The sequence below is a fragment of the Scardinius erythrophthalmus genome, assembly GCF_964197995.2.
Source record: "Scardinius erythrophthalmus genome assembly, chromosome: 15".
Lineage (NCBI taxonomy): Eukaryota > Metazoa > Chordata > Actinopteri > Cypriniformes > Leuciscidae > Scardinius > Scardinius erythrophthalmus.
This window is the reverse complement of record NC_138235.1, coordinates 24411441-24545924: the sequence shown is the minus strand read 5'-3', so window position 1 is coordinate 24545924 and position 134484 is coordinate 24411441. Positions and strand designations below refer to the sequence as shown.

At 37.3% G+C, this 134484-nt stretch overlaps 1 protein-coding gene across 2 annotated transcripts; it reads right to left on the bottom strand.

Annotated features, from left to right (window-relative positions):
• Positions 1-32214: 32214 nt before the first annotated feature.
• Positions 32215-108735, bottom strand: rap1gapa (RAP1 GTPase activating protein a). Of its 2 annotated transcripts, XM_081387616.1 has the most exons (26): positions 108687-108735; positions 96169-96204; positions 75684-75777; positions 61357-61392; positions 59216-59263; positions 58737-58775; positions 58427-58612; positions 57286-57389; positions 54531-54609; positions 54258-54311; positions 53946-54029; positions 52884-52984; positions 51682-51811; positions 49267-49422; positions 49101-49172; positions 47189-47275; positions 46102-46242; positions 44214-44357; positions 38225-38334; positions 37224-37319; positions 36673-36786; positions 34936-35071; positions 34702-34813; positions 34493-34596; positions 34254-34301; positions 32935-33060 (listed from the first exon to the last, which is right to left on the bottom strand). In XM_081387616.1, exons 1-25 carry the CDS (start codon positions 108728-108730, stop codon positions 34293-34295), a joined length of 2316 nt encoding a protein of 771 aa, XP_081243742.1. In that variant the 5' UTR covers positions 108731-108735; the 3' UTR covers positions 32935-33060; positions 34254-34292. The 2 variants fall into 2 exon arrangements, with proteins under 2 accessions (XP_081243743.1, XP_081243742.1); XM_081387617.1 differs by lacking the exons at positions 96169-96204; positions 108687-108735 and adding an exon at positions 83365-83500 and having other exon boundaries at positions 32215-33060; positions 36673-36789.
• Between the last annotated feature and the right edge of the window lie 25749 nt (positions 108736-134484).

The window sequence follows — 134484 nt, the reverse complement described above, 5'->3', positions numbered from 1 at the left end:
AGACTAGAACAAGGAAAATCTGTTCAAAGCAAACGGCATCTCCTCTGATAGTTGTTTTAGGTTAGAGATCTTCAGCTAGAGTGGAGCCCAACGTAAATGGGTTGCTGTGTGTAATGGAGTGGATTTTCATATCAATGTTCCCAGTGTCATCCCGACTTCTCGGTTGCCATGGCAATGTGTTTGCATACACAGAGCGCTGGTGCTTCAGTGTGAGGTCACTCATCTCAAGTATGCAGCTTGGCTGGAACAGTGTGCTGTTTGGGTGTCTGGAACAGCACATTCCTGCCTGTAATATTTTCAAAATGGTGAAGGCTGGGAGTTTCTGTATATACTTTTTATGAGAGAAATGGGTCCAATTTGGCTTATAACAGTGGAAATGTGTTATTGATGGAGGAACTGTTGCAGGTTCAGAAGGTTCAACAGACTTTGCTTTGATGAATTGAAGTCATGTTTCAAGGAACTTCAAGGCAAATCCGTGTTTGTTTCTTCAGCATGTACTAGCAGACTACATGATGTGTATCCGCTTTTTGTCTCTGTAAACATGACTTTTTAAACCAGTTGTTTCCAGACAGAATCTGTGGAAAATTTGAATGCTAATAGTATGCCCATTTTTCTTTTTATTAGTAATATTGTTGGCGATGTTGACTGCTGGAAACCTCTGGAAGCGGTAGTGATGCCAGCAATGTTGTAGCAGTGTAGGTTGCAGCATGTCATATCAGATAGTTAAATCAGTGATCTTTTCATCCAGAAGGCAACCAGTGGGACAACGAGACCGAATGGCTCATTCCAACTGGGTGATGCTGTTGTTGGGTATGTCCTATGTGGGATGTCTTCATTGTGGACTGCTAAATAAATGTCTCACTTGGGGACAAATACAATAGTCTTTTGTAAACAGTCCCTTGTTTGGTGAAGACATTCAAATGCACAACTTCTACAAATCCCCGTTACAAATTTAAATTAATGCATTTGGACTTATTGCATTTAAGTTATACTTTGTTTTATCAGTTTATGCATTCCCTAGGTATTGAACCTACATGTCCTTGGCATTGCTAGCGACGTGCTCTACTGTTTGAGCTACAGAAAGCCATGCAAATTTTCTTTGACAAACCTTAGGAACATTTTCAATTTCAGTTTCAACTTCATTGCCTTTGGGTGCAGATCACAGGAAGCATAGTTTAAAAGTGTAAGAGTTTTTCCTGTTTTAACTCATAATTCTCTGAATACAGGATCTCCTGTTACATAACTACCAAATAAGAGGATGCGAGAGACACTCTGTTCTTTCTGTTAAAGAGTAATGTCTAATTGCATATAATGGTGTCATTTCTGCTCAGTGCCTGCATATTTGACACTGACTTCTTTGTTAGTTTAGTCTAAGAAGACGAAACAAAAACTGTTTAAAGGTCTCTTGTCTTAAATAGCAGTTGAACGAACTGTTACCCATTTGTACTGTATAACAAGAGCTTCATTAACATGTAAATGTTTTCACAAAGAGAGCGTTCTCAGTAGCAGGATCTCACATCTTCATGCTCTGTTTCTGTGTTTTAGACTGTATGCTGTTTACTTGTAGTTAAACTCATGAGATCACAAAAAGCATCTTAGAAAATGACTTATTGTAGACTAGACTAACTTTAGATCTTGCAGCAGTGACAGGAAAGTGTGATTGGAGGAATATGATGCCCTACTTGAGAACACTCGAGGTGTTACTTCATACACTAATCTGATATGTCCTGTGGTCATGTGTGTAAATACTTTTTGTCCCCCTGCATGAGTGAAGTTAGCCTGACTACGTCAGACTTCGTACTTCCGCTCAATTTCATTTAGCTTCTGTACTCAGTCTGAGACAGCGTAATAGCTTTCCGTTTTCCTCCGGCCTGAAAACAGCCGACCAATCAACGAACAGAGGGCGGGCTGAGAGCCATGATGACGTAGACACTGACTGTACCGTGGATGCGTAGATTTACTTCAAATAATCTGCAAAAGTCGTTCACAGCCATGTTCACTTCGGTATTTCGCTCGATGGTTTTGTTTTCGCATCATACATGTGTTTAAAGTGGAATTTAGATGCGGCTGAGCATGCGCATAACACACGCCATAACCAAACATTATGTGATTGGCTTACGGGTAACCAATGATTTTAAACTTCAGACAAGCGCCCCCCGCGAGAAAGAAAACACTTTTCTATTATGCCATTCCAGACTCTGTCTACGAAGCAAAGCGAAGTAGCAGAGTTTGGTATTACCAGGCTAGAGTGAAGTGGCATCAAACCCTTTCTTCGCAGATTTTTCACTCCCAACAACACTCAATAAGTTGAATTCACGTTACATTCTGTGCTACCCTGTACAGGGAATTCCGGTCCTGCAGTTTCAAATAAAACAATGTAGACATATAAATGAGCAAAACCCATGCATGGTTCTCTGAGGATTGAATCAAAGGGAAAACTCTCAGTTTAGACTAGACTGTTCCAGATGGGCCGGAGAGGTACCAGATCAAACCAGACACTGAAAATCATTACCATGTGAAGGTTTTAAGAGGTAAAGTGAGAGACAGCAAAAAAAAAGAAAAAGAAAACAGCCATTAACCACTTGCAGTGCTGAGAACGAGCCATATCAGGGAGGGAGATTTCATCATGGGGGCTGGCAGTAGATCTTTTTTAGGTTGTTTCCAAACGATGATATATCCTGATGGAATTTTAAAAGAAATACTGAGGGGGAAAAGTGGCAGAGAGTGATAGAATACATGTGGAAATGCTCTTGTGTGTCTCAAAGTCTGCATGAACAAGCCACTCCAGCTGCAGAAGCAATGCCATAGCTGACCTGTAAATATCGGTGGGGAATTTCACTCATGAAGAATGGTAATAAGTTGCCTGGGAATCAGCTCTCTTGCTGGCCTGCTTGAAGGAGGACGTTGAGAGGCCATCCTCTTCCAGAGATTGAACAGTCCGACTCTATTAAATTCACATGTACAGGCAAGTGGGTTAAGATGAGCCAATTTTTACTGAAATTGTCATTTAGGTAAGAAGTGAGATAAGTAAAAGTAATACATCTTACCTTATTCACATTGTTTAAACCATCCAGGGACCAGTTTAAAATTCCGAATGTAGTAAAATAATTGTATAGTTACTGTATACAGAGATGGGCATAAATACAGTAAAATGTATTTAAAATAAAAATACAAAAAACCTGAATTGTATCAAAATAAAATACCAAATACTTTCAAATACAAATACAGTATTTTGTGTTTTGAAAATACACAAAATGTGTGGCCATCAGTGAAGTATCACTATTAGACTGAAATCTATCCGGACCAATTCGGAATGCAAAGAATATTTTGGTGTACAACTGTTAGAAACTTTTGTTTTCATTTCACCTTCCTCTACCACCAACTTCTCAAGGTTAGACTAGGTTTGAAGTGTCATCTGTGGGCATTTCTATTATTTCTGACCAGGTTACACTGCAGCCAGTTACTTGTGGTGAACACTAAATAAATCACATGTAAAACTGGGGGAACTTTTCCTGTAATGTAGCAAGGAGTAGGGATGGGCGATATGACCAAAATCTTATATCACAATGTGAGTAATTTTCAAAGTAACAATACATATAATATTCTTTTTTTCTTTTAGATACCAGTGAAATTTCACTATTCTTAATTCAATACCACAGCAAAAACTAATACTAAGCTAACTGTAAGTAAAGTTCTACAAGCAATTGTTGAGTAACAAGTGACAAGTAATAGTCAGTAATAAAATAAGAACAAAGAAACAAGTGACAAGCAATAAATAAATGCAACAAAGATAGAATTAAATAAAGATTTAGACTTTTTGTGTGTATTTAAACATTTAAATACACAGGCACACAGAAGGCTGCCTGTCATTGTGCAAATACTAAATATGAGTTTGTCATAATTTAGAAATAAAAGGCATTTTAGCCTGATTTTAGCCCTCTGGTTAAGGGGCGTGTCTGCTGTGAGACTTCAGTGTAAACGCCCACTGCTGTGATTGGCTAACAGCTTGCATATGAAATAGCTATATATGAAATAGCATTTAAATATTTACAAAAAAAATAAAAAATTACAAACCTATTCTAACTCCAAACTTTTGAACCCCAAACTTATATAGACCTTATGCAGGGGCGGCCTTAAGCATCTGGGGGCCCGTTTCAATAACTAATATGGGGCCCTGCCCACATAAAATGTAAACATAATAGAGCAGAAAAAGCAAGGATTCCTGTTGGTTTGCATCATATTATTTTAATACGCGCACTTTCAGCTTCACGAACAGGCAGCTCAACATAGAAATAATCCAACCTTTATTTGATTAAAACTATATAGGCCTACAATTATACAGCGTTTTACGTTGGAATAAGCCTCGCCCTTTCACGCAGGGCAACATCACTGCTTAATTGATTTGCGCAGTAGCTATATTTTCAGCTGTCTGGGCTGACTTAAAAAAACCCCAGCTCAAACATCCCCTCAACATGAAGTATTATGGAGCCCGGGAAGTCACCTGTGTGAGTAAAAATATATATTTTTTTAAATCCGTGGCGACGGTTTTGCAATCCGTGCGCCCAGTTTATAAACCGTAGCCTACTCACGAATTCTCAAACTGTTCCCTCGGTTTAACAAATCGTGCCCACGGATTAATAAACCGTACCACGAGTTTTTAATCCGCGCTCTCAGATTTGTAAACAGTGCCTTCAGTTTTTGCAATCTGTACCCACTAATTCATAAACCGTGCCCACGCTTTCGCAATCCGTTCCCACGGGTTTGTAAAATGTACTCACGGATTTGAGGCTCACTCTCATTTTGGAAGAACACCAGGAGGTACGTTGTTAACGAATCTTATAATATATTGTTTTATTGTGTATTAAGTGGAATACATCAAATTGTCTTAACTGCGTCTAGCGGGTATGGGTGAATATAGCCTACAATTTAATATGGCGTGCATCAAAATCTTTTGTTTATTTGTGATAATCTTAACACTTTAGTGTTCTAAAATACTAAATAACAAAAATAACAAAAGCGTCTTCTAATGTAGCCTATACAATGTAATAATAATAATAATAATTATTATTATTATTAGAGTTTATAACTGTAAATGAGTTAACTTAAGACAGTAGTATGTTTATCATAAAATAATTTATGAACGCTTTATTTAAGCAAAAATTATGCAAAAAATGTAGGCCTATTTTATCCAAAACTGTAAAAGGTTAGGTTATAGCCTATAAAAATAAAGCATTAATAAATTATTTGACAAACATATTACTGTCTTAAGTGAACTCATTTATAGTTAAACAAAAATAATAATAATAATAATAATAATAATTATGATTATTATTATTACATTTTACATATTTACGTACAAAAAGTTTTTATAAAAAGATAAACCTCGCATATTTCAGCCTTTAAATCATTTTTATAAAAAGAATGATTCAAAAAAGACAAAATACTGACATTTACAATGCACATTAGCTTATCTTTTATTATTAATAGTAACATTAGGTCCGATTTTCCCGTGGCGTCTGTCGTTGCTAATGCTATGAAACCATGCGCTCTCCACAACGACAAAGAAGTTTTAATAGCTAATGGATTTCCACCATCGAAAAACGCTTGCTGTAGCTCTGCTAGAAGATTTATTTACGGAGAAGAAAAAAACACCCGTAGTTTGGGTGCACCCCCATCCTTCACGTTGACTCGCTGCGCCTGGAAAAAATGAGCGCGTCGCTTCAATTATTTGAAATAATAAACTTGAGCGCGCACAAGACGCGATATTGAACGGCCCTTGGCGAGCTACCTCCAATCAGGCCACGAGCTACTCTCGCGAGCGACGTGTTGGAGACCACTTTAGACATTATGTCTGAAAATCAATATCATAGGGAGAAAATGAATGGGATTTTCCTGTTCTGTTGGGGGCCCCCTTGGAGGGCGGGGCCCGTTTCAATTGAAACGGGTGAAACATAGGTAAGGCCGCCTCTGACCTTATGCGCCAGAGAAACGAGTGCGCCGCCATCTTTAGAATATTGTCTTTTAACTTCCGTTTTTGTGGTCGCTCTGTATATTTCTATGGCGCTGCTGTCCAGGAGTAATTAGATTTTGAAGTGGATTTACTTAATGTAAAGTTAACGAAAGTTATCATGAGGACTGTAATGTTTAAAGCAGATGTCTTAACATATGTCAGTAGACCGGAAGATTTTAAAACGAGCCGTTCATTCATAAATACGCAAGATCGCTGTGAAATACAGACCGGAAGTCAAAAGACAACGAGCGCAGCGCTGAAAAGGGGCGGGGCTACATAAGGTCTATATAAATAAACATATTAAATATGCCTGTATACTGTATATAGTGGGCCTTTTCTAAATATATTCTCATTGTCATATTACAAGATTCTGAATAGGTCTAAAAGGCATCTCACCACAGTCTCTCCGACTGTATGTTTGACATCCATACTGCAAGTTATTAATGGAGTCATTTGCAAATAGGCTATATACAAAATACTGTCAGATTTTTTTATAGCTCTGTTCAATGATAAGAGATGGGTTAGCTGGTAGTCCTCTATTAAGACTCTTATGAGTTCAAAATGAGTCAAGATTACGCACTCGGCCAACGCATATATTTTTCTTTTTGCCACCTTATTGATTCTTGTCAAAAATGACTGATTCAGTGTCACAGCCAGCCTACAGTTAAGTCACCTAAGCGCTTTATACAGTACAGGTTGTTTCAAAGCAATAGTGATTACAGGAAAATGATTCATTTCAGCTGTTGTTCAGCTGATGTCAGTTCAGTGTTAATTCACTTCCTTAGTAAATATCATCAATTATTCAATTCAGTTATAAAGCAGTTCTGCAAAAAATGATGTCATCGTCCAGCTCAGTTCAGTTCTCATACAACAGCGTCAGTACAGTCAGGTCAATAATATTGTTGAATATTAAGTGTCCCCAACTAAGCAAGCCAGAGGCGACAGTGGCTAGAAACCCAAACTCCATCAGGTGACAGAATGGAGAAAAAAAACAGTCAGAATTGCCTTGTGTTTCAGATTGACAGTATGGACAGGACAGAGATTCACTCTGTTTGTCTGTGCCAAAGAATGTTTCTTTTCTCTCTCCTTTTCTCTCTCCTTTTCTCTCTCTCTTGTCTTTCAGGCACGCCATCCATGTCCCCAACAGCTGCCAAGTCCGTCATGGCTGCTGCCAGTGCCTGATGCTTCATAGTGGAATGAGTAGTCATGGAGGGTGGGAATGGTTTTAGATTCAAGCTGCTCTCTTGGCACACTTGAATTCAGCTCCGTGCCAATGCATCTCGCAGGGCCTTTGCCTCCTAAACAGGGATACCCCCCTAAGAGCCTGGGCCCCCAAAACAACTCCATCTACTCTCCCTGTGCCAGGCAAAGGATTTATCCAACATCTTTATATGTTGCTCATATAAATGCAACCAGTCCCCAGCGTTGAACTAAGTGTTAATTCATAATATTATTCCTAAAGTAACCAATTCCGGATGATGTGAGATTTCAGATGTTATTTGCTCTGAAAGATTCAGTCCAAATGTTATTAAAGCTTTATGTATCCTACATAGATACAGGATACTGTAGAAATGTACACCGTAAGGATTTATGATCAGCAGTGTAAAGTCAGACAAGAAGAGACATATACTAGAGACTATTTAATAATTCCTAACAGTTTCCTAGTGATCATAGTTGTGATTAAATGCAATAAGAATTTTTGCTTAATGTTTTTTATAATACAAAATATAAATGGGTTTTTACATATGAATATATATTTTCCTCAATAGTGGTCTGTCACAAGGCAATTATCATATTTGGAATCCTTGAAAACCCTTGATATAATAAGAAGGATGTTGTGCAACAAATTTCATTTCTCCTGAATTAGTAAAATCTTTTTTTCTTCCTGCTTGCTTATAAGGGCTGAAAGCAATATTTTTGGATTGCCTCAAACGTACTTAATACCGCAATGATTTCTCATGAAATAGCTTCAGCACTCCCCATGATTCATCTCAAACTTGCATCTGATTCCTATCAGCCTTTTGATGTCAGCAGGAGGACGCAAGACGCGGCATGTCCGATCTCAAAACTGCATTTCAAAAGATGAAACGTCTGATTGTTCTACTGCTCCGTTATGCTCTCTTCCATATGTGCACACACTGAGCCATCAAGAGAAGATTTAAAGCTTGAAAAGGGAATCATTTTTACATTTGTTGTTCTAGGATGGCGGAACTGTCAGTTCCACTGCTGAAAATGTCAAACATCAGTAACCAGCGTTTTCATTTAATCATGGTCTATGTAGGTTAACCGTGGGAGTGACGTGTATGGGAATAAAATGCTGTGACTTCAGATACGGGCCAAACTGTGTCCTGGTAGTCGGAATGGTGTCTGGAGCCAAACATGAAATGTGATTGAGCGTCTGTGTCACTGCAGCCTCACCATCTGCTGCCTCTCTCTCTCTCTCTCTCTCTGCCAGGTATTAATGAACCTGGGATAAGTACAGTCTGACCCTTTTTAGTCTGGGTTGATTTGATGAGAAAAATGGGTCAGTAGCATAATTCTTTCTGTCCTGTATTGTGTTTTACCTCTATTGCATTGCAAAACGTGTAGTTTCATACTGGATTAAGAGCTGTGTTACTTACTAAACCTACAGCAATAGTTGTCATTTCAGTAAAGAGCTCAATATTATTAGCACACATCAGTGTTTCCCATCCTTTTCATCTTATTTACACCCACAGACACATCCGTAAGGGTCAAGGGTCAACCCCTTCATCGAAAAACCAAACCAGAAATGTTTCCTTTTAGCTCATATTATAGTGGATTATTTAGCATTATAATTAATATTATTAAATTAGTCAGCTCATAGGTTCAGAAAAATACATTTTCTGAAAAACAACAGTTTTGCATCACTACACCTCTTTTTGGGAAATAAATAAACAATCATTGACATTTCAAAATGACATTTCACAGATTATTCAAAATTTAAGTTTGTGACTGTCAATTTTATATTTTGTGTTAAAAAAGACTATTCAGTATTAAAATGGTCTATGTATTTACTACAGGATTTTGTTCTAAATCATTATTAATAATTATAATCTATTGCAAATCAATAGGTTGGTTACACTGATGGTGTAACATTGTGGCACAGCGAAGCAGAATTCAACAAAAACACTTTATTAATATCCAAAAACAAACATGCAGGAGTAATCACAGTGAAACACAACAACATTAACATAAATGAGACCAAACACTGAATGGAGAAAAATAGCATTATTTAATTAACATTGATTGAATATATTTACCTATTTTTATCAATATTTTTGCCACTATTGTCTTCTGTAAAGCTGCTTATTCCTTATATGAACTTGATTCATAATTGATTAAATGTACACAGTTATTGAACTAAAGTGAACCAACACTGAACTGAATTGAGCTTAATGATGACCCCCCTTTTTTTAAAAGATAATTTGAATTTGTCTCATATTTAAAGTTTGCATCATTACATATCAATTATTGAAATATTTGACTCTGGAGGCTCTAATGTACTGGAAAAAAAGCTTTGGATATCCATATTCGAATATTGCAGTACTTCAACTTCACACAACACAATTCACCTCAACTCAAATAATTCTCTGATTGTAATTACTGTGTGGTTGAAATGCAAACAATTTATTTTCCTCTTTTAGAGGTCTATGCATGACGAGAATGTGCTCCTTGCACAATTTAGCTCCTTAACGCTATGCTAAAATAGGAGGGATAATGTTGTCCATATGTACCGCCCAGCTCAAGGGCACTGCTAGAGCACAACCACCCAGAAGAGAAGGAGGCCGGGTGAACTCACGCCTGGTGCACCCCTCAGCGTTAAGTGGCAAATCCCAGTCATGGAAAAGAGTTTAATTACCTCAAATGGCTGCCAGAGCCCACTTGAAAGTGGAAAACCGTGAACATTACTGATTAATGAAGAGACTGTTTGTTTAAGTGTCTCGTTTAATCAGGCAGTCAATTTATCATAGTTAGCTGCAGTAATTACTCCCTCCTTCAATATGGTGATGCTGTGATGGAGAAGGTCAGGCCTTTGAATGACAGCTGAAGCGTGTAGGGAGGTTGTGGTTCAGACAGCCACAGTTTCTTTACCATATTCCCCTGATTCATCAAGACTGACTTACTGCAGTTATATAATGTCTGACTGGGTCGAAACCAACTGTAAGTCATGCAGAAGTTTTGTGTTAATCATTCGGGTGTGTGCTAAGTGCTTGTGTGGTAAAAGGGAAGATGATGCAGCATTCTGACAACACGCGTTTGACTGTAAGGTTTTGCAAGGGCAGTTGTTGGCTCTGTATAAGCCCTGAAGCTGCTGTGTTGAAGTTGAAGTTGAACCAGAAAAAAGAAACTGTATATGGGAAAAAAATTCCAGATGACGAGATAACGAGACTTTAATTAAACACACCTTGTCTATATGCATGTGTATCTTATACTTGTCATGAACTACCAAGTAAGTCTCACAGCTAGTTGTGAACTGGGTCATTAGATTCATTCTCACATGAATTGGACTACTTGATTGTGCTGAATGTGTTTGATTCACTATAAAAAAAAAACAGCATATAAGAGTTATTCTTTGGGGAATCGGACTACATGGTTGCGTTGTTTGTATTTTGAGTTAAAAAGATCTGGATCATAAGAGACGTTTTTTGAGGGAGTTGGACATGGAGTGTGCTTTATGTTTTATTCACTAAAAAGAGTCAAATCGTAAGTCATTCAGGAGTCGGACTACACTGGACATGCTGTCTTTTTCGTGCTGTAGATTCAGTAGTGTTGTTGTGTAGGATCACTGTGGTGTTCCGCTCACATTGGGACCCAATATGGTTCCGGTATTTACATTTTTTATTATTTTTTTTTACATCTTGGATCATTCCAAGTCATTCCAAACCCATTTGCTGTTATTTTTTCATGATGAACACAAAATGAGAGTTAAAAAAACTATTAGGTTACGCGACCAAATGTACAATATTTTTTTTAGAAGATTTTAGAAGTTGATAGCACATGTACATCTAGGAGATGTCTATTTATTGCACGCATTTCATCTGAAAGATGTATTTTTTTCCCTGGACGAAGTAGACAGACATTTAGAAAATGTACTTAAGATGTTTATGATGTGGAGTGTATGTAAACTGCTTTTGTATGTTCATTATAGCTTGTTTACAACAGATGCATTTTTTTTTTTTTTTACCTTTTCAGATCTTTATCAGACATGTTTGGAAAAAATGTCATTGAATGGAAAATATTTCTGTGATGCTTATGTATTTATCTATTTTGGTTAACGGAAAAAATAACAGCATGCAGGTTTAATAATACATGAGTAAATAATGACATCATTTTCATTTTCGAGTGACCTGTCCCTTTAAGAGCATAAAGCAGCCACGCTACTGTGAAAAGTCCCTTTTCTGAATCATGCCTCTATAAAACATTTTAGCTTTTACAGCTTGAAGGAGTGTAGTCTGATGACTGTGCTACTGTGCAAAGTTCCACTTCTGAATCATACTGAAAAAAATATATATCACTGTACATGGTCATAAAAGAATAAAAACCAAACTCTGACGTCATTATAAACAAATATTTCCTAGTGGTGCTCATATCAGCCTACCTTATCATTATTTACATTGTTAGGCTAAGACGAAGTTTTTATAAATAAACCTCCAATACATAGACACAAGCAGTCTCCTCATATGCACCTCGCAGCTGCTTGTGATCCAACACTTGTTTCAATTCTCTTCTCTGAAATGGCTAGAAATTACCCCATTAGATTTTCATAGCAGGCAGATCTTAATCTTTCTCTTGTCTTTGTTTCGCGAGTGCTGATTGAGAACCTGCTTGAGAGCGGGAGGTAGAGGAAGGAGTTGGGAGCTGATGTGAACAGGCCTGCTTCCTGTTACAGAATTATTTACAGCCTTCTGCGGTTCACAGCTCTTCCCATCGGCTAGACATCACAACGCCAAGCCAGACACCACAACATGCTGTTTTTCAGCTATTTTCACTGCGTTGACCACAAGCTGTAATTTAGCTGCATTAATCCATGCGAAAGAGTGTAGTGGAGGGGATGGCGTGGCCAGGACGTGCTGCGTGTCCCTCACCCTTGCTCGGCGGGAAGATGTCTGGTCTCCCCTGTTCTGGGTTTGGAGCTGCTGAATATGACCAGGCTCTTGTGAGATGAACTACTGCATGCTGAGCCACTTAGCTCTCTCTGTATGCGTAGTTTACTGAGGTCTGAAAAATTAGTCTGCTAACAGTGTTCACTCTCAAGACTGTTTTGATGTATCAAAACAGGCCCGAACTGAAAAGTTCATGGTTTTACTGATTGACTCAGTCTCATTAGTCCCTGCTGGAAGATGCTGGAACTGCACCATATAGCTGCAAAAAAAGTGTCTTTCTCCATTGAACGTCATTCAAAAGCCATGCAGTGTTGGGTAAAGTTACTCATAAAAGTAAGGCATTACAGTATTGTGTTATTCTCTAAAAAGCAACTATTGGTTACTTTTTATGGAAAGTAATGTGTTACGTTACTTTTTTTGCGTTACTTTTTCTCACCTTGGCTGGGATTGCTTGTTTTTTTTTTTTTTTTTTTTTGCAAATGTACATGCCCTTGAAAAGGCAAATGTAAAGGCACCAAAAGTGAAATGAATAAACTTCAGGTTGAAGGAAATGCATGCATGTACAGTAGAGGGCACAACTCAAACAAACCAGCTGTGCTGCCATTTTGGATCGCAGAATAGGACGCAGGAGAAGAAAGGCTGCAACCGAAATCGATCCCTACTATATAACAGTGGAAAAACAGTGTGTGACTAAAGAAGTATGTATAAAATTCACAGTACTCATAAAGAAGTAGGCAAAAAGTATCCAAATTACCTACTTCTTCCGACAAGATTATTGCATATTATCATTTTATACCATGGTCTGGGTGAATACTCGATTCTGATTGGCTGCAGGGTGTCCATTAAAAAGTGATAGAGGACACCTAGTAAATAAACCGTCAGGCGTAACCAGGGAAACCAAGTTATTGTTTGTAAAAACTTTAGATTTCGATTGTAAAACTAATTCAAATATAAACTAATGTTTTAAAAATGTGTTATTTGGCAAGTGACCATGGTATAAGCGGGTTAATGCCCTTCGAGGTGTCCATTGTCAGGTATTAACGGACTTCGGCGGAGGCTGCGCTGCGCGTCGGACGGTTCACGCCTCGCCGTCGTCCATTAATACCTGACAATGGACACCTCTTTGGGCATTAACCCTTACACAATGGACACTTTACAATCCCATGAGGCCACAGAGAAGAAATTTGAATAAACAAATTTATGAATGACAGTGAAGCGGCGTAACTGACGCTGGTAGGTCACATGATAATGACAGCATGGCGGATGTAGTACGTCCAGATTACATTCATACTACATACTCGTTCTATATAGAATATACTTTTCAGTGGTCGTGAAGTAATTACTTATTCAAAATAAGTACCTACTCAAGAGAGTCTGCGACACAGCCACTCTAAAAGACAAATGTACCCTATTCACCTTTGGTTCCTTACCTTAAATATGTAAATATACTATGGTAAACAATCACACTGCTGTATTCCAGCTAAGATGCTTCTGTAAATAAGTACTTTATGTACTTGGCGTAAGTAATTATAATGGTGCAATGCTCAATATTTATTAGTGTGTATTCTGTGCAAATTAGGGCTCATTTACACTACAACCAGGCTACGTTTTAACGCATAAATGGGAAGACTAAGGGCTAGCTTTCTTGATGTATTATAGTCCTCCTTTGCTCAGATCGGAAGCAAAGATGTAATTTATCAGAGTTCTGATCAATGCCTAGGGATTGTTCAGTTTAATCTTCTGTAATACAGACCTTCCTATGAAATGTAATCTGAGCGCAATTTTGCCTCAGTCTACTCACAAGCGCTTGATTTTCCAAAATCCTGATCTGGTGTATCTCACGTTTTACTGAGGGCCAATGATAGTAATCCTAGATAGAATGACTGTGTTTTTCAAAGGTGTGGACAGATATGGGTGTAACATGATATGCATGCAGGTGGGTGCCTGTAAAGCCTCTTAATGGGGTTGGCAGCAATAGTTAAAGCTTGGTCGTATATGAGATGGTTATGATTAGCTTTCCTAAACTGCGCTTTTAATTTTTAAGGTTTACTTGAACCAGTAACTCTCTAACTGCTGTCATTTTAAGGGCTTGTTTTGCAATTTTGTTATGGAGAAAATGTAGCCTACTAAATACTGCATATAGCAAAAGGCAAAAATATAACAAAAATAAAATATATTAGATCTGTGAAGAAAAGTTCAGCTTATTGTGGAATTTAGTGATTGTGTTGACATGATCAGTCTTAAACTCACCCCAGTCACACCATGAAGTTCAGTCCTGAACCTTGACAGTAATTCCATCAATTAAAATGTAGTATCTTAAGTCTGATGACAGACATATTCCTAGCAGACATTATAACTGATTTAGAGAAAGCACTTTTAGGTTTATCACATATCTGTCATTGTCATTATGAGCTGCCAAGGTTTATTCATAACTTCTTTTGATTAATGGATATAATTATTTGGTTTTATTGAAAACAAATAGGTTTAATACAAGTCTCATATGTAAAATGGCAGATAAGTACATTTTACTATGGGGCAAAGAACAGTTATCTCATAGCTTCGGTGCACTGCGTCATTCATTATGGCGTGGACTGCGTCATTCATTATGAGTGGTCCAGACATTATCTAACAGTCATTACAGTTACAGTCATTTATCCTTCAGTCCATGATAATTCAATCATATGACCAGGCTAAATCTAGACATCTTTGAAAATCACATGATTCTAATGAAACTCTCTAGAACTTGCAGAATAAATAGTCAGCTTGAGGAAACAAATGTAGTCATAGTATTATGCAATATATATTGCATAAACCAAAAAGCATTTTTGCATGTGTCTTAAGTATGTACACATAGCATGTTTAATGTTATGTATTATGTGTATGTATAGTGTTTTGTATTCACATTACCACACCAGGGATTTTGAGTTGTTAGAAAGGGAAATTTCAAACCTTATACTTAAAACATTTTGTCACCAATAGATTACAGGTATACAATGCACTTCTAGGTTTCTGAGGGGAACGCACTGAAATGATGTATACTAAAGGTATACAGATTATTATCCATAAACAACAGCTGAAGGTGGAACATTGTTCTTATGATTTTACGACTTAGACTTTATCGTTTTTAATGTTAAGTATAAAAACTAGTGTCTATGTTGTGTCTCTTATGTACAGTTCATTTTGATATGACTGCCTATAAAATTCAGTCACAATGTCAGCCTGTATTCATGGCTGTAAAACTCTTAAATGTAATATCACTCTGTCTGTTCAAGGTTTCTTTGGTTCATTGAACTCAATCCTTTGGCACAGTTATTTGATTGGGTGGATTAATTGCAAACACAGGATATGATATGACACAATACAATGTCTCAGAGTAGTATAGCCTCCAAAATATTTATTTAAGGGATAATGTATAGAGAGGCGGTCGTTATAGCGAATAACAACCCCGACAGGCTGAACAGGACCCCGACGCGAAGCGGAGGGGTCTTGAATCAGGCTGAAGGGGTTGTTACATGGCTACCTACAAAATAAATAAATAATTTGACACGAATTATTGATTTAAAAAGGAGTTTATTGATTTAAAAACGAATGTATTGCTTCCGCCAAAGAAAATAGTCCGTTCCGCGTCCATAGCAACGCGCTGTTTTTCATGGCAACGGTCTGTTATACTTCACAGCGGTCTGTTATCAAGAAATAACAGACCGCATTCTACATTAGAATTCAGCCAAGCCATGTGATAAACATGTATAACACACAGTAAAATAAGGACCTATCAAGTATCAAAAGTGTGAAAAAATCTCATGCACGACATTGAATGTAAAAGAGCTGGCGTCAAAATAAAAAAAGAAGTTTAAAGTCAACTCTTTTGACTGGCAAACATTGTTTTATATTCTGATTCAGTCTTTTGCTGAAACTGTTGGAAAATAGTGTAAATTAACTCTGCTCAAATAACAAACAGTAACCAAAGTTTGAAAAAAAGAAGGTCTAATTGAATCAATGTAATATGCATTGCTGTGGCCTATAAGCTTGTGTAACAAAAACAAGGCAGGCTGTACAGGATTCTTGGAAACGGTAGCTTTTCCAGATAACAGATGGGGCAGTTTACACAACACCGTTTTCAACTAAAAAAACTTTTGAAAATGAGTTTCAAAGTGCAAGTTTTTGAAACCGATACTGTTATCTTCTCCGTGTAAACTACAAAAACATGAATTTGTGAAACGGTGACGTCATGCGCATGCGTATTGCGTGTTCAGTGTATAGGCGCCTAATGGTTCTCTACAACGTGACATCGCCAACTACTGGCATGCATAATACAGCGTGCGTCTTTAGTTATTTTCGCGGATCCGTGTGAACGGGCATTGCTTTGACAATAATGTTGTCTGTACGTAAAAAAAGCAAAGGAACAACTTTTCAGTTTTTAGTAGCCACTGCTGTTGTGTAAATGTACCGTTAGTGGAACCCCTGCTAAAAGTCAACAAGACTTCATGAATCAAGTCTCTTGACAGTGAGTCAAAAGGGCTTTATTGAAATTAGTTAATTTAGGATTTACGTTCAAACTCCCCAATGCTCCTGGTCATGACTTCTGGACCTTTGAGCAATTCAGAGTTGACTAATATTCTAAAAATTAAGGATACCTGATGTATTTACCTTATTGCTTATCTGTTGATATTAGTATGTAATATGTATCAGCACTTTTTATTTTTTATTTATTCAGACAAAATCATATATATATATATATATATTTCTTAGTATTTAATTGTAGAATTTATTTTAATATGAATAAAAAATATATTAAATACAATTCATGTTTTTATTTCCATGCAAAAGTAATGTTAAATAAGTACCCACAAGCCCATATACTTAAAGTGCTGCATTTTAAGTTAGAACAGTAGTTTCTTTTGTTTGTTTTGAGTTTGGAGATACATGATACAAAAAAGGGATTGAGTGGAACTCTAGCTCATTGTTCTAGTGATAATTTTAAAAATGACCTTTGACCTTTTTGTATTCATAAACAAGTGACAGAACATCATATGGTCGGGGGAAATTTTTAGAGCTGATATGCTGTGCAGCAGGAGATGGTAAACAAATAATGACCTCAGGAAAACAAGGAACTGAGAAGAAGTTCTTTCTGTTGTGTTTAATAGGCATTAGAGTAAACAGCCTAATTTAATTTAATTTAATGAGCAATTATTGGCTAAGGAAAAAAAAAACCCCACATTTGTACACTCAGACAAACACGCAATTGAACTGCTGAAAATGGGGTCGGGGTTTTAGACTTTCACAAACTTCAAGGAGATTTTCTGTGAATGATTTTAAAAAGATGACTCCACATTCAGGAGACAGTTGTTTTCTTTTACGGGATGAAATGAATAGACCCGGCCTCACACAATAGTGTGGTTTTTTTTTTTTTTTTTTTTTTTTTTGGGAATGTGGCCACATGGAACCATGTACAGAGCCATGGGTTCACACACAAGTTGGACAAAAGCTATTTTATTCAAGTGGAGGGGAAAATAAAGATCAGCACATTATTTACAGGATGACAGTAAATGTTTGTGAATAGAGGCTATTGTGATGGTAATTCATTCAAGGGTATATGTGGCCAAGGTGATATCATGTTTCTGAGAGAGAATAGCGGACGTCACTGCAAATAAGATCAGGGTTCACTGAAGAGGGGAACACAGTCGACTTTGAATGTGCAGAATAAGGCTCAAACAACATTGAAGGACTAGTAAGAAATGAAAGCTCTGTCATCACATTAATGTTGGTCCAAACCGGTATGACTTTCTATTGTGGAACACAAAAGATGAATCTTTGAAGAACATCCTATCTAGACCTTCATAATGAAAGTGAATGAGGAATAGAGCCGTTAGGTCCCAAAATAACAAAAAAGTACCATAAAACTATCGTTAAAGTAGTCCATCTGACATGTGAGCTGCATTTCAAAGTCTTTTGTCAGGAACAAACCAAAATATAAGTCAAAATTACCTTCTTCAGGCGTTACGATGCTTAAGCTGTTCATATGAACACTTTGGATTTATGGACAAAAACATAGTCAGGTTAATTCCCACCATTATGACCGCATTGCCTTGACACTGTCTTTAATGAAGCTTGCAGACAAGATTTAGTAAAATGATAGACTAATTCATTATGTTAAGGAGTAGAATGTTATGGACATTTTTATGAGGAACAAGAGGTTTCTTTTAGGAGCATTGTTTCCCAGAAGGCCTGCTGTGGTTTGGCTGCTAGTTACGAATGAAATGGGCTTTCCCTTCTCTGAGCTCCCGCTGAACTGCACTCTGAAGTACCCTCCTGCTGGGACTATGTCAGTATGATCTTTTTGAGAACAGTTTATGCTGTTACTAAAACTAATGCATTTGGAACTTTTTGGGATCATTTAGCGATAAAGATATATAACCTTCACAATGCTAACTGGTGTTTTGAGAGCTACTTTAGTTACTAAACTGTAGCTTCCTAAGCTAGGTGCTTATGATTTAAAGTAGTTAAATTACAGAACAGTCCCTTTAAGGCAGCCATTTTGGTCACAAGCCGCCCAGTGAGATGAGTTTACTAATTCATGAGTTAATAATATTTTAATTCAATAAAACATGAAAACTATTCTAGACACATTCAACTTTTGTTTCACAGCAAAAAATTACACAGTCCTTAAGGGGGCGTTCATATTTAGTAAAGAGGGCAGCATTTATATTTCAGTATAAAAAAGACAAGCAATACCATTATATTGCATAGGGGAGACCGGGGACAGTTGTAACAGGGGATGGTTGCAACATGTCATTTTTCTCCAATCAGAAACAAGCTAGAGTGATGACACTCATACTGAACATGCACAGTCAGACCCTCCACCCACCAAAAAGACAGTAGACATATTCAACAAATGCTGCTGCATTTATTGAACAAAACTTGTTTTGGAGGTATGAAAGTAATTTTTTTCATGAGATGTATTTTTGTCATACTGTCCAGACATTTTGTATGAATTAATCAAAACTTACTTAGTTTGAATTATTGTTTTGTTGACTTCTAAGTGACATGGTTAGCATGTGTCAAAGTCAGTGTGTCTAGCAGGAATATGATGTTCTGTCATGGCTGATAGGGTTGGGGACGGTTGCAACAAGTTATAAATTGCATGTTTAATAAAGGTTGGTTGCATTGCAATTTGTTAAATTCTTCATGTCTGACACTGAAATATGGAGAGATTGAATATCATCTGTAATTTCTGCACACTGAATCTATGTAGGCCTATGTTTTACACAAACAAAACTCAACTGTTATTCGATAAATATGACTAAATAAATAAATTATAGGCTACAATAATATTATTGAAATACATAATACTATAATATTATAGTAGGCCTAAAACAGTTAATATTTTCAGAATTATATGCTCATTGAGACAAAAAGCTAAAATTAATTAGAGAAATTTAAGGTATTTTTAACGTGTTACAACCGTCCCTGGGTTGTGTTGCAACCGTCCCCTGGGTCGGGGTCAGTTGCAACATCTGACTTCTTCCATTCAAATAAATACTGTGAACGATATGTCATATATAATCATCTTTAAATGGTATGGGTAATTAGCAGACAGATGCAAGTTTAATATATACAAATTTGGTTGGTCTACTCCAAATAGTCTCTGAGTAACTGAGAGAAATACAAAAAGTGTTGCAACTGTCCCCGGTCTCCCCTACACTATATTAAATACTGAAATATAGATATTGTTTATGCTATTGTCCTTAAATTTAGTTAGTTAGTTACCCCTCAACACTGATGCTGACATAGTCATTCCTGTGACATTCACTGCACCAAAGCACAATGACCTACTGAAAAAATGTTTGCAGTACTTTGCTTATGCAGCAGCAAACTTATCATGCTATTTATTATGACAGCATCACATCATAACAGTCATCTGACAGTAAGTGTCAGCACCAGGTCAACGGTATTATCCCTGGCCCAACTGAATAAACAGGGCACTCGGTTCCATGCTGGTGCAGCTAGCTCTCATGCTAGAGCCGCTATTATCATGGCATGCTCCATTGCTAACTGGAAACATTATTCTGCTGTAACAGCAAACTCCAGAGGCTTGTCAAACTGGTTGTTTAACAAGCAGGTGGTGAGGTCCTTCTCTCCTAAACCTCATTCTGTTTGAGTCTCAGCCCCACTTACGTCTCCCAGCAACCCAGAACCACAGCCACCAAACATGTCCTGCATACTTGAAAAAATAAATAAAAAGAAAGCAGCCTCAATTTATGTGGAGGGATTACGACAGTCGGAAAACTGTCTGCGACACTCCGTAAGTGGACTAAAGAGCTCATAGCGACATGTTCAGCAATTCCATGCCCATTTTTGCCCAGAAAATGACAGAGTGACATGCCGGTCCCACTAAAAAATATGTGATCATTAATGTTTTAAACTCCTCCTACTTCTGGGCTAATCTGAGGAGTCACAGGAAAGAGTGTCTGTGAGAATTTTTGATGATATACGATTTGCAGAGTTGGAAGCGATGTTGGAAGGCTTGTGTTGATTTGAAACTTTGTGGAAACACTGATCTGTAAGACAGACAATGTCATATAATATGCCCATTTTATATAGAGAGAAAGCAGAAAGCAAAGCTGCAGTAAATTATAGTGAATAATTTTGTTTTGGCTTCTTCCATGTTATGTTTCTAACATGAATGCATGATATCTTATAACAAATCTCTGACTCTGAGGTACTCAGGAGGACTTACAGACAGCATCATTTACTGGAGGTCACATGAGCGGATATCTGTCTGCACCCCCATTGGTAGTTGCTGTATTGCTGTTCAGTAGAATAAAGCATAAATCTACAATGGTTGCTGGTATCATAAACATGTGATGAGTGATTCCATTAGCTGAAGGTACTTTTATTGAGTACTCTATTCAGTGCCTGATATCACTTTGGCTGCATCCAAAATGACGTATGTACTACATCTTGATGTACTACATCTTATCTATCATGTGACCTACCAGCATACCAGCTGCGTCACTTCACTACCATTCACATCTCCTCTCCTGTGGCCTCATTTGATATTAAAGTGTCCATCAGATGTACACTTCAGTATCTCGACAGAAGTAGCTCTACATTTGGACATACTCTTTTCACATATTGTTTTTCGCCCTCTGATATAATAGGGAAACAAGTGAACTGAATAGTTCATGATTTTTCTTTATTAATGCAAGTTGCTTTTATTCCTTGTTGTTTTAAGACCACAGTACATCCACAGTTTAGTGAATGTAATGTCAGTGTTCGAGTTTGAATGTTTTTACTATTCAGAGTCAGTATGATGTTGCTACTCACCTTGAAAAATCCCTACACAGAAAGAATAAAGGGTTTGAAATGGTTGTAGTTCATAATACGGCCCACGTGTTACTGCGGTGAACTAAGCCCTTGTGTTTTTTCATCACCGTTCTCACAGATCGTAAGTCCAATCATAACTTTTCCAATGTGCCAAAAAACACTGGCTTTCAGATGGGCTCCTGTCTGGTAGGAGAGGCAAAGAGAGTGTGAGTCTATATAGTGTACAATCTATCTATCATAGGGTCATGACCCTGGCTGAGGAGGCAATTGGAGGACAAATGCAATACCTTTCTGTTTCTTTGGTCCTCTCTCTCACTCATTCCCTCTCTGTCTCAGTGCGTCAGGACTGTTGCAGGCTGCAGCTGTTCCCCTTGTTTTCTTTGGGTATAATGAGGCAGTGCCGGTGCTGCAGGTTCTCATGATCTAATAGTTGAAGCGTTCAGACAGAGTTCACTCACTCACTGCTGTTTTTTGAGGGGAGACCACAGACGTTTCCTTTGAATGTCTGCTCTCATATCCTCTGTTGCTTTCTCTTTATGAACTTTGATGACTGTTGAGGGTCGTGAGAATTTAAACAAGGGTAAAACAAGTGTAAGAGATGAGCAATACTCTATACTAACTGAAGTATAAAGGTGATTAACAAAAAAAATACTATTTTAAGTAACTATACAACAAGTTAAAAGTTTGGCCTACTTATTCTTTGTAATTATATATATATATACAGTGCATAAGTTGACTAAAAAGAGGGATAAAAAATCATCTTTTGGAAATCTTCATGGATCCAGGATACTATGTATGGATCCTGAAGTTCCCTTGGCCTTTGGAATTAAAATAGCCCCACATCATCACATAGCCTTCACCATACCTAGAGATTGGCATGGTTTTATTTCAGTTACCCTAATAGCTGGTTTGATCTGCATTGAGAAATGATCTTATAGAAAGTACTCCATGCCAATCTCTAGGTATGGTGAAGGCTATGTGATTATGTGGGGCTATTTTAATTCCAAAGGCCAAGGGAACTTTATCAGGATGCATAGTATCCTGGCTCCATGAAGTAACTGGCCTTTAAAAATAAAAATCTGCCTGCCTCTATGGGAATTCAACATAGGGGTATCCAAACTTATGCACCCTGTATTTTAAGAAAGAACATTTATTTATTTACGATACATTATTCATTCACAAAGAAAATTGGTGTCCTTAAAGGTTGGATTTTTCCTAATATTTTTAATTAAGGCATTCAGTTCAATTTCCAAAAGATGATTTTTTATTCCTCTTTTTAGTCAACTTTAGCATGGGCGTCTAAACTTATTATTAGCGTTTAAAAGTTAATAATAAAAATAATGCATCCATCCATCCCTCCATCCATTTACCAAACCGCTTGTCCTAAAAATAATAATCCATCTGTACATCCATCCATCCATCCATCCATCCATATATACGTCCATCCATCCGTCCATCTTAACATCCATCCATCTGTGCATCCATCCATCCAGTAAATACATACATGCTCTGCACATACTGAACATACTTTATGTACACATGCTTTTCATACATACATACATACATACTGTACATACATACAAACATAATGTACATACATACGTAGAATTAAAATGAATTATGTATGGACCTGTTTTAAATATGTTAAATAGTATTAGCATTTAAAAGTTAAAATGAATGACCAAACAAACAAACAAATTTAGAAAGCTATAGCTGGGCCTGAAATAAATCAAGTTAAAGCTGCTCTACTAGCAAAAGCAAATGAGATGATGTCATAATTCATGAAGCGGAAGCAAATATGCAAGTACTCTTTTATTGAGGGTCAGTAGACACAAGGCAAAATACACGGGTGGGCTGGTGGCGCAGGGACTTGATGGTCAGCGTGATGGTGAAGACAGGTGACGGTGAATCCAGTGAAGTGAACATCCAACGCGACGAACACCACGAGAACACCGAACAGGAACAGGAACAGGAACAGGACTGGAATGGCACACGACGACACACACTGAAGACACCAAAACAACGATCTGACAAAGAAAGGAGAGTGCGATGAGTCTATATAGCTGAATGAATTGGCAGCAGCTGGTGAGGGGAATGAGCTGCCACGCCCACTCACACACACCCACACACACAGAACAACAAATACACGAAGAAAACAGTGAATTCATGAACCCTGACAGATGAGTTAAGCAGAACTGCTGCAACTCATTGACAAAACTTACAGTATGCAGTGAATCACCTCTGATCTGAACGCACAGCACTCTGATGGCAATATATTCCTCTCTTAACTCAGACAAATAGATTGGATGTTAGGCCGAGACTCAGTGAGTTGTGTTCATTCATTCATTCAGTCAGTCAAATTCCAAAGTAACAACGCTTAGACAGCAAAAATTAATAAGCACATATTATTTTTACACGTTTTAAATATTATATATAAGCAAGTCAGTGTTAAATGTATTGTACTATTGTTCATTATTTCATGCTCATTCATAACAATAACGTTAATTTATTCTAGAAATATAAATTATGTATATATAGAAATGAATATTAAACTAGATTATAATGTATATTTTAAATATCGACTCCAAATCGCTCCAAATCGACAGTACCAAATCATTGTTTGAGGTTTTATAACACATACTGTGTGGAGGTTTAGCAAGACGTGCGTTTAACCCCTCTTCCCTTCCTCTAATAGAGGGGGTCATTTACTTCAAAGTGACCTCAGCCGCTGTAAAAATATGATGTATTTTCCTGTCGGAGGTTGAGACTTTGGCAGTGAGTTTAGTCTGTAATGTTCAAGGGAATGGTTTTCAAATTTCACAGGGGCCAACATGATATTAATGCAGAGAGACACTTACAAGATGGGTGAAGATTCTGGGACAGAGGAAGTCTTGACCCACAAGAGGGGGGCAGGGAAGCAGTACTAAACCTACAGACGCCTAGAACTGGCACATTTACTGGCACATAAACCACAACAGATCTTCCTGACGGCATCATGCACTCTCCCTCCCGTAAATAGCAAGCTTTTCCTGCCTGTCATGCAAACAGCATGGATGCAGTCTAGACGTTCTCTAGTTAGAGCTGGTGTTAAATAAGAAAGCCTGGGCCTGAGATAAAGTGGGGTAGACATTGCTGAATGCTGTCCAAATGGAAGAAATAAGGAGAAAATCTCAGCCAGATGTTATGAAAAGTGTTTTGTGGAAGAGGTGAGCATTAAGGTTAACAACACACCGATTTGAAGTCAAAGTCAGTGAGGGCCACGTAATCTGCTCTGACAAGACAGTGTGTGTGGGCTCTTCATTAAGGGGTCTTTAGGGTCTTCGTGTAAAGTTTGTAACATACTTTGGTTAAAATTCCTCAATGGTTGTGTAAAACAACACCCTTTTTACCTCCTCAAAAACAGCTCTGTTCACAGCGACCCGTTTTGGTGCATGTCTCTTTAAATGATAATGAGCAACTGCTCACCCCACCCCTCTCTTCCATGGGGGGTGTCACTGTCGACACAAGACACTTAAAGGGGGGGTGAAATGCTATTTCAGATAGATTGACTGAAACTGAGTGTTTCACCCCCCCTTTAAAGTGCTGCCTTGGCAGACAGTATACAAATGGCTGAGGGCAGATATATGCTAATATGGGACAGTCTGTCAGTGGTCGTGGGCGGAGCATGAGCAATACGACATCATATTGCTCAGAAAATCCAAACGGCTTGATTATTGAGACTGTTTAGGTTTTTTGAGGGAAAAAAAGAGGAGTGAATGGATTTTTTTCATTGTATGGTGGTTGCAAACACCATATTAAAGTGAATTTTGCATCCGATGACCCCTTTAAAGCTGTTCTATAATAGCTGCGGTCTATAATACCGCAGTTATGTACCATTATTTTTGTAAATAATGGTACACAACTGTTCAAAACGTGAGGTCAGTAAGATAAAAAAAAGAATATTCACTAAGGCTGCATTAAATTAGTCAAAAGTGAGTGACAGTAAATAAACATTTAGGTTACACTTTATATTTGATGGTCCACTTTAGACACTCTACTAACTATAAGTAACTTTGTAACTACATGTCAACTAACTTATAGTTAGTAGAATGTCAAAAGTGGACCTAGAATCCTAAAAAAATGGATCAGTGTCCTTAATTTAGCAGCACAACTGTTTTTAACATTGATAATGATAATAATAAATGTTTCTTGCACCCACTTTCTTTCAAAAACATTAAAATCCCAAACTTTTGAACGGAATGTTACAGCATCTACTAACAGGGTAATGCTAACCAGCCAAGCCTTGAGCACCTGGCACTTACAATGTTGTCCACTTACGTCATTTTCTCCGAAGACCATCCTATCCATCACACTGACTTTCAGGAAATGTCTGTGCGAAGACCTTGGCATTTCAAGCACGTCATTTTATCAGACTGGTCTATTTCCAACTGTAAACCATGCCCACATCATCAGATTCTGTCTCTCACAGTTGTCTCGAAGAGATATTTATGTATATTTTGACTGCTAGAATATACCCTTCCATCAGTGAGGCACTCTGCTGTGTAATGTTGCCTGCTATTTTGTCCATGTGGTTCCAGGAATGTCTTTCCATGTCCACTCGTTCAGTCCGGCTCAAGCTTTACTGCACAGGCCACATGGAAACATTCTTCTTCACATAAGAAAATGTCAGGAATGACACAAGACTTCTCAAGTCTGACTTGATCACATGATCAACGCAATACTGATGTCTCCCACTAGAGCAGAGTAATCTCTGCACCAATTCAAACATGAATTTTTCATCAAGTCACCATGAAATCAAAATGGAATGAATTTGGAATATTGCCTTATTTATTATAAATGATGATTCATTTCTCTACTCTGATGATGTGTTTACTGGCATGAGGGCGGGACAACCTGTCACTCACATGACATCACAGCAATAGCAAACCACAACGACCCAGTCAATTCCCCATAGACGAAATCAAGTCCCGCCCCTTTTTTTTGTCTTGTTCCAGAAGCCGTTTCACTTGGATGTACGTCTTGAAGAAAAGACTTCCGTTTATATAGCTATATATTGGAAAAATGCACAATAGAATAATTTTAACTAGCAATCTCAGACTTGCAGCATATGAGCTATTAGGTAAAGCCGTGAGAGGATTAGTTGGTATAAATAGATGACCTCTGTGTCAGCTTAAACACTCCAATGGTAAAGTGAGAAGCAAAAATGATATTGTGATGAAAACTAAACATCTTAAAAGATGTTAAAAGCCAGCTAATTAGACCCTGTGAGGCATTGAGGAGTGTGTGAGCGAGGGCTTTGAGTGTGACGGGACAAATGAGCCACTAAATGAGGGCTGATGAAAGCAGTGTGAATTATTCATATTATGGGACAAAGTGTGAAATGATTCTCTCCATCCAGTACAGTCCCTTCAGTTCACACTCACGCCCAGCTGCTTGTGCTTCACATCTACACACCAAACACGCGGGCTCCAGATTTTAAGCTTCACATTTCTGATTCGGAATGATTTTTTTTTTTGTGGTAATCAACATTATGCCACAAATGTTGTCAACTGAGCACAACTCTTACTGAACCCGGAATATTCCTTGAAGTCTGGAGAAAAACCTGGAGAAAAACAGCCGTGGTTATTAGTTTCACATGTAGGCTACCAGAAGACCGTGTCGTAGCAGCTCATAAGAAGGTCAACAAGTTTGGACCGTGTAATGTAGATGGGCAGTCTGGCCTTTCTGTGACGGCAATGAGAATTATGTAATTGAGGAATGTACAGAACTCAAATAGTATCATGTGATATGTGATCATGTGATTTGCGCTAGCATGTGCCGATCACTGGTGCATGTATTATTAACAGAAACCCCCCCACTAAGTTTACCTTTACAAAGCTTAAATTATCAGCGTAATGTATAGCCAATGCAAAAAGGGTAAATACTTGCACAACCCTGTTCATTTTATTCCGCTGTTCTCTTTTTCACCTGTCGTCGGCTCTAGTCATCAGAGCCGTGTTGACAGGCTCTGCTCGTAAGTCTATGTTTCGACCCTGGGAACTGTTTTCACAGTGGAGGTTGAAAGAACACTGGTTTACAAGAGCTGGAAGAGAACCTGGGACTCCTCCAAACTCTGATTCATGGCCACCCTCGCACCTTACCAGCTGTGTCTGACATCAACATCCCACCTTTGACTCAGTGGACATGGGAACAAGTATTTAATCAATGTTTCACAAGTTAACACTTATAAATAAGATAATAAGAGTAAAGAGTATGCATATTTGGCGTGGGCTACTGTCCGAGTAGAGCGCTCCGGGCTTGTAATGTGGCCTGAACCCAGAGTACTCCTCCCTATAGGCCTCCTCTCATGCTGATTGGATATGTTAATTGCTGATTGGAATGACGTGTTGATTCTTGGATAGATTATTTGAACGTGTTCCTCCCGAACTTTAATGAAACATCATATCATTATAGTGAAAGTATCCTGTAGGCCTATGATGCAATTATTTTTGTATCAGGAGCAACTTTTGCTAAGTATTCTGATTAATTATTTTGTCATTTTGCCTCCACGTCCCCCCGTTTGCTGCGAGCTTCTCCTCCTGTCCATACGGTAATCTCTCTACTGTGCGACAGGGAGTCGCGTGGTTATGACGCAATCGTTAGCCTATTTTTACAAAAACTGCTTCTACGGGGCCATAACGTAAGATACAAGGTATGGGGCCTTTTATACATTTTCGTGTTTCTTTAGAAATAAATAATGGACAAATTGAGTCTTTAAACGCCTCAGATGTAAAGTTATTCGCTGTCAAAGTGATGCCAAAATGAATGGGAGTCAATGGAATGCTAACAGCAGGTGATGGTCTGCTAATCAATGGCGGCGCCCGGGGAAGCTTCAGTTTCCGGCTGATGGATTACCCCCTTGGGTTATTATGTGGTAGCTTTATGTAGAATGCTAAATCCCGCTGCTATATGCAAGGTAAGATTAAATTAAATTGTATATTGTATTATGTAAATTGTATATATTCTATAATATTTAAAATCTCAAGTTGCGTCAATAGCAGAGGAGAAAGACTGCGAAATTTAAAAATACTGTTATTGTGTCATTAGTTGTGTTATTAGTTTTAAGAGTTTCTCAGTCGAGAATGTAGTTGTTTGAAGCTCAAATATGTTGTTTATTTATATATATATATATATATATATATATATATATATATATATATATATATAAAAACACTAACAACGAGAAATGTTTAATTTTACAATCTATAGCTTCGGTTAAAAATGAGTATATGAAACATACAAGTTAAAATACATTAATGACTCATTATAACGTTGTACAAACGTCTTCTATAATAAAGTGATTTTGTATGATTTGTAACCTAAGGCGATTACCCATAAAATGTGCTTTGAACCAATCGGATTGCTTTGGTCCTAAGCTCGGACTCATCTCTTCAGTAGGACTCATTTGTTCACCACACCGGCATAAAACCTTTTCCATAATGGAATTTAGTTTTTATTTGACATCTTTTAGAAATGACCACGTTTTGCATCATGTGAATGTTGCCCTCTGCTGGTGTGGAGAATGTATTTACATTTAACATTTTTTGTCATTTACAGAAAGTGAATGGGTAATTTAACATATTTTTAGCATTATAAATGTGTATTAAATAAAAAAAAAATGAAAATATGGAAAACTTTACTAGATTTGCGATGTTGAGAACTGTGGAAACGCGTCATTACAGTCTGTGAAAAGGGTCCATTGACAAAACACATCCATTGCATTTCAAGCTTAGTAAGAATCACATACAGTATTACACATATATGGTCACATGCATGAATTAATTCCTCATACTTGTGCTTTAATACTATAATCCATTTGGGTATGCTTTTAAAAGAAAACAGACAAGCATTGATGTATATCTCAAGTCATTCAGCTATGCCAAATTGAAAAGCAGAAATCAGACAAGCATGTTCAATGAAATATCACACTCAAGTTTATTTGTTTCAGATTTTCTGGGCAGTATGTACAAAAAAAGCAGTATTTACAATGATGATTGCACAGGAAAAGGTCACAGAAGCAGCAGCTCAAAGGAAAGCATAACAATGTCTAAAAATTCATACCCTGTCATCAGCATGGATTTTGTGCTGCATCTTTTTTATTTCCCCAGACAAATTTGACTTCTGCACAGGAACAGCAAATTACAGTCATATACATGGACACTGCAAATAAATGGTAGAATCATGTCTCACCACAAGGGGGCACAGAAGCCCTGCGCAGAGCAAACAAAAGCAGACTAAAACATATTTCAAAAATATTTTTTTATTGATACACAACTGTTCCAAAAGGGGTTTTAGTTATAGTGTTAGCAATTCTTTGTAGTTGTTGTGATTATGTCCAGCCTTTTAGCCCAATATTGGCTGTGTCTGAAACCTCAGTTAGTCAAAGACTTGACAGGCATAATGAATCAGCTTTCAGATAGGCTTCCAAGGCACCTTAATGTCATTTAATGATATATATAGAGGTTTGTGGAGTATTGTTGGCAAAAAAGTACACATCTGTACTGCCTTCAAAATCAACAAACTGATGGCAGCTTGGACAAAATATTGCACAAATATTGGATATGGATGTACCTTTTTGCTTTTCTTACCTTAGTATATTGCCTGCAACTCAGTTATCAGGTTTCAGACAGAGCCAATGTCTGAAGGTGATGATACACAGGGCAACTTTTTGAGCAATGTTGCTGGGCAATCTTGTTGCTTGGGCACTTTCCCATTGAAAATGGGCAATAAATATATATCTGGATAATATAGATCGGTCGTGGGCCCTGTGTCTCATCTGGTTGCCCGTGTATCACCACCTTGAGTATGCCATCAGGACGGATCAATTATGGGAAATGTATAAAACAAACATGGATCAGTAACGACGACTACATTACATCTTAATGGTGTAGGACGAGGGGCGGTATAAAGGCAGTTCAATGGAAGCCAGTAAGGCCAATCATTTATCAGAAATAGATTACAAAATAATCTGCTAAGCTTTCCCCTTCATATATTTTGACACTTAGAGTAAGGCAACTCCAAACCACTCTGTCATATTTAGGCTCCATTCAATGCTTTTTGCCTTCAACAGAAAGAGCAAACATCACATTGACTGATTTTTGGCATTAATGATTGGTTTATAGATTAGCAACAGCACATTTGTTTAACTTACAAGTCTGTTTAGACTTTTTAAAAGAGGACTGGCACCTTGGCACACAGCTCAAACATTAAACCATCTGTATGTTCAAGCGCAAAGCAAAGAATAGCCAGTTTGAATCGAGTCAACATAAAGTCAGAATCTCCACTAGGGATTTTTATACAGTTCGGAAAAAATTGAGAGAAGAGTCACCATGAGGAATGCCGTAAAGAAGATGAAACTCAAGACGTCGCAGCTTTTTATTTATCACAAGCTGCTTATGTGGCAAACAGATAAACAATCAACATGTCGAACTGGTGCATCAAAGCTGAGCATAAACCATGACATACACTACAGTTAGTCCTGCTTGGTCAGCTGGTCAGAAGTGTGTTAGCTCACTGTTGTTGTAACACTGACATGGCTGAATTTCTTATCTGTTTGAGGGTAAGGTAAGGCATCTGCAATGTATCATGTAATATATTCAGAGGGCGTCTCTCACACTTCACCAAACCGTCATGTTTTGACAATAATCAAATGTGAATATGTTCTTTGACTCACACTCATTAAATGCCCTATTTATCCATGCACAAGTGATAATGGCAGATAGACACATTATTTAAGAGTAACAACACTTTTCAGTTTCTGACATATGAGAAAATCTCACCAATAATTATGTGCTATATAAATAAAAGAGCTATGGATGCACATTACTGAGAATCAGTACCATATCAGTTTTTGGCTGATATTAGAATTTTTAAATATCAGTACTGGACAATATTGGATGTGTAAATTGTTTTATTGGATGTATACTGTAATTTGTATAATTGCTTTTTTCCTTTATTTGTATATTTAGATTACCTTTGTCATGTAATGCTCACTTAAAGTGCCCCTATTGTGGATTTTTAAAATTACCTTTCATGTAGTGTGTAACATAGCTGAGTAAAATAAGTGAATGAAAACATCCTGGAAAGTTTTTAATCTGAAAGTGCACTGTATAGAAAGTCTCTCAAAAGTAAGAGTCGACTCTGAGTCAATTAAACGAATCGTTTTTCAAACGAATCCTAAGCCGTTTCGTTGTGACGTCAAGAAGAAACATTAGCATATTGCCCGGCCCACTTATGCAGACACCAGGGAAAACTTGAACCTCAAACACTGCAGCTGATTCCTGTGGATACTGGATAGCATCATGTTGAGAAGACGCTGTGCTCTACAATGTGAAGGTAAAGGCAGTTTTTTTTCACTGCCCAAGGACGAGCATGTGAAGAATCAGTGGTTAAAATTCATCTTTACCACGATACCACAGCAGTATAATCCTAAACTTTTGCTGTGTTCCCTTTATTTTACTGACGACTGCTTTTCAAATCTCATTTCAATGCAGGATTTGCTAAACGCTTGCTCTTGAAAGATGGGTCAGTACTCAGTTAATTTGGACCAACTTGCTCCTCAGAATCCCAACCTGTAAGTATTACTAATTATTGATGTATATATTTTACAGGAATCTTTAAAATATCCAATTTTATAATGTCCATTATAATGCTGTGATACCTTACGCAGTAGCACTTAAAAAGTTACATTTTATTTTTATTTGTTGTTTCTTTACAAATAAGTATAGAATTTTAATACCTGTCATAACATGAAAATAATTTGCAGCTTATCAGATATATTTCTAATATCGGTGCACCCCTACTCAAAATACTATGTAATGACTGAACTGAAATTCAAAACACAGCTTTTTTTTATTAGTTTAAAAACTTTTTGAGTGGAGTTACTCTTAAATAATGTCAAAAGATGTATTGCACAGCTGTTATAAACATTAGATCAAGGGGTTTTACACCTGAAATCTGACTGAAAGAACATCAATAATATCAGAATATGAGAAATGACCCTGTCCCAAATAGTGCATTTGATGTGTACTGTACTTGCAGATGTGCGATGACCGTAGCAAGTCCCATTTGTCATTTTAGGTTTCAGAGGAATACTCTATGCGCCCTGTTGCACAGCCCACCATTTGGGACAGGGCTGAAAATGCTTTCATCGTGCAAGCAGGTGAAATGTCCTTGAGGAGAAAAACTTCACAGAACTGAATTTTAGCACAGTGTTAGGACGTCAAACAACCTGCTAGTTTAGCCACTCATCAGCACAATGACATGTCATTAGACACTGCTACAGAGGAGGTTCTCATTCATTTACTGATGTACTCACAAGGGGGTTAAGGACAAGCCTGAAGGAGGGCTAGTGCACAGTTTCTGGCTGCCTATCCAACTCCTTCCTGTTTCTAGTCAAGTCTGCGAGGGTAGTGAGTGTCCTGATGGAGGCATGGTCACATGATCGTGGTTCCGGGCCATGCACGTTGTCACTCATGCAGCCGACTGGTGTCATCGTCCTCTTCTTCATCAAGTAACGCGAGCTCTCCTTGTCTCTCTAAGGTGTTTCTAATGGAAATGCTGTTCAAACAATATGGTGTGAGACAATAATCAGGCCACTGACACCGCTTTCCACCGCTGGGCTGAACTGTTCTAAAAACAGTAAGGAACGGTTCTAGTTATATTTCCACTTGAGCTTGGTTCGGCACAGCACAATTACAAACTGTTCTCGACCCGGAATTCTCAGCCAACCATGCTGGTAGAATGTGTCTGTTACATGACTACCAATGTCTCTGTACTCTGTAGCTACTAAGTGCCCTATTTAAGCAACATAAACACAATTAATAATAAAATAAAAAAAATATTTGTTCATCCTCCACAATGGTCGCTATTTATTACATCAGACTGGCCTGGATCGGCACATATTGGGATGGTTACACGAAGAGCCCAATGGTGGAAAAGCGGCTTATGTTTTTTAAAGTAATCTCACCAATTTTTTGAAATAACAAGTTTTCTATTTTAATATAGAAAAAAATCCAATGTATTCCTGTAATGGCCAAGCAGATTTTTAAAGCAGAAACTGTGATACATTTTTATTTGATGGATTTTAATTTGGATTTGATTTGATAGCATTTATTTAAAACAGAAATGCACTGTTTACTATAATTGTACTGTATACTATTATTATTATAAATGCACTGCAATGAGATAAATGAGTTTCCTTCTTCTGCTGAACACAAAAGAAGATATTTTGAAGAATGTCTGTAATCAAACAGTTGACCGTAGCCATTGACTTCCATAAGTCAATGGCTACCGTCAACTGTCTGGTTACCAACATTCTTCGAAATATCTTCTTTTTAGTTCAACAGAAGAAAGAAACTCATACAGGTTTGGAACAACTTGAGGGTAAGTAATGGCAACATTTTCATTTTGGGGTGAACTATCCCTTTAACCTAATCTCATTTAGTAATTATTGATTACCTAATAATGATCTATCTCAGTCATAAATTTACTGATTAATTAATTTTGTTTCCATATTAGTTAATAATAGTAGACGAAGTGTTAATGTAGTACTACTACTCATTTATCATGCATAGTTACCAATTAATGATGGACGATTATCTAAAGTGTTACCAAAAAAAAAGTTATGTGGTTAAGTCATAAACTTACAAAACTTAAATCTTAATAATATAATATAGGCAATACAATAGACCAGCCTGTGATATTCAGTTGATGCAACAAAAAGATTCAGTCAAGATAACAGTTTATCTAACCTGTTGATGGATGTCCATGAGGCAGTCAAGCAGGAGAGGCTAGCAGTTCTGCACAGACAGTCACAGAGTTACAACAGACAGACAGAAATGAAGAATGGCAAAGTACATTCACTTGCCCAATACTTGACTAAAGAAGCTGTCATTCTTTATGTGCAAACTGCATGCATTTACACACTTAAATCTGCATGCAGATACAACACTTACATTCAGCATCTTTAGACTAGGCTAGCAAGACTCACCGATGTGGATTTGGGGTCATGCGGTCGCTCAAGTTTGATGCGAATGTCTGTACGGTTCTGCTCCTGGTTCTTTCCACCATCCTGCTGTTGAGTTTTGCCAGGGGCTGGAAAAATAATACATTTATTATACAGAAAGACACACAAACACTACACTGCCAAACAAATATATTGTGTGAATGAAACTCTTTTGTACAGCTTGTTTCTCTCACCAGGAGAGCTCCCCCTACTGGTTGTACTGGTAGTGCTCATGTTGTCCTCAAGCCATGTGCTGTATGTCAATGAGTCTCGTTTATGAGGAGTATCTGCTGATGACAGACTCTCCTGAATGGAACAAATTCAACAAATTGCTCTAGACATACTTACAATACATATGAAGTTTGTTTAAGTGTTTCTAGAGATGTTTATTACTTGTAATGCATTAATGATTAATGTGCTGTTCTCACCATGCCGGTGTCATAGTCCTCTGTAGCCTCTGTTTCGTTCTCCTCTACCACACTAGCAAAGCTGCTGGCATTAGAGGAGGAGCGGGACAGGTCATGAGCCTCAGGAATGGACGGAGCCCGGCAGTAAATGCTTGAACTGCACACACACACATACAAACAAATATAAACATGCTCTTAATGCATTCACTCATAACAAGCATGAAACTTCCATAGTTCTTGCTGTCAGATCACTTACATCCCCCAAAATGCACAACCTACCAAGCACTAAATGTGAGTAAAAGCTGACTTTGGTAAGTAAAGAAAACAAAGTTACTGGTAAATGCAATGGAAAGTGTAATAATAATAGAGTGTTTCTTCCACTGTGGACCATTTTGGCCTTGTGGAAATTTTCACACTCTCACTAGTTTACTTTGATGTCCAACAGTGGACAATTTTAACCGTGTTCATTAATATTTCCACAACATCTCAAATTACAGAAGTGAAGTTAGCAAGCATTTTGAGTACCCAAATACACACAATTAAATATTATTTTTCACTTTTGCATAATTTGAAAAAAATATTCAAGCTTGTTTGGACACAACACACAATAATTTTTTTTAAGTGTAAATATTATGCTTATTTACAAGTTCATAATTTTTATTTTTGGGGTCTATTTACATTAAAAACATAATTTTTTGCATCCCGTACATTGCTGCAGAGCCTCTTCTCACCCTCTATCTGAAATGTCCTGTTTTAGTCCCTGCCTCTTTAAAGCTTGCTTTTCTGAAAAAAGCCCAGTCTGCTCTGATTGGTCAGCAGGCCTAGTCTGTTGTGATTAGTCAACCACTTAAGGGGCGGTCAAACTTGCACTATTCGTTCAATTGACTTCCATTCAAACGCATGCGGATGCGTCAGACCGGGCACGCAAGCTAATGCAAAAATCGTCGCATTTCGCTGCGGCCCAAAGTTCAAGTTTGGTGAGCTCTGACCTGCGAATTCGCATCACGTGAAAACGTGTGACCAGTAGAAGATCGATACGTCATGGTATGACCTTTTGGTTGAATTAAAAGAATTTTTACATTTTTTCAGTAAAGTCAATTTTTACATTTTTAGTGTATTACTATTGGTTATATGTTGAATTCATGTTTATAAAAAAGACGCTGCAGAGCGTGACGTCATATCACGACCGTTGCTTTGTCCGAAGAAATTTTGCAGGCTCAAAATCTAGTGTGACCGCGGCTTTAAAGCATGTGTCGGAAATGTAATGCCCCATTACCATAATTGGGTTTCTGCTTCCGAGGCTTCATGAGCTGCTGTGAAGAGTATTATCTATAGTATCTATGACGTCTATATTTGAAGTCCTCCCAGCAAAAAAAAAAAAAAAAAAAGTCACACTGTTCTTTGAAGGTGGGCTAAAGCAAGCATTAGCAAATTTAAACCAGTAGCATTGTGCAAATTTATAACATGGTGACGTAGCCAAGTCATGGAAATAATGGCAGGACTACAACAAAGCGTTTCAGGCAAGTATTGTCTTATCTGCCGTGGACTGCTTTGCAACTTTGCAGATCGTTAACACGCACAAACAGCTATATTTCACACTAATGGAAAGGTAAAATAAAAAAGAATAGTTGTATTCTTCATATAACAAAAGTTGAAATCAACCCCTGAGATGTAAAAATATATATGGTTTAAGGCAAATTCATAGTTAGATCCTCACTGATAAATGTGAGCAAATCATATAATCACTTTTCACTTTACCTGTTCTTAGTAATGAGGACCTCAGGAGAGCTCTGATTGGAGGAGTTTTCAGACTTGGGTTCCTGGGAGGCGTGGCCACTGTCAGGAGTCTTCTGTGTGCTGGGGGAGCTCTCCCTACTAACGCACACACACACTGACCGTTAGAGGGCAGCATAAGCATTATGTTTGCAAATCTACAAGTCAACCATGAGGTGAAGGAGTCCAAGCTCAACTGCAGTCAACTAAAAATTAGGTTTGGTTAGATACAACAACACATGCTGTTTCACATCACTACACTGAAACACATGAGTTCAGAGCAACATCATTCAAGGGGCCTGTAAGTATTAAAGCACATTTGACAAAGGCCAGCTCATGCAAAATCCGTACAACAGACATTTGATTGGCTGAAAAATGAGCAGACCACCAATCAGCTAGCATAGATTTTGCATGTGCGACCAGTTGAATGTGCTTAAGGCCATAATTCATAGCATTTCAGATGCATTTCTATGGCCAGGTAAGGTAAGCAGCTAGTCTATGGTTAAAGAGGTGGTATTCTATGGTAGCATTTATACTTGGAGGGATCCACGATGAGCCTCCCATTCTTGAGAGTGACGCTGGGTAGAGAGAGACAGAGCACTGTCCTGTCCTCTGACAACAGAGCGGCAATTCTTCACCAAACACATAAACACACATAAAAGGAAGGAGTTCAGTGTAATATTATGCTTTATGTTCTGCCTCTATTTTTATCAAATGTAATTTTCTCAAAAGAGGTAAATAAATGTATTGTTTATAATTTGCATGTACATGTGCATGATCAATCAATGATGAAGATTGTTGGAACATTTCGATTCTGTCAGTACTGACAATTTCATAAACCAGCTTAATAACTCTCTTTAACTGGCCCAAGCCATCAAGTCATTCTTTTTGTTGAGTCCTGCTCTCGCCAAAACACACACAAACTCTATCATTCAAAAGTTTGGGGTAGGTAAGATATAAAAATATATATATTTGAAAGTCTCTTATGCTCACCAAATCTTCATTTATTTGATAAAAAAAAAAATACAATAAAAACAGTAATATTGTAAATATAAATTGTAATGAAATGTAGTTTATTCCTGTAATGGCAAAACTGAATTTTCAGCAGCCATTGCTGCAGTCTTCAGTCACATGATGCTTCAGAAATCAATCTAATATGCTGTTTTGATGCTCAGGAAACATCTCTTATTATTATCAATGTTGAAACAGTTGTGCCTTAATATTTCTGTGGAAACCATAATACTATTTTTCAGGATTCTTAACAGCATTTTTTTTTTTTTGGTAACATTACAAATGTATTTGCTGTCACTTTTGACCAATTTAATGCATCCTTGCTGAATAAAAGTATTAATTCCTTTGAAAATCAAACAATCAAATGGTAGTGTGTGTGCATGAATTTCACAGAAGACCTTTCTTCTGCAAGCAGGTGTATGCACAAGGGTCACTAGGTCTTGAAACCAGTACTGTCTGAATCTGTGATACTGTAATGCTCCACAATTGCAGCTCCAGAAGTTCAGAAGTGTTCTCATCCTCTTACCTTTTCTCCTGGACCTCCTGGATGTTCTCAATGCCGATAGCGCTGCTACGTCGAGAGTTGAAGGGTCCTGACTTTTTCCTAGTTGGGCTTTTTCCAGGAATGATCAAAGACTGTGGGAGGGAACAAGAAGTTCAGTGAGCCGAGGATTCAAACATAGATACAGTATCACCTTCACACTGATGGCCACCATGTGGTCTCAAAGGAAACTTTAAAGATATTACATTCTGTATAGGACAGGTTTATTTTATACCACTTGCAACTGTGGTCTGTAATTTCGTATATCTGTGGCGTGGTCCAGTCTTTGTGAGAACAAAATACACTGTTTCGTAGTTTGACCGGCAGGGTGGATGTGAAGTGTGTGCTTGAGGGTTTGGAGATGAAAGATGGGAGCAGGATCTCCTGAGCTTCACTGGACGGCTGTGTTCTCGCTGGGGACACTTTGTTCTCTTCAAGCCTGAGCGCTGGGATTTTACAGCTACTGCTTTATGACTTCAAATGAAAGGCCTTCAAAAAAGGCTTTTATCTAAAATGGCTTCAAAGGCTTCGGAAAGACTCTGTTGCCTTTTTCTTTTGTGTTTCTACACTATTAGCTCGCAAAGAGTGTACAATTATCAGACGAGGGGATAGAAATACACAACACCACATGTAGTACACAACACCACATGACAAGAAGTGACACTGGACATTCAAACATAGCAGAGCAATGCATGACACACAGGAAGTGATGCTGAAAGGGGAGCTTGAAGAAACACTGAAATAATGCTGCTAAATGTAGATGAATCTAGATGGGTTGTAAAGAACAGTGTTAATGGATATAAAAATGTGCAAAATGACTCTCTGACTGAACAATGCTTTCGGTTGGATATGGTGTGTTTAGAAAGACTGGATTATGTGGCATGAAGATCTGCATGGAACAACTGTTAAAATGATGGATGCACGATATGTCAGTTCCATATCAGTTATTGGCCGATATTAAAGATATTTTTATTTATTGTAATTGGCTGATATTGGGTATTTATTTGTGCATGCTCATTTCCTCTTCTTTTACAATTAGATGAACTTTTTCATCATGTAAACCTCTAAATTATAATTAATTAGTTAATAATAATTAATTTAACAATGTAAATGTAATACTTGGCAAATCTCAAAATTAATATACATTTTTCATAATTTTATGATGCTTAAATTCACTTGTAGCTTTTAAAATGATTGGTGTTATTTTTTTGCTATTTTACTATTTTTATTTATTCAGACAAAATAGTATAGAATTTTAATATAGACATTTATCGGTAATCTGCCATAAAAAATGATTATATAGAATATTATTATCAGCTTATTGGTATCTGCCATAATTTATTGTTGCAACAAATTAAAAATGAAATAAAATGGAATAAATAACTTAAATTAAATAACAATAAATTAAAACAAAAAATATATCATTATAATGTTAGATGTAGACTTGTAGATGTAGTCAAGTGCCTTATTATTATTAGTTAAATGCCTTATTCAATAAGAAACATATAGGTGTGCTGCTGTGCACACACTGGTGTCAATTGTTGCTGACAAAACATTATAAATATGTATTTCCAGACAATTTCCAGAGGACAAACAAATAACCGTTAGTACTAAAAATTTTAAACAGTGCAAACAATTAATCTGAATGCGCATCTATCCCTCAAATCCTCGTCTTTATTTGAGTAAAATTAAATATGGCATCAGCCCTGACTATGAAGTTCCATAATCCTATTTTTATATTGTTAGGATGAGTGCATTGAGAACAGAGAGTTAAAGGGGCTCTCGCTGACTGTATCAGCAGCTGTATGGTGTAAAAGTGATGTTCAGGTCATGCAGTGAGAACGAATGATGCAGATGAGAGAGGAGTGAGAGTTATACATGAACCTCTTCTATGGTTCCTATTCCTATGGCACTGCCACGCCGTCCATATTTACTGGGACTTTTGCCTGGGACAAGCAATGACTGCACAGAGCCCACAGAGAAAGAGAAAGAGAAGGAGAGAAATTATGAGTCCATGCAGCAGGTTATGTGTTATACAAACAAAGTAGGCTACAGACATCTGTTAGAGGGAGCATGAACAGGAAGAAAAAAAGCTGTCATAAGCACAACAGAGGTAGCCACATGAGGAGAAAAGGGCCGGAGGAACTTCAGCAGGTCCCGGGACCTGTGAAGTACAAGAAAGCAAAAGTAGTAGCACACAGCACACCATTGGAGACAACGGGACAGTTGACATTTCAACACGGTTTAACAGTTAGTCAGGTTAACATTATCGGAACAGGTTAAGTCAGACGAGAAAACTCATATACATCATGCTGTTAAATAAACATTAATGCAATGTTATTTGTAACTGGGCTCTATTTAATTTGACCTGTTGATATGCTAAAACTCGCAATAATTCGCAAAAATTGTTTCCCTCAAATTGTATCATAGATCATTGGTTCTCAACTGGTGGGTCATGATCCGAAATTGGATTGTTTAAATTAAGTAAAGTAAACAGAATTTACAAACTGTCGCTATACAGTTTGTTACATTGTTATTCATTTCGCATATTGTTGGATTAATGGACGCTGCAGCTCCATTGGGATTTTGAGGACGTTTCTATTTACACTAAAATAAATTAAAATAAAAAAGATAATTCACAACACTGTCAATTTTACTATCGATAATTCTTTTTTATGTTATTAATTTTGCCTTAATTTTGATATTGGTGGATTTATGCACTTTTCGGTATCAGTGTGATTGTAAGCATGTTTTTATTTACTTGATTATGGTAGATCATTTTGGTATGTGTTGGGGTGTCACTTGATGACCAATATATTGTCCTGAAGCAAAAACCAGTTGAGAACAGTCACAGGAACCTTAATGGGGTCCCCTCATCGACGGCCCTGGCTGTTATAATCACCATGGGGGATGAATCACTTTATGCAATTTCTAATTTCAACTTCTAATTTTTGAATTTTTAAGTCCCAATAGTCAAAACATGGTCTATATTCTCCATTGCGTAACCTGCTGTGAAGGTCAAAAAAGTTCATTTGACTGACGTGGCATATGATAGTGCTATAAATAACAGAAACATTAACTTTGACAAAGGCATGGCTCAGTAACTCTGAAGTCTGTTCCAGCGTGAGTCCCTCTGGGGAAAGATTTCACTAGGCTCATATGAGTTTTGCTTACGAGGGGCACTGGCATGACTTAGCATGGCCTTCAGTGTGTGATAGTCCCCAGGGCAAGGAGCAGCACCATAAGAGCCACTGCACTTGATGGAGCAAGAGTTGGCTGGCCGAAGAACGCTGTCTCTGCACTTATCTTGTGCGATAACCATACTTACCGACAGCACACCTGCATATTAAAACATTAGCACAGCAGAATCCATTCAACATTCACACACACACACACACACACATATATAATTCTCTTTGCAGGTCCTTATGTGGTGCTGATGTGCGGCTGATCCTGTGGGGGATGTAATAGGTCAAAACATTCACAACTGTCTTTATACTAACACTGCTGGCAGGCCGCCTTATCCTACATCTAGATCAGATAATATTCATTCCTGAGAGACACTGGAAGGAAAATAACAAAACAAAATCTCACATGACCCCTAGACGATCTGACAGTATTTCATTCCCTCATGAGCAACATGCAACACATTCATAACTTTATATCATGCACCTCTCAAAGGACCCCATCCACCATAACACACACACACACCTCCTGTGATGACAGAGTGGTTAAATGAGTTACAGTCTTCTCTGGGGCAAACTCAAATTCAGGTAACATGCTTTTGGGTCAATGACATATTTATACTTAAAAAAAAAAAAAAACTATTTTAAAACATCTGTGCCAAGCTCTCAGAAATGTATTTGTGATGGATTTGAAAAACTTTTCAATTTAATGACTTGAAAAAATGTAATGTGATCCAATCATTATTATTGTCAAGAAGGTTTTTAAATATATATATTTTCAAGGTAATACTAATATTACATTTTTTATGAATCTCACAAATCGTTTATTCATAAATATAATATTTTTTTAATGGGAGTCACCACGTGACATTTTGCAACCTGAACTAATCTTATCTGATATTTTAAGAGATGTATTGATCTTGACATACAGTCATAAGGGTCTTTAAATTAAATAATAATTTCTATAGTAAGCGGTTTTGTTCAAATAAATTATTATATTACTGTTGAAGGGTTAAAATTTAAGAATCTATTTCAGATATGCTTCCTTACATAACATCACAGTGAAGAATACTGATTTTAGCTTTTAAGGTTAAGATCTCAGCAAAGTTGCAATTCCTGTTTTCTTTAATGGCTCTTCGAGCCCCAGTTTCACTCAGACTGATGGGATTAGCACACGAATGATTCACTGAGAATCTCACCTTTTGTTACCTTAACCTGTATACTCATTTACATGCTTTGTTTGAATTTGTCTCCACCCCCAAAAGTCCCTCCTCCTAAAATGCCTATAAGATAACATGTAAAGTTATGTTAGATCAGATCATGTTGGAAGTTTCTACAGCCGCGTACAGCGGAGTTCTCAATAAAGAATAACTTCAGTTGAACACGATCCCGACTGTCTCACTGGTCTCTGCTTCGATCAAAGAAAACTTTACAACACTGTTTAACATTTATGTAAATGGCAACATTTCTTTTAAAGGGGTAATGAATTGAAAAAAATACATTTTCCTTGATCTTTGTGCTATAAAAAAATCTGAGTTTCAGAAATCAAAACTTCCTCATTAAATCCAAAATCGGCTTTTATTGAAAAAAAAAAAGCTCCCAAAACAACTCGTTTTGAATTTTGTCACATTATTACATCATCGTGCGACGAAACTCCACCTCTGCAGAAGATGGCTACTTCTACATCACTGCCTCTTTAGCCCCGCCCACCAATTCACACAATTGGCCTTCTTTGTGATCCTAAGCAAGGATGAACTTTATTTTGTAACACAGTAAAAGTTATCCTGTCAACTATAACTGTGGTAACTCCAAGAACTCACAGTAAACTTAATTTGCCACAACCAAGACCTATAAGCATATGTAATATGCATAAATGTTTCACAGTTGGCTTATGCTTCAACTATGTAGAGATAAACACCTTTCTGTAGTGTTTTCCTTTCAACACAAATATATAATGTAATAAAATACGATACTATCTCACAAATACATAAGGAATAAATATAAATATAAATAAAGATGACTAATTACCAAGCTGCCGACAAGTGTCCTTGGTATTTGAGGTGTAGGTCTGTCTTTTAGTGTTTTGGTTAAAAACAGGATAGAAAATAGCTTATTACTTCTAAATTAGGATGTTTTTTTCATGTAAAAATCTGAATAAAAATGCTAACATTATAAGTGGACCTTAAGTTCATGCCCCCTTTAAGTTTTCTTTTCAAGAATTTTATTAAGGCTTTTTTTTTCATCATGAAAAAATTATCAAGACATTTTTGTATCACCCTGACATTTTTGACTAAAAAATGAATATGAATGGCTTTTTAAATGTACTTTTGAATAAGTTAATGTCATTGACCCTTTTAACTCAGGAAATATTGACTGTTGCTAGAGCAGCGCACACGAGCAAGGCCAGTGAATTAAGTGATCCTTTCAAGAAACATTCCTGAGGTAAACTCAACGGTAATAAGTGAAAGATTCCAGTGAAATACAGACTGAGAATATCAGTGGCTGTAGAGATGACAAAAAAAAAAAAAAGAATGATGGGAATGAGGAAAAAAGGGACTCGTGCATGAGGGCAATTATTAAGTTGAGGTTGTTTGATTAATCATGAAATATTTCGCCTTTGTTGTGTTGTTTGTCTTTAGTTAGTTTAGCAACTCAAGCTTAAGTTTCAGTGTAGTCAGGAATTAGTGAAGTATGTGTAACCAGGACTGGGTTTTTTACCTCATAGTGGAGGGTAGTGAGGGGACTAGCATAGTTTTGCCCATTAGGAAGCCTGTAGGGGGGTTACTTACTATCCCAGGGGGTTTGGGGGTCTCTGGTGAGAGGTGGTTGATGTTGTTGTGGGTGAAACTGCCGCTGTGACTATTGGAGACTGAGTACTTCCTGATATTGAGGCCCATGGTGTCCAGAGACTGGCTCCTGCTGCGGATCACCCGCTACAGCACAGGGAGAGATGAGGAGGAGACACGGTGAGCAGCGGCAGGTCAGGGTGGGCCAATGGAGTGGGTCTGAAGCCAATCAATCAAGTTGCTAAAACAACTCAAGCAACACCTGAGTGAACCACAGGTGAGGAGAGAGTGCAGTTTTGTCCGTAAAAGAAAAAGCATGTGGCCAGAGAGAAGAAGGATGATGATATGAAGCCTGAGCACAGGAAGTCACTGAAAGGATGGCTAAGAGCTACCGAAGCTAGCTGTGTAAGAGTGTAAATGGATATTGATTAAACATCACCCGCTAAAGTGCTGCCCGATTTTTAAGGGAAAATCCCAGAATGCCACAACCACAGAAGAGCTGGAGAACATCCTTTATGCTAATGTGTTTGTCTACAGACAGCTGCTGAAGAAAACTGTGTGAATGAGTGGTTGCGGAAGCAAATAAAATAGGTTAAAAGGGATAATGAAAATGATTTTTGAGAAATCGGATAGATTTTTATGTCTGGATGACCACAATCAATGCGTGAACACCACTGGACACATTCAATTATAAACCCGGCTGTCGAGCACATACAAACAGTCTGTCTATAATGAATTATAAGCCGTTTGAATTTTGAAGAAATTGTGTCTTCTTGAATAATAACCTCGGTAACACTTTAGTTTAGGGTCCAAATCTCACTTTTAATTAGCATGCACATTACAAGGATATTGGCTGTTTATTAGTTCTTATAAAGCACATATTAATGCCTTATTCTGTAGGACCATATTCTACATGCCTTTATCCTACCCAATAACTAAACTTAACAACTACCTTACTAACCAATAATAAGCAGCAATTTGAAGTTTATTGAGGCAAAAGTAATAGATAATAGTTGGTTAATAGTGAGAATTGAACCCTAATCTAAAGTGTGACCATAACCTCTATATACCAGGGTTATTAAAGTTAACTAAAACCATAAAAAACATAAAATAAATGTTAACTGAAAATAAATAAAATACAAAAAAATGTTGTATTTCAGCTAGTTGCCAAAGCAACATTTCTCATTTTCAATTAGTTTAACTTGATAAAAACTGAAAACTGAAATGAAAAAAATTAGACAAAACTATACAGACATACGACACAATTTGACGACACAAAACTTTAACTCAAATTAAAATGACAACAGAAAATACAAAAAATAAAATCTTATTCAAAATATATTAAAAAAATCTCAATAACACTACAATATACTCATCACGCATAATTCTACATATTACAGGAAAATATCTGTGTACGATATGATTAATCATGTACTACTGATTCATTTGCAAAGTATTTTAGGAAGCAAAATAGTGTAGAGCCCAAGATAATTCTCATGAGTGTATCTATGTTCAACAATGTGCTAATAGGACTAATTAGTGTAAATTATGGTAATGAGTGATTTAATTTAGGTAGCATTGGATACATCACTTGGTAGCTGGAGTCATAAAGGTGGCACCATCTAAATCCCAAGAGAGAAAAGAAATGCTACCGTTCATTTAGAACAACAGCAGCAAGATCAAAAAAGACAATCTGAACGAACGACTCATCTCACGTCCTTTAAAGATTCATGAGTGCTAACATGACTGTAAAACAACCAGAATACACCACGTCCACCATTCACACACAAGCCACAGTAATGCTTCACGAACATCCCCATCCTCCTCTATTCTGGATGTACAGTGAGTGCCCTCACAGAGACCCTCCGAGCCCGGTGTCCTCGTGGATTACCTTGAAAGATTCAAAGAAGCCCCCTCCCCCTCCTCCTCCGTTCTCCAGTTTATCCTCCTCTCCTCCCAACCCCATCATGGCCTGACTGTTGATGTGCAGCTCCTCATACAGCGTCTCCAGCAGGGCAGACCGGGTGCGCTCCTAGGAACAAAAAGGGTTATTGTATTTGAATATAAATAGTAAATGAATGTTAGATGTTTTGTTTAATGCTACATATATCATTATGCTGCATATATCTTAAAATACATTCAAGGTATACACTTTAACCCATTAGCTTGGTGTTGCATGTGTCTTGCTCTATGAGTGAATGTGAAGTAAAACGTTACTGGATCAACATCCTTTTTGATCCTAAAACAACATTCCAATCAACCAATCAGATCTAAGGGATAGGTTTAAAGTTAACGTACCCCAATTATGGTTTTTCGAATATTCCCTTTCATGCAGTGTGTAATATAGCTGTTTGTGAATGTAAAAGTTCTGCAAAGTTGGAAAGTCGAAAGTGCACCATAAACAAAGTTTCTGTCTCCCAAAAGAAAGAATCGACTCTGAACCGCCTGCAAGAGTCGTCTGTAATTTGAATCCCACTGCTTTACTATTATACGTCACTAGATAAGACATTTGCATAACGCCAGCCTATGTTGTATGTTGTGCACCCACGAACAACTTGACCCGCCCTCAAACACCTCATTTTACTGATGACTGCTCGGAGTTCAATGCGGGATTCGCAGAACGCTTGCTCTTGAAAGATTAGTCAGTACTTAGTTTTTTTTTGACCAGCTTGCTCCTCAGAATCACAACTTGTAAGTATGAATAATTAATTATTTATGTATATAATTTCTAATGTTTTTTTACCTTTGATGCATGTAAAACTGTTGTAGTATACCTCCAAAACAAAATTAGGAGCCTTTAAAATAGCACAATAGGGGCACTTTAATGTCACGTTTCTTTACCAATCATCTCCCGCTGATTTTAGGACTGTTTTTGGACAGGATTATTGTTCTAGGATCAACAAAAGATTTTGATCCAGGAACATGTCTTTCTTGTGATGACTATGAGCACTGATTTCTGACATCTTACAGTCACTCACCTCTAATTTGGCAAATTTTTCAGCTTTGTAACAAGCGTATTCAGCATTGATCAGCTTGGAAAGTAAGAATTCATGAAACTCTGGACCCTGTAAGAGACAGAATGATGTAGGAGCAGGGGCGTAATTTGTGGGGGGGTTGGGGGGGAGATAACCCCCCCAATATTTAAATCTATGCATTACAACCCCCCCAATATTTATACCATGATCACATGAAAAATACGCAGACCCAAACTTCAACCCCCCCAATGTTCAAACCAAATCTACGCCCTTGTGTAGGAGGAGAACAAATGAGAGAAAGACAGTTGGATGGAAATGAGTGTTTTTTGTTTTGTTTTCATTACATACTGTACAATACTGTTCAAAAGTTTGGGGTCAGTTTCTGTATTTTATTATTATATTCTTCACCAAGGATGCATTAAATTGTTCATAGGTGACAATAAAGACTGTTACATATATACTATACAGTACACACACGCACACACACACACACACACACACACACACATATATATATACAATTATTTCAGTCATGACAACTCTCGGAGTGTTTGGCATGGTAATGGCTATGACAATGTTGATATGTTTGGTCTTGGTGGAATGAATCTGTTATTGCTGCTGCAGAGTACGGTTCTTGCTACTGTCACATACACGTAATACATACACAACACGCTGCTGTGAGCAAGTAAGGCCTGCTGCTGCTCTACAATATAGCATACATGAATTACCCGTAGCAGATCTATACAGGTGGAGCTGGGGAAGGTGGGGGGTTTCTGAAAGCGTGCTGCAAATGCTACAGCAAATGCATCTAAAGTTTCATGACAGAACTTTGCATTTCAAACAAAATGTTTTTTTTAACATTCTATTAATCAAAGAATCCTGAAAAAATATTAGTTTCAACTATTTTCAACATTGATAATAATAAGAAATGTTTCTTATTTGCAGCAAATCAGCATATTAGAATGATTTCTGAAGGATCATGTGACAGTTAAGACTGGAGTAATGATGCAAAAAAAAAAAATCAGCTTTGCCAACACAGGAATAAATTACATTTCAAAATATATTCAAACAGACAACAGTTACTTTAAATTATATTTCACAATATTATTGTTTTACAGTATTTTGACCAAATAATTGCAGCCTTGGAGAGCATAAGAGATTTATTTCAAAAACATTTAAAACAATCTAACAGACCCCAAACTTTTGAAAGGCAGAGTAGTATTTGGCAGATACTTTTTCCTTCCAAATGCCTCTTAAGCCTGGAACACACCACACCGTCGGCTGAAATCGGTCCTCGTCAGTTTTTTCCGGCCGATGTTGAATCAGCGTTTGGCCGTCGGTGAGAGAGAGAACTCTGATTGGCTGTTCAGCTTAATGAATGAGTCAGTGCACAAGAATAATAGCTAAACAGCGAGCAAAGAAATCAAAACGGTACAGAAAGAAGGCTGTTCTAATGTTACGTCATCTTACCATGTTCCTTGGCGAATATTTCAATATTAACATGAGCGGAGTGGAATAAAGAAAGTGTTTTGCAAGATTGATATTCAAAACGATAAGCATGCATGCTTTGTTTATGGTTTGTGTATCTGCAGCCTGCAGCGTCGGTTTCCCTTTTTGAATAAATATAGACAAATATATCTGCAGAAATAGACAGTTGTCTCATTTACACGCAGGCACAGAACACACATTTTAGCTGACAGTCGGCTTTAGTTCTCTCGGTGTGTTCAAGTGCAGCCAACGCGAGGCGACAACAGTCGGCTTTCATCAGCGCTAGTTCGTCGGCGTCGGCTTGGTGTGTTCCAGGCTTTAAAGAGCATTTTAAGTACTGTATATATAATCAATGCATTCCTTAAGAACTGAACACATGACTTGATGTTGCTAGTGCAATGCATCTAAATTAGATTAATCAACTCACTTTCTTAAAAATGGCTGGGTTGGGGAGGGGTGGTCCGAAGAATGGGACGTCATCTCGCGCAGTTACCGAAACCTGGAGAATGACAAATATGTGTATCATTTAATGACTCACAGGGAAGTGTTATAGCAGCTCTAGATTGCAGTAATACTGTGATGATGTACAGTACTTTGTAGAGGACGTTGTCAGAACAGGCATTTTCCACTTGCACCACTACATAGGCATGTAGGAAGTTGGAAGCAATCATGTCTGGCACAAATGGAGTGCTCTCCTCTTGAAACACGATGGCCACGATGTCATTCCCTATATGCCTCTTCCTCTGCAGCTATAACAGGACACAAGAGAGTTTATTTTCATAATCCTTCATTTAAATCTCCTCATGTAACTGCACTTTTAACATGTATGCAAACTCAAATACTAAACAGTTGTTAGAGTGGGAATTCATTTGGAAAATTTTTAATGGTTTAGCAGCTTTCAAGTCAAAGAATAATTCAAAAATGGGTCCTGGATGCTGATTGGTCAATACAGTGTTGCAGCTAAAATACACAATATAGTAATGTATGATGCAAAACACCTATTCATCATAGTTTCATAAAGGCCAACAATTAACCTTTAACAAACCTACAAGTTACTACATTATTACATTTTAAAATAGCTGTTTTCTATTTGAATATATTTTAAAATGTTATTTATTCCTGTGAATTTTCAGTTGTCATTACTCCAATCTTCAGTGTCACATGATCCTTCAGAAATCAATAAGCTAATTTTATGTTAAAAAACATATTATAATCAACGTTGAAAACAGTTGTGCTGCTGTGATACATTTGTTCAAGGATTCTTTGGTCAATAGAAATTTATTTGAAATAGAATATAAATGTCTTCAACTTTTGACCAATTTAATGTGTATTTGCTGAAAAAAAGTATTAACATATTTGGAAAAAATAAGTCATGCTGAGCCCAAACTTTTGAAAGAACACAAATTTTAAAGAATAGTAGCACATAAATTATAAATACAGTTTTAATGAAAACGTGTTTTTAATACTTTTATTATGCAATATCTATTATATATAAAATCAATAAGGCACTCAAATATGTGCTACATTGTGCATAGCCTGTACATATTTTATACATGAATATATTGACAATGTAGCTCAACATTTCATACTTTAATGCGTAGGAATGAAATGAGCCAGTCCAAACATAGGTATTTGATGTGGTAAACAAAACCACAGTTGCGATGAGTGCCGTTAAATGCTCTTCGGGCTGACATCTCAAGATAAATCCAATTCATTTTGAAGGTTGAATTTATGTGTCAATGATGCCATGTGCTGAAGTTGTTTTTCACAACATGTCACAACAGATGGCTGGCAAGGACAAACACAGAGGTTGTTGCCGCTCATTTAAACATGGACATCAGTTCACCAACTTGATCTGCTGTCAACCTCCAATCACTGCAGAGTGTGTGCACACATGACAGCAAGAGAGAGAGAGAGAGAGAGAGAGAGAGAGAGGAGCTCGGTTCATGTGTTCTAAATGCAGAAGATTCCCTGAGGAGTAAGCTCTAAAAACACTCTTCCTCTGAGGGAGCAGCACTGCCAGTGAAGGTGCAGAATAAAGGTCACTTTATGAGTCAACAGTCATCTGCCAGCACATCAGCAGAGTGTGGCTGCAGGAAACAGCATATTGGAATAGATTTCACCCCTCCTGTCCATCCAGATGGCTTATATGTGGCTTGTTTTTTTTTTTTACATCAGAATAGTATCTACAGAGATGGATCATTAGAGACAACTGATTATATTTTGTCATGCTAACGCTTACAACATTTGTACTGATTGAAGGTTCTAAGAAAGGGATGATGTACATCCAGCCGGTTGTTAACTCAGAATAAACACAGACAGGGAGATCAGATCTTGAGATATTCTGAGATAACAACCAGCTGGATGTACATTATCCCGCTTATTACACGGCTACTTGCCACATAAGTAAATAATTAGACACGAAATATTGATCTGAGTCTAAATAATTTATAAGGTCTTTAAACGCAACACTTCCGCGGAGAGAGCAGTTGCTAGCGCTGCAAGTTCAAACTACAGTCATACCACTTATTACACGGCATTTTGCCACATAAATAATTATGGGGATAAGACATATTGATTTGAGATGAAACTGTTTTAAAATCGTACCTGTTTGTATCTTATAATTCAACAGTGTACAAAACAATCGTCGCAAAATGGCAGCAGCTGCGTTTGTATGAAACAAGAGAGAGCGAGTCCACGATACTGGATGACGTAATTAAATAACTGTACACAAAATATTGACTTGACTGAGTTTTAATTTTTTATTAGCTCACCAAACGCAAAACTTCCATGAAAAAAACTGTTCCTAGCAAGTGATAGCGCTGCTGACTTCAGTAACCCGGATGAGCCTGTGTTATCTGTTTTCAGCGGTTGTTATCAAGGAATAACATACCGCTGGATGGCGCGATTGACCAATCAGAATCACGTATTCCACAGAGCCGTGTAATAATAACAAGGAAAGCACATGTGATATGAGTTCACCCACAGCTTGGTGCGATTGTGAGTACCTGCTGTGTATCGCCCTCTGTGTAAGGCAGCTTAGTTGACACATGAAACATGATCTCCTTGTTGTGGAAATTGTGGTACACAGACTCAGAGCCTGTCTGTCCATGTGTCACGTCCAACCCTCCACGAAACCTAGAAGGAAACATATACAGAGGTTTTGCAGACAAGACATGAATTTTAGCATTAGCATTAGCATTAAACATCACATCAAAGATTTAATATCCTTTATAATAGGGATATACTGTATTCATAAAGGTTACAAAAAGATCACTCAATGACGAACTCACTAAATTGTATTTTATGGCAATATATGGAGGAGCCAAATAAAATTAAATTAAGAAATACATTTTTTGAAGGATAAACGATAGAGAAAAGCGACTGGTTTTTGATATGTCTATTTATTTGTCAATTTTGAAAGATTTATATTATTGTATTATTTGTTGTTAAATTTCAGTATATTATTTTTTTTTAATTAAATCAGACAATTTAAGTGATTCATTTCCATTTTAATTTTAATTAATAAATAATACATTTATTAAATTAATATTCTTTTATTATTATTGTAAATTAATTATTTTATTTAGTTCTTTACAGTGTTGTTTTGGTATTATTTATATACTATTGTATACTATTAGTACTATTAGTTATTTATAAATATTTTGAATTCCCGTTTTTATTTTCCGTTTTAATTTTCTGTAAAGTTTTATTAACTGTCATGTGCTTTTGTCATTTTTGTTAGTTTTTGTTTTTCTTTAAACATTTCTATTTAGCTTTAATTTATTATTTGTTTTCAGATCTTAAAGTTTTCAATTTTTCATACAGTATTTATATTATAGCATAATATTTATGCTGCATTTTATTTTAGCTTTATTTCAATTGTTTGCAGCAATCCAGTTTAATCAGGCACTAAATATGCAGGCGTAGCACCATAAGAATTTAAAGTCACTTTCTTTTTCAAAGCATAAACACTGCAAATTGTAGGTAGATATTTTGTGTGATTTGGGGGTCAAGCAAGTGCAAATAAACAACTCTAAAAGCAAGTGTAATTTATTCTTTGTGAAATCTCTCCTCAGATGCGCACTTTTAACTCCAACATCCAAAGCTTCTATTTTAATTAATGCATGCAGTTATTTCATCTAGTGCATCTACATTTCGCTCGTGCCGTACTGAGAAAGAGTAAGAGCGTTCTGTTTATAAGTGTTACCCTTTGAAGTCATGGAGCTCGATTTTCTGTCCCAGAAACTCTAAAAACTCCACCAAAGCAGGACCCTCCTCGTTATTCCCAAACAACTCCTCCTCTGAGGTCTACACAGATAAAAACACATGATGCTGATAAGATTCAAGCAAACATTTGTACTTAAGTACCCTTGGCAGTAGACACCCACCAGGCAGTGCAGGCACAATGGTTCTGTTGAGGTCTATGCAACAAAGAAGCTTCATGCATTATCATAACTTCAATTACAGAACAAAATAAAGTAATTCAGCCTTTCAGATATCCCAAATCACAATAGCAAGACCACATAATGTTACAGCACAAAGACTGACATTCAACAAAACCCAAATGAAATGAACCCACAAACAAAAAAGCAAGAACATCTTGATGAGGACAAAAGCAAACTCTAAAATTAGCAAACCTAAATGGCTCATCATGGGTCAATTAGCTTGATGCAAATGCTAATTGTTCCTCTGAATAAACATAGTCTCCCATTTAGAGTCAAATAAGGGCAAGCGGAAGATTTGAGGGCTGATCCATAAGGTGCATTTCGAACATGAGCACATCCCATCAAAGGCCTTGGTGTTCTTGCTGCACACACTGGAAAGGTTGAGTATGTAAACACATCGATCTGTGAGATGAAGAGGCTAGTCAGGCCTCTGTTCTGATGCTAATACGCCAAGGGTGTTGCTGGCAAGCCCCCTCGAAGAACCTCTTAAGTACCTCTCGCTCTCTCTCGGCTCCTCTCTGCGGCCTTAAAGGTCAATGACTGTCCTAATGTAATCAAAGCTCTTCTCTGGGAACAATAGCCTTATGATTTTAATACAAGACAAATGAAGACAATGGTTTGATTGTTGTCTAAGCAGAGGAGCCATTGTGAGGTCGAGAGGAGGAAGGACTACTTTGTTAGATGTTTGATTCAAAACATCCGATTTTCAAAGGTGGTGTTCTAAATAAAAATGAATTATGAAGGTGAGTTACAGCAACAATTCATCTCTGTGCATCTGCTAAATGACAGGAGCAAACGGAGATGAGGCTTCCCATGCGACTCACCTGTCCAAACTTCTGATAAATGACTCCAAACTTGAAGTTGTTGCTTATGACGTGTTCGTCGAATGTGACAATGAGTCTGGAGGCCTGCGGGAGGGGTAGATGATTTAAATAGCATGATAAGTGCCCTTTAGGTACCGCTCTATCAACACTGCAAACCCTTGAGAGACGCAGAGCAACACTTCTGCTGAAACTAGCGTATTTCCCAGTGCCACACTTAAATTAACCAGGGCAAATGATTCAGGATCATGCATTGGTGTATAAAGCTTATCACTATGCTGCAGATGGGTCATACAAAGATGTAGGGTTGCGTACCTTTGGGTAAAGCACCGGGAAAAAGCGGTCCACGTTCACCTCTTCACAGACAAGCTGATAATAATGAAAAGACAAAGCACATATTGATTCTCCTCATTCTCATTTGATCTTGCAAAAGTGAACACTATGGTCATCTGTCCAGGCAGGACAGAACAGACTCATGGGGGAGTGAGACAATCAGTCATGTCACTCAGAGAGAAGTGTGATGAATTGGAGGGCATGAAAACAATAGTGCTGACCCCTTCACCCCCTCCTCGCATGATTCACTCTCACCTTGGCCATCTGGACAATGTTGGGGAATTCGGTTAGACAAGATATTGGAATCACATCGTGATACGTTTTCATTTTTGTTCTGTAAAAAAAAAGAAAGACAACATAAGATTCAAGTTAAACACTGCAATATACACACACATTTTATATATATACAGTTTTCAATTGTAGTCTTTGAAAAAGGCATCTGAAATAAAGTGCATTGTAGTGTTGTCAAAAATATTGATTTTTTTTTATACTGAAATAGCCTATCTAAAACGCTTCCAATACTAATTTTCCACAGAATAGATAACAGATACCAGCTGTGCTTTCTCGCTCTCTCATGAATCTCTTCGACAGCGAGTTGACACACAGACCCGCCTCCCCTCACTCACATTTTTCATTTGCTCCAGATGAATATGAATCGCCATGTGGTTGCGCCGTATTGTACATAATTTTACCCATTACCGAAAATTTTGTGCTCACACCCAAAGTGCGCGCACATAAAGCAGCTTCTCAGTAGTAAATTGAGTTATTTTTCGCTGCTTATTGCGCTTAAACAGTCAGACAGGAGCGTAGTTTGTGGGGGGGTTGGGGGGAGATAACCCCCCCAATATTTAAATCTATGCATTACAACCCCCGCAATATTTATACCATGATCACAATATCAGAAGGCATACCCAAACTTCAACCCCCCCATTGTTCAAACCAAATCTACGCCCTTGCAGTCAGATACACACAAAATAATGTCAAAATGCCGATCTTGGCAAGCATTCTCGTAAACACAGTCAGTTATGTTTTAAGTAAGGGTTAATGCCCGACGAGGTGTCCATTGTCAGGTATTAATGGACAACGGCGAGTCGTGAACTGTCCGACGCGCAGCGGAGTCAGTTCAATACCATGGTCGCAGCGCCGCGGAGTCAGTTCAATACCATGGTCACTTGCCAAATAACACATTTTTAAAACATTAGTTTATATTTTAATTCGTTTTACAACCGAAATCTAAAGTTTTTACAAACAATAACTTGGTTTCCCTGGTTACGCCTGACGGTTTATTTACTAGGTGTCCTCTATCACTTTTTAATGGACACCTTGCAGCCAATCAGAATCGAGTATTCACCCAGACCATGGTGAATGTAAACAGTCGAGAAAGAAAATGCGTGTAACAGTATAATGGATCCGTCCGTCAGGTCTTAAAGTGACAGCAGCAGCCTAATATACTTGCTGGCAAATTATGAGATAATATAAAAAAAATCTATATGGCAGTTTTCCCCATAGTATTGATGCCAAATATATATATAATATATAAAACGGTTAGTTCCAATCCTTGATTCTGATTGGCCAATAGCTGTGTTTTATTCACAATAAAACACAGCTATGACCGCTTTACCCAACGGTTCTTTGTATCACTACACAACACCCCTAGCAACCACTCTTAGCAACTTAAACATATGTTTGATCTCATTGATAGCCTATTATTCATTGAAGCTAGAGTAGAGTATTGTTTGTGAGAGATCGAGTAAGCGAGTGTACCTGCATTGACAGTAGAGACATAGCATTTTCCATAAGGTCAGTCCTGGCTATATTCATAATAAAAAAATCAGTTTGAATGTCCGCTGCGATATCTTGTCCTTTTAATAGTTAAGGGGTTTTCCCGTGTCCTAGTCGTTTGTCAGTTGCGTCTAGCTTTCCCATGTTCACAAGTTTGAGTCCTTTCAATGTAAAAGTCTTCACTACTGACTGACTCACTCATAAAGATAGCTTTTGCCACCATCTGTTTGCCATGGCTGTTTACGGTCAGGGACTATTTTTTCCAGCGGAAGGAAGACTTTTAGTGATTTTACTTCATGAAAGTTGCATATATATATATTCATACACCTTGCTATCCTAACTTACATAAATGAACTATAGTGTCCTGCACCCACTAGTAAAAAAATATCAAAAACTATATGGTGTTTGAATAATTTTGTGTTTGATTGTGTAGTGTGTATATATATATAATTTACTTTTCTTACCACACTGACAACAAATAGTTTTAGGCATAAATAGCAAAACTTAAATGTAAAAAGACACATTTATTTGAAAATCTAATTTTGCATAAAATAACACGTTTTCATGTATATATCATTTATTAATTCAATTAATTAAATATATATATATTTACCCCATTAACAAATTGTTTGTTCTTGTATTAGGCATGAAATAAAGCATCATTTTGTGAGGTTTATAAAGCAAGAAAAAAAATATTTCTTGTTTTCCCTGGCAGTTCAAAAACACAGCTTCAAATGATATTAAAGCACAACACAGCCCAGACCTACAACAGTAACACTTATTAACCACTCCAAACTCAGTGTCATTGTGGCATCATTAAACGTGTCACATGGATTTGATAACAAGAACATCCTGCTGCCATCCCTCAACCCACACACATTGGCCTATATTGTCCATCTGGTGCCTAATGCGGAAATGAGGGTGGCGTGTACATTTGGCCTGTTTAATCTGCGAGAAAAGAGGTTTTATTGTGGGTCCCAGGAAACATTCACAGTTGTTGTCAAGGAATAGATATCAGTGTGTTCTTTTTAATGTCCACAGTAAAAGCCAAAGTTCAAAACAAAGTAGTGGAGCTGTGCCAGATACTAAGCCCTTCATTAGCCCTCCTCATCCACACGATAGACATTTGGCAGGACATGAGGCCAGGAGAAACGTGAGTGATTTGAGGGAAGGGAGAAGCAATCTAGAATGGATGGAGAACAAAAAAGAGGAAAGGAAAAGGTCATACCTGAGCATGAGACGGAGATGCTCTTGGTCCCCGATAACATCATATTTCATGGAGAACACCAGATGGCCCAGGGCACTGTCCACTGTATAATAATTAAAGTGTTCCTAATGAAGGAGCAGAAGGCGAAGCTGTGAGCGTTCATTCATCTTCACACTTGCAAACTCATCTCAGTTTTTAGTCTCAACACTCCCCCACAAACCTAAGGGCTAACCGACCACTTCTTTATGCACATTAGTCTAATTTATAATGGATATTAGATGTGAATACATTACGCCCATTGAAGCTAAACCTAATAAATCTTCATTATGTCTGGCTGCTGCAGTGTCACATTGCTCTATGTAATTAGGCTACATTTGCTAACAATTATATCATTGAAACTTATTCCAATGATAGATGAGAGTGGTTCCATTCTGAATGTTTAGCTTTTTCTATGCATTTTCGACACTAATTTTGTGAGCAATATTCAAAGTCTTCTGAAGTCACACGAGTTGTGTGATAAAAAAAAATGAAATATAAGTTGTTCTCTTGATTTCTTTTGGCCTGGACCAAAAAAAAAAGAGAAAATGATAGTCCTGGTTCGCTTAGCATTCACACTGTCATTTTCAACACTGACCCTAAAAATATAAAACAAAAAACAGCTTTGATGACGTATATTTTGCAAAGGAACATCCAAACCTATGCTGTTTGCCGGGCTAAATGCAGTCGTTGTATGTGCGTACATATGATGGTATTTTTACCAGTTGAGAACTCATGAAGAACTTATAAAACGTGTAAATGTCTGTGGTCCATTTTGCATTCATATTACAGCCGAACCGCACCAAAGTTCGCTTGGAAGCGGACCAATACCCTCTGAAAAGGTGGGTCTCGTTCCGCTCGTTTGGTGCGCACCAGGGTTCGGATGGCAGCGTTCACATTTATTCAAAAGAGTCGCACTAACAGAGCAATCACACTAGAGTTTCTTTTAATCAAACCAAAACTACCAACTGTAAACACCCTCAAAAACATGCCGAGTAGAGCTAGGGCAGATTTGTGTTCCATGCAAGAAAGAAAGTCATACAGTCTTCTACTGACATGAAGGTGAGTAAATGATGACATGACACACTTTTGGCTGAACTATTACTTTGTTTAAACAAATCCTTACTTTGCCCAGAAAATGTTTCCTGTAGATCTTAGCTGTGGTGTTGCTCTCCAGTTTGAAACGTGAGGTGGGAGACAGGAGCTGCTCCGGGTCAATCCCATTGCTCAGCTCGTGATTGGTCCCTTCGATCCAATAACCCCCAAACTGGGGCAGCAGAATCAAGGGAAATGGACTCTGTCTGCCGAGAACCTGACAGAGACAGCAAAGAAAAACAATTACGTTGACAGTCAATCGTGCAAGCCCACAATAAATTCCACTGAGAATACGACTGCAGTAACAATTTCTGTCAGCTCTTTATTTTGAACTGGTTTACCTCATGGACGCTGGGGTAAGGAATGTAGTCTTCCTCAGTCTGTAACACAGTGATGTTCAAAACATTAATTATGCAGTGGATTCATTTAGTTGCAACAGACCGTTTTTAAACTCCAATGACCCAAGGAGCAAAAAATACACTGCATGCTCATCTGCTGGTTTATTTAAGAGAAATAACTCACTAACTGTACATGGTACAATCGGTTTGATTCTTTACAGGCACAGAGGCCTCAGGCCAGAGAATATTGCTCAGCACTAGCTAATCTTATTTGATTGCAGTTCCATTAGTGCAAGGGAAAGTGGGCTACGGATGTCTTTGAAAACTAGATGCACCAGCTTGACTGATAACCAGCTCTTCTATTTGAAGCCGTCTGCCTGCAGATAAAACAGCAGCCCGTGGCCTTCAGACAATACGTGTTTTGTATTTTTGTGAGTGTGCGTGTGTACAGGGACAAAAGGGAGCCGGTGAGGTGAACGTACTTTGAGAGGAGGAGGAAGAGTGCTTCGTTGCTCGTCCATTCTGTTGCTCTGAAAGATAAAAAGGGAGAATCTGTCAGCCCTATAGCAGCCCTGACAGCCCACGTGTGAAAGCAAAAATAACACTTTGGTTAGATCAACTCAGGAAGAGGAATCTGATCATACTTTTATGCCTTTTAAAAAAGAAAAGGAAATATCAGTTTATAAATTACAAGAATATACATCTTAAGAAAGACACAATGGGATTATCATTCAATTCACTTCTATGCATGGTATTTTGGCACGAAACATGCGTATTTAAATTAATGTAATTGCACTATTTTACAGTACGTGCATCAACGTGTACTTACAGGATATTCACCTAAAACAGTACTTGGTAATAAAAGGTAACTACATGGGTTAAGGTTAGGTTTAGGGTAAGTACCTAGTTATTACAATTACTATAATAAGTACATTGTATGTACATGGGGAACAGGACTGTAAAATAAAGTGCTACCAATATAATAATTAATTGTCATTATTTGTCAGTGTTTGCAAATGGGGCTTACAGTATATGAGCTGCAATTAGCGGAACAATACAATCTTTACAAATTCCCTTTTAGCAAAAATAAAAATATATTAATTAATGTTATTACTGTAATTTAATTGGTACTTAAAGAGGTCTGGAAAAAACAATACATTTTGAGAAATTATTTCACATTAAAAGTATGATTTACAAGAAAATATGATCTAATTAATAAAAAAGAGACTTATCCACACGAGATTAAACATCAGTGCAAGGATAAAACAGGCAATCGCCAGGGGAAAGAATGCATGAAAAAAGTTAAACGACATAATGGGCCATAAAATCTTTTTAAAAGAAAGCTCACATGCATTTAAACAATATTTTAAAAGAGCATATTTGTATAGATCTATATTAGATCAGTCTTAGACAATGAACTGTTTTTTATTCTCTTTAATCAGGTTTTATGAACATGGCAGACAGTGGAACACAAGATCAAAACACGATTGTGAGCGTGCAGGGAGAAGACGTTCAAATATTTACAAGGCTATTTACAGCCATTATACAAAATATAACATCCTGAAGTAGCAAATATCAAATCATTTGTCCACTTCTTTAACTAAAATGCTGAAGATCAAAAAAAGAAACCCTCTCAGGGCTGAATATGATTCTACTGATAACTCCTGTAGATTTGAAATGCTGCACTGAGATGCAACAGAGATCGAATGTCTGATCTATTTGATGACGAATTCTAGCAGACCAACTGTGATATACATACCAACACATTTGTCGTTTAAAACATCTTGCACATCTAGCTGAGCTTCTCTTTTACTTTTATAATGTCATCCAGAAGCAACCTAATAGTAAATCAGATCCAATTTCTATGTCATATTGTTCTCTGAAACATTAAGGTGCATATAGTGCACTTATTATCGTTAGACATCTGTCTGTCCTAAGTTAGAGATAACAAAAGTAATATCAAATGACTAAGATCAATATGTCTCTGTGTACTCAACAGCAGGATCTTGTATTTAAGCACTGTAGATAGGGACTAATTTGTTCTCTACAAATTCAAATCATGTTCTCATTGTAGATTTGGCAACTGCAAGACTGTGATAATCAGGGCCCAACAATAAATATATTTTTTGTAATATGTATTTATAATAAATAAATAAATAAATATATATATATATATATGTAACTTTAACTTGCTCCATAAAAGAATAAAAAATTACTTGTTTCAAAAAGGGTTATATTTTTAATTTAAAAACTACGTAAATTAGGTTTAGTTTGCAATAATTGCAATGCAATCAGATTTATAATTAAAAATCATATATTTTTTATATTTATATGAGCAATGTTGTTTGCAACAACAAACGTTTTCACATGCACATGAACAACAAGCATAAGATACAGTATAGTGTCAATGCAGTGCTGGTTGGGTAAATAACTGGCCCTGGGGTCATCCTTAATAAATGTCCTCATTATTTCCTGGGATGACCTTCAACTACAGCAAAAGACATGCAAGTGCAACTATGTAGCCAGTGAAGACAGCTGATTCAGGGGTTAATGGAAAGCATCTACATCAAAGATGAAAGGCAGAGGGGAGGAAAAAACGAGGAAAGTAAAAGAAACACATTACCTGCATTTTCTCAATCATTTCAAATAAATCAGTAGTCTGGAAGAAAGGAGAGGAGATGAGATGAAATGAGATGAGATGAGTTCAGAGTTGACCCCTATATTACATTCTCATGATGTGAGAGGGGTGTGGCTGACAACACACACGACACACTGTAGTGCTGGATACACAAACCTAATGAAAATATCTCATATATCGCTCATCATTTAAAGGAACACGCCAACTTTTTGGGACTTTAGCTTATTCACAGTATCCCCCAGAGTTAGATAAGTCCATACATACCCTTTTCATCTCCGTGTGTGCTGTAACTCTGTCTGACGCACCCACAGCTAGCCTAGCTTAGCACAAAGACTGGAGGTAAACGGCTCCAGCTAGCATACTGCTCCCAATAAATGACAGATATTTCCTATTTACATGTTGTGATTTGTATAGTCACAGCGTGTACAAATAACAGTATGAGACACAGCCATCTTCTAACCGTATACATACTGGTAACTATATTCTCAGAAGGCGAAGCACTGCTACTTGGGCGGAGTGATTTGCTCGCAGAACCTGAGAAGTCCCGTGGTGAGGAGCAGAGAGTTCGCTCAGAGTTGGAGTAAATCACTCCGCCGAAGTAGCAGTGCTTCACCTTCTAAGAATATATTTCCCAGTATGTATACGGTTAGAAGATGGCTGTGTCTCATGTGACCTTGTTATTTGTACACGCTGTGACTATACAAATCACAACATGTAAATAGGAAAATGTTGGCGTTGTTTTGTCACTTATTGGGAGCAGTATGCTAGCTGGAGCCATTTACCTCAAGTGTTTGTGCTAAGCTAGGCTAGCTGTGTGTGCGTCAGACAGAGTTACGGCACGCACGGAGATGAAAAGGGTATGTCTGGACTTATCTAACTCTGGGGGATACTGTGAATAAGCTAAAGTCCCAAAAAGTTGTCATGTTCCTTTAAAGTACTCAGACTGCAGCCATACTCCTACTTACAACAAACTGCATTTTATTAGCCAGTTAACTTTATCAACTAACTTATATAAATAAACTCATATAAAAGTTTTTTTTTTAATGGAAAAGATTTTGAAAGATTTTTCCACACAATACAGATTTTAAAGTGCCCCATTATGCTTTTTCAGATATTACATTTCATGTGCTGTGTACTATACAGTAGCTGTTTGTGAATGTAAAAGGGCTGCAAACTTTCAAAAATCAAAGTGAACAATAAATGGAGTTATTGTCTCCCAAAGGAAAGAACTGATTCTGAACTGCCCGAAACGAATCGTCAGTAATTCCTACATCATTTTCTAACAATTTGCATAATGCTAGCCTATACGCACAACCGGCGTAGCGTCATAGAACGTCTCTGAAAAGGTTCATGCCCACTTTTAGGGGAAAACAAACCGGCGACCGCCATACACAGTATCGGATTGAAGACGTGTATTAACCCTTACAAACATGCCAAAGAGTTATTGTGTGGTTGGGTTCCTATAAATTAAACAACACCATCATTAAAATAAAGTATGATACTCTTCACTGCACAGACAGGCTAAACATTATTGAACAATATTATCTCAATAAAAATGATCTGACATCTCAAGCTTGATTAGAAAGAAAGCAGGACACTAGCAACCTTAAGCATACAGTTTAAGTTATGCAAGCTTCCCACAATTCCAATATTTTACAATATATCATGATCATCGTGTTAGATTAGATAGATAACTGCTGGACTGTCTTTAGTGTATGTCTGTTATCATCATCTAGCCCAGGCTACCTGTCATCAAGGATGGGCAGTATTTCAGAAACATGTATGTAAAATATGTATTTAAATACAAAATACTATTTTGTATTTTGTATTTTAAAGCCTTTGGAAAAAAACAAATGTAATTTGGTAAGACACTTCTGGCCACTGGGTGGGGTTGTTAGACCAATTTGACGCTGGTAGAATGAAGGGACATGTTTTTAAGTTGCCCAAATTAAGTTTATAAATGTATCGTTCACGCTCTATGGAAGGCAGGGTGGACATATAATTACTCAACATATTTCATCTAAGTGATTTCTGAAGTTATACATGTCTGCCGGCTGTGTACGGACGTTGTTTTGTGCCGCTATTTTGTATTGAAGTCTATGGGAAGTCTGGTTTATTTTCCCCTAAAAAGGGGCGGTTACGAAATTGACAGTTAAGTTCCCGGATGTGCCGGTTGTATGTATGGTCTTTATTGGCTGCCCACAAACTATGTGTACTTTGACCCGCTCTAAAACACTAGTTGTAGCTGGGGCCTGGAAGAGTTTGATTTGTGTTGTTTACATGTTGAGAAGACGCTGTTTTCTGCACTGTGAGAGCAAATCCTCTTTGCATGCACATCCAAAGGATGAGGACTCGGGCTTGAATTGATATGATCAAACCGACAACATTGTTACTGTTTGTATCTCTGTGCATACAAATGCTGAGGAAGCTCCAGAGCTGAAATTCAGATATGGTAATGGTCATTTTGTTTCTGACATACGCTGTAAGCTGTAGACCAATCACAACAGACTGGGCCATCTGACCAATCAGAGCAGAGTAGGCTCTCAGAAAAGAAGGATTTAGAGAGTCAGAATCCTTGTTTGAACCATTACACTGTAAGAAAAGAGGTGATAATGCAATGTATAGTATGATAAATTAAAGTGTTTTTTTTTTTTTTTATCTTGGATGCCTGTAGATATACCTCCAAAACTAAATTAGGAACCTTTAAAATAGGGGCACTTTAACACTAATACAACCTTCTTTAGAAGTATGAAAGTGTTTTTGGATCCTTCCATGATATATTACGGCCAAGTGCATTCAATATTGGCTGGTGGATACGTTTGTTTTGGCCTAACTCATGCAGAATACAGTGGAACTGGCATTTCCTCTTTAGCCCAATGGCAGCATGATTTTCAGATGGAGATAATGTATAGAGATTTATAACTCATTCAGCAGCTCTCATATGTGATCCTGGACCACAAAACCAGTCTTATGGGTACATTTCTTTAAATTGAGATTTATACATAATCTGAAAGCTGAATAAATAAGCTTTCCATTTATGTATGGTTTGTTAGGGTAGGTCAATATTTGTCCGAGATACAACTATCTGAAGATCTGGAATCTGAGGGTGCAAAAAAATCTAAATATTGAGTAAATCGTCATTAAAGTTGTCCATTTCTGTTGGCGATTTTCCTGCATCCACTCACAAAAGTATATTTTTTTATATATTTAAGGTAGGAAATTTACAAAATGTCTTCATGGATTATGATCTTTACTTAATATCCTAAAGAAAAATCAATCATTTTGACCAATACAATGTTTTGTTGGCTATTGCCACAAAGATACCCGTGCAACTTATGACTGGTTTTGTGGTCCAGGGTCAGATATTTGGAAAAAAATTGCTTATAGCTGATTGTCTTTGTAGCTATGAAGTTTATTATAATTGCATAAAATTATAATTGGTTATAATTGGCTGTTGAAGTAGTTTGTAATAATTTCCCATGTGCATATGCCAATTAGCAAAATGACACAGAAGTAGAAATTATTGAAATTCATGGCACATGTGTAATATTTAACTTCTACATCTCAAATGCACTTGTTTTGTTTCCTAAAACTTCTCATTATTTATTTTGACTGATTCCCACAAGCATGTTCTTATCTACTGACAGCTGATGTGACTCTAGTGAGCTTATTCTAGCCTGGAGAACTTCCAAGACACAGACAGTAGAGTTCTGTCCAGCCTTTGGGACGGACCCAAAGACAACATGAACGTGAGTGGAAACAATTATCTTCGATCTGTGGAGATTGTAGACTGGATGAATTTCTCACAGTCTTGAACAAATACTTTGTGTCCTGTATAGCACATTGTTGAGCACATTGTGTGAGTCCTCCACCATCGGCAAACAAACCCTACAGCTGTCTTGAAAACAAACTTCAGGAAACTAAACCACGTCAGCTGAAATACCACTGACACAAGGTCAGAAGAGTCCTGCACCACAAACACATTACCAAAGGGCCTCTTTAGCCAAATGACTAACCAAACACCAGATAGTAAAGTCATTTTATAATACTACTAAACTCTGAATCATGTGCACTTTATGGTACACAGTAATTAGTATCCTCCCTAAACAAACATCCACAGATGAACAAACACCTATTGGATTACAGAAATATTATAAATATAATTAAATGATGTTATACAATATAATATTGTTATATATATATATATATTACATATATTAACCTGCACTGCAACATAGGGGGAAAAACATTTAATCTTTTGAATCATATAGCAGATGTATGGATGTGAGGACCGTTTTAAAAAGGCAAAATCCAATTGATCTTGAGATAAAAAGGTAACTGAATATGACGGACAGTGATTAGCCTTGAAAAAATAAATCTGCAGCAAATTTATAGTGCATGTCAGTTTACACTGATAGCAGCTCTGTCAGTGATGGGAGAAAAATCCATTTTCTCTTTTCTTGCTTGCATTAAAAATTGCTTCACAAGGAAAAGGAAACCCTTTGATATTTTTCTGTAAGAACATGCAAATGTATCAGGTAAGCATGAAATATATCCTGAGATGCCAGAACTTGCACAAATCAAATATATCCTGCTCTCTTCACACTCATAATCAGTTATTTAAAGTAAAATTTGTTATTTTACAGTTTACTTGCTGTTGGTTTTAGCAATATTTTGCTGCACAGAATTAACTAACTAATTCAAATTCTACTTTTTCCCCAGTGTGTGCTGAACTCGAACACTGTTGAAAAAACAGATCTTAACCTCCCAGCATATATCCAATGTAATATTTTTGTTTAGACTGCAGATTTCACATACTTACTCCATCAGGTCTTTTCCAGTGAGTAACTGTCACTTGCAGTGGGTTGAGCTGTGCATTCGGACTTTTAGCCATTTTTAAAAAAGTAAAATCCAAAACCTCTATTTGAAATTTTCTACGTCAAAAAGCAAAATATGGTGTGGAGGCTGCAAAGCTACAAAGTCCTCTGTCCTCAGAAGTGACAAGAAACATTCAGCCCAGAGAGCTCCAGCAGGTTCCATGTCAATAAAGTGAGAAAACTCCAGCAGGGCAGCACTAGACTGCAGTGTGTACTCTGGGAGGTGCGTGCATGTCTGTAACCTGAAGTCTAATTGTGTATTTAAGCATTAAGATCCTTTAACTCCAGGTGCTCTGGAGTCTTTCCTCTCTCAGGGAACACTGAGTTGTGGAAGAGACGTTGCATACCTACAGAATTAGCTTTCTCTCCGTCTTGTACTTTTTCTTTCTGTCACTGGGAGGGGTTCAGAATAAAACTGAGCTGAGCTTGGATCTTTTCTCTTTCAGTCAGACAAGCCTGAGCAGAGTCGTACTGACTCCTCAGCTCTGTTCCAAAACCTAGTGCAACATTGTAACCAGGGTTTGAAATTAATACCCGCCAACCTGCCAAATGTATGAAACAATCAGTCGTGGTGTGTAACACGTATTAACTTACTAGCCAATTTGGCGGGTTATGATTAGTAAATTATGTCCTCCAACCAGGAGCATCTTACATTAGCATAACAAAGCGTAAAGGGCGCACACTGGATGAGAAGCATCATGTCTTTAAAGGAGACCTATTATGCCACTTTTTACATGATGTAAAATAAGTATCTGATGTCCCAAGAGTGTGTATGTGAAGCTTTGGCTCAAAATACCCCACAGATAATTTTTTACAGTGGCAAAAACGTGTCGTTTTTGTGTGTGTATCCCTTTAAATGCAAATGAGCTGCTGCTCCCGGCACAGAGGGCAGAGCTTCAAGAGCTCCTGCTCGGGTGGCAGACAATCTCATCTCACGGAATGAAAATATCAGAACATATACCCAGAATGACGTGTCTGGTGTGCGCTACCTGTGAAATGTCTGAGGTACGGCATAGCACTTTTAGTCTGGTGTATGACTGGAGACCAGAAGACAAGGCCACTTTTTCAACCAGGGTTGTTTACTTTTATAGATGTCATTCACTGTGATTTTGTCAAGTAAGACATGCTCCTGGATCAACATAAGTTGTTGATCCAGGAACAACATCTCTGTCCAAAATGTTTGTCCTAACCCTATCCATACCCCTATACCTTACCCTACCCATTACTTATCCATAAAATCAGGGGGAAATAATGAAATGGTGAATAATACTTATTTAGGAGCACCTAATCCTGATTGTAAGCCTATATTTCACATAAACTCTAAGCCTATCCCTCAAATCTGATTGGTTGATTAGAATGTTGTTCCAGGATCAACAAAGATTCTGGAACATGTTGCACTCTGTGAAATCACATTCACCTGTCAATACAATTCAGTACACAGACTTTTGTGAGGAAACAGTTGATCAATGTTGACATTTTCTCTTTGTGCACAGGTTTGTGCCACATTAACCAAACTAAAAATTGTTCTTCTGATCTCAGAATAGTTTATAAAGGTAAAGACATGAGTTTGGCTAAAGTGAAGTAATGCCTGTGATCAACATGCAGAGGCCATCCTATAGCTAATTTGACCGCTGAGTCTTGGGACAAAATCTCAATTAAAGCACGCTGTCACCTAAATGTGCAATCAGTATAGGCTTGCCAGCCAAGTATGATGAATGATGTCTCAGAGGGTGTAAAGGAGAGATGCAAGAATGACGGCTTATTATGTCAGCGGCTGTTGTTAATTTGACTGGTATCATTATTTGGGTGAATTGCCCGTTTAAACTCTGATCGGCTTTTAACACTTCAACTCTGTTTGGAGATTTCAGCAGAGCCTGCCCAATGATCATTAATGACTTTCGCCTGAAAAGCAATTCACAGCATTTCCAGGAACCACTGATACACTAAAATATTTGATCTAGGGCCTATTTAAAATGTAACAACCTTGTTTGATCAGTAACTGCTTTTTTATAATCGAAAGTAATACTGACTTTGCATTGGAACAACATGTTCTAAAAAGACTAAGATCATGAATATATTAATTAGTTCACATTGTAAGCTAATCTTCTCGCATAGCTTGGACTCACTGAAGATGCTGAATAATCATATATTTTACAAAAGGTAGACAATAAATTGTCCAATCCTTAATTAATTGTACAAAAAACTGACTGTTATAAATAGCTCAAATATACCCAGAAATAAATCTTTGTTATTTTATGGCTATGCAAACAGATGAATCGGCACATTTGGGTTGAACTATAGTGACTTACTGTTGAGATTAAAGTGAGTAGAAGATTTTTTCAAAATGTTCTGAGGAAGTTTTTTTTTCATAGTTATTTATGATTCATGCCAACCTGCCAGACAGAACTGGCAGTCTATACAAATAAGGCTTAAAGTCAGTGAGTGGATTTGGAAATGGAAATGCCTCCAGGGATCAGCAGAAATGAACAAATCTATTTAACTGGTCTTAAAGAGACATTGTGACTAAGAAATGATAAAGAGCTGGTATGGTTATCTCTGTTTTAGCCTCAGCCAAATAACAACAAAAATATACCAATGGATTATTTTTTTTTAATTAAAAGATTGACAAATAATCAGACCAACATTTTTCTTGCACAACAAATCAGCAAATTATAATGATTTCTGAAGGATCATGTGTCACACTTTAGATTAGGGTTCAATTCTCACTATTAACACTAGAACTGCCATGACGGTCATTTTGACCGTTTTGAATTTTATATCTGCAATAACTTTGTTGAAAAAATAAATAAAATCCTGCTGGTACCTGACTTTTCCTAAAATTGTCTGTATTTTCATTTAAAATGTTTTTCATATAAATTACACATAAGGCAAAAAAACAATTGAACATATTTACCTATTTCGGCCATAGATGGTCAGATTGACCACACTAAATTTTGCGGTATTATTATACATATACCAATATACACAACAAAAAAATGTGGTAAAAAATACACAAAACATATTCCACAACAAATCGTTTAAATGTAATGATATTCAGAACAGAATAAGAATGTAAAAATAACTATAAACAAGCCAAAATGAAATCGGCTACTTTCAAGCGAAAGTGAAAGTAAGCGGCGTTGGGCTCACGTAACTCTCTAATTAGAATCAAAATGTTGAAACATTTGCGATGTATTTGGATGGTAAACTATTCTTTATTTTAGGCTTTGTACTTCACTCACGTTCCAATTCCGACGGAAAAAATCATCCTCTTCACATGCGCAAAATGATACGAATTGTACTACTGACTATATAAACAGAGCAGTGGAATTTTTATGTTAGGTTGACTATTTTATTATTATATTTTATTATGGCTATAATGAGCAGGCTGCGATGTCAAGATTGCAATGCTGGAATATGGTGTGTGTGTGTGTGTGTGTGTGTGTGTGTGTGTAAGGCGCGGGCGCGATCAAACAGTGTAAACATGAAAACATAGGCTACTCCGTCATTTTGTTCAGGACATCTACGGATATTATTATTTATAGATGTATAATTAAACTTGTTTAAATGTACAGTTTGGTGTTGTTTTGTTTTTAAAAGATATCCTAATACAATAAATGCATTAATCTCTCAATTGAGTATTTACCGCTTGCGGCAGTTCTAGTAGTTATGGAATTCTGGCACTTCTAGTGTTAACAAACTATTAGAAAGACAGTTGTTAAATTTAGGTATTGGTAGGATTAAAGGATGTAGAATATGGTCATGCAGAATAAGGCATTAATATGTGTTTTATACGTACTAACAAACAGCCAATATCCTAGTAAAATGCATATTAATAAGCAACTAGTTAATAGTGGGAATTGGACCCTAAACTAAAGTGTTACCGAATCATGTGACACAGAAGACTCGAGTAATGATGCAGAAAATTCAGCTTTGTCATCACAAATTTCATTTTAAAATTGATTAAAATAGAAAACAATTACTTTAATATGTAATCATATTTTGCAATTACTGTTTTTTCTGTATTTTTGATTAAATAAATGGGTAAGCTCTAAACTTCTTTCCAAACTTTCGCCACTTTATACACAGAATGTCATTGCATTATATAACAAAATATCAAAGCAATGGCATTTCTTTTTTGAACATGATAGTGCAAATACACTTCAATCAAAATAAGCTTTAGGTTACATTCCAAAAGATAAAACAATTGATATTTGAATGTTCAAAATGATAATGAAGATAAAAATTTATCGGAAACTTTCTGGTTACAACCATTGATCACGTGATTTGCTTGTAAAAGCAAATATGGCTCCGAAAATTGAAGTTAGTTACATTTTTGAATGTAGCTGAAGTGTCCAAATACATTTTGTGGCCACTGTGGCCACTTGAGGATAAAGTTCTTTTTCTTTTTTTAAAAGTCATATCTGCACAATGGGTGATCAAAGTGGACTTCACTGAAACTTTGTTTGACAAACATGAGGAGAAAAATCTCCTGTCTTTCAACAGAGCTCAGAGAGAGAAAGGCATACTGATGGGCTTACTGGACTGATGCACAAGGATGTCAGAGGCATTATCTCCACTGTGAAATCAGGCCAATCCTTAATTAATAATCCCCTTCATGTGATTCTCTAGTCAGTCTCTCTCTCTCTGTCCTGTCCATGACCATCCTCAGCTCAGCACAAATTAAACTAAATTAATCTAACTTTAGAAGATGCTGCTATTAGACTAGCAGAAAAGCAGTGCTTCTCTCCAGAGCAGCTCACTATCTTCTAAAACAGTGTTTCTCAAGCGGTGTCACAGGCCTGTATGGATACATAGGATCTTGTTTTTATATATATATATATATTTTGGGGGGCTTTTCAATGTGTTTATGAGATTAGATAGAGCAAAAGGAAATTACTGGGGAAAGAAATAGGAAATGTGAGACAGGCACCGTGAGCACTGTAGCTTTTCCACATCATGAGTTTGTGACATTTATTTTCATTTAGATCTTCGCAGATGCTGCCAATCATCTCAGTTATATGTTGCTAGTGTCCATTCTCTTTACAGCAGAGGGGTGTCATATGGAAGCAGGCAGCCCCATATGCTCCTTGTTTTACAGCTGATCTAGCACACGCTAACACTGCAGGCCTTTGTTGCTACTGCATGTTATAATTTTTTGTGCTTTCGAAACAATTAAAAAAGAACGGCGAGACATTCCCATTAGCGTTCAAACAGCAGCGCCTCACAAAAGGGCGTCTTAGGCCTGCAGCATGTACGTCAGAGGTGAAAAAAAGACTTGCATCTCACACTGGGTCAGAATTTGATGACTCGTATAACTAAAACCCTCTCTGACTTGGCAGTCTCTTATGTAAATGACATCAAACTGCTCAAAGCACAATCCAGTGGAGAACTGCTCTCATTGCAACTATAAATTTGCACAAACACGTCTCTTGGTGGATATTTGTAAAATTATTAAAGTAAAATATTATTTATGTGCAGGGTCCAAATTTTACTTTTTGATAAACCTGCCAAATGCAGATGAATTGGGAAAAATTTACCAACAGAATAAGTACAAATAAGAGACAAATAATCACAAAGTAAACCCATAACCAAGAGAATAAGCACAAATTAGATCTATTTATAATCTTGAATGTTCTCACAATGAGATGGAATGGAGAGCAAATTGAGACTTTTGTCTCCTGAGAAAAAGATCCCATAATTTTAGGTCAGGTGTGCCCTATTCAGAGCTTCAGAAGAGATCTCAACAATGTCAACGATGCTGGATTTCCTGAAGATACAGTACACACGTCTGCAATCAAATGTCAGAGATTGTCAAATGTCATTCCAAACCTGTATGACTTTCTTTCTTCTGCTAAACACAAAAGAAGATATTCTTAAGAATGTTTGTAACCAAACAGGTTTAGTTATACTGTAAAAAAAATGTTTTCATGATTTGTTATCACAACTTGTTATCTTATGTCAAATCAACTTAGATAAATAATGTGTTTCAGATAACACAATATTTTGAGTTTCTATTTATTAAACCAAACTCAACTGTCTTAACTAAAATTTTTGATTTCAATGAACTCAAAATTTTAAAGTGCCCCTATTATGGATTTTTGAAAATGACCTTTCATGTAGTGTATAACATAGCTCTAAGTGAATGAAAACACACTGAAAAGTTTTAAATCTGAAAGTGCACTGTATATAAAGTTATTGTCTTTCAAAAGTAAGAGTCGACTCTGAGTCAATGAAATGAATCGCTTTTCAAACGGGTCATAAGCAGTTTCGTTGTGACGTCAAGAAGAAACATTAGCATATTGCCCGGCCCACTTATGCAGACACCAGGGAAAACTTGAACCTCAAACACTGCAGCTGATTCCTGTGGATACTGGATAGCATCATGTTGAGAAGACGCTGTGCTCTACAATGTGAAGGTAAAGCCAGTTTTTTTTCACTGCCCAAGGACGAGCATGTGAAGAATCAGTGGTTAAAATTCATCTTTACCACGATACCACAGCAGTATAATCCTAAACTTTGCTGTGTTCCCTTTATTTTACTGACAACTTCTTCTCAAATCTCGGAGTTCAATGCAGGATTCGCAAAATGCTTGCTCTTAAAAGATGGTGTTCAAAATACGTAGTTTTGAGTTTTATATTGTGTAGGTCTCTGTAAGGGTTTATGTTACATCAGTCATTCATGCTAGAGCTCGCCTAATGTATGCACTGTTCACCGCATGTCCACATGTTCACCGCAATAAATTAGAAAAATACTTGGTAAATGACTAAGTACAAGTAAAATAATCAGTTTGTTGATGGACATGCACTTGTTAACGCTGATGGTGAGGAAATACAGTTGCAACATCTCATAATGTACCTCAAACTGAGTCTGCTCGAGTCATCCTTGCGTTGGAGGTTCGGGTTGAATTACTAGTTCTTCCAATGTTTCATCATCGGACTTGGATTGCTATGGTAAAACCGACGTCATTGTTCGTTCATTTAGTTTACAGTGTAGGAAGCCTCAGGACACGCAGAGCTGACGTTGTTATGGCAATGGGTGTTTTTGTTTTCGATATGCGCGCTGTACGCGGTAGACCAATCACAACAGACTGACTGTTCGCGGAATGGAGGGATTTAGAGAGATTGATTCATCTGACGAGTCGTTTGAGAATAAATGAAAATGTGGTGATGTGCAAATGTATTTTATGAGAAAATTTAACTTTTTTTTACCTTTAGTGCATGTAAACCTGTTATAGGAGACTCCAAAACAACATTAGGAAACTTAAAATAGCATAATAGGGGCACTTTAAAGCAACCAGGTAGCTTACTTTTTTAAGTTAAACTAACAATATTTTTTACAGTGTACCATGCATTGACTAAAAAAAACCCACAACAACACACTTTTATTTTTACAGAAAAAAGAAAGTCTTGGGTTTGGGTTGAGACAGGTTTGGAATGATGGGGGTGAGTAATGACAGAATGTTTTTCTATTCAAAATTTTTTTATATAAACACAACCAAGAAAATATAAACATATAACGAGCAGTAAAATTGCCTCGGAAATATGGAATGATGCTTCTTTTCCACATTCTTTTCCATTTACCATAGGGTAGGCTCAAAAATTCATATGATTTTTGTTTTAATTTAATTGACTAACAAAAAAAATGTACTAGACATGATCTCCAAAGACTCTTTTCATTTTCCATTCATTTCTTTCTCCCATTTCAATCACGTGAGATTACCCTCTGTTGTGTTATAAGCTATGCTGCAGAATTGTGGATGCAGTTAAAGCACTCTGACATCACCCAAACTTTATCCTCTTAATCACAAGCTGAGCTCACCGAGTTTAAAAGCCCTAAAATCTCCTACACACACACCGACATCACTCAAACTACTTACACACACACTACACACACAACACAAAGGATCTTATTCTTTAGCCCTGCGCTTTGACAACCTGACCCTCATATCTAACTTTGTCGGACACAATCGCCAACATCGACAAACAATTCCAAACTAAACATGGCTCAACAGTGAAACTAATAACATTTGACTTAAAGAGGGTTTAAATGGCCCTTGTATTATTTCTCTCAGGACCCTTTCGAGTGATAGGCGATTTTTGGATCAGCAGATATAAAAAAGCAATAAATTTGATTTGTGCAGTAGCTCAGTAAAAAAACTCTTTTCTTATTAAAAAATAGATTTTAGCTTTCCATCAGCTTAAGTTCATCCATGCAGTTGAAATTCATGCATGAGTCACATTGGCTGCGTAAGTCATTAGCACAAGCACTGAAGCTTCAACACTTGAAGGTATATTTTAGAAGCTGCTTGCATGCTCTATCTGTGTATGAATTTTTTTTGGTGAACTGATTGTAGTGATGCACCTCAGAAAAGGCATTTGGATATACAAAGTGAAATGGTTAGTTCACTCAAAACTAAAAATTACATCATCATTTACTCGCCCTCATGACATCCAAACCTGAATGAATTTGTTTCTTTCATGGAACAAAGGTGAATTTTTTTACAAATATCCTGCCCATTTTCAGTATGATGAAAGTGAATGAGAACTGTGGCTTTCAAAGCATCACAAATTCATATGATAATTTCTTGCATCCATGTGTTCTGGAGTCATAAGAAAGCGTTGTAAGAGAAACAAAACCGAAGTCGTTTTTCATTGGAAACATAGGTCTCTTTGCTTCATGAAAGTTAATGAGAGAAGTATAGTGATTTAAGGAATCAATCTTTTGAGTCAGATCTTTACAATGAATCAATTAATCTTGTTCACAAAACCAACCTGAATGATTCACAGATTTCACACTCACTTATTCGATCCGGTCACTTCGACTTCATTCAGTCAGTTTCACGCACAAAGCTATTGGATGTGTGTGTGTTTGTGTCAAAGTTTTGAAGCTGGAAAGTTCCCTGATCATTGTAACCACTTAGAAAAATGAAATTTCTCCTTTAATGTTTAATACCATTCAGGTTTGGAACAGCATGAGGCTGATTAAATGATGATAGAATTTTCATTTTGTTTGAACTGTTACTTAAAGGGTCACGTGAGCAGTTTTAGTTCACAAAGCTGAATCCTTGGAGCTATAAGCCACTGACTAGCTGTCAACGGATAAATGACCTTTCCTAATCAATACTATTTTGACAGGCATTAGTTTGTCTCATGAAATAAGGGGTGTGACTGAGAAACTGGCCTGACATTTGTTAATTAATAGCATCTGACATTAAATTACAACTCTCATTTAACTGCATGGCATGTCAATCAGAAAAGTCCGTAATCATTCCTCTAAACACTGGCCTCATGCAAATCAGTATTAGTTGTACACAGGCTCACAGTAATGTAGCAGATGGGTCAGAGGAGGTGAGACAGACTCAGCAAGCAGAAGTCAAGCATTGGCAGGATGGAAGGACTCTCAGCATGCAGGCTGGCAGGAGCTTTGTGATACCTTGAGGAACGCAGGGCCGGTGTGGGGCAGTGATGGCTGGAACAGTGAAGGATCTAGTGTGTTAGAGATGCAAGGCTCTCCTCCATCCTGTTTCCTGCAATGAGGGAGACAGTTCAAATCAGTTCTGTTCAGCAGTACACATGTGCACATATACACAAATTACACCACAAAATAAAACTACACCAGTGGTTCTCAACCTTCTGAAAGGGTCACAGCAGGGAAACCAATGTGAAATGCAAATAGTTTAGGCCTGTCAGTCAACGATTAATTGCCTTAATTTTCACCTTGTTATTTATTGTATAATTAAAACACATTAAATTACTGTTAACTTGACAGCCCTAAAAAAAGCTTGTTGACTTTATAAAGGGAAGAAAATGGTTCCCATATACCCAAATGCATCTGTCATTATAGATAATATCATATAATATAATACATATAATTTGTTGCTGAAATGAAAGGCTGTTTTGTCCAATCAATCTTTATAGTTATTTAGCACAAATTAATCTGTCAGTAGCAAATCTAGCCAATAGAATTTAATAATATAATCGTAACATGAGGATATCGATACACCCCTATATAATATAATATGTTTGTATTGTGATGAGTTACCACTTAATGTCCAATGTGGGACCTGATGCTAAATCACTTGAGAATAACTGCTCTAAATGGCCAGAGGCCATGGGGTCACAGCAGAGGAAGCTTTAGCATTGTAATAGCCTGAATAATGACAGTTGTATCACAAACCCCCCTCCCCGCACCCCACATGGCCGTACGGTCAGCACCTCTGTGCAAGCTTTTGCATTTAGATTAGCAGGTTTCTCTGTCAGTGCAAAGCTCCATGGAGTTGTAGAGGTGATGTGCAATATATGCGGGGGTTGGTATAATCACATTTTTTTCAGACTCCTATTGTTTTGACATGCGGCCATGATTAGATTTCCCATTATACTTTAGTTGAGGAGAAACAGATTGTATTACAATGCAGGCTAAATGCGGTTCAGGACGATGTAAGTGAGCTAAAGAATGGCCCTGAATGCTCCATAATAAGACAGCTGGTGAATTTATTCTTTGCTAAATGTTTTCATAAAAAATTACCCTGACAGACAATCCACCAGAAAGTCCAACAAGATAACGCCCATTGCTGCATCAACACATATCCTCCATGGTAATTCAGGAAATGGAAAACTATAAAATCTTCAGTACAATTAAATGGAATTGTACGCTAACACTAGGCATGTGCCGGTATCAGATTTTCATGCTGCGATTAATTGATTGAGCTTTTATCACGGTATACGGTATTATCACGATATTTTAATTGCTCAAGAGAAACGGATGGATTGGGGGGGATGTAGAAAAAAAAAACTTGCATCACAATAGGTGTAATTGTGATTGTCAAAACATTTGGTAACTAAACAGAATTTTACACAATTTTCACGATTTCAATTCAATTCTTGGGATTTGATTTCAATCTTGATTCAATATTAACTCTTTGGATAGGCTAAATATTAGGTAGGCTACAGTAGATAGGCTACAGTAGATAGCCTACATGTTAATTTTTCTCAAGAAAAAATATATCTCACATAATGCTGTAAACATACAGAGAGCCCTGTCAGCTGGTATTATTTATTAAAGGTTAAAAATTAACAAATTAAATTAAATATAATTTGTTTTTCATTATAATAACAATTATGACAAAAGTAAAAATATAATACAAATGTAATATAGTGCACATGTTTAGCAAAATATTCCTATAGCTATTTTTTCTAGTCAACTAACGTGTTGGTCATTAAATGGCTTTCCTGAGGTAAATGTAACGTTCTGTGACATAATTGTTGTCCTGCAGTTTCATTGACCTCTTTCCGTGGCTGAAAAACACTGATTGATCGATATTGTGTATGAGGCATAAATACATTTCGGTAAGTTGTACTGTATCTTTAAATAAAAAGTAACAGATGATCGGTTTACTTGAACTGAGGCGCTACAGCTATCGGTCACGTCACATTTACAAGCGCCAAAACGGTATTTATTGTCTGAATTTCGTAATAAAATGGACAGAACCTGAGAGGTGAGAATTTTTTTCATATCAATAGTAACCTGCTCTGTCTAGTCTGTCGGTGTCAGTGTCCTCTTTGCTCCGTGATTTTTCTCTGCGTGAGAAAATGGATGTGAAAAGTGTGAAAAGTGTAAATTGCCTGAGTCTCACGCTGAATGCGTAGAGTTGACAGCCCTGCTTTTAGAAGGGGGATAAATCCTTTATTTTACTGTTTATGGATAAATCGTCGGCAGCGTTCCTCCTTCCGCCATGCTTCTCCATGTGAGGATTGTTTACAATAGAGTGCACACTGCGCCGCATGCACACAGTGCTTCTACATGTGGGGATTGTTTACATCAGAGTGCGCACGTGTTTCGCGCAGCATACGCAGTGTTTGTTTAAGCGGTTGATGGTAAATAAGCTAATGCGCGTTCTATAAATATAAATTCTGATCTATTATTTTTGACGGTATTTTGAAGTGCCCGCGATAACAATATCGTGCATATTCATTACCGCGATTTATCGCATTACCGAATACCGGCACATCCCTAGCTAACACATACCTGGTACAAGTATAAGGGAATTATGCAAATCATGTAACTGAGCAATTGTGCCCATAAAATTAGTACTGAATGCAATCTGCATTCAGAATAAAATGTGCCAAGCAAATAGTGCTGTGTTTTGCGAATAAGGTGGAATCTGTGAGTCTGATCTGAACACAAACAAGGCGTATTTATGCTGAATATGTAAATAATTTCTATTTAAATGCAGTGCAGCAGTGTTTCTGTGCATTTAACATCTGGTAAAAAGGTGGTGCAGCTCTTGACTGAAATTCATTCTCAGGACCTGTGTGGTGCTTGTACCATATTCAGGCAAAAAGACTTATCTGAAGATCCATATCTGGGAAAATCCTTCTTTTTGACTTCAAGGAGGGGTTGTAATAGTGTGGATAAAGTTGAGAACTATTTCAAATGTGCACATCTGATATCTCTCTAGTTTGTAAGAGAAAGTCAAAAGGAGAGTCTGAGCTCTATGGCAGCAGCCGCCCCATTGCTTGCATATTCTATCCGCCATCCATCAAAACCAGACAGCTACTTTATAGGTAAATTCGATTTTTAAAATATGGCCATTTACCGCAAACCATCATTTGAGGCTTGTTTTAAATTAACCTCCAGATTGCACCATAACTCACCTAAGGGAGTTTAAGGGAACTTTTGCCTTTAACTCATCCATAGATGTCTAGGTGGCGTGGATAATGCATGTGATGTAATGGAGTGATCCGCAGTGCTGGAACACAGACCTTAAATGAACCACAGGTCAGCGCCAAAACAAATGATAAAACAAAATCTCTCCAAGCAGCCAACATCCTCGCACAGCTCATGCTGTATTTTGTCCATTTGCTAATATGCTCTATTAGACCAATTTCCATTTACTGCCCATCCTTTAAATTAACTTCAACGAATGGATCTTGGAACTGCATATCCCACTTTAGCTTTAAAATTGATTATTAAAGGATCGATATGTGGTGGTGAATTGATATAGCGGTAACTTACTGTACTGTTAAACTGACACATAGATCTGGTTGGTTTATTACAGTACAGAGTAATTCGAATTCAAGTGTACTAATTCTCTTCCTGCACAGGCAAGAAATTCCCACCGGACTGCTGAGGGAGCGCTCTCGCTCTGCATTCACAACCGGGATCATTATTTCACTCCCTACAGCTGAGCAGCCCAGAAACCAATACCATGCACCAAACAGACAAAATCTTTGCTGAAGTCTGCCGGCATCACAGCCCTGTGAAACTACACTACTGGAGTACAGCCATGAAATTATACATAACATTATATCAATCGTTATTTAATGCTCAAATACAGCCCGTTTTGACATTAAAAACATGATACATCATGGAAAACAATTACTATTATATTAGTTAAATTAAATTATTGTATTAATTAAATTATGATTTCTTGAGGCAGTTTAGTGTAATTAAGTTTACTACTTCATAAAAATACAGCCAGATTTTCCAGTAAAACATCTCAATCTTTTTGTCAAAACATATTAGTCATGGGGCCCTATTTTAACGATCTGAAATGCAAGTATCAAGCGCAAAACGCAAGTAACTTTGTGGGCGGGTCTTGGGCGCTGTTGCTATTATACCGGCGGGATAAATGACTCTTGCGCCAGACGCAAATCTAAAATGGGTTGGTCTGAAGTAGCTTCATTATTCATAGGTGTGGTTTGGGCGTAATGTGAAATAAACCAATCAGAGCGACATCTCACATTCCCTTTAAGAGCAGGCGCGTTTGTTCCATAGCGGATTGCTATTATAACGGCGGATTTGCCAGGCGCGCGCCAGGAGCGGTTCACAGCCACGGAGAGCAACGTTCTCGTCACGGCCGTAAAAGAGAGAAAAGTGACATTGGGGATGGGAGAAACACACCCAAATTAGCTTCGGTTAAACAGGCGTATAATAATTTGGGTAATTGTGTAAGCTAGATGTATACTTTAATAATAAACTATCTATCTATCTATCTATCTATCTATTGTAATAATGTATGATTTGCAAAAATGAAAACTGCTGCGTCTGTTTGTAGATGAGAGAATCAAAGTGTAGGCTATGCGCGTTGTGCACACGCTACATTGATTATGGCCAAGCCTCCTCTTTGCGCTGAACCGCCCCGGGGAGCGCAAATGCATTTGCAAGTTTACAGACGTGTGTCTGTGGAGGGAAAAGTCCGCTGTGCGCGGGTGCAAAATAGGAATGATACATGCGTCGGTGTACAAAGTAAATTGCGCTGGGTGCAAGATAGGGCCCATGATGTTTAAAGAATAGGGATGCACATGCTTTAATTGATCGGTATGAGAGGCCGTACAAGCCAAAATCCATTCTTCTACTCTCACACACATACATTCTCCTTTCACATACATACATTTCTACTCTCTCACACATATACATTCTCCTTTCACATACATACATTTCTACTCACACACACATACATTCTCCTTTCACATACATACATTTTACTCTTATGCAAATGTATTCAAAGTGTGCATTTATTATAATACATAAATAAATAATAAATGTATGTAAGAAGAAAATGTATGTATGTCTGAAAAAAAAATGTGTGTATGTAAGAGAATAATGTAGCCTATGTATGTGTGAGAGAAAGTATAGTGGAAACGGAAGGCGTATAGTGGAAACGGAAGGCAGGTCTGGCGAGCCGCGAGACGCGGTTTGAAAATACAAGGTCAAACCCATAGACATGGTCAAACCAGCCGCCAAAAAAATGGATGTGCGCCTATTAAGCCGCCTTTCCACAGCACACGACAAACGATAGGACCGGAAGTCATTCGTTTCCAATGGAGAGTCGTACGGGAGCTGCATGGAGTTCCGATCATATGCGAAAGTCTTGTGCAGTGGAAAGGCGGCTTTACTATGATTACGGTAAATTCAGGAACTGCAGTAAGATAAAATTTTTTTCATCCGACTACGTTAGCTACTCAGGCAGATGTCCGCGGCCGCGCTGTCGGATGTCGTGCGGGAGATCGCGACTTGACAATGTTTAAAAGAGATTCATTTTCAGTGCACTCAATGTTTTTGTAAAGAGAGTTCACAGTTATAAAGTTAAATAGCTACGTTAAGTGCTTGTATAGAGTTGGTGTATGTTAATTGGGCCTCCCTGAAATGTTAATGTCAGTATTGTTTTATTTGGTGGAATACACGTTTCATTTTCTGTGACCATACAGTTCAGATAAATGTGTAATGTGAGTTTACTGAAAGAGCGTTTCACTTTTTGACAAGAAGTCACACTACCAGCTTTTTCAATGCTGTGAAACTAAACGAATTTATTGTTGTCTTTGTTGAATTTGCAGATTGTACAGTGTGTGACAGAAATAAAAAGTATATGTGCCACCAGAAAAACAGCCTCTTCTGTGTGTGCAACAGGACATAACTGTTCTTAGACCTGATTCTTTGTCTGGATTCATAAGCAGTCCGCACTACATTTAAACATCCATATAATGACTCCAATGTATACTGCTGCTCTATTTCTTGAATCCTCAACAAATCTTGAGACTGACAGAAATCCACATAGGGTTTGAATGTGAGCACAGAGATCTCAATGCAGCCTATCATGCACAAAATAATCTGTTTCTCTTTGCATTTGGTCAATACATTGGTCAGCACATTATTAAAAAAAATTCTGATTTCATGTTCATTGCTACTTACTCCAAAAAGTAAAAACTGTAACTGAAAAGAAAACAGGATTACTTTGAATAGCATTAGCATCATTGTAAATTTGTGATGAAGAGCTGAGCAAGTCTTGCATATGTATTTCTGGGTATGAGAGTGTATACAGTATGTATATATGAAAGGAAAATGTATGTATGTATGTGTGTGTGAGAGAGTAGAAATGTATGTATGTGAAAGGAGAATGTATGTGTGTGTGTGCGTATAGAAATGTATGTATGTGAAAGGAGAATGTATGTGTGTGAGAGTAGAAATGTATGTGAAAGGAGAATGTATGTGTGTGTGTGCGTATAGAAATGTATGTATGTGAAAGGAGAATGTATGTGTGTGAGAGTAGAAATGTATGTATGTATGTGAAAGGAGAATGTATGTGTGTGACAGTAGAAATGTATGTATGTGAAAGGAGAATGTATGTGTGTGACCGTAGAAATGTATGTATGTGACAGTAGAAATGTATGTATGTGACAGTAGAAATGTATGGATGTGAAAGGAGAATGTATGTGTGTGAGAGTAGAAGAATGGATTTTGGCTTGTACGGCCCCTCATAGAAGTGCATCATGAAGTTAACATTAGCAGGCAGACAAACTGACAATCCTCACCTCTTTATCTCTAATTTGTGATTAATTCACCAGCATAATTGTCCAATTGATGAAGACATGAAATATTTCTCCTCTCAGCTGCTAATATCTAAAAATTGAAACCAAACCTCTTTCTATCACCCCCACCCTCTCCCCCTGCCTTCCTCTCGGTTTACTGAGCGAAGTTCGATTGAGAGTAACTTAAATCAGATATTTAAAGTCTGCCAATAAGAGGAATGCAGTTACATGTGAAATTACATAAACCATTAACTCCTGAGGTTCTGCTACCACGCAGCAATGTTTCATTACCATCTCACCTCTGTCTTCAGCGAGTTTGCGTAACCACAGTATGCAGGATAAAACAAGGAGGAAGAACTATAATGAAATATGACCTATGGTCTCAGATGTGACACTGGAGAAAACTACAAAGCACTAAAAGCTCACAAGTCAATTCCTGGCTTCCACGAGCAGCACTGAAGCTTGGAACATGACAAAAGATGTTGGTAGGTCACCCGTTAAGAAGTTAATTGTAAACGATGATCCGTGAACGAACGTCAGTTACTGCTCGCAGATGCGCTCAATGCTGTCTCTCTACTGCATAGAAAATCTCCCAACATCTCTCTATATGAGTTAATGAAGGCTCTGGCAATCTGCTCGTCTCTAAAAGCATATTGTTCATGACACAGTTTATGAGCCGCACACCTGCCAACTGCTTTGGCCGTCCCGCCAATCTCCTAACCAGTATGGCAAATGCCTTAAATACCAAACCCCGTACAACTGTCATGCTTGATATTCCTGTACACAGATACAGTGTGATTACTCACTGCGTGGATGGATGTAGGATCTCCTCTCCCGTCTGGCGGTGAGCTTCTCAAGTCAGCCACACACCTGCTAGAAGCATTGATCCTCCCACTATCACTTCATTTGCTGTCTGTATCGCTCTCTTGCTCTTACTCTACTGCTCTTTTCCTCTCTCTTCTTTCTTTATGTGTCTCTCACCCTCCCCGTTCGCGCTCTTACGCACCCGTCCCCTCCCCCGCTCACTCACACACTGAGGGCTGTCCATCTGAGATGTCTGATGGGGCTGCAATTTGCATTCATCGTGCTTTGCCTTAATTAAACACACACCTGCCCATCACATACTGTTGCTCAGGCAACGAATTCACTAACAAATTATGTCCTATATCTCATTTAAAAAAACTGTAATCCTACTGTAACATGCTTTTTAGACAAATTGCTCTTTGTTTGTTCCTGACATCCTCTCTTGAGCCTCCAGGGAGGTTTTATTATTCAAGAGCTTGTTTCTCTTAAGTTAAGGATCAATTCAAAGCTCTTAATGTAAAAGAAGTGGATTAGATGAATGAGTGGGAATCTATGGAGACAGTGTGGTCATTTTCTTACAAACACAATATGGGAATTTAATAAAGGAAGTATTATCTTGAAACAGCGTCCCGGCTTGTCACACTAGAGGGGTGACAGCAAACATCATCTATAGATGGAACAATTAAAGATGAATCCTTTGTGTGCCATTTTAAACCTGAATGATTTTTTTAAGAAATAATAATAATTTGTGTAAGGTAATTTATGAATCTAAGGCTATACATATGGAATTATATATATAATTCCAGTTTTGAACAGGACGTTTATTATTTTTTGGAAAGAAGTCTCTTATGCTCATAATAAAAAATACAGTAAAAACAATAATATTGTGACATTATCACAATTTAAAATAACCATATGTTAAAAGTGGTCTAAATGATTCCTGCACTGTATTTAAATTCTGAGCTAGATCAACCAGTTCAATGAAAATATCCACCTTGAAAGAATGATTTGTCTTTAATAAATCATATTTGACAAAAAAAGGATTTATTTAATATCGGACATGAATCCACAAAGATCGATTTGAATATACCATTCATGATGCTTGAATCCACAGAAGAAAGAAAAAATTATAACAATTTAACAATTTGGAGGCAGAATACCCATTTTGGGTGAACCATTTCTTTCAGATGCTTCTAAAAACACAACCAGTCAAATAAGCCAAGGTAAACATACAGACAGCACGTTACTGCATCAGATGTCTGTAAAGACAACACATATGACAGCAAAATACTGCTGTCCACAGCATAACTCAAAGAGATAACGCAGGATTAGTGAGCATAATCTGCAGGACTTGGAAATCAGAAAAAACACACGGTTCATGTGCAACTCATTCAGAGAATAAAGAAGATCACGTTAAACTGAAAGGGTTGCTATTTGAAGATAGAAAATATGAAGATGGCATATTTATTATTAGAATGTTATTAGAATGTTGAAGATGGCAGATAAAAAGATAACACAGCTTATGTCAAAATCAAAGTCCATAAAAAAAAATATATATACTGTATATAAAATATAAAATTGTCATCTCACACGGAGTCTTTCAGACTGCCCAGAAGCTGTCATGCAGCTCATATCTGATCTCTTACTCTCCCTGATAACTTAAACCACTTCTAATGGAGGTCGTTGAGCCTTGCAGGTGTTGCAGCATCTCCATCTGTCCTCTGAGAGGTGGAGAGCAGTACAAAAATGATGTTAAAACAGAGATCGGTTAGTGAGTTTAGACAACAGCCTCAGAGAAAAAGCTGTTTTTCTGTCATAAAATAGATTCGGTTCCTGACTCCGTATCTGTCTTTAGGGAGACAAAGACAAAACAACAAAAGCGGAATGACTCAGACTAAAAATATATTTGGCATATAAAAACTGTAAACTGAATCACACAGACCACAAGATCTCAAACCAATACTTGGATTTGTGTAGGTGAGCTTTTATATGCTTTTGAATGAAGTGGCAATCTCTGACAGCAGCATTACTAATACATTGTGCCGTTCTGACTAAAGGCTTAGACTCTTCCTCCAGGAGTCCATGCCTGCATACTCCAAGAATATTAATCTATTCAAATGATAATCCAAAATGTCTTAGAATATATGAATAATAATGTGACAACCCAAACTTAAGCACAGGGGGGGGGGGGATCTCAAAGGAGTTCACTATATTCCACTCTTTCTTTCATTCGACATACAAAAACCAAGAGTGAGAAAAAGTCATTTGCGCTACACTGTTACTTTGCCGTACATTTATTGATTATAGACAAAATCAATAAATGTATCAATACAAAGTTCTGTCATGAAACTCTAGATGGCGCAGGCTGATAGGTCCTTAACTCAATCTGTTTGCAATCACGTCATTCTCTATAGGGCACAGCTGATTGGTTCCTGCTTTATCAGTAGCCAATGAGCTTGCTGCTCAATCTTCAAATACTTGGTCAGCATTTGCTGTAGCAGTTGCAGCGCAGCTTTCAGAAACCCTCCACCTTCCCCAGCTCCACCTGTATAGATCTGATACGGGTAATTCATGTATGCTATATTGTAGAGCAGCAGCAGGCCTTACTTGCTCACAGCAGCGTGTTGTGTATGTATTGACAGTAGTCCTGTACTTAGCAAAGCAGATCTATTCCACCAAGACAAAACATATCAACATTGTCATAGCCATTACCATGCCAAACACTCCGAGAGTTGTCATGTTTTTTATGCCTTGCAAACTTAAAGATTTGGGTTTCTTTGATTAAACACTGGTTGCAAATTTTGCAGATTGTCACCAAGGTAAAGTTACTTATCTTTCTGACATAGATTTTGTCACAGTTTTTTAGAAATTACAAGAACAAAACAAAACACAAAAAAGCCCAGAACAAATATCACATAACCTCAGCCACAAAACTCATCTGTATGAATTTTAAGAAAAATTCATGCTGCATAACCTCAGCAGACCCCATTGCTCTCTCTCTCACTCCCTCCTCCCTCCCCAGTTCCCTTATGCATTTGTGAAGAAAACATTACTCAGATTAGCACTAGCTCCATCGGAGTAAAATTGAGTCATGTTCAAAACATTTACACAACAGGATCACAACTGCTGCCACTGACCTCATCTCATATGTGGGTGGTGCGCTTTAAAAAATCATCTCCACATCTCACCTCTATACAATTTGCATGATCCGGTTGTTGGACAAGTCCGATGATGGGCTTTTATTTTTAGCTGTAATATAATCATACTATCGCATCTCCAACTGTGGTCTAGTAATGTATGGTGATAGAGGGGCTGGATGACAAGTGCACCACATGACGCAGTGACATGTTTTCATCCTCTCAGGGGTAGAATGATGTAACTCGTGAAGGCCTGATGCTGTGTGATCAGGAAACGACCGCTATAAACACACAGGACTTGAAGGTCCCATTGACATGGAAACACCCTTTGGGAAGACGACACATGTTTATATGGACTCCCATCCTCCAAGCGAGCAGGTGCAGTCAGCGCATGCACTTCATTATCGTTAAACATTGATTTCCCTTAAAGTGACTAGTAAGCCTACATATCATCCTCCTGTTTGTTGTTAATCCCTCCCTAAAGCAACATGCATACATCAATTAAATTCCAATCTACTAGAGAACATCCACAGACAGACAATTTTGGGATTCACTGCATGACAAATAAATAAATAAAAAGACAGTCTGTCTTTCACCTTTTCCATTTGATCTCCTCAATCTCCTGTACGGCTTCATGATAATTCACACAAATCAGGCAAGATAGGATTTTCTCAAGTGGTTTTGCTTCAGGTCCAAGAAATTATATGGACATCAAGTGGAAAATGAACTAGCAAAATTATATATATATATATATATATATATATATATATATATATATATATATATATATATATATATATATATATATATATATATATATAAAAAAGTATAAAAGTTAATCTGTTCATGTGACAGATTAATTTGCTCCAAATACCATAGAGTTAAGCATATCCTAACTGTGCATAATTATATTGCATTCTTTGTCTTCCATTATGCATTGTTTTCCCTGATGAACCACCATTTGAGAGGCACTGGGCTAAACCATTCACATAACAACTAAACAGTCCACTGTCACTACTGAACAAAGTTATTAATATCTTTGTTTTTTGCAAAAAGAGGATGTGAAGTCCAGAGCATGCACCATGACTCAGTGCTTCTCTCAGCCAGAGAGAGAGAGAGAGAGAGAGAGAATGAGATGTCTCATGAAGCATGTATCCAAACCACCATTTACAGCAATTAAAGTCTCTCGTTCTCTCTCTGGCTCAGCGGAAGAGAACCCAAATGACCCACTCCAGGAGGACACAGATGGGGAATGGATGTACATCACCTGCCTCCATCTGGCCCTGCAAAAACTCAAGCAGCAGCATCTGAAATTAACTCCTTCATGTTGACAGCAACTGTTTGAAATACATTATGCAACTCATTCAGAGATTTAAATTCTGAATTTTGATTTTTTTTTTTTTTTATCCAAACTGTCTGGATTAAATCTGCTCTTATGTGGAACTATTGAAAAGAAAACCAGAAAAAGTACAAACCTATCAGGTTACTGCAGACGGTCCTGTAACAGCAGAAAATGTAAGAAAGGCCCCAGAGGATGGCAGTAAGACAGGCATCTGAATCTTGCACTGGTTGCTGTTCTGATATTAAGCCTACTTACATTTGCATTCCTCAACCTGCTAAGGCTAGAAGCATCCTGGGGATCTGAGTAGTTTTTCATGCTTGTTCAGTGAACCATAAACAATTATTACACATGCACTAGTGGAACAGTCCTTAAGACACTAACAGTTCACACGCGGTAGACAATAAAGGCCATAGTGACAATAACGTTCTACTGAATCTGAAAAACACCAGAAAGATCCTCAAGGGCCCTGATCACTTGTGTGAACATGCCATAGATATAATATAATAAAATGATTATACATTTTATATGCAATCATATAAAATGTGACACCATCTGAATTTCACATTTATTTCTTCATCTTAGTGGTCTAAACATGACGACACAACTGCTGTTTCTGTGGGTACAGATAATTCCCTCCACTAGCTGCCTGCCTGCTGAGTCTGTAATGGGTCAGATGAGTGAACCTCCAGAAGTGAGCTTGGACTGAGCTTTGATGCGTGGCACATCAATCTGACATGCCTCTCATCTTCCCATGTCTCTGCCATCAGAATACCCCATGGTGACTCTGGCCCTGAAGGTATTTTGATGGAATTAACCCAAATGGGCATCTTCAGTTTGAGGAGGAGGAACTTGTACATCACAGCATGCTCGGGTCTGATATTTTTTATGTGTGCTGGTGTCTACACCAATAAACTAGCTGCTTTCCCCCAGGCCCAGGCCATCATCATTTCACACGACTTTATATATTTCTATATAGAGATCTCAGTGTGAGCTGAAAAAGCAAAAAAGAGTGGATATTTGTTTATATATATCTTCATCTTCTCTAGAAATTAACTGCTTTGCAAATTCTTTTTACAATCTTAAGGGATAATAGGAAACCGTATCTAGTGGAAGTAAAGCAAAAAGCTTTCTATTGGAGTTATTGCCTGTACAAATGTTGAGTCTGGAGAAATGCTGACTGTGGGTCTTCACTAATGCTCCCCATAAATTGAAATGACATTCCTTTTTTTCCAATGAAATAACTGTGACCCAAAATTGTGAGTCAATGTATCTTCTCAAACTGTGACAATATTGCACATTTTGATGACACATGTGAGCATTCATGTGTCCCTGTCTTTTATTGTGTAACTCTACCCTAAGCAACCCTTGCTACTTACAAAATCGCCAACTACGCCACAAAAAGGAAGAGTGATGTTTATCTTCTCTTTGTTTAAGAACCTCTCTAACATTCTGATAAAAGTCATTATACACAGATTCTCATTATGCATAACAGAGATATGGATTAAACATGCAGATATGCATGTTTACAAGAACATTTTAATTGCCTAACCGAATATGTGATTAATAAAAGATACTGTAGGACTTCAAGGTATTATCAAGGTGTATTCATCACCAAAAAAGCTTTTTAATACACCAGAAGAGTGCATATTTCTGCATATCTTGACCTGCCATGGAAGCGTCAGGTTGTTTTTAATACACATTTTGTGTACCGTGTGATTTCGATGGGTTTCCATTTATAAATGTTGTCTCAGCGAATCAAGGACTGGCTTGTCACATTGCTGCTATATTTAGTCAGACAGTTGCATGTAAGAGACAGTCTGGGCTGATTAAGTTTGACAGCTCTCTCCTCCCTTCTCCTTGAAACTCTAGCCAATAGATTCACATAAATACATACACAGATAATGGAGTGTAAGAGATCATGCAGACCCACCAGTATGCTGTTCTTCTGCATGCAAACTGTGAAAAACTAAACAAATATAGTCCTAAACTTCAACAGAGCCCACATCTTTGTTCTAAAACTTTGAATCGTGGCAGCTCACAGAGTCTGTGTGAGAAAAAGTGTCAAACATCTCAGAAGCATCACTAGAGAAAAAAGTATTTAAGAACATTCTGCTTCTCCGAGACTTATTTACATTTACATTTATGCATTTGGCAGACGCTTTCATCCAAAGCGACTTACATTGCATTTCAAGGACTAAATGGATGAAGTGTCTGTATTGATAATACATTTGTTAAAATTTATGTTTTTTTTTTGTTTTGTTTACAATAAAATTAGCTAAGTTGCATGTACAAAATAGGATAGTATTGTACATTTCCGATAGAATATCAAAAAATTCAGTTTACAGCATCTTCATAAATTTAATTATAGCAAAAATACACCTGTCACACTTATAAAGTTTTGTTTGATCGTAGTTTCTGCACTTTTGGTTAGTTATTTTAAGCCCAGCCAGTCAACAGCTGTCATGGACACTCATCAGATCATCACACCTGTTCGTTATCATCTTAAGTTGCTCGTTTCAGTTGTCAGTCGACGTTTGCATGTTGTGTGTGTCTACCCATTTCACACACGCACTCTTAAACCTTCTCTCTGTTCCTGTGTTTATTGTTTAATTACAATCACTTCGTATTGGATCCTGTGTACCTTCGCCTTCCTCCGTCTTCATCTGGTGACAAAACCTGATGAACATTTTGTATTAGAAGTAGAAGAAGAGTTAATTTATGTTTTGTAGAAAATGTATATCGCTATCTTGCTTTGACCAAAGTGATCTGAATGCACCTGACAACATACATAATTTCGACTTATCAACTTGTAAATACGAACTTCCCAGGAGGACTTGAACACACCAAAATTGCCAACACAGTGCTAAATAATTAATACAGGCAAAAACAATCCGCACAACCTGTTTCCCAGAGGGCTGTCTGGGACAGGGGGACAATGTGTGCCCTGTATTATTGTACAATAGTCCTCATACATCTCTGTCTCATTTAATAATGCCAGACAGAACTCAGCTCTACATCGGTTAGACAAATGTGCTCAATTATATAACGTGAAATAGAAAAGACTGACTGCGACTTAAAAGCGGAAAGTCTGAGGAAACCGTCTCTCTTCACTGTGACACCTACACTTTGTGATGAAAGAAGAGTAAAATGATATACTGACATGATATATTTCTGCACTTTATCAAAGCCAGGGATGTATCTTTGATGTTAGGGAAGTAAAAAAAAGGGCAACAGGAAAGACACTTGATTGCTTTCAAACATCCCCTCAGAATGTCAGCCGCCTTCTCATAGCCGCAGGTCATTCAGAGATTAATAAAAGAGTTAATTGGAAATATCTACAGCGCATGTATCATTTCCACTTCTGGAAGAGAGGTCTCTCTGGACCTTGAATGGGTTTAGCTGACCTGAGATGGGGTTAGATATAGTGTGGGACCAGCAGCCTGAAATATGAGAGCCGTATTGTTCGCTAAGTGCTTCCGGATTTAGCGCCGGTCTGGTATTAGGCCGGGATGCTGTTGTGAAGGGGAAGACAATATGGTACAAAGTTGCGAAACATGCAGCTGGAGTATTCATTTACATGCGGGAGAAAGAGAAGGTTTGGAGTTTGATCCAAGCAAACCCAGCAGCAAACATAAAGGGATCATTCACCCTAAAATTCTGTCAAACTGTCATCATTTACCTCATTTCATTCCAAAAACTGTATGACATATAACATGAGTTATCTATCCCTTTATAATAATGTATATAATAAGGTTTTAATGAAAATTTACAGCCTAAATATTTTATTTTAAGTTACAGTGTTATTTAAGCATTATTTATATATTATTAAACTATTTTATAGTATATTACTAGTTATATTAGTATAGTACATTTATATTTTTAGTTTCATCTTAATAACAAGTCATTTTGTTATGTATGGAAGCTTGTTTCCGCCACAGAATAAAACATTTTAAAAGATAATTTAAACTTTTTATATCACAATCGCAAGTCTAAATCTCGCAATTCTGACTTTATAACACGCAATTGCAAGTTTATATCTCGCAATTCTAATTTCTCTTCTTGGAATTGTGAGATATAACCTATTCTGGTTAAGACTGGAGATAACTCCAAAAGATTTTTCTCAGAATTGTGAGTTTATAACTTGCAATTGCAACTATATATCACGCAATTCTGACTTTATAGCTTGCAATTGCGACTTTATATCACGCAATTCAATATCACTTAGAATTGCAAGATGTAAACTCGCATTTGAGAGAAAAAAAGTCTGATTTGTGAGATAAAAAGTCACAAGTACCTTATTTATTTTTTGTTCTGTGGTGGAAACAAGCTTCCATATGTGTTATTTATATTCACTACTAAAGCTAATTCTAATTAGCTTTAATTTATTTTAATTTGAGTTTTAAGTTGCAAAGACAATTTCAAATTTTCGTTCTTTAAATGTTTTTTAAATGTAATTTTTTCATCTTTATATTTTATTTCATTTACTAACAAAGATTTGCAATAGTTCAAGTTCTAATTGACCAAAACAGTGATGTGTTAAGCATCTTATAATGACACTTCACACATCACTGTCATTTTCATTCTTATTCTTCTGGGAAAAAAAAACCCCAAATACTGATGACTCACCCTGCACTACTCAGATTTTCATCCAATCAGATACTCTCTACAACAGCTATGTTTACATGCACCCAAATAATCAGTTTTAAACAAGAATGATGCCTCAATATTTGCTAAAAAGTCTCTTCTGACATATACAGTGTAGGTCAGCTTTCTTTTTAGACAGGCCTAATGCCCTAATGTCCCTAATGCTACATACAGCAGACTAGCAACTAGCAAATATCAAAGTTCATGGCTGTGACAAACAAGTCAACTGGCTATTTTTTAAGAGAGGATGCCTCCAATATGTCTTCTAATATATATACACTCAGCTAAAGGATTATTAGGAACACCTGTTCAATTTCTCATTAATGCAATTATCTAATCAACCAATCACATGGCAGTTGCTTCAATGCATTTAGGGGTGTGGTCTAATCTCCTGAACTCCAAACTGAATGTCAGAATGGGAAAGAAAGGTGATTTAAGCAATTTTGAACATGGCATGGTTGTTAGTGCCAGACGGGCCGTTCTGAGTATTTCACAATCTGCTCAGTTACTGGGATTTTCACGCACAACCATTTCTAGGGTTTACAAAGAATGGTGTGAAAAGGGAAAAACATCCAGTATGCGGCAGTCCTGTGGGCGAAAATGCCTGGTTGATGCTAGAGGTCAGAGGAGAATGGGCCGACTGATTCAAGCTGATAGAAGAGCAACTTTGACTGAAATAACCACTCGTTACAACCGAGGTATGCAGCAAAGCATTTGTGAAGCCACAACACGCACAACCTTGAGGCGGATGGGCTACAACAGCAGAAGACCCCACCGGGTACTACTCATCTCCACTACAAATAGGAAAAAGAGGCTACAATTTGCACGAGCTCACCAAAATTGGACAGTTGAAGAATGGAAAAATGTTGCCTGGTCTGATGAGTCTCGATTTCTGTTGAGACATTCAGATGGTAGAGTCAGAATTTGGCGTAAACAGAATGAGAACATGGATCCATCATGCCTTGTTACCACTGTGCAGGCTGGTGGTGGTGGTGGTGTAATGGTGTGGGGGATGTTTTCTTGGCACACTTTAGGCCCCTTAGTGCCAATTATATATATATATATAAACTTAATTTCAATACAAAATGCATCAACACAGGAACGAAAACTATGCTACTCAGGCAATTTCATGCCGTCTTTAACCCAAGACCTAAAGCTAATGCTTTTATATGCACGTAATGACAGTGACCTCGATTGCTCATATGTTACAAAGAGAGAGAAATAGTCTGAATGTGAGAGTGCAAGTGAAAGAGACAGGGAGATAAAGATGCCTTATCAACAGATAAAAGTCTCTTGATTGACACACAGTAGGCAGCACCATTACTCTAATGCAGCATCAACGCTGAATATTGAAGCATTCCTGCTGGATCTACGCACAGATTGCTTTGTGACGCAAAGCATGGTGTCTTCATTAAGCAAACCAATCTAAATCCATTCATGCTAATGTATGCCACGTCCAAGAGCACAATCCACACGTAATGACCATTAAACAAACATTCGCTGCACCGCTGGTGAAAAATTTACATTCTTTTCATATTCAGATCGGCCATTGAAAGACCCTTCCGTATTCAAACTCACCAGAACTTCTTCGGCCTCTTGATTCGAAAGGGAGAGCAAGGCATTGTGGATCTGTCAGGCTAATTGAGATCGGTCTTCCTTACTGAAGGTCTCAGGCAGTCACTTGCAAAGGGCCTATAGATGGGATTATGACCTATTTCTGGATCACAGAACATTCAGATCCTGTCTTGCTCTGACAAGCTAATGAGTCTTCTTCCTTTAAGTGTCTTCTTCATCCCAGACTCATCCATAGACTCAAAATATGTATCATTTGCATATCTTTTTGATGAATTACTACCTATATTAACAGTTAGAATAAAAAAGATATCACCTAATGATACATTTTCTATACTTGTGAGTTCTCTGCCTTACTCAAGTTCATAGATTAGCTGATGATAGAGAACGTTTTGCATCCTGTTTGCACAAGCTCCAAAAAGTTAATAAACAAACCGCAGCTCCATCAACAGACTGACTGTCAAATCCCATCACAAAGCCACTGATGCGTGATGTTAAACGCTGTGATCGCCATCAAAGGTCAGTGTCATAATAAGTCTGAAGATCTATCCTCAAGTTGTCCTCAACTGCAGTGTGCCTTCAGGAGAAAAAGGATGGACGCGTTAGGTCTCTCGTCCTGCAAGCTGTTTGATAGAGAGGCGTAGACTGATGCAGGCCGGTCCTGAGGTTACACGTGGAGGGACGGATGCCATCGGAGCCGGGAATCTGGTTTATCCGATGGGTTTGTTAGGACTGACCTTCAGGCTGCTGTCCATCTGCACCTGGCATCCTGAGCAGACCTTTACACACGGCCTGCCAGCACACACTCTCACTCACACAGACAGGGGCGTGAGAGTGCCGCATGTGTGCCTCAGCGACTCTGTCCTGCCAACACTGCAGAGCTGTCTGCTGTCGCTGTGGCAACAAGACTGCAGCATGTCCTCTGCGCTCCGGACCTTTCTCGTCCCAAAACCACTGCATGCATCAAAAACACTTCATCTGTCTGTCCTCCCTCTGTACAGCTTTGTGACATTCCCTGTGCAGAGTCAATCAACCCAACATGTCTTGACATTTAAGATACAGAGTAGAAACCAACAGTACACAGGTTAGAATTTTAGAAATGACTTTTATCTCATCAGTTGGAATTAGTTCTATCTACTGTATCTATCTGTCTATATGTCTGTATCAGTTTGTCTGTCTGTCTAGCAATCTATTATCTATCCTTCTTTCTGTCTACCTTATCTATTCTTCTATCCATCTCTCAATCATTCAATCTGTCCATCTATACGTCTGTCTGCCGTCCGTCCGTCTGTCCATCTGTCCACCCATCCATCAATCTATCCATCTGTTTATATATACATCTATCTGCCTATAGTATCCATCTATCCGTCCATCCATCCATTCATTCATCTATCTCTCTGTCTATCTGTTTCTCTATCCATCTATTTATCATCTATCTGTCCGTCCGTCCATCCATCCATCAATCTATCCATCTGTTTATATATACATCTATCTGCCTATAGTATCCATCTATCCGTCCATCCATCCATTCATTCATCTATCTCTCTGTCTATCTGTTTCTCTATCCATCTATTTATCATCTGTCTGTCCGTCCGTCCATCCATCCATCCATCCATCCATCCATCCATCCATCCATCCATCCATCCATCAGGTCTACAAATGTTCAAACTTTTTGAATTTCTTTGAAAAATGTTAAGAACTATAAGAATCCCTTTGAATGATAATTTGTAAAGCAATTCTGTATCATGTTTCACTAAATTAAATTAATTCAAACTCAGGAATTGAATTAAATTTTAAAATGCTTTTTCTAAATTCAATTCTGAATGGTGCACAACCCTGCAACAGTAACCAGAGGGGTTATTTCAACAGGCAGCTTTAAATTGGCAATAAAATACATATGAAATCTAAATGGTATTATGAAGGAAGAAGCAGCTACAACAGTAAAGGGCTTTGGATGGTTTCCTTCCAAGTCACTTACAGCAGACAGAAATTGTCTGTCCTCTGTAACTGTTTCCAGGCTGATACCCCTGAGCAAAACAGCATAAAAGCTTGTGGTTTCTGGAACGGCTGAACAGGCTATGGCTACGTTAAATGAAAAAGACAGTACTTACCACAAACTTCTGGCTCTGGAAAATGTCTTGTCAACTCTGAAAGGACAAAAGACAATTTTAGTTAAAAACTCAATTTCGTGCACCTGTGCTCTCAACATAGTACAGCTGGTGGTCTGAATACCAACTACTGTCTTGGCATCACAAATGTTTTTTGTTGGATTTAGTTGAAAAACAGGGTGGGAATATAAACGGGCAGGGCGGGAATATAATATAACAGGGAATATAACAATATAAGGGAATATAACAATTTTTTTCCATAGAAATCAAAAAGTTTGTTTACCATTGCCAAATGTCATGTTCATCACCTATGATGTATTTATACTGTATCCGAATACTGGTCATAAGATTTCAATATGCCAGCCATCATAAGGGGGTGACCATTCCCATGTAGAATAAAACAGCATTCATTGTTGTTGTAGTTTTTTTAATTAAATACATTTTTAGTGATTTGTTTCTAAAGTGGACCCATTTCACCACAGTCAACATTTGAAAGCAATCAAGTACCATCAAAAATTACATGAAAGTAGTCAACAGTGACTAAAACAGATGTTAATATTTTAATAAATGACTTTTTTGCCTTATACTACATGAAAAATCTGCCAAAGCACATTGTGTGGGGAAAATGTTGACTCAGACATGATCCTGGCCACCAGCAGATGGTGTTGTGATGCAACACTCGCTTGACAACTGAATTACCCTGTAAATCTGCACTTCTTACATGCATCAAAGCAACATTTTTTTAAAGCACATTACATTAAAACTGCTTAACTGTACGACACATGGAAAGCAAACTGAAAACAGCAATATGCTAACCCTAGTGAAAAATAAATATACTAAAATATATTTGAAATATATGTATTTTATGCTAAGTATACTACAAAAACATTTACATATTTATGTACTTAATATAAATACCCTGCAATTGTACTTTTGGTACACTAAATTGGTATACTTAAAGTCTGCTAAATTGGACTAAACTAAACAAATTTTGTGCTTAATGCACTTTAGTTATCCTGAAATAGTGCTCACTGCTCAGGTCAACTAAAGATATACTTGTGTATATTTGACTGTGCTGAAGTGAAACAAATATACTTAAGGCACACTTTAAATATCTTGCATTTAAAGACTGATATTATACAGTGATCCTACTATCCTTACTAATAGTGATATTAAAACACACTAGGCTTAACATTTAGAAATGTGCATTGTGCAATAAAGAAGCACTCCAAGTAAAGTTGAATTATAATATTTATATCAGTAAGTCTAAAGCGATATGTCAGTAAATATGTTAATGGATTTGTACTTAGTTTGAAATAAACGTATTTTAAATACAATTTGGTGTAGGTTTTTTCACAAGGGTATATGTATATATATATATATATATATATATATATATATATATATATATATATATATATATATATATATTTGTTTCCAGACATCTTAGTTGTTCTCTATGTGTTTCCCCTGCTGATATTTAGATATTCTCCATATTTAGACATCTCCAGTGTGTTTTACTTTAAGTGTACATCCCCCCGTTCAGTCAGACAGGCGGTACAGTCCCCAGCTTTATGGCAATCCATCTCTCCAAGAACCTCTCTGTCATGGATTAGGCTGCATACTATCAGGATTCATACTATACCAGCTAACATCTGAGGTATTCCTGACCCGGAGCCAGAAATAGATGCAGGGTTGTTGCTCTTAGACACAAAGGTACTAACATAATGTAAATGGACTGAAAGCATCACTGCTGTGTGTGTGTATTTTGTTGACAGCATGAACTTTAAATTTGCTATCAAATTCACACAAGAGGACAATCTATGTCACAGATGTTGATTGCCCTCTGACAGCCTCTCTTTTCAAATAAGACAGCTGATGTTAAATGCTGACCCCTTTAGCGGCACTCAGAGTCAAGTACATCTAACACATTTCCACAGAGGTACAGTGCTAAAATACAAAACTACATTTCCTGCTTATTTATAGTATATCCTCACCTCAAGTCCATACATGTCTGATGCTATTGACAAAGCGGAGGCATTGTGTGGTTTCAAAAGGGGAGGCCATTGTTTCCGTTTTTATTTCACAGGCTGTTAATGTGTCTTTGAACACTGTAAATAATGCATTGGCATTGAAAATACTAACATTTTGCCTTGATAATGCTAGAAATTATAATATGCCACAAATCTTTTTTTCTTTTTTTCTATTTAGAATGAATATAATAGTCAGTCAGATCGTAGTTCTAATGATGCAAGGCGGCTTAAAAACAGCACAGCCTTTTGCTAAGACGAAAGAGCCTCACACCAACAGTGTCACTACTTTATTTCATTTACAGCTTCACTCTGAATCATAGCTTGTTTTTTTGTTTAATATTTTTTTGTGTACTACAAAGGGAGACAAAAGATGGCTTCCTTAATCGTCATTTGAAAAGTCTGATAAAAGATCCATCACTCAGTTAAAGAGAGATTTTGTTTCACTGTTTTATTATCCGAACAAAAATTAACCCTGATAACAGTTCAGTAGGTTCATTAACCCTCAGCCAAACTGAAACACATCAGGCTGTCTAAATTTTTCCATTGAATGTAGGTGACCCAACAGTGAAGACCTTGGCTCAAGGCTCTGTTGCCTTCAGGCACCAAGCCTAAAGTATGCGCCTTTGGTTCACACTTCACTAAAACTAGTTAAAAGATCATTACTCTCATGTCGTTCCAACCTCGTATGGGTCTAAATGGAAAATTGAGGATTTTCATGCTGCTATATATATAAAAAACAAATTTTTTGATAAATATAAAGTTCAAAAGAACAGCATTTATTGGCATTTATTATTTAACAACATTATAAATGTCTTTACTGCCAGTTTTAATTTAAGATGTCATCACTGAATAAAAAGTATTCATTTCGACCCCAAAGTTTTGGATGTTAGAGTAACTCTCAAATCAAATTTGGCGGCATGCATCAGGTTTGACATGAGTGATGAAACAAAGAACCAAATACATTCAAATAGATGTAATGACTCACAATTGACCATATTTTATTCAAATGTGTATTTTTATGTTTTCATTTTTGGGTATAATACTATGAGGTATAATAAGTTATTTCAAGTGTACACAAATATTCTCGACCAGGTTTTGAGCAACACTTTTTTTTTAAATCCTGTTGTTTTTACAAAAAATACAGTAAAAATGTAAACATATTTACAGAACAACCAGTACATTTTACAGTATAAAACTGTAATTTACAAATAGGTAAATCCAAAAACACACATTGCGACTAAAATCAATTTTGTACCTTTAACATATACTGACAACCACCATAATAATGCAGGTGGTAAATGAAGAAGTCACATGAAGAATCATGAAGAAGTTCATCACAAGTAGCCTTTCCACAAGCTGAATTATACTAGAAGGTGCAGTCATTCACGCAAACACAAAACACTATCACAGTAACACACCTGTCATTTAAATAATGCAATAACATTCATTAAACAACAGAAGATGTAATAAACTATTAAGAAACATAATTATTTTAAATGAAATACTTTTAAATGTGAAGTGTCACACACAGGATTCTGGGAATATCAGTTTACAGTTTTTCCACAGCAAATTTGATTTGCTTTTTTTACTTGTACATTTGACAGTATTTTGACCGGATAGATCTTTTACAGTTGTTACTGTATTTAGTACAAGAATTTACTGTTAACCTATTAACATTTTTTTATAGCGTTTTTTCAATATTTTTAAATTACACTCATTTTGTTACAGTGAACTAACAAACCCAACAGATGTTTTTTTTTTTTTTTTTTTTTTTTTTGCTGGTAGGTTTTTATTTTATGCTTTTATCCATTTATAAGACCAGTCCACAAACATCAAACAAATCCACATAATCAGTCTGACAAAAGGAGACAGACTTCCTGTGTGTAGATTACAAAGCATAATTACTGTCAGTCCTGACGTTTGTGCTGCAGGGACGCTCACAGTCACTCCGGTTTAATTAGCTTCGCCTCATATCCGCAAATAAACAGTAAAATCCCCAGTAGCTCAAACACATAAACGGCACATCACTCAATAGACCACGAGAGATTCAAACTATTGAAGCCCGCCGGGGAACACTGGTGCCATCAACCTGTGTGTAAATTATGTGACAGATCTAAACATTTTATTGTTTGCTATATTCATGGGATTTACAATGTTTATGAACTTGCCAAATGTTCACAAATCAGTGATGACAATGAAAAGATGAGGATATATCAGAACTCCCATCATGCAGCTGCAGAGGAGAATCATAAAACTTGATATTTTTCATCCTTGGACTCATGTTAACCTCCCCTCTTGTTACAAAGAATCCCCATAAAGGGGAAACTGAGCCTGGGTGTGGTAAAACTATGAAGCAAAGCCTTCGATTGAGCCAAAATAGCCGCAGAGGATTACAGTTTAACAGTGTACGTGATAAATTTGAGTCATTAGCAGGCTAAAATTTACAGACGTATTAACGCACACTAAGCCAAATAATTGCCTGAGTATATGAATGATCTTTTGACACTGAAATTCTTTCACAAATATTGTAAATGAAATATCTGCGACTATAAATTAATTGAAAAAGTGACTCAACAGTTCACACTGAACTTAATCTTATCAATGTCAGGAAGGTTTCTTCCTCCTGAATGCTGCGCTGCGTGAATAAATTAATGCTGCAGGTTAATTTGATGGATTGCTTTTTAATTGCAAGCACATCATGAACAACATATACATAATCATACTGGACTTATTAGAATGTGGAAGTCTCTGCGTTCCTTTCTACTGCGGAACAAGAGAAAAGATGTATAATTCATCACTGGGATTCGGAGCATAAACTTGAGGGTTTTCTGAACCTTATGGAGAGCCGGGGGCCTTTCTGTCAGAATAATCTTCTGAATTAATTAAATAATGTACTATTGCTGCCCTCAAACCTCTGCAGGCGCACACAATATGAAACGAGAAGGTTGTGTTAGCTTAAATTTATAACACTGCAATAAAAGTTTCTGAGTGACTGGGGTGCAGTATGAGATACAAAGGAGACTGTCAATATTTGAGCGTAAAGGATATTTTAGTGGAGCTACACAGGATAAAATGACTTACTGAATCTGATATTAAAGCTGACTTGGCTCTAACACAAGCTCGTTGACCATCACGTCTTATCGTATGATCCCTGTGGTACAGCAACATAGTGCAGGCGCATCATAAATCATGTCTCGAACACTTCAGGGCTACTGGAGTAGTGAGCACAACGAACCTGCTGGATGTCATTTATAATTTAAAAATCACAATTCGCAAGCCTCATCCAATTATGGTTGGGGTCATCTCTAAAGGAATGAGAAAATAAAAACAAATGGAAACAAAATAAATTATTAAAACAATGTACTTTATGAATGGATGGATGGAATGGATGGAAAATAAATTTCTGTCATGACAACTCTCTGAGTGTTCGGCATGGCAATGGATACAATGTTGATATGTTTGTCTTGGTGGAATAGATCTGCTTTGCTGCTGCTGTTGGTTATTGCTGATGCCGCAGAGTAAGTACAGGACTACTGTCAATACATGCACAACACTCTGCTGTGAGCAAGTAAGACCTGCTGCTGCTCTACAATATAGCATACTTGAATTACCCGTATCAGATCTATACAGGTGGAGCTGGGGAAGGTGGAGGGTTTCTGAAAGCTGCGCTGCAACTGCTACAGCAAATGCTGACCAAGTATTTGAAGATTGAGCAGCAAGCTCATTGGCTACTGATAAAGCAGGATCCAATCAGCTGTGCCCTATAGAGAATGACGGGATTGCAAACAGATTGAGTTAAAGGTGGTATCAGTGATTTCAGGCCCAAAAATATTTTTATCACATTCATCTAATCTTTCCTAACGATCCGCTAGCTGCCCGCCCCATAAGCATGCCGTCGAAAAAACGTGTCTCTGTAGGCAGCCTAGGCTCTGAGATCTGCACACAAAAACAAATGGTTTAGCCAAACACTCAAAACCAAAACAAATAGTGTTCCAACCAACCACCGACAGGGGGAGGGTGTTGTGAGGTTTTGAGCCAGCTTTTTCTTCAGCTCTGACTTCGCATGCAGCCATGCACGAGCACAAAACCTCACAACACCCTCCCCCTGTCGGTGATTGGTTGGAACACTATTTGTTTTGGTTTTGAGTGTTTGGCTAAACCATTTGTTTTTGTGTGCAGATCTCAGAGCCTAGGCTGCCTACAGAGACGTGGTTTTTTAATATTTTAAAAAAATATTTTTGGGCCTGAAATCACTGATACCACCTTTAAGGACCTATCAGCCTGCGCCAATAAATCTAAATGGAAAAAGCAGAAACACTTGAATGCTATGAATGAATCACACTCTGATGGTATTAATTTAATAACAGTATAATTTTTTTTTTTTTTTTTTTTTTTTACTGAAATGTTAATTTGGTCCTACCCCCTTGAGTAAATCAGTGTTATTTTCTGTTATTGAAAAAGTCAGAATTTACAGCATCACTACATCAGTGTCACATGATCCTTCAGAAATAATTCTGATATGCTGATTTGGACCTCAAGAAACATTTATTATTATTATTAATGTTAAAAACAGTTGTGCTGCTTTTGAAATTGGGATACAAACAATTTCATTAATCTTTGATGAATAGAAAGTTAAAAACAGCACTTATTTGAAACAGAAATATTTTGTACAATAAAAATGTCTTTACTGCCACCTTTGATCAATTTAATGCATGCCTGTTTTCTTCCTCTCGAATGCTGCGCTTTGTGAATAAACGGATGTTATGCAGGTTAATTGGATGGATAGCTTTTTAATTGTAAGCACATCATGAACAACATAGATAATACACAATCATACTGGACTTTTCAATATGTGGAAGTCTAAAAAATGTCATACTGACCCTAAAATTCATAAGGGTAGAGTCAGAGGTTGCGTTAACCGAAAATTTTCCGTCATTTCTCTGATTAAGCGATTACATGAGACATGATACGGATTTCAATAAGTTGTACTGTATCTTTCAAAATATCCCGAGATATTTATGCTTGTCTATTTTGTGCTGTAACGCAGTAAAGAGGAAGAGATGATCGGTTCATATGGGCTTTGCACTGCCACACTTTGGCCACATTAAACGGTATTTATTGTTTGAATTTTGTAATTAAAATGACAGAATTTGAAAGCAGAGATTTTGTTTCATATGAAAAGTAACAAAGCTTATTGCGATTTAGTTGCATGATGAAAACTGAAAAGTGACGCAGTCTCTGTTCAACTTTTTCTTCATAAATAAATAAATGCATATACTTGTCCTGTAAGTGCGTGAATGTGAATGAAAACATAAGCTATTAAATGTCTCATTTTCATATAATTGAAATATGAAAATTAAAAATGACGTGTAGGCCAATAATAGATTATGACCGAATTTTTTATGACCCTGTCCGTCAAAATGACGGACAATGCGAAAGTCTAACGCGACCTCTGGGTAGAGTATAATGCTCTCAATATAGTAAACATAAGACATTCTTGAGATATTAGGGAAAAAAAAGATGTTTCTTCTTTTCAAACTCCACATTCTGGATTGTTTTAAGAAATGATGCAAGTGTCTTGTGGTGAAACAGTTTGTCAGTGTTGACAGACACTATATAATGTCCCAGAATGTGAGTGTTTAAGGAGGAAGGAGTTACACCTGCTGTCTGGGGAACAGGATCAAGTTGACTGAGAGAACGGCCCTCTAGTCAATGCCAATACACTGTGCACCATAACAAGAACGTTACATAAACGCCCATCAATTTTTCATAACTCTGGAACACAGAGGAAAGATACCCCAGCAAAAAAGACCAAGTGCTTTGAGTGTCAGTGCTCTTGTTAAATAATGAATCTTGTTAGAATGATTTACGTAATATGAAAATCAAAGCAGGACTCGATATCCAGTGTAAGCTCAGAAGTCAACATACAACATCTGAAAGTAGCCATTGAAAGACAGTAAAGAGTAACAGTACAGTGGATGCACTGTACTGAGACGCTGAAGACACACGCATCGGTACCAGCCGCGAGTCTACAATGTGACAGCCAGATTAATGCATATGGGTGGCTTAACACATGCAGACTGTCTCGCAGTTCTTCAGGTTTCAGCAAAGTGTGTCGCCTAGCTGTGATGTCCACATTTGTGTGTTACACAACAGCACAGGTGCAGAGTCTCATCAAGACAGCAGCAGCACCTGTCATGTGACACAGAGGGTTGGAATGCATCAAATGTGTGACAGTCAGAGCCGGGACATTTGAAAATTTCACCTAGGGTCTTATGGGTGAAATAAATGAATAAATGTAAATTACGCTCAATACTGATTGAGGGTACGTTTCCTTTGCATTTTAGACAAAAGACAACAACGTAAAAAAGATCCCTGTTCACATGGATCCGCGAAAACTACAAAAAATACAGTATTACGCATGCCAGGTCAGTAGTATCCGATGTCACTTTGTAATCTTTTTTTAGTTGAAAACCGTGTAATGTAAACTGCCCCTAAGAAAGCAGCATTATATTTATAATTATTTTATATATTTATATAAAATACAATTATTTTCCCATTATGGCAGATAACCAATAAACGGCTGATATCTATACCTTTTTGTCAAACACTACCGTTCAAAAGTTTAGGGTTGGTAAGATTTTTTTATGTCTTTGAAACAATTCTCTTATGCTCAACAATGCTTGATTTATATGATCAAAAACACAGTAAAACAGTAATATTGTGAAATATTAAAATATAAAATAACCGTTTTCTATTTGAATATATTTTAAAATGTAAATTATTTCTGTAATACACAGCGGAATTTTCTGCAACCATCACAAGTTTTCAGTGTCACATGATCCTTCAGAAAATGTCTTTTTTATCACTTTTGATCAATTTAATGCATCCTTGTGAAATATAATTCTTAATTTATGTACAAAAATAAAAATAATTATTGACTGTTTAAACAGTAGTTTAAATTAAAATAAAAAATCAACCATTTTAAATGATACATTTGAATTTAGACATCACAAAATTAACATACAGTACTGTATGAAAAATCGATATTCATTTGAGATTTGAGATAAGATTATATTTACCAGTGTTATTAAATTATTAGCATTTTTAAAGATGAACTTTAACTGAGAGTTAGATGACAGCAAAGATTATCTAAGTGTAAAAATAAAGGTAATTAGCATATACAATTAATATCGAATAAATTAAAAACACCCATATTATAGATTGTACCAAATTCACACAAAAAACAACAACAACACACACACGATGGAAGTTTGTGTATATTGTTCATCGACCAATTCTAGTACTAATTCATCAAATGATGACAATATGATGGTAAATTCACTTTAGAAAATTGGGCACTAAAGCAAGACAGTGTATGGTAAAAAAAAAACAATGCTATTAACAGGTGCAATTCATTCTTAATAACTTCCCCTGCTGAAAATGAGTTATGTGACATTACAGCCATCTATGTGATGTACAGGAAGCGTCTAACAGCTGCCCTTCAGAACTAATCAACGGTCTTTGTCTCCTCAAATAACACTAAAATTAATCCAGCCATCTTCAGTCACGTCTTCGATACAGCCGCTGAATGTGAACGTGACTGTAAATTCAGATGAAGATCAGACGAAGGACAGAGGGGTTAGTCTTGGTTTTAGAGGTGGATGAGTGGCCACAGACCATTGAGAGGAGCACACGTGGTCTTTGTAATGCAAAACAAAAACCTCATGAAAATGGTTCAGCTGCCTCTTCAAAATGCCATTAGAAAAACTAATGCTGACAAGCACCTTTAATCTTTGTCATTTAACTAAAATCTGCATTATATTTGTGGTATGGAAAACAATGTCAGCATGGCAGAATCAAAGGAAAATGACATGAATAAAGGGCCATTTTTCTACTCAAGTTGTTCGTCTTTCCTAGCCACTTCTTTTCGGTTCACTTCCTGCCCCATTCTTTGCCCCACTGGAACACTGAAATTGGGCATAAAGAATCTGCTGACCTCCAAGAACCAGTGATCGGCACCACTGGTTGCAAAACAAGTAGCTTTTCCAGATGGCTGTTTCTAAACAAGGTCCACTTCGAGTCTTTTTTCAGTGCTCTGGAGTCAAGTCCTATGACTCAACCCAGGTGCCAAAGTGAGGGAGAGAGAAAGACGAAAAAAAAAAATCTGGGACAAAGTCTGAAATTAGACTCCTTTAATGGAGTCTAATTTCATTAGACTCCATTAAAGGAGAACTCCGGTCAATTTTAACATTGAGCTCATTTTTTTGTAAATTTGGAGTCCTGTTTTCGGTCGAAGTCCACAGTAGTCGATTATCGAGTTCACGCGCGTGATCATAGGTACTAAACCTATGCGCGTGAACTCGACAATCGACTACTGTGGACTTCGACCGAAAACAGGATGTAAATACAGGTATGTGCGCTGGCTGAATAAACATCATTTTTATTCATATCTTTCACATCTACTGCAGTCAGATTCACCCGTGTTCACTCCGAAGGAATCACTCACATTGGCTGTGCACTTGTAGTGACACATCAAGGATGTTAAGAGGCTAAAAGCAGGTTTAAAACTTGCCCCATTGAAGTCAACAGGGTGCAAATTTTAAAAAGAGGATAACACGGTGTAGGCAACACCGATTTTTGTCGTTGTTCTCTGTACTGACAGCACTCCAAATTTACAAAAAAATGGAGTTCTCCTTTAAGAGTCAATGAGGCCAGAGAGATGGGCTAGCATAGCATCACCAGACTTAATTTAGAAAATGATTCCATCTCTCATTCTGAGGTCACCTAAGGGGACCCTCCACATGCAGATCCGCATCCTGAACCTGCATAATATATCCTCATTCTAACAAAGGCTAGTGGAATCAGTTCTGTAACTCTTTATGTCTTGTGAGGAAGCTACATCACATAACACATCACATCACATGAGTTATTCAGCGTTTGTCTAGGTTCTGTATAAGGTGCATGTTCATGAGGCCATGTAAACACCAATCACCTGCAAGCAAATCTGTTAACTTGTTATCTACACCCATTGCAATTTTCAATGATGTCTTCTCGATTTCGCAATCTTCAGAACCAAGAAAATGTCAAAACACAGCCAAAGACAATTTACTGAGTGAAATGAGAAAAAGGCTCAATACGGATAATGCCCGTCCATCAACAAAGTCAGAGAAGCAAACACTTCAAGCTGCCCTTTAAAGTGCTGTATACACCACCAGTTGAACTTTTGGTTACACTTTATTTTAAGGTGTCATTGTTACAGTGTAATTATATATTTAAGTACTGAGTAATATTAAGCAACTACATACTTGCTATAGGGATAGGGTAGGATTAGGATTTGGTTGAGGGTTAATTGCATGTAATTATGCATAATTTACTGTTATTACTATGGTAAGTACATGTAACATATGTAACAAGGACACTGTAAAATAAAGAGTTACCGAACTTTTTTATTATTGTTTTAAAATGCATACAATAAAAAGTTAATATTATTTCGTTGCAATTAATTTATTTTAAATGTCTATTTAATTTTCAATACGAAAAGAGAATTGACATTGAATGATATTTTATAAATACATTTTATTACTCTTACATGAATTAAAGTTTTATATATAAGTATATATAAAGATTTGTGTTTTGTAAAGAAATTCATGTGCAAGCACAAATTATAATGGTCTCCAAAACAATTTTCAAGCATTTAAGCATACACCTTTAAAGATCAACCGACCATGGCAAATAAATTCAGTCAAATGTGTCTAAACCTTTGACTGGAAATGCATGCATCTATTTAAGGACAGTCCTGGTGGGACAGGTCTGATCAGATCAGTTATGCAGGCACAGATAACACTTGTCCTTGACAACACAGAGCTGAAATATGGCAGCCTTGCACCTGTTGAGCAGACAGGATCCGTTAACAGGCAGAGGAATCTCACTGGAGTCTGTGGGTATTCAGTCGAACAGAAACTCAGGTTTGAATTCCTCCCTATACTGAATCAACAGATCACTTAATGAGGGCTTAATCGAATTCTCAAGGCCGGATTGATAGGGCAAACAGCTTGTGATTACGTTAACCTCCCTGGTTGCTCCGCAGACACAAGGTTTCTGCATGGATGCATGTCTGCTTCAGTCAACCGCAGTGTCTAATTCAATCCAAACTCAATTACACTCTCCGTTATAATGGCCTTTAATAACATGGTTTACTTGCAGGAGAGCAGTTCACCAGAGCCGACGTAATGCATTGCACACTAGAGCAGTCCTGTCATTCAAATATATACCAGTGATGAAATCAAGTCTGCTTGTTGCGATTACACAGTGCTACTGCTTTTACAATGCATTAGCATTCAAACATGCCGTTATCATATCTCCCTACAGAGACTGTAACATCATTGGCTGATATCCTGACCGATTCTTTATAATCACCCTTCACATCACAGAGTAAGAAGAGAAAAGTGAACGTGAAATGTTTTGGTAAACCGCATTTGCTCTTACCCGCCGTACGCTCCAAAAGTGAAACTCCTCTTTCTCTGCGGCATCTTGGCTAATGGATACAGCTGAGTGCAAAACAGAGAGACAGAACTCTACAGAGACACCAGCACTGCCTCTGTCTCCCTGGACTGACTGAGTAGTCTGTGACTGTGTGTGTGTTTTCGTGTGTAACTGTACACATGCAGCACGCTGTCCTTCCTTTCCACTCCCCTGGCTCCCTCTCTCTCACGCCTCCTTGGCAAATAAGGGACTGAGAGGCTGGCTCTGTCCACTTTTAGTCGCCCCGGTAACCGGTCCCCACTTCTCATTCATATCTTCCTTTAGTGCTATTGTAAACAGGCAGAAATGGAGCAGCAACTAATGTCTTCATAATGTCATGATTGATAGATCATTATATACTGTAATATGTAACTACATTTTAGACATGAATTAGGTAAACATATTTATATTTTATATTTATTTAAAATATATGATGATGATGAGATCATATCTCTGTGTGGAGCAGGCCAGCTGATGTCAGACTCCTTGTGCATACAAAAATCTCACTGGATTATTGCAATTAATGGCAAAAGGAATGTTTGGAAATGCAAACTGATATTTCCTACTTACACACAGCAAAATATATAAATAACTGGCTTAAAACCATTTTTTCTTTGTGGAAATACTAATGTGACTAAGACTTTTGCATAGTACTGTATATTAAGTAAAGTAAGTCAATTAAAAATAAAATCCCTAAAAACTTACGATAAATAAAAAAATATGGTGCATATCATGCATCCCAAAAATCATTACTGGTGGCAATTGTGGAGAACAAAATACACACTTCAGGGATCGTGTGTCTCCTAAAAACAGCTGCTCAAACAAAAGTGTTTGTCCACTGTTGACACAGAGTTGTGTTCTTTTTCAAAGTCACTTAACTATTTACCTAATTGCACATACTCCTTGAGCCTTGAACACAGTCAAAGGAGAAGTGTATTTGTAGGTCAGTCATTAAGTGACTTGCTTCGCACAGAAGGTCTTGTGGGACTGAAGTCTGAGTCTGGCAGTATCCCTCTCTGATTATTAAGCAGCACAGTTGCCCTGTCCCATAGTTGAGTTTCAGGATTTATCTGCCTATAGCAGTTTAGAGTTTTCTTCGGCTTTTGCTGGTACATGTTTTTGTCCTTTATCAGGAGTGGATGGCACACAGGCTTCCAAAAGAACGCAAAAGCTGTGATCTCCTCAGAGATAGTCCTTATCGTCCCTGACGTGCTGTTCTCAAACCCAGACGTTCTGGAACATGTAGCCAGCGGCTGAAACCTCAATGACAAGAGTGTTAAACTGCTGATTCATCTGCAAAATCCAGGTTCATGACAGCTTGCTCGACAAAATGGCTACTTGGCATTTTTCAATTGATTCAAAGAAACTAGCAAACCTGCGCACAAAACACATCCAGTAAACATTTTAACATGACTGTGTTATGAAGCAGGGCGAGATTGCTAATGAGAGACAGATATCAGCGCCACACGCAAGTCCCTTTTTAGGAATATTAAGGAATGAGGACATTTCATTCTACCGAACTACCCGCAAGTACTGAACTAGTCTGTGTGTGTGAGACTTCTACTCAAAGTTTATTTGACGAATTTAACTTGTGAGGTAACGCAGCGCTGTTTAAATTAGTCTAACGTTACAGTATCTAAACAGCATTTGAGTGAGTTGAAAGTTATAATGTTATTCTATGTTAGTTTGTATATGAGACTAGCAGTAAGCTAGATCAACATTAGACTGATCATATTCTAACATTTCATCATGTTGAGCTATATACCATTAATTATTTTTATGTACAGTTGCTCACCTGTCTAATAAAGTACATACAAGAGCAGCGTCTCGTCAAGTCGTGAAGCTCTGTCAAGTCCAAGTTTGTCACAGACGTGGAGCTCTCGGCATCTCGAAAACGCCACACCGATATTGATCCTCGTTTTATTTCTCCTTTTATCCCCAACGTCTGCTTGCCATGGTCCATAATGTTTGAACGAAACAACAGCGTGCCGCTAGACATTACGAAGTTGTCCACATCTGTCGCCATGGTTACTATGGCAGTACAAGCGTAAACCAGGGATAACGCGGATATTATGTCATTGACAGGCGACAAGTGATAAGGGACAGGCGCTATTTAAAATTGTGAATTTCCCTGAATTTACAAATCCTTGGAAACATTTAGGTTAATGGAAGTACACAATTGAAAGAAATATATAACACTTTGCAAGTGGTTTTTTGATATTTTGATACAAAATTCTTACATATTGTACCTTTAATATGTGCTTTATAAGTATTAATAAACAGCAAATATATTTGTGTAATATGCATGCTATTAGCAACTAGTTAATAGTGAGAATTGGACCCTAAAGTGTTACCATTTTGATTTTTTGGTTGCTTGTTTTTGTTTTCTTTTTTGCATGTTAAAATTGGCAGTGTATAGGCTGTGTGTGTGTGTGTGTGTGTGTGTGTGTGTGTGTGTGTGTGTGTGTGTGTGTGTGTGTGTGTGTGTGTGTGTGTGTGTGTGTGTGTGTATGTTTAACATACATACAACAGTTACTTCTGGTCCTTGAATCTGACTGGCTACGAGGTCTTTCCAGCGATATTCTACCAGTATCACCAGTATGTTTCTTATGCTCAAATGGCATTAAAAAAAGCTAGACCAGCTAATTCGCATGTGCAGTCCAAAGCGTGGGTATCAGGTTTCTATGAGAACCAAAGTTTCTAATGGGAACTGCAGTGACGCAATGATATTGCGACACAGCGATTGGTTAAGGTAAATTCACACCGCACAGACAAACACCAACAACCAATATCCTAGTAATATGCATCCTATTAGCAACTAGTTAATAGTGAGAATTGGACCCTAAACTAAAGTGTTACCATTTAGATTTTTTGGTTGCATGTTTTTGTTTTCTTTTTTGCATGTAGCATGTTAAAATTGCCAGTGTAGGCTGTGTGTGTGTGTGTGTGTGTGTGTGTGTGTGTGTGTGTGTGTGTGTGTGTGTGTGTGTGTGTGTTTAAAATACATACAACAGTTACTTCTGGTCCTTGAATCTGATTGGCTAAGAGGTCTTTCCAGTGATATTCTACCAGTATCACCAGTATGTTTCTTATGCTCAAATGGCATTAAAAAAAGCTAGACCAGCTAATTCGCATGTGCAGTCCTAAGCGTGGGTATCAGGTTTCTATGAGAACCAAAGTTTCTAATGGGAACTGCAGTGACGCAATGATATTGCGACAAAGTGATTGGTTCTTTTAAGGCAAATTCACACCGCACAGACAAACACCAACAAACAAATAGGCCATTGGAATGTACATTTTTTGAAAAATATCTGTCATGTTCACACTGCCCCAACAGACACTGACAAACGCTGATTGAACATGTTCAGAAGGGTGAAATCAAACCCCAACCAACGGTAACAGACACCGACAGGGATAACACACTGATCTGCCAAAACCCAACAAACATGTTTGTTGCCATTTGTCCGTGCAGTGTGAACTGTCCACAAAATTGCGTGTTGGAGTTTCTCCCATTCATAAATAATAGGAGTGCAACGTCTTTGTACATTTATAGGTGCAAACCCACTATAATTTTACAAATACTATGTTGTTGTATTTTTTTAGGCAAGAATGTAGTTGTTTAAACTTAAAATATGCGGTTTATAATTTGTGATACATAGGCTATATATACATATCTGTAGCCGCAAATTCTGTAGCCTCAGTTCATTGAGATTTACGTATCTAAAGAAAGTCCAGCTACATGAAATCCCTGACGTGCCCTATGATTTATTGTCAGTCCGCCCACAGAGTAGACAGGCTGTCCTCACTGACTCAGATGGCTGCTCTCAGCTCAAAGACATTTGCTCTTAGGGACTAAACTGCCAGGTAGACATTGATCGGACCCAAATACTGTTTACGCAGCTCTTATTTTTCTGCTTTGGGCCACCGCTGTTCATCATTTCAGACCCAGATGCTCCAAAGTGAATGCTTATTGTTTGAGGGGCAAACTGAAGCCATATCAGTCACATCTCATACAAATGAACGTGGCAACTCCCATTCACAAGCCAATAAACTCTTATGTCCTTCACAGCCCCTGAGCAAATGGGATTTGTGAGTGTGAGACCAAAGGACTAATATGAACTGTGAACTTATTACATGTCGGTGAAGACAGAAATCAGAGTCTAGGCGAAAACTCACAGGCTAGAGTCCGAAAACTCCTGAAATAACAGAGAGACTTTAAAAAGCATGGCTCTATCAAAGATCTGCTTTCAGCTAAAATGAATAAAGTGCAGACTGCAGACAGTGGTGTAGTTGTTTATGAGCTGTTGATCCTGTGGTGTGAAAAGGTTCAGCTTACTTCCCCTCAGGCGGGAGGGTTAATTACACCATAACATTTACTCTGTCTCATGATAAACACCTTGCTTATGGCCGCAGCATATAAAAGAGGTTCAATCATGGCTAAGACTATATTTCAACTGGAGAAGAGATGTTTTCAAGGGAGAGGTATTTAGAGGGTAATTGTGCTGGAAATTATCTGCAGCCTATCTTTGCCTGCATTTCATTTAAATCAGACTTACACAACACATGCCAGCTACATTAAAACAAGATTACTTCCACCAATACTTTACTCATAAATCTCTATTTTATATGTGTCAAGATCTTGTTTCAGGAAAAAAAAAAAAAAAAAAACAGAACTACTTTTCACAGGCAGTCACAGGCTTGTGAAGTTTAAAGTGGCCATAGATGTACTGTTTGAATGGAGGATTCTTAGAAGCGTACATGACCCCATGTCCAAGCAAGGGAAGCAGCCATGGCCTCCTGCACACTGTGCCCTTTCACTGGAGCTCAGTACACTACTGCAGAAACACTGACAGAAAGAGACAGTTGTTCAAGCATACCATAGGCATACCTAGAAAAACTAAAAACTAGGGATGGGGGGGGGGGTATCATATTATTGCTTACATACAGTATATTAAAGGTGCTCTAAGCGATGTCACGCGTTTTTTAGGCCAAAACATTTTTTGTCACATACAGCAAACATCTCACTATCCGCTGCCTGTCCCCTGAACACACTGTAAAAAAACGCGGTCTCTGTAGACACCCCAGGCTCCACAAAGGACAAGAAAATCAAACTGGGCTAACCCGCATCACAAAACATAACAAACTGTTCCAGCCAATAGCCGACAAGAAAAATTTGGGGTGTGGTTTGGGGGGTTAGTGCGCAGATGAGGAGGAGGGAGGGTCTAGCAAGACTCCATTTTGTTTGACAATACTTTAAACGACAACAAGAAGTGACGTCACCCAACATCACCTTTAAACAGACAGACAGACAGACAGATGTAAGAATGCTAAGAAGAGGCTAAACAGATTCTTTAACAGAAGACCATCAAATTTAGTTTCTCAGCAGACACTGGATCTCTCTCCTCCCAGGAAACTCTGTGCTGGATCAAAGACCTGACTAAGTGACTGTTTGGCATATTCCGTGCCCATCGATCTTTGTGCCATGTAGAGAAGATCTATTATAGTAATAATGGATGCTTGGTACTATGATACTCCAGTGCCAGTTGGACCAGGCCTACAGACACAGGGTGAAGTACAACCAGAGTTAATCTCTATCTCCTGAGGCTGAGAGCTCAATCTTTCTCTTTCTCGCAAATATATGTCTCATATATCAATGTATTTACGCTTGTAAATAAACCCTTTTAAGAGATGTCAGTTGCAAAGCCTGTTCAGAGCAACACCGGCACCTACTGGCAGATCATGCAACTGCAAGGAAAAGTTGTGTGTGTGTGTGTGTGTGTGTGTGTGTGTGTGTGTGTGTGTGTGTGTGTGTGTGAGAGAGAGAGAGACAGACAGAGATAACTTTAATACGCCCATGAACCGCCCACAATCCATTCCCTGGGTCACATTGATTTTGCCAAGTAAGACATGTCCTGGAACAACATTCCGCCCAACTACATAGTCCTAACCCTATCCCTACCCATAAACCTAACCCTACCCATAATTTTCCCTAAAAATCAGAGTGAAAAAATAGGTGAATAACACTGATGTAATAGATGCACCTAACCCTGGTTCACTCTCAGAAAAAAGGTACAAAAGCTGTCACTGGGACAGTACCCTTCAAAAGGGTTCTAATATGTACCATTTAGGTACTAATATGTACAATTTTGGTACCAATATGTACCTTTGAGGGACTAAAATGCACTTTTTAGGTACAAAGGTGTACCTTTTGAAAAGGTACCGCCACAGTGACAGCTTTTGTACCTTTTATCTGAGAGTGTTGTAAGCCTAAACTTGACATAAACTGTAAATTTGTCCCTCAAATCTGACCATTTTATTTTGTTTTTAATCTGACCATTTTATTTTCATTTTATTACCATCTGTATTTTACACACAAAACTGGAAAGCAGTTTCTCACTCTGGTGAGCTGTGATCTGGCTGGATGGCTTCCAATAAGCACTTTTGAGAATACATATAAATCACAGCCTCAAAATGCTTAAAAAAAATAAAAACTCTAATTGTCCTACAACACATAATAAATACATTTCCGTCATATGCGTTAGAAGTGTCTCGACTTGCTTGTGCTTAAATTTGAAAATGGATTCTTTCATTTTCTTTTAAAAAATGTGTCATGAGTCTCTCTTGCCTACACTATCACTAACAAATCTACACAAACGTGAGAGAGAAAGAAGAGGACAAAATACAGAAATAAAGATGAGAGAAAAGATAGATAGATAGATAAATACTAAATTCAATAGACAATTGTTAAAAAACTTGAAAAAATATATATTTTCTTACATGTAATGAATAAATCACTCACAAAAAAGGTTGTCTAACTTTCCTTGACATACAGCAGGACGATATCAAGTATATCATCTTTCATGTCCAGTGAGGCCATTCAGAAAGTCATATGTGTGGTATCCCAGGCATCCAGCAGAGAGTGTGTTGCACTTACGCATCACAGCAGAGCTAAATGACTTTCTTATCTGCGTGATGCAGCAATACACCTGATGCTTCTAGGTATGCCCTACATAACTCAGCATATTGGTGCACATTCATTCAGAGCACGCTGCCCAGCACACGCTGCCCAGCACGGATTCTCTGAGATACAAACAAAAGGTTTTCTTCGAAGTTCCATAACAGAAGAACACGCAATCAGTCAATAAAATGTGATAAAGTTTGTTATAAACAACCGTAATACTGCAATGATGAATAACTGCAAAGATTCAAGCCATGCTGTTCGATAGCTCTCTGTGAAGAACTGAACAAGATTTAAGTCACTCTCCATTACACTGTGCAGTCAAATGCTCCAAACAAACATATAATCCTCTGATGTGAAATAAAGCTGAAATGAATAATAAATATTAGGATAAAAAAATGGAATGTTGAAGTAAATAAGTTGAAGTTGAAGTACTAAAATTACAGAAATAAATAAATATAGAAATATCGGGTTTTGGGTAAGGGATGAGGCGAGGACTCAATATGCCGAACAATTGGCTTTTTTTGTTATATAGAAAATAAAACAAATAAAAACTATATGGGAGAAAACTCTGGATCCAAACACAGGGCAGGGTAGGACAGGTTAAGGCAGGGCAGAGCAGGGCAGGACATAACAACAAACTCATACAGGACTGCAAACACAGGAGCATAAATAGGGATTTGCTCCCTATTTATGCTCCTTGTGTTTGCAGTCCTGTGTGAGTTTGTTGTTATGTACAAAGCAGATAAAGCAGGTATTCCAACTCCCAACTTCAGTATTCTCTCAGCTCTACTTCGAAGGATCTGAAACTCCACATAACCTGAACAAAGAGAGACAGGCAATAAGTCTGCGGGGTGCAAGAGAGTCTAAGACAGGATTCAGACAAGGGTAGAGAGCCAGAGAAAGTGAATATGCAGGGAGGACACATCATGATGGACTGTCCATCACTAAAGCTTGCCAGTAGTTTTGGCTCTCATGTAAGTGTCATCTTAATGCATCGTTCAGTACAAGTAGGCTCTTCAGCTCAGCAAAGAAGCTATCTGTCAGTTAGTGACAGTTCCCAGATAGTGCATTTTCAGTCAGGCCGTCACTCTCAAAGGCCATCCGGTTTACCCAGCTTTCTCCTCACCTACTGTGACTTTTCTGCCTGGGAAGCTTTCCAAAGTAAATTGACATTTCTCTCAGAGGACTAAAGACTTGGAGTGTTGTTCTTCTGTTGCATTCTGATAACTTCATGAAGATGAAAGCACACAAACTACCTGTTCCTCTTATGAATTTCATACATTTGTCCCTGCTATACAGTCCTTCACTCAAATTACATCAATTAAATGCTAATTAATGCTAATTAATTAATAATAATAAATGCTAATTAATCTCAAATCTTAATCTTCAAAAAGTGCATAAATTATGTTATGAATATGGTGCATTTTCTTAAAATTGTAACTTTATAGCATATGTTTTGGGTCTTATTGTCAATGGTTCATTGGTGCACAATATTTCAAAGAGCATCGAGTTCTTTTGATCCCGTTCAAACACCTGTTTCGGTAAATCAAATAGCTCAAGTAAAATATTGCAATACTATTTTGTGGCGGCTATAATAGATGACAGTTAAGCAGTGAAACAAAGCATGCAAATATTCAATATAAAGCAATCACAGCACAACAGAATAACAGAGTGAAGATGACATCAGTGCTGAATAAGTGGCTTCAAGGGTCACTTCAGCAAATAAACAAAATAAGCTTTTCCCACAATTCTTTGCATTGAGCATATGTCAACAGGCGTTCTGCAGCCAACAAGCCCATTCAATTAATGAAACATTTGGCATTTTTAACCACACAAAAGCACATCCCAAACAACAAAGTGCTTTGCTGGTAATTATATGGGCAATTTAATTTCTTAGAATGCCAATGCTACATAAAGCAGTCTGTCTGTTTGCCAACCTGCAGAGTAAATCTGGCAAACTAAATCTTCTACTTAAAGAAATGTGAGCATCTCTCAGGGTGGAGGAAGGGACGACATCTTCGCTCCTTTGGCTTTGCTTCAAACCTTAGCTCTTTATCAAAGACTTCTGGCTCATTTAATATCACAACAGCTAAGGCGAACACAGAGCAGTCAGATCTAAGCAGCTGGATAAAATCTGACTTAAAACTGAAAGTAGATCACAAGTGTTCTGCAAATAAAATATTGCTTTTAAAAATTAAATACCAATAATAATAGACGCCATTTCCATCTGCTTACTAATGCCGCAGACAGAGATGACACGAATGGCAAACTTAATTTTTCTCTGCAAAAAAATCGAAAGAAATGAAGTGCAAACGGCATAGCTTACTCTAATGACATTACGGTGGGGATCCGCAATGAGCCAAGCTGCTAACTGAGATTGGCAGAACATCACTGCTAGAATCCATGAATACAGATGAAGAAGCTTCATAATCAAGTAATAAACATGCTCTAATAGATTGTGTCGGTATGTAAACCAAAAACTTGCAAACTAGATGACTAAACTATAGAATGAAGTTTAGTTTAATATAGAATGAACTATATTACCTCAGCTACCATTCAAAAGATTGTGGTCGGTAAGATTTTTATTTCTTAATGTTTTTGAAAGAAGTCTCTAATGCTAACAAAGGCTAATTTTTTAACAAAAATAGAGTAAAGAAAGCAATATTCTGAAATATAGTTACAATTGAAACAGCTGAATTTATATATATATATATATATATATATATATATATATATATATATATATATATATATATATATATATATATATATATATGTATATGTATGTATATATATATATATATATATATAACTTAAGTTACCAACATCGATCAAAATGACAGCATGCGTAAAGAAGCTAATGCTGCGGTATTTCATTCTGAGCTTGAGTGACCCAATGTGCTTTAAAAACATATATTACATACACTTCCAAAAAAAATCAATTCTCCATCAAAAAACACCAAATTAATTTTCCATTTGAGCCACTTCCTGTTCACTCTAGACACACATCTGCTAAAATTAGTGTTTAGAAATGAGAGGCACACTTCACGTTTGATTTTTCTATTCATTGTGTTATAACCATAATCAAAATGCTATAGTTCTTGAGATTAATGTTATGCGTCCTTTAGAAAATGTATGTCCTGTCATGACCCGACCTATCATGCCATATAACTGTTTTAGGGTCAGAAAACAATTAAGCTAAAATACATAGATTCAATTATTATATAGTTTTTTTTTAGTATTCAATTTTTTTTTAAACTATAAATGTTATCAATGTTTTGTTTGTCATATATTTCTGCTCATATTACCAATTCATGACAAATTACCATATAAGGGAGCTGCTTTTCCCTCAAAAATGGTAACACATTGAGAATAAAAAAAAATACAAACAAAAAGACTTGTCAATTATGCTTAAAATCAGATTAAACAATTAAGAAGTAACCATGGTGATGTTTAAATGTCCTTTCATAACATAAACATCTAAAATATTTCAACTAGCAACAACTATAGCAGGTTTCTTATCAGAAACTGATTTACGGACCTTATTCCAGATGTTAAGCATCTAGCAGAACCTGGAAAGGTGCCATGAACACAGATACAACATTTATCAAAGGGAGAGCAAGTGTTCTCAGAAAGCACAATAAATCATTGTGATACAGAGAAACAGATGTATGGCCTGAAAATAATGATAACCACTTTAACCACATTAACCATTAGCCTGCCGGACACTAATGGTGTACGTACAACATATAGTACGTCCATTTTTCAAAGTTTATGTGTTCATGGCTCTGATTTATTCACTACATAATCGCAAGCGACATCATTTTGAATTAACCTTAGGACACCTTGAATAATAAATAAGAGTCAGGCTACATGTGTGCACTGTTCTTACACTCAAAAGCACTCCTTCCAGGTTCCAGCCTTACCACTTCAAGTCCCTCTGGAGAGATCCAGCAGCCAATTAGCTGAAGCCCTGAGGCAGCTTGACGCATCTCAGGCAGGATCCAGGGTGACAGATCTGTTCTTTCTTAAAGCTCAACTCTGAGGAAGAGCAAGCTACTGCAAACAAATACCTCATCTAAAGCAGCACTATTCATCCAACTGTCCCAACAGAGCCTATGGAATGAGGTCTTGTCTCTTAGATGAGCATGCAAAACATGGCAGAGTGCTGAGTGCACTGTATGGCCCTTTATCTGACGACATGCTGAGCGGTCAAAAGGGATACTCTTCTCATGGAAATATGCCAACTTCTCATGCACAGAATGGACCCAAAAAAAAAAAATAATAAATAAATATATATATATATATATATATATATAATATATATATATATATATATATATATATATATATATATATATATATATATATATATTATTTTTTTTTTTTTTATTATTAGGGCCCAAGCCCTGAAAGGGCGAAGGCCCTATTGCAGGGAACGGCAACTGGCGGCCCGCGGGCCAAAACTGGCCCGCCAGCAATATTTTCTGGCCCGCCGGATTATTATGGAAGTCCTAAATGCTGCACAAAACTCTTCCAATACTTGAGAAAAGCCGTAGTCGCGCGGCGATTTCACCGCCGCATACTGTGTGAAACACACATAGGGAATCATGCGGCGCGGGATTACATTTTAAAGTATAACTGTACGTTCAAACCGGACGCGAATAGCGCGTCAAATTCGCGCCTGCCACGTCTAGTTACGCTTGACCACTTTGTGTCCATTCGCGCGTCAAAAGACTGTAGCGGTCAGAACTCTGGTGTACTTTGGACGGAGCGGGCGGTCTGACTGACAATAGCCCATTCCAACACCTTTTGACAGCGTATCCGCACTTAATTCTGACCACCTGTAGGCTACACCGAGCTCTGAGGAGCTGTTTGGTACTGAAACCATTGTCAGCCAACAACATTCTTTTTTTGCAAGGATGTTTGAAATAGTTCGGCAGAAAATAGCCTACTTCATTTGTCAGTAGGGCAATATGATTTTCGTTTAGGTTGCTTAGAAATTTGAGTGATAGGCTGCTTTTGTCCTATTTAATTTATGTTATTTATATTTCATAATTTTTTTCTTTGGCATTTTTTTCTCTGCTGACAGTAGGCCTACAATGTTAAAATAGCGTAATATTTATATTGACAGACCTCCTTAAACCTTAGGTGTGTATGTGTGTGTCCCGAATAAATAATAATAATAAAAAAGGAATAAAGTTCCAAAGTCGGACTGTAAGCGAATGAGGCATGATTCACACCTTTATTAAAATGGCTGTAATCTGTTACCACAATAGTACTTGATCTGTTTTAAATTATTTCCTTGATATATGCTTAAGGTGTTAAATTCAAAATAAAAAATCAAAATTAAAATTAGTCTAATCCAGTAATAATTTTTTTCTATTTTTGATCTGAGTACAATCAGAAAACCCGTCGTTATTTGTTTTTTCATTTTAGTTCAGGAAATAAATAATGGAAAAACAAGTAGTTTTTCATCTTTTTATTTTTGGTTTTAATTTGAAAAAACGATTGAACGAATGATCCACGGACAGTGACGGACCCATCATATTCTGCGATTATAGGCCTATATAAGAGTATTTAATTTGTATCCATAGGCCTACTCTGTGTAGCTGGCCCGCCACCTACTGGCAAAAAAAAATATTGGCCCTCGGCCAAAGTTACTTGCCGACCCCTGCCCTATTGTTTCCGTAAGGATTTTTTTTTTTTTTTTTTTTTTTTTTTCATTTTTTTTTTTTTTTGCCTTTTTGCCACTTTTGGGGCCCTTAACATGCTCAAAAACTCTTGAAATTTTGCACACACGTCAGAACCTGCGGCCATCAGGGCCGGGCTGAAGCTGGTACTGGGGCGTGGCAGGGGGGCTCGACAGCGCCCCCTGGAATGGGGTCCGAAAACTTGGTCCATAAATCAAACACGCTTGCATGTAATAATATGAAACTCAGTACACATATAGATCTCATCGGGCCGAACAACTTTCGTGCTCTAAGTTTTACAAAAGCCCAACAGGAAGTCGGTTATTATACGTTGTTTGGAAAACGCATACAATGGAATGTGAAATACTCCTCCTAGGGATTTCATCCGATCGCCACCAAACTCGGTGAGAATAAAGTCAAGACATTGAGGATGAATTCTTGCGAACGGATTTTTGATATCTCGAACGGTTTGGCCGTGGCGAGGAAACGAATTTATGGCGAATAATGGGACACAGGAAGTGTGTTATAACTTCTGCATACATTAACTGATCTTGATGAAACTTCAGCAGTGTGTTCGTTGTAAGAGGCCGATCACATGGATGTGACTATTGTGAGTCAAAGTTATAGCGCCACCAACTGGCAGCAGGAAGTGTGTCACTTTCAAAATGCTTTGAAGTCACCCTCTTAATTTTACCCGATTTGCTTCAAACTTTATGTGTATAATGTAAACACAGGGCAGATGTAGACCTGTGAAAGGATTATTGATATCTTAGATACTGTTGCCGTGGCAACGCATCAAGTTTTAATATTCTTTTCGGATGCGTTTGAGACTCTTAACATGCTTGAAATTGGATGAAACTCGACAGACACATAACACGTATTAGCCAGTAGACATGTGAAAAGTTTCAGAAACGGGCGTGGCAGGGGGGCTCAACAGCGCCCTCTTGAACAGGGTCTGAAAACTTGGTCCATATATCAAACACGCTTGCATGAAGTAATATGAAACTCGGTACACATATAGATTTCGTCGGGCCGAACAACTTTCCTTCTGACAAGTTTCACGCCAGCCCAACAGGAAGTCAGCTATTATGGGTTGTTTGGAAAACGCTTGCTGTGGAATGTGATGTACTCCTCCTAGAGAATTCATTCAATCACCTCCAAACTCAGTCAGCATGAAGTAAAGACATTGAGGATGCTAAATTGCGGACGGATTTTTGATATCTTGAACGGTTTGGCCGTGGTGAGGAAACGAATTTATGGCGAGAAAAGAGAGACACGAAGTGTTATAACTTCTGCATACATCAACTGATCTTGATGAAACTTCAGCAGTGTGTTCGTGGTAAGAGGCCGATCAGATGGATGTGACTATTGTGAGTCAAAGTTATAGCGCCACCAACTGGCAGCAGGAAGTGTGTCACTTTCAACATGCTTTTGACAAAAGTGGGGGGGTTAGTTTTAAATACAGTAAAAAAAAAAAAATTTTATATTGTTCTCATCAAGCCGGACAACTTTCTAATTTACATTCATTAGCTCAGAGCAAAAGGAAGTCAGATATTTTGGTCTGAATGTGGATTTTTTTGCAAAATCAGCCTATGAATTTTTAGCCACTCCTCTTAAACTATTTATTTTATTCCCACCAAACTTTTTCAACATGATGAAAATACATTAAATATGCTAAATTGTGAACGGATTATAAATATCTCAAACGGTTTTGCTATGGCGAGGGATTAAAGTAATGTCCAAAAAGGAAAAACTAAAAGCCTCAAATTTTCTAAAAATGTAATTATATACCATTTATTTCTATATAAAAGTATACAAACATCACAACTAAACATTTTATTCTTTTTTTTTTTCAATTTAAGAATGAATTTTAAGTTTAAAAACTGCCAGAATGGTTGTTTAGTCTAAACAATACATAAATAAAGTCAAACATAGTGCTATACTGCCCTCTTGTGTTCAAAATCAGGTAGGCCTATTATATCTATATATAAATATACTAGGTATGTGACGGTGAGAATATTTTACCACCGGTTAACTGACGTGTGACACCGCTGGGGGCTTTTTAATCGCTAACTTAAAAACTAAAGTAAAATATGTTCTTCCGCACTGACATTTATATTGGTTGAGCGAGCGTTTCAAATGAATTCCTATGGAAGTAGGAATTAACTGAAAAACGTTCACTCTGTTCTGCTCGTTCCTCGCCGTGGACGTGCACCGTTATGAATGCCCGTGCAGCCATGAGCATTTTAGTTTCATTTTAAAATTAGCGCCTTTCGGGGGGTGGATTGCTTGAAATTATTTTACAAAAGTACAATTTTGTGTTTTATTGCAACTGTACACAAATATAAGTTAACACTTTGCAGTTTGAATGTCGTCCTGTATAATGACGGAGTATGTTTTTATGTGTCTACTGTTCAATCGCGCCCACGCCACACACACACACACACACACACGGTTTACTATCTTTGTGGGTACTCTCCATGGACTTAATGGTTTTTATACTGTACAAACTGTATATTCTATCTCCTCACACTAACCCTACCCCTAAACCTACCTATCCCATAAAACTTTCTGCATTTTTACATTTCCAAAAAAACTCATTCTGTATGATTTATAATCTTGTTTACCCATGGGGACCTCTATTTAGGTCCCCACTGTGACACGAGTCCCCATGAGTCTGTGTGCATTCAGGTTAAAGTCCCCACCGGGATAGAAAAACATGAACACACACACACACACACACACACACACACACACACACACTCCAGCATTACAATCTTGACATCGCAGCCTGTTCATTATAGCCTTAATAAAATATAATAATAAAATAGTCAACCTAACATATAAAAATTGTTCTGCTCGTTCCTCGCCGTGGACGTGCACCGTTATGAATGCCCGTGCAGCCATGAGCATTTTAGTTTCATTTTAAAATTAGCGCCTTTCGGGGGGTGGATTGCTTGAAATTATTTTACAAAAGCACAATTTTGTGTTTTATTGCAACTGTACACAAATATAAGTTAACACTTTGCAGTCTGAATGTCGTCCTGTATAATGATGGAGTATGTTTTTATGTGTCTACTGTTCAATCGCGCCCACGCCACACACACACACACACACACACACGGTTTACTATCTTTGTGGGTACTCTCCATGGACTTAATGGTTTTTATACTGTACAAACTGTATATTCTATCTCCTCACACTAACCCTACCCCTAAACCTACCTATCCCATAAAACTTTCTGCATTTTTACATTTCCAAAAAAACTCATTCTGTATGATTTATAATCTTGTTTACCCATGGGGACCTCTATTTAGGTCCCCACTGTGACACGAGTCCCCATGAGTCTGTGTGCATTCAGGTTAAAGTCCCCACCGGGATAGAAAAACATGAACACACACACACACACACACACACACACACACACACACACACACACACACACACACACACACACACACACACACACACTCCAGCATTACAATCTTGACATCGCAGCCTGTTCATTATAGCCTTAATAAAATATAATAATAAAATAGTCAACCTAACATATAAAAATTACACTGCTCTAAATAGTCAGTAGTACAATTCGTACATTCACAGTAAGCACCCCTCGCTCCACTGTGATGTTTCCAAGCAAATTTTTGCGCATGTGAAGAGGATGATTTTTTCCATCAATATTGGAACACGAGTGAAGAACAAAGCCTATAATAAAGAATAGTTTAGCATCCAAATACATCGCAAATGTTGAAACATTTTGATTCTGATGAGAGGGTTACGTGAGCCCAACACTGCTTACTTTCATTTTTACTTTTACATTAAATTTAAAGGATTTGTTGTGGAATATTTTGAGTGTATCATAAAATCTGAATAAAAAAATAATAATAATAATAAAAAAATAAAAAAATGAATGAATGAATGAATAAATAAATAAATATATATATGTATGTGTATATATATATATATATATATATATATATATATATATATATATATATATATATATATATATATATAGCTGCGAGCAGCGATAAAGGGCCAAAGCCGGCGGCACCGCCACCCTAAAGGCACCGGGGTTGCGGTGCCACCGGCTTGGGCCCGTAATCGCTGCTCGCAGCTATATTTATTATTATTTTGTTTATACAAAAAAATACAAAGCATTAATGATGAATAAGACAACATATATTTTTTCAGGAAAATCACTATTCACGATTAAAAAAAAAAAATTCGTGTTGGTTTTACTATTTTGCAAGTGACTGAGCATTACAGCCAAACTAATGTCCCTATTTTAAAAACAAAAGCCTTACAAGGTAACAAAATATAAATTAAAAAAGGAATGGCAGACATTTAGGCCAAAGTGGCGAAGATACAAATGATTTTCTTTGTTATTAAAAGATAAGAACAAAGATACACATAACATATACACAACATATAATATGCAAATGAAATAAACTGTGATTTATTTTTTCAGCTACATTAGGTGTATTTAACAGAAGCAATCAAGAAAGAATTTAACAAATATAAAAATAAAACACTACATAGACTGTGTAAATTATACATTGATACGTATTAAACCTACTATTCAAGTTTCCAGAGCAGTGATTTTCTCTTTGTTGTTGTTTTATAAACATTAAAAGGATAGTTCCCCCAAAAATGAAAATTGTCATCATTTACTCTCTCAAGTTGTTTTAAACTCAAATAAGTTTCTTTCTTTTGTTGAAAATAAAAGTTATTTTGAAGAATGTGGCTAACCAAACAGTTGCTGGTGCCCAGTGACATTCATAGTATATATTTTCCTAATATGGAAGTCCGGCACGGCATGAACATCGGCACGGACACACCGGCGCGGACACTGGCACCAGCACGGACACAACGGCACGGACACACCGGCACTGACACGGACACACCGGCACAGACACCGATACTGACACCAGCACTGAAACGGACACACCAGCACGGACACACCGGCACGAACACTGGCACTGACACAGACACACCAGCATGGACACACCGGCACGGACACCGGCACTGACACGGTCTCACCAGCACGGACACTGGCACGGACACACCGGTGCGAAATGGACACCGGCACTGGACACAATGGCACGGACACCTCCATTGATACGGACACCGGCCCAGGCATCGACACGGACACACCGGCATGGACAGACACAACAGCACGGAACGGACACACCGGCACAGACACAACGGCACAGACACCGGCATAGGCACGGACACCGGCACTGACGAGGACACACTGGCACAAACAATGGCACAGACACCGGCACGGACATGATGTATACAATGATTCATGTACAGTCAGATGTTCTTTGTCTCTGTGTCAGTAAATCAAACCAGTCCCTAAATGGTATGGATGTGACGGTGAGGATATTTTCCCACAGGTTAACCAAAGTGTGACAACACCTGTTATACCGGGATCACCGGGGGGGCTTTTAAATCACTAATTTGAAAGCGAAACTAAAATGCGCATGGGCAATCCTAATGCTGCGAAGTAGAAAGAGCATTTTCAATTAATTCCAACCATAGGAATGAACTGAAAACAGTTGCTCTGTTCTTCTTGCTCCGTGCCCGTGGACACACTCTGCTTGAATGGTGATCATTAGCCTATTATTCTTAATGAAAAACACAACAACAAAACAGAGCAATGACAAATTCGCTTATAGGCGCTTTTACATTTTGCTTTTACACCAAATAGTCCGCCATAATCTTGTCAGTCAGCTCCTCATTCTCGTGATAAATGAAATCTGACTCCTGTTGCTGATCTGTGCTGTGACTATCGTTCGGCTCACGATTTATTAAGCAGGCACGTTCAGTCTTTAATTGTAGTGTCTGTTCTCTTACTGAACTGATGATTTTATTAGGAAAAAAAAATCTAAATTGACGGTGGGGGGCGGTGCCACAGTGGACAAGTGATGTAATGGTGTTGCTTGTTGCTGTTTCCTCATTACCTAGTTAGGTTGTTTGCCCCTGTATATTTATAGCCCTTGTGTTTCACTTGTTACTTTGTCAGTTGTTGTACATGTAATGGTTGCTTCTGTCTCTGTGATCTTTGTGGTTTTGCTCCTTGAGTTCTGTGTTATCTGTTTAATGTTTTACTTTATTAAAAACCCTGCATTTAGATCCTCACCTTCTCCAGTTTTCTCCAGCACGTTACAGAACAACTGACCGCAATAGGATCTAGCAGCAGTAACAACCTGACCTAAGACGGCTTACAGCAGCATGGGCACCACTTTGTTTGATTATGCCAACCTGCTCCTCTCCAGGAGACAAGATGGCTGCCTGATTGAGGATTATGCGGAGGAATTTTTAGAACTCTCCTACATGGTACCTTGGAATGAGACTGTTTTGGAAACAAAAACTGTTTTGGAGCGGGTTGGACTATCATCTTGTCCAACAGTTTACAGCGGCTTCAACAACCACTTGTTCCCTGCAGCAGTACCTCGGGGATGTCCTGAGGCTAAGGGGATCATCCTACACAGTAGGTGTGGTGGAAAGGTTGCCCCACCATCCCAACTGGCACAGTCCTCTTCAGTCCTTCAGTTTCCAGCCTCTGTCCAGAGTCCAGTTAAGGCAGAGCCCTCTGCCAAGATGGAGAGTTCCTCTGCCATCCCGTCATGGCCGCCCTTCCGTTTAGATCCACACCTTCTCCAGTTTTCTCCAGCACGTTAACAGTTAGTGTGCAGAAATCGAGTTTCAATGACGAGATCACTGCATTCATGCGCTCAACATGTCTGTGATCGGCTACAATGCTCATCACTGCAACCTTTCATGCCATGATCTAAATATAATGCTATAGATCTAAATATAATGCTATAATCAACACTTTTCACTATTAGTTAACCTTGCGAGCTGTAATAGTAAAAACGTGCTAAAGTTTTTGAGAGAGTTGCAAATATAATACTTAGCTATTACATTTGCAAAGATGTTAGCCAATCACAGCAGTGAGTGTTTACACTGAAATCTCACACCAGACACGCCCCTTAAAACAGAGAGCTCAAACCAGAGGGCTAAAATCAGGGTAGGAAAAATGGCTTTTATTTCTAAATTATGACAATTTTTGATGTAAAAATCATACTAACATTATAAGTGCACCCCGGCAAACATTATAAAACAATAAAGCAATCCAGTTCATGGTGACCCCTTTAATATGGGACAGACAGATAAATATTTTATAGTCAGTCTTAGTGAAGTGCTGACTTGTTAATGGTTACAACTATAGACCAGCTATTGATTTAGGTAATGGAAAAAAAGGACTCTCTGTTGTCTAAGTTTGACATTATGAACAGATACAAGGACACCTTAAGCCTGTGCATGCATATTTCATGAACACAACTGAGAATCCAAGGACCCCATCTGAACTATGACTATGGACAATGTTCCTGCTTGTTCTGTTTTTACACATCATTCCCACACAATTAGGGAACATTTAAATTTGATCAACAGAATGCAAAAGATCTCAATCCCTCAAAGGCAAGCACAGCTCTTCACCTCAGAGTTCATGTTTTAACCTTGAAAGGTGATTTTAAATTAGGCTTTCTGGGATCACAGCTCACTCATAAAAGCCTAACAGAGAAGGTGTCAAAATCAAAATTTACTTCCTGTTCTCTGTTCAGCATGTGAGTCAAAGGCAGGGTAGGTGATTTGTAGCAGAAACATTTTTTGTTTTGCTGGTTGAAAGTCTCTTCACATCCTAATAGCAATCACTAAATTAAGTGGTCTAAATGTATTGTGGATCTAGTGAATCTCATGCTTTCAAACCTAGCTTGCTATTGCTAGCCTCTCCGAAAATTGCCTACCCCACCTTTTAGTTTTCACATATCAGAGAAAAAAGGACACTGTGTGTATCTTGATCCACAGTACATATTGCATTAACCCCAGCATGAATACAGCACAGTGTGAGGATGGAAGAGAGAAAAGACTACATAAAATTGTTTTCCCAAATTCAATTAAGTCCACCGCCAACATGACTTTTAAGTACGTAATCCATATCAGAAACCCCACTGCTGGTGAAAAACATAGCACGAACACAATGATCCTTTACTTTGAGCAGGCTCTGTTGACTGTTGTCAGTCTCAGAAAGCACACTCACAGTCTCTTTTTCTGGCCATCTGATACGTACAGTGCTTCATCCAGAACAGCAAGTGCTGGCTAAAAATGCTGATTCAAACTGATTAGCTCGCAACTAAATGGTTTCCACAAGAAATATTAATAACTGTTTTTAACATTGATAATAATACGTTTTTGTATAAGTTATTGATAATATTGTATAGATAATAATAAGTTATTGTTATACAGTAAGTAATAATAATGTTTTTTGAGCTTTAAATTGGCCTATCAGAATGATTTCTGAAAGATCATGTGACACTGAAGAATAACGGCTGCTGAAAATTCAAATTTGCCATCATAGGAATAAATTACATTTTATTATATTTTTAAACAGAATATAGATATTTAAAATTGTCAATATTTCACAATATTACTGTTTGTACAGAATTTTCATCAAATAAATATAGCCTTGGCGAGACTACTCATTAAAAAACATTGTACCAACCCTAAACCTTTGAACGATTTATTTCTAGGGGTGCAACAATATTGAAATTCTGTTTGAAATTGCTAAATATTTCATTTTATGGTAAATAAGTACTTTGTTTAAAAAGGAAAATGTTACACATACACAATATTTCACTCCAACAAACAGGAGGGTTAAATCTTCACCATAATCTATTACCATCTCTTAATTAAATCAGTGCTAGATTATCTAATTCTCAAATAAATTAGAAACAATTAAATATCCAATATTGGACAATAAATATCCAATGTCAAATACCAATAAATTAAACAAATTGTGGATGAGAATACTGAATACTGCATTATTATTTCCATTTCAAGCCAGTTTGTTGTGCTGTCGTGATTTAGACCTAATAAATAAAAAATGCTGAGCAAAAAAAAAAAAAAAAAAAACTGATTGATTCGTCACTTACATGTAATGGTTTCTGCCTGTTTAAGTGGCCATTCTTGGCCAGCTGGGCTAGACTTACTGTTTGCTGCAACTCTGGATATTCTGGATACTCAGTTTCATAACCAAAGAGAAAAAAGAGGCCGCAAACAGATCAAGCAAGAAATCATGACTAAAATATTCTTCTTGTCTGAGTCACTGGAGAACACAAGTTCACATGAGGTAGAACATCAGACTATCTGCTGATGAGCCACACTGTTTAAGATGCTGTGCTGCTGTTGGGGCCGGATCAGAATCACAGCTGAGCACTCAACAGGCGGAGAAACAGATGTGCTACACCATGTGATATCCACTTTCACAGAAATAGTACCTGAAGATGCAGCCTCCATTTTTAAACGTATGTACAAAGAGTGTGGACATCTCAGATATGTGCCTGACAGTTTATTCACGTCAAGTTACAGCTTATCCAGATTCAATCATCTTTACAACACAGGGTCTATAGACATTCTGCTGCCTATGAATATATGAGGGGCAAACATTATGCTGAATATGCCAGATATGAATTTGTAAATGTTAAGCAAACATTTCTGTGCCATGAGAGTTTCCGAAGAGCAGAGGGATCTAATCTACACTGACCCTGAGAGATATTGAATTCTGTCATTGTGGAACTCATGAATGATTGGTGTTAAAAAGTGCTATAGGGAGCTTCCAAAAGTTCTCTAATTAAATATATGATTATTTCTGAACCGTGAGACATATATAGGGAGAAAGGAAAAGAGTGTAGTGAAGTCATGCTTAGTAGATAATGAGCATTAGATGATTGCAGCATGGGCAATTTCTTGGCAGTCTTGTTCTTTCAAAAGTCTCATAACATTTATATTTCAGTTGCTTGGCAGACATATTCCAGCACATGCCAAGTGATTTTGAATGCAATCCTCCTCCTACAAAAAAACTAAATTATATGATATACTGTATCATATAATAATTATAATCAATAATTTTTTATATATATATATATATTAAATAGAATGTTAATAATTGCATACAAATTTGCTAAATATACTATATTCTATATATACAATTTTATATTTTATAAATAACATTTTATCTTTGATAATCAAGTTTTTTAAAAAAAAGTCTAAAATGATGTGGCAAAATCAGTCTAAATACGCTTAGTCTAATCAAGATGTATCTTCTGCAGATCATTTGGTTTAAAAATAAATTTCCATCATTATCTTTTTCATTATCTAAACCTCAAGACTATATAGAGCATCAGAGCAATAGAGCAGGACATTGTCTTCAATTCAATAGCTTGGTGCGTGTATCTTTGTCTTGATACTATTTGCATATACTGTAGATTCCTAACTGTAGATCCAGAGCAACATCTCTCAAGGGTGTTTGTTTGCCAAAATTCCACATCTTGCAAGAATTAAGTCTTGCGAGCTTTATTTCATTCAAAGAGAAAGTTTCTGTCCTTGCTACACTGCTGCTGGTTTATTTATTTGATTGAATTAAATCCATACTTAGATTTTAGGACATCTAACAAGTAGAAAATGACATTTTCCTTTCATTATTTTCATTATTAAATACCACTGACAGTGCAACCAAGAGGCAGAAGCTCGACTGAGATGAGAGGAATATTACAGCATCAAACAGAATGGCTCAGAAAGGACCAAACACTCACCAGGAACTCAATCTCTCATGAACGCATAGATTTAGGCTAGAAATCTTTAAAAAGGAACTAACTTTAGTTCAACAGAATGAGTGTTTGTGACTGACTGCTATATAATCTCCTTAGCACTTACACTGTAAAAATTGCAAAAAGATATTACGCTGCTTCCTAATCTGAGCTGAAAAATATATTACTCAAAAATAAAAATAAAAAGTCTGTCACAATTTACTCACCCTCATGTCATTCCAAACCCTGGAGCTTTTCAATCTTCAAAAAGGATGCATGTATAACTTTTTCTGAAGTCATATTTTATGTATTTTATAGTTTTATGGGTTTTTTATTCATTATTCATTGAAATCTGACTGGTCAGGTTCTCAAGATCATCCAGCCACAGCAGTTCTAAAGTAAAAATCTCACGGGAGGTGAAGATTATCAGACTTATATTTCAGCCTGTTCCTCACACAAAGTAATCTGATAGTCTCTAGGAGATGTGGGATATGAGTCATAAAAACTATGGTGCTTGTTTTGGAGCATGACAGTCCCAGACAGACCTCATTCAGTTTCATTAATATGAAAAAAGCGACCCGGAATATTTTTTCCAGAAAAGAAAAAACCTTTTGTATTCCACATAAAAAGTCAGGTCCGAAGGACGTGACTCAGTAAATAAACTATTCTGTAAAGTTGGCATGTAACGGAAATTATATTCTTCTCTATTGTGATGTAGGTCTATATCCGATTGAAACTACTGTTCCTTGAACAAGAAAAAATGTAGGACAGGACTTTGTCGGATGGTTGTGGGATCTATTGATGTGATCTATTGATGTGAGTTGATGTTGATGTGATCACATGTGAGTGACAGGTTTTCCAGCATCCCTCATCTACTCACTTCTAACTGTTCCTATCCTGGGATGGGGGGAGTGTTCTGGGTTTAGGCCAAATTCCGAGATTGGAGCCCTCGGACAGCACACCAAATGCGCATAACCTTTACATGGAACCTAATTATATGGAAGTGTGAACTAGTGAAACACATTATCAGAGAAGAGATGTTGTTGCAAGAGGGATGGAAAGTTAATTTAAAAGATAACGAGGGCACATGAAAAAAAATATGTGCACATAACATAATAAATAGGCTACAGGCTACTGCAAATTCCCCAAAAAACAAACAAAATCAGAATTTTGTTTAGGCTATATTAAGTTTTATATATTTCATAGCTACAATAAAGACTGTCCTTTTGAATAAAGAGTTAATTTAGTCCAAATTAAGATGGCAGTTAATTCTATACCACAGAAAGCATATCGTAGGTTGTCAAAGCATCTGAAACTCAGAGTTTGTGCCATGCGTTCAACCTAAGTCAAAATAAGACAATAATCACATTAAACCATCTACTGTGTAGCCTTAGGTGTGTATATACCATCATCACTCAAATTCATATGCTATAGTCACGCTTTCATCAGTAATAATCCAGTAACATTCTACGCAGTCGAATTTAGTCTGTCTCAAAATCAAGCGAGTTTTTATACGGCATGGTCGGGCGCATGCAGAATTCGCGGGCATCAAATGCGCGTGCAACATGGTTGGTTTCCAAATCAGTTAAAGAACCAATATTAAACACATTAAAAGAAAATACTGTCAAGAACCAGCTTATTATATATTAAATAGGCTACAAAACGGAAGAATATTTTCCCTATGTAGCCTACAAGCTTGTTAGATAAAGCGTAAAACGAAGAATCGTCTTGCATAAGCTGTGTTTCTCTGCATTTATTTTCCCTATTCTCACAGCAAAGTATAAAAAGTATGTTACCTTCTTCTGTCTTCTTTGGTTTACTTCTCTTGTTTTCACCAATGTGAAGTCCAGTGATGCGGGCGCACTCGTTACAGTAAACTACACTGTGCACTTAAAATAGACCATCTGTAGGCACACAAGCAACGGAAAGGTCCACTTATACTCTGCCACAGTAGCCTGCTATAACAGTGTAGCAGGAAGGTTCAGTGATGTAGGCTACTGAATAATACAGAGCTCTCCTTTTCCTCTCACACAACTGTACTCCTCAGATCGACGCGGAGGACTCTGAGACATCTACACATGTGACAGCACTGGTCCGACCCAGATTGTGTTGCTGACAGAATATCCTTAAACAGAGAGCAACACTGGATAATTAACATATATATATATATATGTTATATATGTATATATATATATATATATATATAGAGAGAGAGAGAGAAAATATATATATATAGCCTATATATATATATATAGCCTGTATATAGCCTATATATATATATATATATATATATATATATATATATATATATATATATATATATATATATATATATATATATATATATATATATATAAGCACTGTTTACTGAATGGGCTATTGAGTAACAGAATTTTTTTTATGTTGCTACTTTTTTTAGGTTTTATTGAAACATAGCCTAAGTATTCCCAGTA

Coding starts and splice junctions, on each gene's coding strand:
- rap1gapa (XM_081387616.1), bottom strand. CDS start 108,730: ATGCCGCAGAGAAAGAGGAGTTTCACTTTTGGAGCGTACGGCGG. Junction 46,243..47,188: donor AAAAATTTGCCAAATTAGAG/GTGAGTGACTGT, acceptor TTTTGTTCCTAG/GAGCGCACCCGGTCTGCCCT. Junction 37,320..38,224: donor CAGGAGGTCCAGGAGAAAAG/GTAAGAGGATGA, acceptor TGTTTGGTGAAG/AATTGCCGCTCTGTTGTCAG.